Source organism: Saccostrea cucullata, unplaced genomic scaffold (genome assembly GCF_032062105.1).
Source record: "Saccostrea cucullata isolate Sc308-1 unplaced genomic scaffold, CSIRO_AGI_Scuc_v1 ctg35, whole genome shotgun sequence".
Taxonomy (NCBI): domain Eukaryota; kingdom Metazoa; phylum Mollusca; class Bivalvia; order Ostreida; family Ostreidae; genus Saccostrea; species Saccostrea cuccullata.
In genome coordinates this window covers 117501-218623 of record NW_026930622.1, presented here as the reverse complement: position 1 = coordinate 218623, position 101123 = coordinate 117501, and the positions used below count along the sequence as shown (strand labels likewise).

The 101123-nt window shown below is 33.0% G+C and overlaps 8 protein-coding genes across 19 annotated transcripts in view; 5 read left to right on the top strand and 3 right to left on the bottom strand.

The window, feature by feature from the left end:
- Positions 1-304: 304 nt before the first annotated feature.
- LOC134229319 (pantetheinase-like) lies at positions 305-2969 on the top strand. The gene is made up of 2 exons (XM_062711050.1): positions 305-635; positions 1435-2969. Exons 1-2 carry the CDS (start codon positions 420-422, stop codon positions 2776-2778), a joined length of 1560 nt encoding a protein of 519 aa, XP_062567034.1. The 5' UTR covers positions 305-419; the 3' UTR covers positions 2779-2969.
- Positions 2970-5662: 2693 nt separating this feature from the next.
- Positions 5663-21944, bottom strand: LOC134229312 (eukaryotic translation initiation factor 4 gamma 1-like). 6 transcript variants are annotated; one of them, XM_062711034.1, is made up of 31 exons: positions 21821-21944; positions 20168-20316; positions 18267-18307; positions 18033-18085; positions 17731-17904; positions 17435-17623; positions 16975-17301; positions 16231-16855; positions 15230-15315; positions 14768-14975; positions 14518-14651; positions 14316-14417; positions 13894-14079; positions 13051-13188; positions 12816-12875; positions 12562-12705; positions 12302-12384; positions 11895-12051; positions 11678-11782; positions 11302-11455; positions 10522-10640; positions 9962-10098; positions 9465-9638; positions 8949-9144; positions 8690-8862; positions 8332-8536; positions 7874-7969; positions 7558-7698; positions 7371-7452; positions 7137-7283; positions 5663-7014 (listed from the first exon to the last, which is right to left on the bottom strand). In XM_062711034.1, the coding sequence occupies exons 1-31, from the start codon at positions 21848-21850 to the stop codon at positions 6836-6838; spliced, it is 4794 nt and encodes a 1597-aa protein (XP_062567018.1). In that variant the 5' UTR covers positions 21851-21944; the 3' UTR covers positions 5663-6835. The 6 variants fall into 6 exon arrangements, with proteins under 6 accessions (XP_062567018.1, XP_062567019.1, XP_062567020.1 ...); XM_062711035.1 differs by having other exon boundaries at positions 17731-17901; XM_062711036.1 differs by lacking the exon at positions 21821-21944 and adding an exon at positions 20454-20506.
- LOC134229316 (lysosomal amino acid transporter 1 homolog) lies at positions 20524-32001 on the top strand. 6 transcript variants are annotated; one of them, XM_062711045.1, is made up of 10 exons: positions 20524-20625; positions 24132-24266; positions 25502-25712; positions 28115-28244; positions 28384-28474; positions 29610-29815; positions 29994-30080; positions 30592-30762; positions 31134-31290; positions 31878-32001. In XM_062711045.1, the coding sequence occupies exons 3-9, from the start codon at positions 25510-25512 to the stop codon at positions 31257-31259; spliced, it is 1014 nt and encodes a 337-aa protein (XP_062567029.1). In that variant the 5' UTR covers positions 20524-20625; positions 24132-24266; positions 25502-25509; the 3' UTR covers positions 31260-31290; positions 31878-32001. The 6 variants fall into 6 exon arrangements, with proteins under 6 accessions (XP_062567029.1, XP_062567032.1, XP_062567030.1 ...); XM_062711048.1 differs by lacking the exon at positions 31878-32001 and having other exon boundaries at positions 29619-29815; positions 31134-31502; XM_062711046.1 differs by lacking the exon at positions 31878-32001 and having other exon boundaries at positions 24132-24309; positions 31134-31498.
- Positions 32002-34699: 2698 nt separating this feature from the next.
- LOC134229317 (uncharacterized) lies at positions 34700-46911 on the top strand. Its single transcript, XM_062711049.1, is given in 11 exon segments — positions 34700-34804; positions 38695-38799; positions 39634-40031; positions 40388-40496; positions 40839-40988; positions 41425-41586; positions 42160-42219; positions 42221-42240; positions 43682-43802; positions 46035-46184; positions 46513-46911. Coding segments are annotated over 9 exon segments (1227 nt in total). The 5' UTR covers positions 34700-34804; positions 38695-38799; positions 39634-39678; the 3' UTR covers positions 46615-46911.
- A 74-nt stretch (positions 46912-46985) lies between these two features.
- LOC134229315 (D-2-hydroxyglutarate dehydrogenase, mitochondrial-like) lies at positions 46986-50565 on the bottom strand. Its single transcript, XM_062711042.1, has 7 exons — positions 50225-50565; positions 49711-49908; positions 49259-49452; positions 48717-48885; positions 48113-48399; positions 47711-47882; positions 46986-47545 (listed from the first exon to the last, which is right to left on the bottom strand). The coding sequence occupies exons 1-7, from the start codon at positions 50472-50474 to the stop codon at positions 47295-47297; spliced, it is 1521 nt and encodes a 506-aa protein (XP_062567026.1). The 5' UTR covers positions 50475-50565; the 3' UTR covers positions 46986-47294.
- A 12494-nt stretch (positions 50566-63059) lies between these two features.
- On the top strand, positions 63060-63734 carry LOC134229324 (uncharacterized). The gene has a single exon (XM_062711065.1). The coding sequence runs from the start codon at positions 63060-63062 to the stop codon at positions 63732-63734; it is 675 nt and encodes a 224-aa protein (XP_062567049.1).
- A 3405-nt stretch (positions 63735-67139) lies between these two features.
- LOC134229297 (E3 ubiquitin-protein ligase E3D-like) lies at positions 67140-73673 on the top strand. Of its 2 annotated transcripts, none has more exons than XM_062711014.1 (8): positions 67140-67301; positions 70811-71122; positions 71519-71829; positions 71930-72032; positions 72162-72276; positions 72411-72535; positions 72777-72921; positions 73063-73673. In XM_062711014.1, the coding sequence occupies exons 1-8, from the start codon at positions 67198-67200 to the stop codon at positions 73090-73092; spliced, it is 1245 nt and encodes a 414-aa protein (XP_062566998.1). In that variant the 5' UTR covers positions 67140-67197; the 3' UTR covers positions 73093-73673. The 2 variants fall into 2 exon arrangements, with proteins under 2 accessions (XP_062566998.1, XP_062566997.1); XM_062711013.1 differs by having other exon boundaries at positions 67141-67301; positions 72774-72921.
- A 2167-nt stretch (positions 73674-75840) lies between these two features.
- LOC134229310 (H(+)/Cl(-) exchange transporter 6-like) overlaps positions 75841-101123 on the bottom strand; it is a 41462-nt gene continuing 16179 nt past the window's right edge. The window contains exons 17-24 of the mRNA XM_062711033.1: positions 97371-97530; positions 97164-97270; positions 96865-97006; positions 96158-96204; positions 95820-95928; positions 83492-83602; positions 82737-82862; positions 75841-76584 (exon numbers count right to left, since the gene is read on the bottom strand). Of these exons, the coding sequence (XP_062567017.1) occupies positions 76495-76584; positions 82737-82862; positions 83492-83602; positions 95820-95928; positions 96158-96204; positions 96865-97006; positions 97164-97270; positions 97371-97530 (892 nt within the window). The 3' untranslated portion in view covers positions 75841-76494. The remainder of the gene's footprint in view (positions 76585-82736; positions 82863-83491; positions 83603-95819; positions 95929-96157; positions 96205-96864; positions 97007-97163; positions 97271-97370; positions 97531-101123) is intronic.

The following is a 101123-nucleotide window of genomic DNA, read 5'->3' as shown; positions in this document are numbered from 1 at the left end:
ACAATTATTCAATTTTGCTTCAATGAAAGCTAATGAAAAAAATTCCATTGCAAATATGAACAACATAAGTTTATAAATTATTTATTTTTCTGTCATTAAATTAGTTAATTACATATTTGCAATAAAATTTTCCGATGTCAAACATGCAGCTCATACTGCTTTAAATGGAGTCATAATTATGTTGACTTTTGGTGCTCATCCTTAATATTTACAAAATATTTCAGAGGTACTTCAAGGGCGAACTTCTCGAAAGCGTTTAAGATAGAAAACATACAGGTCACTCCTGAGTTTGTTTATGTCCTGCAGATAAATACCATTACTCATAGAAGCGCTTATGAAATCCCTATCACAGAATGCCTGTTGGGGAGCAAAGTCCAAGAACCTGAAACATTCCCTACAACATTCCTTAAAACGGTACGATGTCGTTGAGATTTTGGAAGTTCGTTTTGGTTACTTTTTGGTTTCTATATGTTTATACTAAAGGTTACGATGACAAGACATTCAGAGCGGCCGTATACGAACATGCTACTCTCCCACCCAACAGAGAAGTCGTGGTTACGCGAAAAGAGGCTCTAGAGTACATGACAACAAACCTGGAGGTGTACCGAAATGTTGCTGAGGAGGCTCATCTTCAGGTAAGCCGCGATATAAAAGTTGTTTTATTAAAATAACTTATCCACAACCTCTCTGTGAATACCAAATATTTACTTGTCCTAAATATAACTGAAATTAAGGATATTGTTTTAAATCCTCATAGAGCCATTGGCTTATCACAAGACGAAGGAACGGTCTCCTCGTTGTGTATGGCATAGTACTCACTGGGCGGGGGGTGCAAACTTGTACATTTCTAATTATTGAATAAATCTAAATATATCTTTTTCCAAAAAAAAGAGTTTCGGTTTAAAATGTTAATGTAAAAGAAATCAGCCTGGTTTTAGCTCACCTGAGCCGAAGAAACAAGTGGACTTTTCTGTTCGTTATCTGTTGCTTTTAAGGCGCATGATTGTCCAAACTTTGCACAGAGCAACCTTGGGTGAATATGAATCATATTTGTTCAAATGAAGGGTTAAATCCTTTTTCAAAGGAGATAAATATGAATTGGCATTATATAAACCCAGCTTTGAAATGTCTTCCGCTCAAGAACTACTGGACCAGAAATGCTTAAACTTATTTTTAAAAAATTATTACATAGCGTAGATTCAATTTCATTTGAATCAGGACATCCCGGGGTAATTTAAAATTTTGTATAGGAAGATATAGGGAAAATTAAAAAAGCAACTTTTCAAGAACAGCAAGGTCATGATTAATCGTATTTAAATAGAAGCATGCTCAAGAAATGTAGATTCAAGTTTGTTCAACCGGTTTAGGCTTGGCTACAAATGAAAGATAAAAAAATGACTGCTTGAGTATCTTGTATTTTCTATACTATTTTAGAGAGTTGACATAATTGTGTTCCCAGAGGATGGACTAACTTATATGGGTCACACCAGAAAATCCATTAGACCGTATCTTGAATTCATACCGGATCCTAAAACAGAAAAGTGGAACCCATGTGAACACCCCGAAAAATATCCAGAGACGGAGGTGCAGCACACTCTCAGTTGCCTGGCAAAGAACAATTCTCTATACCTTGTGGCTAACATGGGAGACATTCAACCTTGTGAGGCCCCAAACGGCACTTGCCCTTCAGACCACCATTACCAATTTAATACGGATGTAGTGTACGACAGCAATGGAACACTTATCGCCAAGTATCACAAAATCAACTTGTTCTTTGAATTTATGTTCAACCCATCAACATCCGAAGAGGCCGTCTCGTTTGAAACACCATTCGGAACCTTTGGTGTGTTCACTTGCTTTGATATACTCTTTCGGAACCCTGTGGTTGTTTTGATGAAGGAGAGAGGGGTGAGTAACATTGCATTTCCTACAGCCTGGATGGACACCCCTCCATTTCTTGCGGCAGTCCAGTTCCATTCGGCAGTAGCTGCTGGTTTTGGCGTTAATTTTTTAGCAGCCAACATGCACAATCCTCGATACCGTTTCCAAGGAAGTGGAATTTACTCCCCAGAAGGAGCTAGAGCCTATTACTATAACAACAGTGTTTCGAGTAGCGGAAAGCTATTAGTGTCAGATCTGAATATTTTGCGTACAAATCTACTCTCGAACAAACAAGTTGTAAAAAATGTAGAATCGGTTGTTGACCCGATGAAGAATAGTTCTGGACAAGAAGAATTTCAAGCAGAAACTTTTGGAGACATGTTCAATTACGTTGCTCTATCGCAGTCTAGTGGAACAGCTCGGGTCTGTCATAATAAACTTTGTTGCACAGCATCTTACACTTCACGAGAAAATATCACAGAATTGTATGCTCTTGGTGCATTCGATGGTTTACATACCAAAGAAGGGACTTACTATATCCAGGTCTGCGGAGTGGTCAGGTGTAGAACCAACAACAATTCATCATGTGGTGAGGGCTCCATTGTTTCGAACACGTATTTTGATCATCTCAAGCTTTCTGGTACTTTCAGGTCACCGTACATATTTCCAGAAATTCTTCTGTTCGGTGAGGAAACTTTTCAGCTGGCAGCACCGGGCGACTGGTCTTATGCCAGTGGGGTGTTAGAAGCAAAGAATGGATTGGAACAACCTTTGTTGTCGTTCTCACTTTTCTCTCGCGATTACGACTATGATCTTTTGTCAAGTTCATCAACAAAACAAAAAGTCACAAATATTGCATTTTGCTCGATTTTACTAAATTTCATGTTCATATATTAGTGTTAAGAGATTTCAATATGTTGTTATTCTTTCTTTGCTATGACAATACTGCCGTCCAATTTATTGGACAGTGTCGTAAGAGGGGAAAACTTCTGGATTTTTTCTCTCCAATACATGGACATAATTTCTATGTACAGTATGAATGTCAAATTGAATGAATAAATGTGTCACTAAATGACATAGAAAAAGTTTCTTCATTTATTTCAAATGTATACTTACTGCAAGCCATTACAAGTGATAGCTTAAGCTTCTTTACTGCCTTTTTCGCTCTCTTTTTCTCCCCATAAACTGGACGATAAACCAGTGCTTCCTTAATATTTTAGCTGGGAAAACTCATCACTCTAAGTCTAGATTAATCTAACTGACAAATACTTAGTCCTTTTTAAAAGATTCAAGCATCTGCAGTCGTTCCGAATCTACAGCACCGGAGAAGGCCATGAATACTGATCCTGTTTGTATACTAGTAGCAAATTAACCCACTGCTATAGGTCACCGCCAAATATGGATAACCAGCTAACGTCTATAGCTAGAGCCTTTTTTTTTTTTATCAACGACTAGGTAAAGCTTATCATTCCACCTTTAGTACATGTAATGGCTATAATAGGCCCATCCAAGGTATAGGGTTATCAAGCCCCAAGACCATAAACTAATTACAGACTTAAGTCAAAATTTCAAATCAACATAACTTTTGACATAATTTTGATAACAAAATAAAATTTTTACCATTTGTTTTAATAAGGTATCCGATCCATAAAAGAGAAAATAATTTTCTTACCTTAAATATCCATCCTGTATTAAATACTCTGAAACTAATTTAAAGCAGTTTAGAGTAGAAGAGGATTTACCAGGAAAATTTTCAAACGTTCGATGAACACTCAACAGATACCTGTACAAATAATTCATTCAACAAGAGAACTTCGTCTTATATTTTTCCTTTTGAAGATTTCTGAAAACTGTTTGATAACAAAAGGGTCCACTCTGCATAAAATCTTATAATCATTTTAGTTTCAAAAATGAAGAGGAAAAATATAATGTATATATCGTACCAAAATACATTTTTATTTTGTATTTTACATGACGCTGCTTGAATCCTTTCATACAGAAAATCTTCTCAGAAATAACTTTTTTCAATTTGTTACTTCAAACAAAGTGAAGTGGGCATTTTGCGAAAGACCGACATTCATTGAATATGGTTTTGGCTGCATTGCGAAACAGATAATAATTACAGGAACATGCAGACATCATTTCCCAAAGTTATCTCTCTTTGTCCAGAGCCTCGACCACTGGACCATTACGACCCACATGTAGAACCAAGCAGTGGTTCAGTTGTTCTTCAGGAGTCGAAAATGTAAAGGGAATAACCTGAAATGTTCATTTCTTCAGGTCGAAACATATCAACTGAAATGTTCATTTTTTCAGAATACTTCAGATATAGAATGACCACCCTTATCTCTTAACAAAGTAATGCTTATTCACTCCTGGTCAAGTTCTAATAAAGTTTAGCCTAGATTAAGTGTGTATTATAAATGGAAAATTGATAATTATCAAATCTCCTATATTTGATGGCAAATGAGAGCAGATTTGCATTTTCTAATTGAAAAAATTCAGCGAACTTTATTTCTCCGAATATTTACTTATTTGTGCTGAAAATTTGAGGTGCAAATGTCAACTTGTACACCAGCTGAAGACCACTTTTCTCAGAATCTTGAATCTGATCTATAATTTATGCATATGAAAATTGTTGCACTAAACGTTTTACTTTCAATTGTCATTACACCTTTTAATAGGAAATTAATTTATCATATGTACTAGGAACACGTGCTTTTGTTTATTATGTGCTAATAATAGCGACAGTAGCTATTGGTCAGTATTTAAAGGTCGACACCTGTAGAACGGGTGAACAGGTATTCACTTTAATCACGATTTTAACTCATTCGAAGGCCTTGCTTTGCGACATTCACACCCACCCACCCACCCTGTTACTTATTTCAACCTTTTACTAGTATTTTGTTTAATAAAGAAAGTAATTGTTTTCATTTCAAGAAAATTAAAAGTTTTTACACAACAGATTAATTGTTAAAGATGGGAAACAATTTGCTTAGTCGCTCTAGCTAATTTTATGTAAAAATTTGATATAAATGTAAGATTGTTGTGTAAGGGTACATATTTGCTACATATAGTCGAAATGTGTTTACAGATAGTTCTAACTTGCATTCCTTTTGCATAGGTTTTACTTAAACTAGTCGATTAATTGTACATTATAATTTATGATACGTACGTAAGTTTGTGAGAATGAGTCCGCCATTCATTTTGTTTACCTCGCAATTGCTGCGGACTGACAGGTTTCCATAGTTTTTTCAATATAAATGGATGTTGTTTTTTATCTATGGTTTTTCCTGGGCGGCGAGGGAAGCATAATTGTGTTCATACATGCATTATATTACGTTTTTAATCAGTGAAATGAGGACATATAAAAGCATTGTGTTAAAATGCATTTTGTACTGTTATGTGTGATTAATTATATTTTTGATATATTGTAGAAGGAAGGTAGAGAATCGGTACCATTGAAGACTTGTTTTTGTAAATGTATACGTCTAATAAATATTGGCAAGCAAGCGCTTCCATCTCCGAAATATTGGCAAGCAAGCGCTTCCATCTCCTATGTAGACAAGTGTTCTTGTTTTGATTGTAAATAATTTATGTTCGTTTGAGTGAAACGAATTAGAACATAATACTGGGTATCATTACACTTTTAAGCATGACTTGCAACCCCTTCTCATTTCCAGTGGATGGCTAGCTTTTTGAAAAAGTGAAAAGCAGAAATCTTCATGTTCCATTGTATCACTTCCTTTACATGCAAAAGATCACACAAGAAACACAATAGTTTTTTTTGCAATATCAATTTAATGTCTCTTCTATTTCATTACAACCCCTTCTTTTGGAAATCAGTAGCAATTATCAATCACACATTAACAATGTGAAAGGAGCTTTAAAGGAAAAAATATTTAAAATCAGACATTGTTTCAACATGATGTACAGTTGTCTGATAACTATTTACACATCTCATCAGCAAAAAAAAAAAAAATGACAGAAATTGGGGCATAATCTTTAAATAAACTCAATGAAACAAAAATATTGAATGTATCTTTTTTTCAGAGACATACAGAAAACAATAACAGGAAATAACCAAGTTCTTACTTCTAAATTCTTCTATTAAAATTTACACAGTTAACAGAAAAAAATCCCATCAGACATTTTGCTTAACATGGTGCTTATAAAACACATCAACAGAGATTTATATCATTATTATATTCCTAGATCTATTATCACATTGAAATCAAAGACAGAAAAATGTACAAAAATATTGACAAGAATAATTTACACTTGCATATTATATTATAGGCAGTATGTCTCCACAGGAAAATAAAATATATAAATTATAGCAATTGCACCAAAACAGCAACATTCAACATGCACACAACATACATTCAATGGTTTCTTATTGGCTATTACTGAATGGTTTTTCAAACTTGTTCATTCTGGTTATGAAAAAAAGTCCAGCAAGGTTAAATAGCACCAGAGGTTTTCTTCTATCAATAATAATGCAAAGAATCAAATGCAATCATTTCATGATTCTCTCTTTCCGACAGCAATTCACCATGTGGACATATAAATGAGCAATTAATGCAGTCCTATCTGCAGTAAAAATGCACAGATTCGCACAGCCTTTAAAGTTCTGGTTTTAAACCATGGTTTATTCTGGATGAATTGGTTGGCAGTCACACCAAACAATAACTAAAATGCTCACAATAAGCATAGAAATTTATAAACATTCACTTGAAACAATCTGCAACAATATGATTTTCCAATAAGAATAGGGATCATGAATATGGCTTTAAATCACCTCAAATGGAATCTGGATAAACAATCACAATCCATTCCACTGAAATGTAATGAATGTTTTCACAAGAAGCAATCTTTTTCACTGAAAATCCACTGATAAATAGATATATATTCCCATCCCCCGATTCCTTTAAGATCTATAATATGATTATTCTCAGCTATCACTCATATCCTCTGCTTCTCGTAGCCACGTGAAGAACTGAACCACTTGTTTCATTGCCACTCCCTTTCCTTCTTGTTCATTAGGGTCCTTACTTTTCTCCCACTGATTAAATCCATCCTCAGAAATAATGTCCTCATCATACAAGGTATCAAACAGTGTTCGCAATACTCCTGTGGAAAAAAATAAATTGAAAATGAACTCAATTATCGTTCTTGATTTAAAATTTGTTTGTTATTTACCTATTCTCATTTGCTGCATTACAACATTCAGAACCATTGAAATTAGGAATTACCTTGTGGGTGCTCCAACTTGTGTACCAGGGCTTGTAAAGCATATAAGGCTTGTAATTCAGACTCTGCCTGGTGATCCAAGTATTTCTGCAGCAAATCTCCTCTGGTTTTGATAACCTCTGGATTCACACGTGCACTACTCCCAACCCCTATTAAACATAAATCCATTTATTAAGGTCGTGTACATTTGAAATTACATAAAAAAAACACCGTTTTGTCAATGATTACCAACATACCAGATATTGCACTATCACAAACTGCTGTCATCAAGGCACGGATGAATTTGTTGCCCTTAATGGTTTTATCATCTACACTCTCCTACAGGCAAAGAACAACACAATTATAAAACACTGATTAATTTTCAACTTCTTCCACATCAGCAACACTTAAAATGTTAAATTTTTGATGCATTAAACAGTGTACCTCAATCCAATCAAAGATGGCCTCATTATCAGCCTTTTCCTTTGTGAGAAGCTGCTGCAGTTTTTCCTGGACTTTTTCCATGGGTATGGAGACTGTTGGTGTGCTTGGCTGACTGTCATCCCCAGCAGTAAATTCAAGCTTCTGCAAATTTAAGAAGGACAACATTACCAAACATAATCTTTTTCTAATCATACTTCAAACTCAGGAAATCAAACAATTAATAAATTATCAAAATCACGAGCAATTTTCACCATCTGAAAAGCAAACAATTCTAGTACACTAAGATGTATATTAATCAACTGTTTTGATCACTTACTTTATCCTTAATGAACTGATCCACACTATTTGCTGGCATGAACTCGTCCCACTGTAGACTAGACTGTCTCCACAGAGATCCAACCTTCTTGTGACCCTAAAGAACAAATATATTAAAATCACAGCAGTGCTTCATGCAAACAGTTACACAACATTTTCTTATTAGCTAATTTATGTTTTCATTCAACATGGAAGAGAAAATGCCCACTGCATCTTGTTTTTTCCAATTTTTGTGAAATTTTTTTTTGTACAGTAAAAATGAAGGCAAATTGTAAAATGCAACTTCAGGAACGAGGAAAATGGTCTTCAGTTTTGTCAGAAGAATATAACAACAGTCATCACAAGTTGCATCTGAATTTGCATTATGTGGTAATTTACGACAAATAACTTTTTTCATTAACTGCTTCACTTTATGTCAATAATGAAATATTTAGCAGTGGCACTGTAAATGTACTGTACCTCTCTATGACTAGCAGCATGTAGAACCTCAGCAACAAGAAGACCAGCTTTGTTGTTCTCTTTCAGAGGTTCAGCAGCTTTTCTGAGGAAGTTGAGGGGAACACTGCCATCTTGAACCATTGGACCTATGAGCTCACCAAAGTACTGCCAGATTTTTGGAATGTCAATTTCCATGTCTTCAGCAAACTGAAGAATTTCTGTAAGCCTAAGTGTGAAACAAGAAAAATCATTAATCTTATGAAAGAGAAAGGGGTTAACGAATATAAGGTAAGAATGACTGGACATCTTTCAAGATAATTCTCAGTATCATTTAAATTTTCCAATACATTCTCTCCTATAGTTCAAAATATAAACTTACCCTTGAATATACACAGGGACAGATAACACATTCTTTTTGACTAGATCATGCAGGAGAAGGCCCGTCTGACTGCGTGCTATGCTGGACCTCTCCAGGATGTAGTTCACAGCTGTGCTAACAAATGTGTGCATAACAGCGGGAGACTTCAGCTCCTCCACACAAAGCATGGCCTCCTGCACGAAAATAACAAGGAATTGAACTCAGCCTGAAATCATGTTTTAAAATTTTCCACTACAGTTGTATATTAACTTGTCTCTACCTTGATATCCTGTACATGCAGATATTCATCCAGAATGGCCTTAGTTTTCTTCTCCATCTCTTGCTCTGTTAGCTCCTTAGTGACAGGTGGTGCTGGTTTGCTGGTCTTTTCGACATCCGGTCTGCGTGGCTCACGTCCTCTGCTGCTCTCTCTACTCTGTCCCTGGCGGGGTGTGGTCTGACCACCAACAACATCCCTACAATCAAGGTCAAAGCAAACATTAATATTGTGAAATAATTATTTTTTTTAATATGCAAGTTTTTGGCTTCTTATTTAACCTTCTTTTATACTGGGCACACATATGATGTGATGTAATAGAATTCACTGTTCAATCTCTGCTTGATGAAAACTCTATAAATTCTTCCAAAACTAAACATTTGTCAATGAGACACAATCTAGCATCAAGAGGTAGGATTCCATGTCATATTCCCTTAAATATTCCCCCTTTATAATGGTACATTTGTGTGGAGTGAAATGGACCAACAACTCCTGTAGGGCGTAAAAAAGCTGTCTTACCTAACAGCGGCAAGAGCTCGCTCCTTCTCTTGCTCCATGGAAGATCTTGGGGTGATACCTCGACTCTGTGGGCGACCAAACCCTCCACTGCCTCGCCCACGACTATCACCTCGGGCAGGGCTGGTTCCAAACCTTCCCCTGCTATCATCCTCAGGCTTACTGAGAGCAGAAAATCTGTAAACAACAAATCAGTGTTTAATTTCTAAAACTTGCACCGAAAACTTCACTTCTTTGATGAAAATGCTCAATGGTAACAATGTCTGGACTACTGTATACAGGGAAATTTTCGCCCCTTTTTTCCTCTCCTTGATTGGGCTAATTTAAAACGGGGCGAATTCAAATTACACCTCATAATTTCTTAAACAGAACTATGACTGGGCGAATTTTAAACGGGGCAAAATTGTTCACAAGTGCAAAAGGGCGAAAATAACCCTGTATACAGTATTCAGGTTTATCATAGTAAGCTTAGTGTTAACACAAGTTTGGACTCTACTTGCCTGTTGGCTGGTGCATTGGGTTTTTCTTGTTCCTGGGAGTTTCGAGCTCCTCCTCCAGTGCTTCCCCGCTGCCAGCCAGAGAATCGGTTTGTGCCACCTCCAGGGCCAAGCTGAATGTTGGACTCATCCAGATTTTGCTGAAATTCATGATAATCTTTTCATTGAGACTTGAAGAGATTTTTGACATTTTTTTGTTACCAAAAACCATTTTGACTAATTTAAGTATAGGAAATTTCCAACATCGTTAAAACAATTTATTGGCCACAATTTTTTACTGAATATTCATGTATGTAGATGATTATAATGTGCACCTGTTTTTTGCTAGTACCGTATAAGTAGAATTTTTAGCGAGGATTTAATTTTGGCATTATTAACGAGGGTGCCAAGATCGCTAAAATTGAATATCGCTAAAAATTAATTGTGTTTTATTTGTAATAGCTTCTTTAATGTGCATTTTAAATTTGCTAAAATAACATCCCGCTAAAAATAAATTACCAGTTTTAAAGGACAAATCGCTAAATTTGCGTCTCGCTAAAATTTCCACTTATATGGTATATTACCTTGGTGATTTTGAGCCTTGATGGATCAATGGACTGTCTTTCCACCCTGATGTTAGGTTTACCCACAGTATTCCATCCATCACTTGATCCCATTCCTGGTCCAGGAGGGCCTCTTGATCCTGTGAACAAAATCAAGTTTTACATGTATATATCTTTATGATCATAAACCTACACAAGAAGAGGTCCAAGGACCTGAATGGTCACCTGAGAATCAATAAAATTTTCAGACTATAGACAATTTGTTTATGCATATCTGAACAACGACAAACAAAAACAGATAGCAATAGGTCACCTTAGTGGCTCCAGTGACCTAATAATTATTGACGTACAAAGTGCAACTTCAGGAACGAGGAAAATGGTCTTCATATATCTCAGAACCAAAAAAGCTCATCATAAGTTGCATAACTATTTTCCTGCTACAAGTGGTGAAAATAAGCTAAATATACAACTAAGCTCAGGTTTAATTTATCAAAGTTTTTTTTACATTGTGTCAAGGGTTTCAGATTGACACTGGCCATACAAATATTAAAATGAAGCAGTGGGAACAAGCAAACTGCTTCAAAATATACATATATGGAAAAGGAATTAATTTTACATGGCCTAAATGAAGCAGTGGGAACGAGCAAAATGCTTCAAAATATACATATATGGAAAATGCTAAAAAATGACTTTTTTGGAAAATTAGTTGGCTGATTTTAGGATATTACTTTCCTTGTAAATTTGCTAGATGTTTGATAGATACTGATTCAATAGGATTCAATAGTAGTGCAGTAGACTTACCCCTGGCTCCACCCCCTCCTCTTCCTTGAGCTTTCTCCTTGGCAGTGGCCTGCTGTAGGAAGATCTGTCTCTCTTGTTCTTCCTTTTGAGCTTCCTTGTGAATCTGGTCCAGTGTTTTGGGATTATTGTCATCTCTCCTTGGAACCCATTTACACTAAAACAAATGATAAACATCAGCAATTTGACCTTGTAAAACAAACATTTCAATAACTTAAAATAAGTGGTTATAAGAAACTTTAACGAAGACTTTAAATATCAATGCAAGTTTACATGTTCAAATATCCCCTAATCCCCACCAGTGCATACACACAAACATTAAGAGAACAAAATCAGAATTAACAATACTCCACAAAAATTGCTTTTATATTTCCCTTACCTTTCTGAGATCAATAACATCTTGCAACATGAATCTCACTCGGGAAGATGTCTTCTTTTCAATAACAATTTTATCCATTTGATTAAAGTACTGATCCATTCTTGGCTACAACAAAAAAGAATATTCTTGTAACATATGTAATTAAGAAACTGTATACAATACAATGTTGGCATCTATGCTTGGATCATGATTTAAATCAAACAAAACCCCAGCTTACCTTGGCTTTATCTGAATCCAATTCTTTTCCAATAGTAGAAAGAAGCCTACACAGACATTCTAAGCTTTCTTCATCTTTAGCTCTCAGAAGCTTAAACAAGCAATCATGCATGATGTTTTCTGTTAACATCTTCAGGTTAAACAGCTCTCCAATGAACCTTAAGTTTTAATAGAATTCATGTAAATGAATACAAGTAAATGGATAACTAGATTATATTCCAACACCTGTATAATACACATGGTTTACACAAAACAAGCTTGATATTGTGATAAAATTTGAGCTTGAAGATACTGTACAATGAAAGAAAACAAATGTTATTGAAGTAATAATTCTGTAGAAATCATGAACAAAACAGCATAATTTGAGGATATTTTTATTTGCCCTTTCTTTAATGGCAAAGTCTTTACCTGATATTTCCCAAAGAACGCCTTCGTGCCTTTGTTTCTGAATAATTCAGTTCCTCTATTAACTCCTCCTTTTTCTTGGCATCCTTTAAATGAGAAGATTTTTTCCTTCAAATTCTATGACTATCAGAATTCAAAATTATCAGTTGTTAGTTAAAAAATCATCTGGTCAAATGAAATTTGCAGGTAACTGTCAGATGGACAAGTTTATAATTTTCGTAATGTGGAACCTTCATTACATTTTCAGAGCATCAGTTATATACCTGTGTTTCTTCAATGACTTTTCTTCTTTCTTCCATTTCTTTTTCTGAATCTTTATCTTTTTCAAACTCCTTCTGACATCTGGTCAACAATATTGCACGAAAATTGACAAATTCCCCTGATTTGGAGGTGGAAGGTACTTTAATCTGCAAAAAGAAGTCCCACATACTAAGGAAAAATTGACAAACAATGGAATTTAGTAAAGCGAAGACAGAGTGACAAATATATCCCGTAAAATATACAATGTATAACTTACCATAGCAAGATATCTACACATGCTAGCATATGCCACACTGAATCCAGGTTCACTTATAGCCTGTAAGAAAATGAAACTAAATGAAACAATCAAGCCTTAACTACCACGTCTGAAATAAAGGTACTTTAGGTGCCAATCAGAACATGTTTATCACCAGCATCTTTCAGACAGGGATAACTTTTAATCATCATTTACACAAAACAATGCGGTTGACGGATTCTTCCACTCCTCTCACCTTTTCAAATATAAGATCAGTTACACCCTTCAATCTTTCCTCGGTGTTTATTTCCATTTCGGAAACTTGCTTCACAAGTGTTTGGAATCTCTGTGGTGTCAACTTGTTGAGGATACTGCGAACTTTCTTGTACAATTCCTGAAAAATATATTAACTTGTAAGTTCCAAAGTCAAGCCATTTCATAGTTATGGTGTTAATTTCAGTTTGACACAGGATGTTTTGTCGGACCAGTCAAACTTTTGTCAGACCAAATACTTGTATCCGTTATTTTGATGCTGGTAAAATCATATGAATAACAGCAGCAAAATGTCCTTTCTTATTTTCAATAGACTTCAATCTAACAAGTTTCCTATCTTGGGATTAAGTCTTTAATATAGATATAAATGACAAGTTTTATGACTTTGCTATAACAAATTTACTTAGCTATCGTCAACATGCTGCATTTTTTCATAGATTATTAAATTTGCATTACGCTAATTTTTTTTCCATGACAAATGTTAACTTGCCACAGAACTACAATCAGAACCAATGAATATTCTACATAATTGTTAAGACCTGGATAACTTTATGTTGCATTGCATCATGTGTCAGTTTCTGTGGGTTCCTACTTCTTGTTACAGAGAATAAACAATTAGATTTTTATTGTTTGCCAAGGGTTTCACTTTGAACATTATGAAGTTACTTGGAAGTGGCTGAACATTTTACTAGTAAACCATTACGTTTTTTGGTGTTGGTTGTGTTTAAAGTACCTAGCTAACAACTAAAAAAATTGCTGCTACCCATCATGGGATGGTTAATATTTGCAATGCTGTAACATCAATCCTATACAAATGTAACCTCACCTCTGTTTTCTTTGTATCTTCATCAATTTCTGACTGATCCTTCTTTCTTGCTGGCTTCCAGGCAGACTCGGCTTTGTGAAGATTAACTTCCTGTGAGATTGAACCAATAGAAATCACTTTACGAGGGGTGGCCCCGCCTCCTCTGCTTCTCTGACTGTTGCTTCCTCCTTTTGATATGGGTGGAACCTGCAAAAGTATTCATGGATAACTTAGCATCTGTAACTTCAACTGCGATAAAATCCGTCTAAACTCTTTCTTTTCTTTTTACTTTCATTTTTTTTCTATATATAAGAAAACCAATTTTCAGATTAAGTTTTCAGCAGAATTTCTCTGACAGGGATAACTTTCTATCATCATCCTTGGTTTGACTGATATTGCTGCCATTTCAGCACAAAATCTATGGTAATTTTGGCTCTACTCACTCTTGATGGGCCTCGTACAAATCCTGGAGTGAAATCAAATGACCGCCCTGGATCTGTATTGAAACTCTGAAAGGATCTTCCACCAGGCTGGGAGCTATGAGGCTAAAATTGAGTTCAAAAACATATAAGCACAAAAGAAGTACATGTACATGGATACTGAATGAAATTAAATAGCTAACTCTTTTCAGTAATTTTTTCCTACCTTGTCCAGGATAATTTCAGGAAGATCTGGTAGACCTGCAGGTTTTTGTGTGGACTCTGAAGAATACTGGATGCTTAGAAGGAAATCTCTGTCATATAAGCGCTTTCCCTCTGGATTTAGAGGACTCCATTGATCTAAAGACACAAAATCTCCATAAATAGAATTTTCCCTAAGAAGAGCTAACAAAGGAGCTTAAAACAAAAGTAAAGTCTCCCTTAAGAATAGAAAGAATTGAATAACTGAATTGTACCTTCTTTGTACTTATATTTGAGCTCCAGAGTTGCCTTCTCTTCTTCATCAGAGAGATTTGCTTGTTTGTCTTTCTCCTGGTTTTTCTCATTTTCTTCCTGCACCACTTTGTCCTCAATCTTAATTTCTATTTTTGGCACATCTGTTTGGACAGATTCCACATTTTCTTTCTGCTCTCCGGCATCAGGTGTGGGTTTCATTTCAGGAGGCTGTAAACACAATGATTGGCTTTTATTACAAGGATTACACTACTCAAGAAGTAAAGTCAAGCCTTATTCAACCAGATGCTTTTGTTGCTGAGAAAATTGTCTGGATTAAAGAAATATCCAGATTACTGGAATTTTCCTGGTTAGATTGTTTCCATGAATATTTGTCCAGAAGGTGAAGCATCTGCATTACAGCCTCCAATGTATACCGTTTCACACTTTATATAGGATGAATACACATAATAAAATTAACCTACCAAGCTATCCATGAATGCATCCATGTCAGTTCCTGACATGTCTTTCTTGTTCAAATCTTTGGCCTTCTTCTTACTTTTCTTCACATCTAAATAAGAATATTCCAATTACCAACAGCATTCCTGCCTATCTATTAAATTCATTAATCTTTTATAGGTTTATAGTCTTACAGCTTTAAATAACTAACAGAAAGAAAAAATTGGAAAGGAAACCAGTGCCCAGTGAATTTCAGTGGCTGTAGAAGAAGGATGTTTCTTTGCAAAAGATAATTACATCAATCTGTACATGGATACATGTTTTATACATAAAACCTTAGGTATTTTTTTTTTAAATTATGGATATGAACATTAAGTTTGTTCTATGAAATTTTAAATCAATCAAAACAAAAAAAATCAATATATGGTAAATGGTAATGGTAGATCCATAACTTAACTATGTAATGAACTGACTAAAACGTGTGATGGTCTATGCCGTTTACGAAAGAATTGTGAATACTTGTTGATCAAATTAAAAATCTGAAAACAAATCTTTTTGACAGATAAATTATGAACAGTCATAATTCTGAGAATATCTTAATCCTAAAGAATATATGGGAGTGGAAGTTGTCAGGCAACAAGTTAAAAATAATTTGTTTTAATTATCAGTAATGAGTAATTGTTGGCCAAGTTATATACCCAAAAATTCATTAATATTTAAAATTACTTTCTTTGATGCTTAACTGTAATTTTGTTGCCCTAAAGTAACATAATCTTTTTTTCTATTTTCTGCTCAAAATGCAAATTCTTTAAATGTATTTTGTATTCATTTGCATTTTTCGTATACAGTGTGTACTTCCAATACAGAAAGCATGTTTTGGAAATGGCAGTACTCATTTCAGTCATTTGTGGAAAGTGGGTCAAAAGAGGGGGCTTAAAGCTTGCCTATTTTAACTTTCCAAGAGATATAACAACTGCATTATTTCTAGTGTTCTACATGTCAATTCTGTTTGAGAAATACTACATACCAACTGGAGCTTCAGTCTCTTTCACAGGTGGATCTGGTTTCACTTCTTCCGAGACCTTTTCCTCTACACTATCTTTCTCTTTTGGTTGTTCCACTTGTTCTTCAGGTTTCACCTCTGAGGCGGCTTGGGGAACAACTTCCTGTGGTGGAGCCTCGGTGGCTGCTGTCACCTCCACTTCACTCATGGAGGGAGCCACATCTGAGGCGGTTTCTGTTGAGGTAGATAATGACGGAGGCTCATTTCCTGTGATGGGAACCGATGTCTCACTTTTCTCTACCGGTACAGAGTCCTGATGCTCTACAGAGCTCTCATCTCTTATTGAGTCTGACACACTGTTTGAAAGATTTGGGGCATTACTACCAGCTTCTGGTATATGATCACTAGCATTTTCTTGTGAAGGTTCACTATCTACTTGATCATTAACGGGTAGTGTCAGAGTTTCACTTTCTGCACTGGTTGCTGGAACCTCACTAGCTAATGTAGAGGAATCAACCTGTGGCTCCTCTGAATGTTCTCGCATATCAGCATGTTCTGCTGTTCTTGCTTCTGATCGAAGTGTGGCAGCCACTTGAGCAGCAAATTGGGCTGCAATGTCACTATTATGAGGTGTAGGTTGCGGAGCAGACTGAAAATTAATATTTCAACATTAGAATATTAAATACTTGAAAAAAATTGAGAATACATGTATTTAATTATCATTACAGAAATCTGTGATTGAGCTGCTGGAAGTATAATGATGATTACCGTATCTGGAGTCCCTCTGGACCCGGAGCTCGGCCCACTTGGCGGCGTGGACCTGTGTGAGGACCCTTCCTTAGCTTCCTTTGTATGCAAGATTTCACTGGTCAGGTCTTTTCCTGTGTTGGGATCTACAATGCTCAGTGTTTTCTTCACCCTCTTTTCGGGGGCTGCTGGATTGGATGGTGGACGACTTGGCTGGGTTGGGAACATCATTGTTGGATTGTTGTAATATGGAGTGTTGGTGGGCTGTCCCATGGTGGTGAAATGCATACTTTGCTGATTACCCATATTTGGGTACTGTGAATTGTTCATCCTTGAAGCCTGCATGTTCTACAAAAAGAAATATGATTTTTAAAACTGAAACCAAAATCTTAAAAAATCAAATATACAAGAAGCAAAAACTGCATAAAGATTGTTACAATTTAACAAAATCCATGAGTTTTAAAATGAATCTTCTATTTACCACATGACTAGGCTGCATGATTATTTGTGTTCCATAGTTCTGCCCCGGAATATTCATATTACTTGGGGTCATTATCTGGTATGTCATGCCTTGCTGTGTAAACTGCTGAGGAGTTTGTTGCTGAGGAATCTGTGCATATTGGTTGTTAGGCATCACATTACCAGGAGGAGCACTCTGTCTGAAAAAAGGCTGCAGAAAAAAAAAATATTACCAAGTATTTGAAAATAAATTCCATGATAATATAAAAATAATTTCCCTACATAACCAATGACTGATTTTCTACAAATGTTACCTACCATTGAAGTTTGTGGTCTCATACTTTGTTGTTGCTGATACATGGTTGTTGGTTGTACCAGCCCAGCACCTGGTGCTGGAAGTCTATTGGGCACTTGAGACTGCTTGTTTAGTTCATGAGTGTACACTGTGCCCTGCCCTTGGGGCTGTGGGGGTGGAATACTAAAAAGCTGCTGCTAAAAAAGGGGATATCAAGTAAATGCATTGTACATGTATGTAATAATTAACATTTTTATAAGACAAAGTCTATTATAAATATGCATATTTATATAAAGACAGAATATCTTGTATGTTTTCAAGTTACCTGCTTAAGAGAAGGTTGAGAGTAATACTGTTGCTGGACTTCTTCTGGACCTCCTGGTGTTGATGAAATAAAAAAGGTTAATAATATTCAACTAAAAACATTTGTTGTCTTGAATTTGTTTACCTTGGGAATTTAAAAATTTTCCTAAGAAATTTCTCTGTACGAAACAATTTATAAAATTTTCTGATAATGATAAAAAATATTATTTATGCATTATCCCATCCTGAAACTTACTACCAGTAAACTGCGGGGGAGTCTGTCCTCTTTGGTGAGGTCTAGTTTCATGTTAAGGAATAGTCCAGTAAAATGTTACAAAACATGACAAGTAATTCAAATTGGGAAAAAATCCTATCTTTAACATACAGAAAAATAATGATAAAACTGGGTATAAAAACAGAAAGAGCATGTCAAACCTGAAGTGCATGTACATTGTCCCATTTCTATAAATAACTTCTTTTACATATTATTGTCAGTATATCAGACCATTAATCATGGAAGACCTGTCATGTGGCAATATTCACACCACTCAGATAGACTAACTATGAATGGATACATACAGGTTTTATCTACACTATAACTGTGTCACTGTGACACTGAAATGGTTAGCAATATTTCAAATGAATGAAAATTTACACAACCTTCAGGCCAGTATCTGACGTTAACAGAAAATAAATTTGACATATTTAAACACTGACAAGTTCCAACACTATCTACAACAGCAGTCAAGTTCACAAGACTGGCATATACTCCCTCACAGAAATATCTAATATTATAATTAGCATTTCATCCTTACAATTTCTGTCACAGAGCTTTCATCACAGTATCCATTTGAATATAAAATAGTGCAGATGGCTGCACTGATACCAGTGTGCTAACAAGAACCATTTTATAATCATAAGAATGCCTGTCCATCCTACTGTAGCAGTCATCCCCTGCTGTGTAAATGTACAGAGGAAACGGCAATAAATCACTATAGGTGGAATATGTGTTCATAGAATGCTGTTCTTGCAAAACTGCTACTGACATATATTTCATCTACTACAGATGGACTTCTACAAAACCGTGTCGTTCGTAATTTTCAATGAACATCAAACAAAGATGAGAGAGAATACAAAATTAGCTATATTTTTTCAAAGTTCAATCCATCCTACAATTGTTTCATCTTCATACAAAGTAAACTGAATCAATGAGTCAATATCCATAACATCATTCAAATTATGCTATATATTATAACTTGGCAATTGTAAATGGATATGCAACATCAAATTACTGAAAATAAATAGTTCATTGGGGTAGAATAACTCAAATGTTGGTAGAAATACTTCATTCATTCATAAAACCATTTATTTATTTGTATTTTCTCATTTTCTTTTATATGCATTCTAATAGTTCAAGAGGTTTTTTTATGTTTGTAAACAAAGGCAAGAAATTATTTATACCCAGATCCAGAAACTTCCTTACAAAAAATTAGAAACTGTTCAATACATTTCAACATACCTTCATTAAGATTATTCCACTGATAATTTCTGAACATATTTCCCTAACTAAACATCATCACTTCAAATAAATAAGTCGTAAAATCCCTTCATCAACCACATACCATGACAATGGCATTGTATCATATGGCCATGACAAACCGTATTACGCATGCACCAAAATGCGTTTTCCTGTAAAATTTTCGGTCCACGTGTTCTAAATTTATCTTAAAATCCATGTGAAAAATTGTAAACAAAATACAAATGAATAGTTTTTAGTAACACAGAAAAAGAAACCATGCTAGCATTTTTGCCAAATTGCAGTAATTAGCGCACGAATTCCTATCGTCAGGAGAACACGATCGTGAAATGTGATCGCAGTCTGCCATGACCCCGCCTACAAACTCATGCTTCAAATGAATACAAACCGGACGATAGAACTATACAAAAGTACAAGTCAAACCAGAAAGCATCGTTATGATCCTTCATATAAACTAATCTTAAATATTTGCATGTTATGTTGCGTGACATACAGTTATTTTGCTATGGAGATTTTTTGTAGTTCCGTTTCTACCCGGCATCTGGTCTCCTTTTTGAAACGTTTGAGGAGAAAAAAGTATACATTTTTGTCCAAAAATATCATGGAAAATAAAAGGATACGTAATAGATCTTTGCTGGGAATGTCCTTGGTGATGTCCGGTTGCTGAATTTGGTGACTTTACCTTCCGTTCATTCATTTCAACGTAACTTCGCAATGATGGAGTCCTTGGAGAAGGACCGATTTTGGGCTTGTTTCCAAGCTCTATCTCCTATATGGATGGAATATAATATGTGAAAATTAATGTTTTATCTTTCATCTTTATACTTACAAAAACAATTTTACGAATAATTCCATAATAACAATGAGATGGGTTAAGATTGTATCTAATTATCAAAAAATGGCTACCTTACTTAGTCTGCAAGGAGACGGCCTGTTGTTCGGTCATTTCCGTAAACCGATTGTGACCGAACAATCACGATTGTTAGAGGTCAAAGGTCTTTTGCGACATTATACATAATAATCACCTGACTTTAAAGCGAATTAAATGCAATAAAAGGATAACAGGGAGGAACAAAAGGTTAAGATTTCATTGTAACATTTTAATATGAATTATTTTAAACATCGTTTTTCAAAATTCCTTTTGTAGCAAATTGAAACCCCTTTATGGTAAGACTAAAAGAAGAAAAACCCCGTTTGTACGTGAGAGAACTGTCTACGGTTACTTTGTTTATATATAGAGTATGTATTGTATAATTATTGTTGAGATGCGAAATAAGTGATTTGTAGAGACTTATTCAAACATATTTTTAATTCGCTGAAGTTTTATCAGGCTCTTAGGAACTCTAAGGGGGTGGGTGTTACAGGTTTTGTCTTCTGCTACCTGTAGGTTGTGCTCCTCCCCCATCTCTTGACATAACCAGGGACCTAGACTGTATAGGGTATACTTAGTATATAGGTAGCATAAAAGTCCCTGACATAACAAACATAGCTAAATAAGAAATCTTGGGCGAATCTTCTCTTACCTAAGGGTAATTTTACATATAGCCGAGTTGGAAGTAGCTAGCAATTAAACCATCTTTTTTCTTTGACACTACATGTATGCAAAGTTGAGGTTTAGACAAATCAATAAATATGGATATAATTTCATCTCAGATTCAAATAATACAGAAATAAATTAATGTCAAATGGATGAAAAGTCATAATACATAATCAGGCATCTGTGAGAAAAGTATGTAATATGTATAGTTTATAGCAAATGTATGCTTGAAGGTTCAGCGCATTAACACAGTGTATTGAAGGTAATTCATTAAAAAATGATTGATTTTGCTTTAGGTGTGATGTGCAATGTGTATATTTGTACTTGAATCAGGTTGCTATCATAATGATGCTAAAATTTAAAATAAATCCTCTTCTTTAAATTACTGATCAGAGCAGCACTTGCATGTTCATTACTGTAAATGATAGTTACAATTTATGAAACATACCATAAAGAGTACAATTTAAATACAATTTAAATTAAGGTAATTCTAACATTTTGAGTTCTGCTATTTGTTATATGCTGTAATTTATTGAATTATACATGAAATTAGAAATTCATACTTTACAGTAGTTTAAATCACTATAATAATTTGTCATCAGTAATTAATAAGATATTTTACTGTATAATATTATATATACTCTTTATTCACATTTAACTTTCAACAATGCTATATAATACATGTCAGAGTAAAATATTAAATGTATACATTTATTTATTGATCATGATATCTTACACGAGGATTATAGCAGCCTCTTGGATACATTGTTGTTTATATCCCCAAACCAATATTTCCAAAAAGTCTCGTTTAGGTTGTTTATGTTTTGTTCTGAGCTCTGAAGACTCATAGCAGTATACCGTGCTATCTAAGAGAAAATTTCATATTTCTGTTGAAGAAGAGTATCTGTTTAGATCACAGTTTAATAAAAAAATTTTTTTTTTTGATTTCATATTTACAATTCAAAATTTTTTTTTAAACAATGTTAAAATACAGGTAAAAACTAAACATTGATAAATATAGCATATTAATAATGTTTAATATTTAATCAATATAAAATATAAATCTGTAATGAACTGATATATATACATGTATACCTTGTTATCTTGATTGAAAAATGATTTTTTAAAAGCTCACTAGGCACCATTTGTAGGTCTACAGCATATCTATAATATACATGTACAATATTTGTTTAATTTTAAATTTTTTCAAATTATTTTATTAACACAACACTTGCACTTCTTTTTATGATGGGACCTAGCAAGGGAGTTTATTGAAAATCAATACATGTATTTATTTAAACATATCTACAATTGCCCCCCCCCCCCCCCCACACACACACACACAAAGCTTTCTGACTTTGTTAATGTGGGAATGGATATGCAGTTAATTGTGGCTTTTGTTGCATACTTTTTAAGATAATACTTTTTTTAAATTATAAGACCACATTAGCAGGGTATGTAATTTTTTTCTTGCATTGGTTACAACCTTTAATCTTGCATTAATTTAATACAAAAGAAAGACACATCATATTTATAATGTCTTTACAGACAATCATAATAAGAAGGTTTGAATATGTATAATAAATATTCATTTTTTTGATCTGTATATAATATATTATGGTACATTCCATTGATTGAGAAGCCTGAATCTTTAGATATCTTTCAAAAAACAGGTGACTTTTATATAAAAACTGGTCATATTTACAGTCAAATCTCATTATCTATGAGTTGAGTGGACCAAGAAAAACTCAGACATCTGAGGATTTGTCACCCATGTGACACATGGTTATATATATAGTATTTGCTGTACAGTCGCAGAGCAGTTGATCCTTACATCAAAAGCTCAAATCCACTGGGATACAGAAACTGATCCTTTAAATAAATGAGATTGCATGTATGGATAGAGGACCTCTGTTGCAGGAGGTTCTGGCACAAAAAGATCCCTAATTGCTAAATGGCCTAGATTGCTGAGTAAAGGCCTCAATTTTGCAGCCCTCCACCATCAAGAGGTGACATGTCAGCATGAGAGAAAAATCCTTGAAAGGGATTAAACAAGAACAAGAAATAAAATATCTGATGATTGAGATTCAAGGTTCATAAGGTCCTAGCTAGCTGATACCAAGGTTGAAACTGTCTTAAAGAAGACATTCAGTGGAACTAAATAAACATAAATAAGTATTTAACACACACAGAATTAAAATTAGAATTACTTTTCTTCTTTTTATTTAAACTTTTTTAAACCAAAGAAATACACTCCAGATTTGAGAGAGCTCTATAGTGTGTGTGTGTGGGGGAGGGGGGGGGGGTTAGTGACTACCAGTAGTAGCTGGGAAAAAAAATATTAACATATTGGATACATTAATTGTCCTATTAACAGGCAAAATCTCAGAGATTTCATGATCCAGAGTCTTAGATCAGTGGACATCCCTCTCCCAGCCCTAAGGCTTAAAGCCTACATGTACCCATTATTTGTATCAAATAGACAAATTATATTAATTTGCAAAATTTCTCAACAGAATCTTTTTTAAGATTTTTTTTCTTGTCATTTAGTGTTATGGTTGAGGGTAATTGAGGCTTAGCTGGAATATATTGTCTAAAAGAAAAAGAGAGTTTGAAAAAGAATATGGCTAGCACAGAGAAATTGATCTCTTTTATCGAAAGTGAAACTAAAGGAAAAGTCCAGTCAGTTTAAAATTTATTTTATACATTTATATTAAATACATGAAAGCCATTGTAATTATTAATTTCTGTTTTGAATAATTTGGTTCATGTGTGGGTGTCTATAAATGCCATTTTTAGCCTTTATATTTGTGGAAGAAACAAACTAATGAATATACTTTAGTTTTAATAAAAAAAATTAATTAACTTCCTCCATGTGTGATTATAACCCGTTCCTATCTATAAAAGGAATTATTTAAACCACACTCAGATTAGTTAGTAATTACAGGACATCATTAGTACATATATTTGTGACTTAATGTAGTTCTTATGTATAGTATATCAATGTTGTAACAAAATACCTTACCTTTATATTTTTTTTACATCAGGAAGGAAAGTCCATCCAGTAAATAAAGTGTATATTTCAAAGAGGATCTGAGTACACCTGTACGTCTCACAAAACAGGAAGTAATCGGAGCACTGTGTTTTCTTCGAACCAACTGAACTGTGCACTCCTTGATCAGGTATTTCCATTCATCAGATGAAAATGAAACTAGAATTTTGCAGGTTTGATTGTTATTCTGTTAAATGAAATTAATTTTTAAACCTGCAATTCCAGTTCTTGTTTGTAATATAGATATAACACATTAAAGACTTCTTGCTTGACAAGTTTGGGGTGGTAAGATTTTAATTACTTGTTTTTTTGTTTTCCTGTGGGTTAACTTAACACTAAAAAACATATTTGCCCTTAAGTCACATGCACATAGGCTTTTGCACTTTAAGTTGTCATTATCTTATGGTTCAATTTCATAATAAATCAAAATATTGACACTTTGACAGAATTTGTAACCATTATCTTGAAAACTTAGCAATTTATGCATAATTAATCAGATAATTTGTTATTATATGATCATAAAACACCTAAGTAGACAAGAATCTAAATATTAAGCATTTTACAGTACACAATGTGCATTAATTATTTTTTCGATGACCCCATGCAGATGATGTTATCAGTAGATTTGAGTTATATAGAAAAGCTATATGGAAAAATATTTACATTATATAAATTAGGGAATTTCTGGTTTTTACGTTTGAAACAAAAGGGTAGCTCGATGCATGATGCACGCAGCTCTTGAAATTCTCTGTATTAATATTTTTGGGAGTTCTTTACTCATGCATTATACAATGAAACATTATTACTGTAGTCCCTCCGTAAAATATTACTGGGACTTAAAATAATCATAGAACAAATAAATAACTTTTAGGGTACAAAGGAAGTCTTTCTTTCTTGTTTGTTTCTGAAAAAACATGTTTGGGTAAGAATGAATCGGACCACCTTTAAATTTTTCTTGATTTTATATTCAAAAATCCCCCCCCCCCAAACAAAAACAATGTTTAACTTTTTGTTGTTAGTTCATTTATCTAAAAATGAATAATTACAATGTGAGAATATTGTTCAATGTTAATATCCGCAAAGGCCAGGTTAATATAAATTAGTAATAAAAAAATGTTCTAAATAAAAAGCTGCTTTATTTTAATTGTCTTGTTGCAGGTTTTAAATTTATGCTTATAAGTAATGAATGTTTTCCAAAAGTTAGAACTTTATATACATTTTTTTATCTATTAAGAACCTTCTTAGTTTTCCTCATAAAAAATTATGCATGTATTTAAATGTCTTAAATTCACTCCTCCAGATTGCATCTTCCTAATTCAGGTTCATCTGCATCTGTCTCTTACTGTTTTCTTTCTTTTGTTGCAGTAAGTGATATGCCTGCAGGGCTTTACCCATTTGGGAACACATACTTCTACCGACTGACTGATGATATTAGTAATGTGACAGACACTAACTGCAGTACTGGAATCCAATGGATCTACAAAGTCCTAGGAGACTGTGTGTGGGACACCAGAGGAATAGTCTCAGTGGCGCTGGGCGTGGCCTCCATTTTGTTTTGGCTGGTTGTCAGCATTCCGTACGTAATAGAAAATATGTGCTTTATTAGAATGGACTCAGTCATTTAATCTTTTAGATGAGGTTAGATTTATTTGCAAATTTTACTCATCCAAATAACATCTGAAGTTGTCCAGCAAATATTGTGGCAAAACGCTATTGAAAGAAAACAGTGAGATAATTTATACTTTTTTGCCCATTATGCAAATTATCCCACCTTTCTAACCATTGTTGACAGTGGTTAGAAGTAGACATACCGGGTACTCAACAAAGTAGACAGTGATCCCTTTAAGATGAATTGGAAGGACTGTTCAGGCATTGTAAAATTATGATACTGTTCTAATCATAAGGACTGATTGCATAAATCATATATAGGCAAACAAATTGATAGTTAGCATGAGAGAGGAAATATATGTCTGACAAAGGTATTTCAGGGCCTAATAAATGAATAAGGTCAAAAAGTTTTGCTGATTGAGACAAAATGACCCTTCCATCAGAAAAAGAGGTATTATCTCCATATTATTTTATAGCCAAACAAAATGTGATTTTTGGGCAGTTGCTCTAAAAATTTCAACTCAACATTTTTAGGAGAGAACAAGATTTATTGGTGGAGGGAAATGTTTCCTTAGAATAGGAGAGAAATATTGATTTAGGAAAATTAGTATTCTTTTTCCTGTAAAAATTAAAAAATTATTTCCTATAAAAATCTATACAAGAGCAAGCATAACAATTCTAATGTTTTGCAATGGGGATAAAAAAAAATATTGTTGGACTGGTTAGCAAGATATTGGAAGGTTTGGACCTGTTTCATGCTTTGCTTTCAAGATTGTAGTAGCTAACCTAGCAGCTAGGTATAAGATATCTATCTGTATTGAATGGACAGATTATCTTAGCTGCTAATTAAGTGTCAGATTTCAGATAAAAATATATCGGTAAAAACTTATTTTTGGAACAAAAAGAGTTTATTTCAAGCAAAAATATATATGTAAATATACTGGTACATAAAATTCCCTCAGATGTAGAAAATACTATTTTTTGTTGTTAAAATCAATTTATCATGTGTTGCAAAGTTGTAATCATTTATACCGGTAGGAGGCCGTCTAGGATTTGGTATTTAACATTAAAATATTTATGCTAATTCTCCCTATGTAGTGGCTATAGGTAAGCTCTCCGTTCAAGAGCGTAGCTTTACATAGTGGTTACGTGTTTTATTCTGTTGAACACACCCCTTATTGCTTCTGTCCAGTATTTGTTTCTCGGTCTGGAAAATCTTTCACACTTTCAAATTCTTCTTAGGAACCACAAGGCAAATTTCAACCAAAATTTCCACTAAAAAGCCTCTGGTAAGGGGGCCAGATTCTAGTTTGTTAAGTAAACAAATAGAGCCACACTTTTTAACAATGGGATATAATAATGAACTGGTTAAAATTTAATTTGTATTTTTGAAATTCAATTGCACAAACTACTACCCTTTTCATCCCAGTTAAAATAATTATATGCCCTTATGAACAATCTTCTTTCTTTTTGATGATGAAAAAATAAACCAAGCATCAGACTGATTATACTAAACTCTTTTGAGCAGATTGTTAAAAGATTATGCTTGTTGATTATTAAGGAAGCCCCTTTCTAAATACAAACTTTGAAGTGCTGAATGGAAATTTATCCTTATAGGAATGTATTTATAGTTCTAAAGCTTAACCATATAAAGACCCTTTCATCTATTTTTTTTCAGTGTGTAATTATAGGAGTTAATCAGGATATACTTCTCTATTCATAATTGTCTGAAGATATTATTATATACCATAAGTAATTTATTTATTTTATAGTGACATATATGCTACAATCATTAGTATATACCGGTACCTATATTCAAATAGAATTTTAAACACCAAGCCCATCGCTCATGAGATGAATTTCATAATGCATGTATAAAATGTGGTTTACTACAGAAAAAAATGCGTAATATTAATTAATCAGATAAACACATAATTATATTTTTTTAAACATAGATAAGTAAAATGCAAGTGCTCTCCAGTCTAGAATTCCCATACATAACATTTATGTATTGTAAATTACTACTGTAAAGAGGGATATTTTAGCCCATCTTAATTTTGCTCTTTTACAGCTGGAAACGATTTTGCATTGTTTTGAATTCGTCTAGACACACTTCTGTATAAGTGATAATGCCATTTTCATTGAAAATTGCGACAAGGGCGAAAGGGGCAACAATAATATGGGGTGAAAATTTCCCTTTATACAGTATTTTGTTGTTTTTTTTTTCATGCACACATGTATATCTCATCCATTGAACATATGTATTATCTACATACCATTGGAAAATTGTAATGAGATTCAAATGAATGACTCAAATGAGTCAAATTATAGTTATATATGTACAATCAATGTAATAAATTATTTTTACAGTCAGATGGTAAAGAATTGTCGAAATATTGCTGGAGTGGAAGGCATTTCAATACTTCTGATTCTCCAATGGACGTTAGGTGATGCCACAAATCTAGTCGGAGCTATTCTCACAAAACAACTGCCTTTGCAGGTAAAAGGATTTCAAATAATCGGGAGGTCGTGGAATACAGTTTTTTATATGTGAGATTTAAAACTGAGACTCCCTGAATTAATCATATTTAATTTTTTTTAATTCTAAATCATAAAATGTTTTATTTTATTTTTTCCAGATCTATCTTGCCATTTATTTTGTATTTGCGGACCTCGTCCTTTTTTCTCAGTATATTTATTATCAAATCTGGAAGCGTAAACAGGCCACGGGTAAGTACAGGTCAATCTCATTACTGTTATAGAAGTGGTCTGGACTCGAATAGAAATCAATCACCACATCAGGTGATTGGATTGTTTGATCAATTAATTAATGCACAGATTCCATGCAGTACAGCTGACAATAGAAATCTGTTATGTAAACATTGCCTTTAATTAGATTTGATTGAAAATGAATTATTGCAATTTCTTACATATACATGTAATGGAATTGGTTTTATTTATTGCATATGTAATTAATTGAAAGGAAGTCTGAATAATAGACTATTCTCCTTAAATAATTTAATTTGCTGATAGTTTTTGCAATACACGTAACATAATGTACTGTAACTTAAACGTAAAATATTTACAATTTAATGATGACCTTAAAATTAAACCACATAGACAAGTTCAGATAGATCAATTTAAAATCTAAATTACTGTAGATCATTAAATTTTTGCAACACCTGAATGATACAAGATAGCAAAGACTCTTGATTTAATGGCAGATTAAGACAAATTTTTCCAGGAAATTTATTGCTCTATATAATCATATTATAGATGAGAAATATTAATATTGTGAAATTTTTCACAAATAAAATTCTTGTGAATAACAAATGATTTACATTACACCAAATGTAGGCACATACTATCTTTAATCCAGTCTGGTATCTGGACTGTTAGCTATTAGATGTAGTGGACCAACTAACCCAGATTAACTAAACTGTTTGAAACCCATGTAGTGTACTAGTGTTGACAAAATGTGAGTTAAACCATGTGACTTTGTTTAACTATAAACTTAACTTATACCATATAACAATTAACAAATATACATGTATTAAAAAAATGATGCAATACTTGATTCAACTCTAAGTATTAACTATTAAGCTACAATATTGCATTGGATTTAATTTATCAAATATAGATCATAGATGCAATATGAAACAACCAACTTTTTACTTGCAATGCACCTAAGTGAAGTTAAGCTAGGTCATCAATAAATTGATTGTCCCTTAGATTTTTTTTGATAACAGCAGAAACGAGTGAAAGCTTTTATACCTCCTTTCAGTCTACAGATGTTGTAAGTTTTCTTTAACATAAGTGAAATAAATATTAAGTTTTTAAATTGAAAAAAATCCCTTTATTGCAGACCATGGAGGAAACCGGCCTGGAGCTGTGCCAAAAATAGTCTTATGTTTTACTGGTGCATTTCTGGGAACAAATTTATTTGGAGCTATTTTTCATAAAACATCATTACCATTTATAAACCAAGGTCAAAATATGTATATTAGACACCATTCAACTGGTAGGAGTCTAATGGGAACAAATTTACAACACAGTGCTGTGATATTTCATGTGAGTATCATTCAAAAGGTCTTACTCAGGTTATCTATGATTTTTACTGTAATCTGCCTGATAACTTTAATTCAGTTTGTTCCCATTAGGATCTGGTTGGTAGATGCCGACAGAATTTTAATATTTGTATTCTTCTTAATTAGATTTCATATATTTTGATGCTGTTTTTTTTTTCTAGGGTTTTATAGATGAGATAGGTTATGCAATAGGAGTAGTGTCCAGTATATTTTACATAGGATCTAGGTCAGCTCAGTTGTATAAAAATGTGAGTATATCCCTTTTATGAGGTCTCAATGAAACTTTATAGGTATGTCAACTTTACAGAAATGCATATTGACCGAGCATGAAGTGTGAGGTCAATATATTTTTCTGTGAAGTGAATACATCCGTGGATTGACTGAATTTCTATATACTCTTGTCACTTTATGATTATTAATTTGAAACAATTTATTTTAATTGTATTTTGAATTTAATTTGGGTCACAGTTATCTTTAATGCCGGTACATAATATGTTTTTTATACTGTACATCACTTAATATATTCATAACACCTATTTTCATGAGATTGACATTTCAAATTGTTATTTATAAACTAGACATAATTTCCATGAATTTTATTTTTGTTCTTGATAATTTATACAACTTAATAAACATGAGAAGTAAATTTTTGTAAGCAGGTGGTCTCATCTAATTATGCAAAAATAATAAAGATCTTTTCCCAACATGTGTATCTTTGATAAAAATATTATTTCAGTCAAGAACTTTTGATTTTTACAGTATAAAAGGCAATCAACAGATGGGCTTTCAATCCTGATGTTTTGGCTTGCTATTTTTGGGAATCTAACGTATGGACTGGCTATTATAGTGCGACAGCTGGATGTTGTATATATTATACGACACATCCCCTGGTTAGTGGGGAGTTTAGGAGTTATCTTCCTTGATTCTTCTGTATCCTTCAAACCAAATAATCTGTATTGTTTCCCTTCAGAAATATGGAGAATGAAAAATAGCCAAACATGATTGAGATGTTAGTATTAATCAGTTTAACCATCGCATAGTGATTTTTAATGAAATATTTAACTGATACCAACTGCCATTTTATTTTCAAAATGTTTCAAAATTATAAATCTTTCTGGGACTTGTTCTTTTTGCTGTTAAAATTGAAAATTTATCTTGATACCAGAATTTAGAGAATGGCAGTTCCAGAAGTTTTTAAGAACACTGTAATGTGCTTCAAGCCTTGGAACAAAACCCAAATATTTTTATATTTCTTTGTTATTCAAAATGTGAATAAAGTTTATGCCTTAACCAAGTTCTAGTTATTGGTGCAATTTAAATATTATGGATCCAGGGCCGACTTTGACAGACTTTCTCAGGAACCATTACTTCAAGATCAGGAAATCGTTGTCAATGTAGAACGGGACAAATACGGTACCATCAACTGATGTTACACGGGGGCTGGACAAACCAACTGATGTTACATGGGTCTGGACAAATACAGTACCATTAACTGATGTAACATGTCAGCATCAATAAAAAAAAATCTGTTATCATGGAATTTAAAATTTTGTGAAAATCAGTATTATGTCTCAAGCAAGTTAAAACAATTTTTCTCTAAGAAATATACGAGGGCCGTTCAAAAATTACGCGGACTTGTTTCACAGAAGAAATATTTGACAACATAATCGGGCAAAATGTCACAAATAATATAAAAGAATCTTTACTTATATGGTCTTCAAAATTTCATATCAAAATGTAAATTGGTATCAATTTTGAGTGATTTATAAGGACATATCATTGAGTCACGGAGCAGCAAAATCTTCGACGTCACAGGCATTATAAAAAAAAATTTTGATTGAGCTTTCATTTTCTCAACATTTTTTCAAGAGTACCTGTACAGTTTGAGTTACTTTATCTACTCAACATCCAAACACCATTTCTTGTCGAGCTTAAAATCTATTAAACAAGTAAAGAATATTCTTTTTTTGTTTTAAAAAAAAAAAACTGCAGGTATTTATGAGATATAGTGTAATATTGATGACTCTCAATCACGTTCTTTACAGTCCGGATAAAGTTTTTGTCGATAATCTTCTTCCCGCCCTCCCGTATAGCCTTTTTATAGGAGTCTAACGGTCTAAAATTTCATTTTGCTATTTGTGGACGAATGTCACGAATACCCTAGTTTACTACATGTTTTATTATGCATCTATTTGATCTATGTTGTCGATATCTCGAGCATTACATATAATTTAACAAAAATGCGATGAGCCGTCAATTCAGGAGACGTCATTTTCACAGTCGTGTTCACGGGAATCGCATCAGAGAAAAATCACTATATTTCTGTTAGTACTTCAAATATTTTGTCAGAAATCTAAATACATAATAATACAACAATTTAAAGATACATTTGAGAAAATTGTCGAAAAATATAGCGAATTATAGAATATCAATGTGTTAAATTTTGGATTCCGCATGCATTTGCTCCAATTTTTTTGTCGTGCTCCGTACCTCTCCATCAGTGATATCAACATACCGATAATTTTCGTAGATTTTTTTTAAAATACAGAAATTTTGCCCAAAATTTATTGGAATCTTTAAGATACATATTTCTGTGAAATTTCATAACTATATGACGTCTGTAAGAGTAAATAATAGCACAGTCCGCGTAATTTTTGAACGGCCCTCGTACATGTATTCAAATCATGTCAATGGCCATTAATTTAAAGGAGTGTACTAGTTTACATTCCATATCTCATAATTTTATGAATATTTCATGCTTTTATTACAAAATGAAATAATTTATTTCTGCCCATTTAGTACTACCTGTACTTTGTTATTTTCAGTTCATCTGTACAATATTTTATTTTTTATATGAATGTACATGTACAATACTTTATATTTTTAGTATGACTGAACTGTACTTCATTTTTAGTGTGACTGTATTTTATGTTATGCCCATGGCTTATCATTGTTATCATTGTTTACTGAAAAAATACATGTATATATTTAATAAATCAATGTACTGTAACTGTTTTATAAATATAAATTGTTTTTCTCCTTTTATTCAGCAATTAGAATTAAAAGCCTCTTATACCAGACTTCCCCTTGGAGTGAAATATAGAAATAAAAAATATATGATTTCCGATTCCCAGTACAATTACTTCCTGATTACAGTCTGTGTACGTTTATGTCATTAATTGATGCATAAGTGGCATCCTATAAGACATCTCTAAATGTGGGCTGTACATTGAAATTAATGAACTGAAATTTTATTGGTTATTAACTCCATGGGTAAACACCAGCATAGTTTACAAAATGGTAAAGTGTTCTGTTTTAAATATCCGTCAATCTACAAAAAAAAAAAAATGAAACCAAAATATTGGGATTTAACTACATGTACCTGTACATGTATTTGGTTAGCTGCAGCTAGTATTTGGTATATGTTAAACAACTTCTTCCTTTAAGGAAAGTAATGCATAATGTAAAAATTTTAATGATGAAAATACTATAGTCAAAATGCATAACATTAAAAGATTCAATTTTAATTTTCTATTGTAGGATGTAAAAAAAAATTTAAAAAACAAAAAATAAAGACGAAAAGAAAACAGGTTGTAGAGATTCATGAAAATATCAAGGAAGATTAATTGTATATTGGAGCTAGAGCAAAAGAAAAGTTTACACATCTTTTGCAAATCAAAAATTTATGAAAAGATCAAATTACTTTCATGGTTTAACTATGCTACAACAATAGGTGGGATTTGGAGTAGGGGGGGGGGGGGTTGCCAATCTGACCCTTTCAATGAACAGTTTCCAAAGTAAAAGATGATGTTTGGAAATAGGGGTGTTACAATGCACTTTGAATTTTTTTTAAAAGTGCGTTAAATTTGGGACCAAGTTAACCCACCAAAGAGAAAATATTTATGCATTATATATTTTTATTTTTGATCAGTACGTATTTGATTTTGTAAGGTTACTAAATTCAACAAAGTTTAGTCAACTGGCTATTGTTGCTTACATCAACACATCTCTTTATAATACAAGAGGGTGCTTTTTAGGAAAGCTTAATTATTTCAAATTTTTCATTAATTTAAAAATAATTTTACGTTAACTTAAATTTAATGAGAAAATATGAATGCATACATTTGGGTAGGAAAGATAATGAAATAGGCTGAAAACCCTTTGAACTACTTGTCTCGATCATTTCTTGGTATATTAATTTATTCATATTTTTCAAAGTGCGTGAAGTACCTCCATAATAAAAAATGATGGTTGTACACTGCATGTTCATCAATGCACTTTGACAAAAAAACAAGTGAGCTGATTTTGTCCCAAATTTTACCACTTTGATTTTAACATTGATACAAGAAGTAGCCCAAAATGCTGGAAAATGCACCTTTAAAACCAAATTTTCTCGGCCCTTTGGGCCTCAAAACCTCCTCTCATGAACTTCTGGATCTGCCACTGTTGTTTTAACCAGGGACCTATATACTAATTAATATATAACGTTAGGTCACAGGCACCTGACGTTACTTATTTTTCTTTACATAAAAAAATATACCCTTACCTAATAGTGTATTATTTTATTATATAAGAATATTATTGTATAAGAATAAGTAATGTCAGGTGCCTGTGCGCATTAGGTCCCTGTTTTAATGCTAGCTTTCATGGAAACATACCCTTTTTTATTTAATCAGTTATTTTGAAGACATGAAACAATCTTTTCATGTGCATCGGCCTATGCTACTGTACATATTAGTACATCTTTTTTTAAACGGACCTTATCCATAGCTTTGTGATTCCGGATTTTATTGACCCTACCATTCATTAGAGGCAAATAGGGAGCATCTAAGCGTTTCCTGTTTGAGCTCTAGAAAAAGATCGAACAGAAAAACTTTTGATTTGATCTCTCAAGGAGACGCATTTTGATGAGAATTTTTTATTGTCATTGTTTTCAGAAAAGTTCAAGGTTAAATAATGAAACTTCATAAAGGTAAGACGTTTTATACATGCATGCAGACTGATGCTGAAAAAATAACACCTATGAGAAAAGAAAGCGATAAACAGGTTGGGACCAGTCACCCAAATGGGATATAATAGTCCGTTTTGGGATATAATATCCCAAATGGGCTATAAATCTACAGTGCAAAAATTGAAAATTTTTATTTTGGCTATAAATATCATAAATCCGCATCAGGACACTTAAAAAGGAATAACTTTTGGTTGACAAGTTTTCCTGTATGCCCATTGTTTAGGAGATTGATCCTTTAGAAGTTCCTTAACTTCTTGGGGATCAATCTTACAAACTGTAGGGTTGCAGAAAAACTTGCTTGCCAAAAGTTATTCCTTTTTAAGTGTTTTGATGTGGATTTATGATATTTATTGCCAAAATAAAAATTTTCAATTTTTGCACAGTAAATTTATAGCCCATTTGGGATATCATATCCCAAACGGACTATTATATATCCCATTTGGGTGATTGGTCCCAACCTGATAAAATGGTTAAACCAAGATATTCTGTACAGTTTAATGTAGCTATTTATCCCCATCTTCGCTAGCCAAGGGTTTCTGATACGCTCCTCTCCTCATAAACCCTTGGCCTACGGTGTTCATAGAAATAGGGATTTTTTTCCAGAGTTCTGATTGGATTTCAGTACACCCAGGTCGACCAATCAGCAATTGTTTTTTGTAAATGACGATATTTGCGTTCGGAATACATCTTCACTCTTTAATCTCGGAAATGAAAAACGCAAGTAAACAACGATCCTTAAAATAACATTCAATTCTATGAATAGCCATGGTGTCATCCAATATCTTCTAAATATGTGATTAAGAATCTATATTGAAACTTCAGATTTGTTCTATAAATAATGAATAAACATAACTCAATTACTGCTTCTTAATTATTCTTGAAAAAACTTTAATTTAATTTTTTTTAACACGTGTATTTATTTCTGGCGATGACGCAATCTGTGCGTACCTGATAGATTCGAGATCATGTGACGGAAAACAATCCCGTCATTTGCTTCACCGTATGCCAAGGGTTTATGAGGAGAGGAGCGTATCAGAAACCCTTGGCTAGCGAAGATGATTTATCCCATGTTTATCCTTTTATCTTCTGGATATGAACTCGACATTTAGATATATCGACGAAGCATTATCAATTAACAATTGTTATCCTCGATATTTTATTGTAATGTCGATACCACATTGGCTTGCTCCAGGAGTGTAATAATTGATGGGGACAGAAAACACCTTTTAAAAAAAACCTAAGGGTTTGACTGCTTGTTAAAATCACAGGTACCTGATGAATGGATGGTGCACCCCTCAAGCTTATGAGAATTTTTATTAGACACCAAAGCTTACCAAAAATACATTATTTCCTAGCCTCTTAATTACTCTTATATTTTCATATCTGATATCATTTTCTGCTTTTCCCTTCAATGGCAGCAAAAGAGGAGGTTTTGATTGAAGGTTGTTGAAAACACCCAAGCTAGGAGTTCTGATAACATTATGATGACCTTCTGTTTCACTGCCAGCGAAGGAATATTTGGTAAAATTAACTTGAATTTAGGACGAATAAATCATTTTGACCGGCAGTAGCAGTAAGGGGCTTGTAAAACAATATCTCCCAGAACAACATTTTGCATAAATTTATTTGATTATGTAATGAAGAAAATGTCCTTCAAAGCAAAAATCTTCGAAGCGGGGTACCCTAGGTGCTTTTAAGATTTTGTTTCTTACCTTTTAATCTATATCTCTAAATCTTATCAAAAGCAGAAAATGATATCAGATATCAAAATTAAGAATAATAGACTAGGAAATAATGTATTTTTGATAAGTTTTTGTGCTGAATAAAATTTTTTAGAAGCTTGGGGTGTTACACCATCTATTCTTCAGGTGCCTGTGAGTTAAAAAAAATGGTTATTATGAATTTAAAAAAATGTTCTAATTCCTTATTAGAATGTAAAATGCCAAGGGTAATTTCACTCTCTTTCCCTATCAACTAAATTATTATTAGTTTCCTTCAATTATAAAATTTATAACACATTCTGTCTTAGAAGAATCATTACTTGACAGATCTGAGGTGGTGAGTCAGTAAAAAAACAGAAAAATGAGGCTAAAGAAAGGAAGGGGTCCAAAATGGTGTCCTCCCTTGTATTGTTTTAGTATTTACCGTGTATAAGTTTTTATTTGATGATTACTACATGCTGGGAGCAAGCTCCTGTGGTTGATACAATGTATCCTTACTATCCTAATGAGCTTGAAATAAAAAATACCACAGAGTCTGAAACATCTGATTCATATTTTGATATTTTACTAGAAAAAAATGTTAAATTAATGGTGATTTATGATAGACATGATGGCTTTAACTTTTCAATCATCAACTTCCCTTACTTATGCAGCAATATACCTTTATCACGTGCATACTGGGTGTAATGATCCACTCTATGTATGAGCAATATCTAAAATTAAGTAAAATTAAGTAGTTAAATTATTGACTAACAGATCAAATAAGTCTTGTTTAAAGTCGTCATTTTGTAACCGGTCAGCAGGGAATGCTCACTCCTCCATGGCTGCTGATATTCCCACCTCTGATGTTTTGCAGGTCCGTGTTTGTTCTGCTCTAAAAATTTTATTGTTTCATTTTGAAGATGAACAGTTTGTCAGCACAACTCCTTATAAACTGCTGCACAGAATTTCGTCAAACTTGGCAGACATTTAGGACACAATGTTCAGATGTGCATATTACCAAAAAATTCTGATTCCTTTATTTTTTCCAGGAATTTCAGCACTTTGACTTTTGGGGGAGCATTGGGTATGTGAGCTTGCTCACTTTTTCTTTCATTTGATTAGCAAAGTGCTTGATAAACATGATTTATTTTTTCTTCAGTTTCAATTTGTTTTGAAACATTGAATCACTGAATTAGCTTTAAAAATCATATTTTCATTGTTTACAAACAAAATTTTGCATGATAGGTGTCTCATGCAGTAGTATATAAGGGGATGTAGAAAGTGTTATCGCTTATTTGATTTGGGATACACATGTATCACAACAGATAGATCAAAGAAAAAAGCTGCAGATCTGATATGTGACAAGTTTAATTATAACAGCATCTTATATAAAGGGAGTAGAACGGAGCCACAATAGGAAACCAAAGTTTTATATATGAATTATGAATATACACACATATATATATTAAAAAAATATATTCTTTCTCTTATGACCAGCAAAGTCTTTATTCATGCAAGCACCCTAAGGTATGTGTAGTTTAATTTGATACAAATTCAAGTTTGTTCAGATCAGGGCCCTCGGAATAGGTGGAGGCTGCAATAAAGGATCAGAGGTTAACAAGAAAGTATATACAATGAGAGCTTTTTGGGGGAAAGTTTTTGGTTAACGATATAGAGTTAAATTTTTATGAATTTTAAATCTGATGAAGAACAGCTGGGCCAAAGTATCTCAGGTGAGCATTCTGGCCTATGAGCTCTTATAAGGATATTTGATGTAAACTGTTGAGAGATGAAAAGTAGCATTCGATGAGCTGTGAGGCTTTGAAGACATAGTCCTTGTACCAGGTTCTTTGAAAATACAAATTATCAGCCAGATCTTAAAGTGTTTGTCAATTTAAAAGGAAAAGGTTTGCATAAATTCAACATTTCAAATAGAAAATTCAAAATTTGATAATGCTAAAGATTGATGCTTTTTGGAATCTACTTAAAATGCATAAAGTCTTCAAACATATTGAAGGCTTAAAATATTAATGAATCAAAACCAGTCTCCAGTGTACCGTATTACTGATGTTCACTGCAGAGAGAAGTGTTTGTGGTAATGAGAATGGCTTATTGATTGGATTTGTAAACTTAATTTATAATTTACAGGTGGGACAATAACACAAGTACAGATGTATTGATGACAAGTTGCGACATAGATTTAGATGTCACTCTGCAGAACAACTAACTGGAGGAATGAAATGTTTTCTGACTGTAAGAATTTAATTTGTATCTTTTTTCTCAACTGGCTATTGGATATTTGTTTCATTGTTCTTTCTCAATTCTCATCCTCTTTCAGATATATTTTCAAGGTCATCAATGTTTTTAGGATCTTTTATTGTAAGTCAATATAAAAGCACCAATGGTGGCATGTTTAATTAAGTTTAAATCAATATTTACAATGATTTTTTAAATTTTATTTTTAAAGTATGCTTGAATCCTATTCTTAAAAAAAATGCATGAAGAACATGGAAATGGCAATTTTCTACATGCAGTTTATTTTACATTTTTATTAGATCTGTATTTTATAAGTTAACTTTTAAATAAATGTTTGGAATAACATTATATAAAGTTGAATATATATTATAACTAATTTCAGAAAGTGTGATTATTTTACTTTTTTTGCAGGAATTTATTGTGATTACATGATAAATAGCATGAAAGGAAGGAATTTAATATCTGCCAAAAATATACTGTATACCATGGTATACCCAGGACTGAAGCAGTTTATTCTTCATAAACTGAAGCTTTTTATGAACAAAAACCCATCTCAGGTTATAGACGAATTACTTGGGGTAGCTATTAAATGTATTCCTTATATAATGTAATTTTCTATCATTAAGTGTTGAAAATAAGACAGTTTGACTTAAGTTTTACATGTACTTCAAAATCTATAAGATTTAAGGTGAAGCAGATACATTTGAAACAAGTCATACTGGGATGTAGGCAAAAAAGGTTATAAATACGTGTATAAACATATTTTTCTAACCAAGTAAATGGCACATTACAATCAGAATGAAATTATGCAGATATAAACATTTTTTGTAGACTATGCTGCACACATAAAGGCTGAAATTGATTTGGATATAAAAAATGAAGAAGTTTTACTCTCGACCTCCCAGTGTCAAGGCAAAGAAGCTGGCAGACGATTACTCCACGGGAGAATTAGTGACACCGTGTCGTCTGCTGTTGGTTCTGATCTTGTCCTGTATAATGATTGCTGGGATAGCTGTCAGCGTCAGTAAAAACAAGATAGAGCCAGAGGAAAACGTCATTAAAGGGGAGATAACTCTAGTGAACTTTTCATATCAATTTGACTTCAGTGCAGCTTTAAAAACAAGGGAGGAGAATTCGGAGTTGTACAAGAGACCCCAAAATATGTGGTCTGTTGACAAAAGATCCACACTAACACTAGAGGAATTCTGGGATATTTATGATGGAAAATGGTAAGATTAATTGTATAAAGACTCTGTTCATATTTAAATGCTGAAGATTGTGGTGAAAAAAAAATTCTACAACAAATCTGGATCTCTAAGGTGACCTGTTGCTATCAATTTCTGTCTAACGGTGTAGAATCCATTGTGCTTTAAGATACTTTTTTGTATTTTTCAATTTTTTGCTTCTTCTCAATAATCTCTGGACTTCTTGCCACAGGACAGTCTGGTGCCACTCATCATGGCATGCTCTAAGGGCCTTAGTTTAAAATCTAAAGTTAGAACCCAAAAGTTTTATAAAAACGGCTTGTGTAGTAATGCTTTCCATTAAATAATGATGATTTCATCTCTCTAACTTTGAAATGCAGGCCAGTAATTATAACTGATGTTGTACAGCACTGGCCAGCCTTCAACTGGACAAAAGATTTCTTCATTAAAAAATATGGAAGACAGAGGATCACATTCAAAGCTATAGTAGTAAGTAAAAATACATGTATTATAATACATGTCAATAATTAAACCTTGGATTTATTGAATACATGTACACAGTCTTTTGATCACCTGGCTCATTAAGATTAATCAGCATTTCAGTTTTGATCTTATCATAAATACAAATCCCAGTAATGAGTATTGTTATCTCAAATTCTTGTATATCTTGAAGGCTAAAAAAAAAGTCCCCACGATATTTGAGATCTTGAGATTTAACTGTACATGTATGTGATTTTCACCTGTATTTCCAGGATGGCTTCTAGCATGTGAAAGGCTATGTATGAGCTTTGGAGGAATATAACAGTATATGATTTTCGTTTTTATTTTCAGGATGGCATCCAGCATGTGACAGGGTATGTGAGGGCTTTGGAGGATTTTATCAGTACCCTCCACCAGTCTAATTTTAACACCTGGAACTACCTGGAGGATGAGATGTTTATTTTACAGAGACCGGAGCTCAGAGAGGACATCAGGGAACATGTAATTCTTGTCTTATCTGTCAAAATTCACATTTATTTATTGTAAAAATTGTATATGCTCCGTGAGGGCCCTAGATTGGTCAATAAACATATAATTATATATATAATATAATATTATAATATTATTATATACCGTAATTGTAGGTTTCTTATTTAATGTTGAAGCTTAATATTGCAAAAGGACTCATAGATGTCAAATTGTGAGGACTTGAAATCATAAGAAGACTGTTGATTAAAAGTTTTTCATGTATTTCTTTGAACCATAAAAAAAAAGCTTGTGATTTTATTTTTCAAGTGGTTGAATTCATGTATAATTTAGGTATTTATAGTATTCAGATGACTTAATGATTAAATAGATGATCAACACATTGTCAGACTGAATTGGGAATCTTTTTATATTATTTCTTTTAAAAAACCTTTTCATTTATATGTTTCAGATTTATGCTTCAGAAAATTTTTTCTCTTTCTTCCCTTCTGAAATTCGCCCCTGGGATGCCGCTTTCCTGTGGGGATCTAAACATTCTCGTTCCACCCTGCACATGGACCCCTACAACTGGACAGCCATCAGCTCAGTCCTCAGTGGGGTCAAGAAGTGGAAGGTCAGTATCATCTGTCTTGGTCATTAATTAACAATACATTGTATATACTAAAACTTCAAGGACTTTGGACAAATAACTTACAATTGCAGTATTTGTGCTGATTACTTTAACACAAAAAATAAATGACAATATCTAAGGGAAAAAATGAATGTTGAGATTTTATGTGACTTGTGTATGCACGAAAAATATGTCCAGAGATACTGAATATACAGCCTACACATATCCATCATGCATTCAATTCCACTGAATCTGAGGCTAACATGGGTTGAATTAAGACTTGAATACCTTAACCACTATGCATATGTTTGTTTTACTTTGGCAATTTTACAAAATGTTATATTAGGAGAGGACTATCTAAGTTACTGAACTTGTGTCCGATCCTTTTGACTTTGTCAATAAAATATGTTCAATTCAATTCAACCACTATGGAAATTTGATACACATATATCTTAATTTTATTCATATGCTTAGTAAATAAGTAGGATGCATTCAAAGTCTATAAATACCCCATGCATACAAGAGGCTAAAGGAGTAAAAGTGAATTTTGTCATGCTTTTTCATTCTTTTTACAAGCTTTTTCTGCCTGGTCAAAATCTTTTGTATGCAGAAAAAATTTTTCTGGATTTCCCCACCAAAATGTATAAGATACAATAGGTAGCATTTCAATTTTATGAATTTATGTACATGTTTATAAATTGTGTAGATGAACTTCTGAGTCTATTCCTGTTTCCTGATATTAGGTCACCTGATTCATTCATTTTTGTTATTTTGTTTTCTGTTTCCATTTATTGTTGCATTGCTGTTTGGTGTTGCTTAACTCTTGACCATTTTCAGATTTTACTCTGAAAGTCTTTTGATGAATACCAAAATGAAAAACAATGCAAAACTTGTAAATTTTAAACAGGTCAATGAGTGAGACTGAGTCAATTTTATTAATGAATCCTAAAAATTGTACAATGAAAAGAAATGTTTTTCATCTTTGAAAATTCTCAACTTCACTCCTTGACTTCTAGCATAAGGATGCTGTCAATATGACAATGAGTTTAAAAAATCTCTTCTAAAACTAAGAAATTTATGGTGTCTAAAATGTAAAGTTAGGATCTATTTGACCCTTTTTATGCCCCCCCCCCTTCAAAGAAGGGAGGGCATATTGCTTTGCTGCTGTCTGTTGGTCAGTTAGTTGATCTGTCATTCCACCATTAGTTTCCGTTCATTTTCTTTGCACAGATTGCACATATTGAAATAAAATTTGGTATACAGATTTATCATAAGAATAGATCTAGGTCAAGTTCTATTTTGGGTATAATTGAGCCCTTTTTGACAGAGTTATACCCCATAGACTTAGAAAAATTCCAATTATTTGGGGTGGGGGGCATAAGTGTTTTACAAACATCTCGTTTGAGTTTGTAAGACTTAGATGATTGTCGAGGCCTACAGGACTATTGAATGTATTCAATGCTGTGTTGTACAATGGAAAGTAGTTAAACATTTTTTTTGCAGCATTAAATATGCATCAGTTACATCTCTTTTTTGTTGTACAGGCTTTTATTTTGTTCATATCTGCATAATGGTTCATTTATCATTCAGAGCTTGCTTTCTTTTGCACCATTGTTTCTGAATATTTTTGTTAGAAAAATGCAAATTACATACACAAGTTCCCTGTTTCATAACAAAATATATTTTTTCTGTGTGTTAATTTAAGGGCATCAAGTTCTTGATTATCATTTTTTAAAACCAATTTTGAATTATCAGATGCTTCCTTCATTCACCTTAGTTTATTGAATCTGATACTGAGAGGACTATTATAAAATCATTGTCCTAATACATAATGATACATGTATTGATTATTTAAAAATGAATTTTGATACATGCACTTAAATCGTCATGAAAGACGCAATTAATCTTACAGATGTATATATCCACTTCACAAAATTAATTCAATATACTTAATGTTTGAAAGAAATAACAATGAAATATATCTGTTCTTTAAAACGCCTTTTTCAAAACCATTCTGATGAACAGACTTTAAATACTGATGTAAACTTACATAATTTGATGTTGTATCAATCTTTATAAAATTTAATTTTTTTACCAGCCCCATTGATGCCTTTGATCCAGACCTGAGATTATATCCTAAATTTAGCCAGGCTCAGTACCTGGAGACAGAGGTTTATCCAGGAGAGATGCTCATTATTCCTACAGGCTGGTTCCACCAAGTAAGTACACAGAGTATATATCTAATGTTTCATATACAGGCTGGTTTAACCAGGTTATATGGATATGGAATATGGGTCTAATGATTCCTACAGGCTACATGTAGGTTCCACTAGATAAATGATTCCTACAGGCTACATGTAGTTCCACTAGATAAATGATTCCTACAGGCTACATGTAGTTCCACTAGATAAATGATTCCTACAGGCTACATGTAGTTCCACTAGATAAATGATTCCTACAGGCTACATGTAGTTCCACTAGATGAAATGATTCCTACAGGCTACATGTATATATCCACTTCATAAAATGATTCCTATAGGCTACATGTAGTTCCAATAATAAATGATTATACAGGCTACATGTTTTTCAAAACACTGATGATAAATGATTCCTACAGGTAAACTTATATAATTTGATGTTCAATCTTTATAAAATTTATTTTTACAGGCTACATGTAGTTCCACTAGATAAATGATTCCTACAGGCTACATGTAGTTTCACTACCTAAATGATTCCTACAGGAGAGATGTAGTTCCACTTGGTAAATGATTCCTACAGGCTATATGTAGTTCCACTAGATAAATGATTCCTACATATATGTAGTTCCACTAGATAAATGATTCCTACAGGTTACATGTATATGTTCCACTAGATAAATGATTCCTACAGGCTACATGTAGTTCCACTAGATAAAATGATTCCTACAGGCTACATGTAGTTCCACTAGATAAAATGATTCCTACAGGCTACATGTAGTTCCACTAGATAAATGATTCCTACTGGCTATATGTAGTTCCACTAGATAAATGATTCCTACAGGCTACATGTAGTTCCACTAGATAAATGATTCCTACAGGCTACATGTAGTTCCACTAGATAAATGATTCCTACAGGCTACATGTAGTTCCACTAGATAAATGATTCCTACAGGCTATATGTAGTTCCACTAGATAAATGATTCCTACAGGCTACATGTAGTTCCACTAGATAAATGATTCCTACAGGCTACATGTAGTTCCACTAGATAAATGATTCCTACAGGCTACATGTAGTTCCACTAGATAAAATGATTCCTACAGGCTACATGTAGATCCACTAGATAAAATGATTCCTACAGGCTGGTTCCACCAGGTGGGTAAATAAAGTACAGACCTTATAAAATCTTACGATTCATTAAGCTGATTTGACCAGGTAAATACTTAGAATATAGGTCCAACAATTCCTGTAGGCTGCTTCCACTAGGTAAGTATGATTCCTACAGATTGGTTCCATCAGGTTTGTATGATTTCTATAGAAACTGGTTCTATCAGGTAAGTATGATTCCTGTAGGCTTGTTCCACCAGGCAAATATTATTGTGACCTACAGACTGGTTTCACCAAGTAAGTATGGTCCTTCCAGGCTGGTTTCATGGGGTAAGTATGAATCCTACTGGCTGGTTTTACCAAGTAAGTATGATTCCTGCAGGCTGGTTCTACTTGATAATTTTATAGAACATAATGAGTCCTAGGCAGGATTGAGACTACAGATTGTAAATCAATTTACTAATATTTCTATTTCTAATGTTTTCTCTGTGATAACTCTTTGAAAGTTAGCAGAGTTGATTTCTTGATAATTCTACCAGAATGTAAATTAGGCAGGTTGATAGGTCAGGAGCTAAGGAGGCCTAATATGCATGCAAATCTCGTGCGCATCTGTCTCTGACGCTAAGGTGGCCAAATATGCATGTAAATTTCGTGCGGCTGCCTTTGTGTTTGACGTCAGTGGGCGAGGACTGTTGAAATTGGCATGGGAGTCCTCGTGTAATTTAAATCTGTGTTACATTTTTAAAGTCTAAATCTGTGTTACATTTTTAAAGTCTAAATCTGTGTTCACATATTTAAAGTCTAAATCTGAATTTTATTTAACAATGAAATGGAAATATAAGGAATCACTGTCTAGTTAGTATAGTATGCATATATTATCCCATGTTTCCCACTATTGTTGATGCCCTGGCATACTATACTAACTAGACAGTGATTCCTTAAATATGGAATAGGAAAACAAGATTTTAAAGTGTTTTTTATTTACATGTATTTTATACATAAATGCTGCTTTGACATGTCCATCATGGAAAGTTTCTTTCATTGCAAATAATGTGAAATATTAAACCAGTTATGTATTCCTCATTTAAAGAGTTAATAGTTTTGTTTTATATTGTGTGTATTTTCAATTCTTACATTTTTCTCTGCAGGCATATAATGTTGAAGAAACGATGGCAATATCCAGTCAGCTGATGAACAGAAATAATTATCTTGCAGTTCTAGAAGAAATAATAAAAGGAGGAGGTGTTAAAAGGAAGAAATTACCAGCTCATTTTGACACCTTGTTACCGCCTGATCAGGTAAATAACAAATGTTTTCAGAATTGTTAGTGTCTGGGTCATTTTTTATGCCCCCATAATTGAAGATTTGGGGGTATATACATGTATATAGTTTTTGCCCTGTCCGTTCATCTATTTGTTTGTCCAAAAACATTAACCCATAGCTTTTGTATGGTTATAGTTTGACTTGCATTTGAGAAACAAAACCTTCGCCATAAAGCTGCCATACAGGGGCGTCAGTGTTTATGTATGTTTATCAGTCTAAAATTTTTACCAGAGGCAAAAATTTAAATTAAACAAGGCACTGGCTTTCTAAATATATTATACAAATATGTAACATAATTTGTAGGTGAAACTTTTCCTATCTCTTATTTCCAAGAAGATACTGCAAAAAGGGAAAGAACTTACAGAGATGGTATCCAGAATGGTGTATGAAGTCCCAGTTTCCTAGATTTAATAAATATATACCATTGGAGATTTTATTGACATTTACATTTTTTTTTAAACATAGGCCTTTAATGCAATACTGTGTACCAATTCATATGTTAAATAGATTATGTGTATAGGTAGAATGAGTGTGATTTATATCCATAATTTATGCAAATTAAACTCTCTCTTTCATTAGAGTAATAAAATTAAATCATCAAGTGATCATGAATCCAGATTATTTTTATCAACTGTTTTTATTACTGGTATTTTTATTTAATATGATGGGAAAGTATGTCTTCATGATAGATAGTATTTTATTATACATGTATATACTTTAATAAACTTGATGTACAATTCTATGAATTGGGATTTTATACTTAATAAAAAAGTTCAAACTCTTCTGTTTTGTTTATTTACAATATAGAAGTCAGCAATATCAAAGTCTCCAACACTGTTTGACATAAGTACATGTACCAGTATATCTTCATGAAATGCACATATTATTATTATTATTCTTCCATGTATGAAGAAAACTGCTGGCATATTCAAATATTTTATTATAAAAAAAATTATATCACAAAACCATCTTAATGATTAATAGCTAAAAAAAATATTGCAGAAAATAATCACAGTCATTGTAAAGCAATGATGAATGCCATTCAATTGTATGTTGCATGTAGTCATGTACTACCAGTATTTATTTCAAAAGTCTGGTAATACTTTATAGGGGTTTAAAATCATATTTGGGTCAAAAGTCTTTTTAATTTCTTTCATTAAGACCACTGCTGACTTAGATTTACTGTGGTATATAAAGTCTTTTTTCTTAAATCCCAGACCATGCTCTGCACTGATGCTGCCCTTTTTATCTGCCACCCAGTCATACAAATATGGTTCTATTTTTGCCATCACTTCTTTACTGTATTCAGGTGAGGTCACATTTAAATGAAGATTTCCTGAAAACCAGGAAGTTCCATTACTTTGATATTTTTGACATTTTTCAATTGTAATTGCAGTGCTTATGGAGAAAATCTTGTTGATAAAATATTTCCAGTTAGAAAAGTTTTGAAAACTTTGATATATTAACATTGTTTATCATTTATGCAAATTTTCACCCTTACCATCACCAACATGTCCATAACCTACGACCCTGGTTACCATGGTACCCAGCCTCTCTCTCATTGCTTCTACCAAATTATAGAATGAAGGGAGGGGTAGAGATACATCATACTTGTAGCAATATCCATCATGTAAGAGTCCCTCTGCAAGTCTCTCTCTCAAAGACCAGATATTCTGTAAGTATAAATACTAAAGTGGGTTTGTCCTTTTTGTCCCACACTTTCACTGAATTAATTAAAGGTCTGTCTGTCTATCTGTCTGTCTGTATTTCCATCTGTATGTAATAAATTTTTTTCACCAAACGATATCTTGAGAAGATTTTGTAATGAATACAGAACTTCCTATGGCCTAAAGGAGATCCCATCTCACACAAATAAAATAAACTTATCATGAAATATACTCACTTGAATTTTTGTGGGCTCTGTAGTCACTGTACCATCCTGAACTAGACCAGAACTCATGACATTCTCTAGAAACTGATTGAGTTTTTCTTCATCATGCTTTCCATTGGATCCCGATGTTTCAATCAAGACATAGAAAGGGAAGTCTTCAATTGGACTGTTCATTTTCAGGTTCTCTTTGGCTACAGTCATTGATTGAGAGTCCAGGAATTCAAATGCTGATAAAACCTCCCCAAGTTGATGCCTGCTCTCTTTGAATATGTCCAACACTGTTTGAAAGGATTTGCATCCTACAGAGAGATAAAATAAATTTACATGTAGATTATATCGTGAAAATTGATGGTTCAAAATATTTTGGGAACTTAATAAATTAATTTGTGATTAATAAAAAATATACAAATGTATAAGAAGCACAGTGTATTAACTAAGGATGGGTCAAAAAAATATTTATCAGAACTTCAAAATCTAGTGCATCTTGGAATAATATTAGAACACATTCATATTTCTCTTCTGTCAGATCTTGTCTCTGTCTTAAACAAACATTTATGCAAAGGGGTGGGGTGAGAGGTTTTATCAAAAATAAAAGTCTTGTAGAGTACACTGGTACCTAAAAATGCTACAGAGACAGCTTGAGATTTCTGAGGACAATTGAGGGACACAGCTGTGATAATTCCCAGAGTTCCCTCTGATCCAACAAACAACTGCTTAAGGTCATATCCTGTGTTATCCTTCCGCAGAGTAGAGAGACAGTCAACCACTTCACCACTAGCCAAAACCTATTTTGAACAAATAATCAACGTTCGAGTTTTGCTGGTTTATAATATATTTCATGTAAAATTTTGAACAGTGCAGTGCCAATGTACATGTATTCAGATGGCAATACAAAACTCAACAGTTTGCTGCCGCTTCCTAGCAAAGGCAATTACTCAAAAGTATGATTCCTATTCCTTTGAAAGGCCGATTTTCAAAAATTACTAATAACAAATAATTACAAGAATTTTAAAATATTTCAAAATTAGCTGTCATGATTGTTTACTTCACAGATTCAAAAGTTTTTATGATTTAAAAACTTCTCTGTCTATGACTAAAATGGGAACCTAATTATACATTGGCTTAAGTGGTCAGTAGAGTAAATTTTTAAGTACTCACTGTTTCCAGTCCCAAGACATTGCCATGTAATGACCCATATCTTAGCAGTCTTATCCCTCCAGCATTGGTCGCTACATTGCCTCCGATATGGCAGCTTCCTTTGGCACCAAGATCAACAGGAATGGTAAGATTATAGCTGGATAAATAGTCTTCTACTGTAGCTAGTACACATCCAGCCTGGCAAACCAATGTCCCTGAAAACGTAAACACAATGTTGTACGTGTATACAATGAATTCATAGCATAAATCATTAAATTAAATATATCATTTGTATATTCTACAACAACATATTACAAGTTAAGCATACAACGAAGCTAAATCGTCAGTCCCTGGCACCTCATTATAAGCATGTTTATCTTAATATTTTTTTGTGCAATATGTTTCCCCAAAACTTGTTAATATGAAATAAAAAATGTCAATGTTAACATCACAATTTGAGAGCATGTATGAACCTGATATTTCATCAAGACTGATGATTTTATTCATCAGTTGTGTGGAGATCACAATTTCATCAAACACCGGTACACTCCCACCAACAAGACCAGTGTTCCCTCCCTGTGGTACAACTGCCAGCTTCCTCTCACTGCAGTACTTCAATATGGCCGATACTTCCTCGGTGGACTTTGGTCTCAACACAACTTGACTAGCACCTAACAGTAAATAAAAAGTGGCAATTTGTTAAAACCTTAAATCTATATTTCCACTGGATTAGGATCATGGAATTTTGTATTCATGTTCATGGCACTTTTACATAGGAATGCTAATAGCTGCTAATTTTCGGAAAGTCTTATCTCTAACAGTGAATAAAATTAGTGTTGCAACAACAAATAATAAGATTTTTTTCTATAGCATCTTTTTTTCATAAATCAACGATCATCGTAAAAAAAACCTTCAAGACTATTGGCATAATGAGTATTGGAGAATTGCCACGAGGCAGAACAGAAATTAGGTCACATAATCTATCACCTCTACATGTTTTCAACCAGTCTGTATTGTATCCGTCTAGAGAATCTGTTAGCACCCTTCCTGGAATAAGCCTTTCAAATTCAGAAACGTCTCTATCCTGAACAGTGCCATAGTTCCCCCTTTTAACATTTGGATAACGAACACTTGTAAGTTCCAATAGCCTTCTCGTTGTAGTCTGGAATTGCCTAATTGAAATTGTTCGATGCAACTTTGTTCTATTCAAAGCACACCAACGTGTAAAAGTATTCATTTCTGAGCAGCTTATCAGCTGACAACGTGTAACATCTCAGTCAAACTAGTTTTTTACAGCAACAGTGCAGTCAGCATTATCGGCCTTCGTCCTAAAAATATATCGGAAAATTACTGACGACACTAATTTTAAGCTTTCTTCAACGGAACAGAAAAATCCGAAAAGCGGCGCTATGTAACATTATAATAAGATACATGTAGATCATATGATTTTAAATTTTAAAAAAGAGTTTGTAATCCGTTAAGATTTAGAGAAATTTTCAGAATTAAGGTTACTTTCTGAAGGACCTGTGGAGATTATTATATGTATTCGAGTGAAAATCTTCAAAAAATCTCGAGCTCCAAACATGTAATATGATCTTACCTTTCTATATTAAATTTCGGCTAAGAGGTATTTGTTCTAAGACAGGTTGTATCACTATTGAAAATGGGCGTAAAAAGGCATTGATTTGTGCTTTATGTTATTTTCCCATCTTGACAATGAGCACATGCAGGGCAGGGTGTGTAGTGCCAGATCCATTATGACGTCATAATCACTTTCAACTTTCTTTTCCCCGTACTTCACGGTTAATAGAATTATGAGGAAAATAAAGTATTTTTATGGAATTCAATTTGAAATCACATGAAAACTAATCCCGATACCTATATTAAATTTGACATTAAAGAAAAGGGCAATAACATACAGATTACTGTTTTCTGAAAGACTAAAGGCAATCTGGATACAATTTCTTACATATACCTGTAGGCACCTTTCATTTACTAGATCTTGACCTTAAGGTATTTAAATGAAAAAATATATATGAGTTAGACAGAAAATGTTAAAAGCCCGATCCTACCTCAATTTTGATAGACTGGGTCATTCTTTAAACGTGAGAAAAAGTACAATCTGCTTGCATATAACGACATATAGATGTGTTTGACGGGGAAATTTTTATATTTTTGAGATATTATACACTCTTACATTTTTTTTCATTAACAAAAATAGGAGGGGGGTATTATCCATACTTCAGGTGCCTGTGTTTGAATAAGTGCACTTATGGGCCCCGGTGAAATGTGAAAAAATAAACAATCAAATTAAGCAAAATTTTTCATCCCAGATCATTAATTGAAATCTAAACCGTACGATTCAACAATTTTTACCGCTGAAATTCACGAATATACAAAGAACAAAACCATAGAATGTGGCAGAGGTCAGCCGACATCTGTACGTGATTTTCTATGGTAAATTGAGAACGGTCAATCATTTCAAAGCTTTTGTTTACTAAGTCTTACTTTGTACAAACTTGTGCGAATGGCAAAAGACGCATAATGCATCTATAAAAATTGTGTGAAAGTAGGAAATTTGTACACGATTCGGCTGGTACTTAAAATATTAAAATTGTACAAAAAGTACATGTACAACGTTTTTCCTATAGCAAGTGAGAGCTATTTACCTGTATGACCAATGTTGAACCTACGTGTGGAATATTTAAGAGTGTATTCGATTAAGACAACCCGTGTCGCACTAGTGTTAAATATGCGCATGCTCACTGATTGAACTCTAGTGATCTAAATAAAACATCTCGTGTTGAATAGTGTTTGTATAAATATGGCGGGGAAAACAGTATATTCCCTGTATATCTGGTTTGAACAGGACAAACAATTGATTAACAAACAATATCCAATAATCAGATAAAGATTAGCAGATAATTTAATACAATACCTCAAAGCTGAATTTAATTGTTCAACAAAATGTATTTTTTACAGATGCAACATGTATTTTATAGATTATTTATCCTTGCAATATTATTTAACAAGTCAATACCTCTTCTTATTAAAATAAAAAAAGTAGAATAAGAATGTCTTCACATACATACATGTCAATAGTATTAAATATAATAGTGACGTACCATCGTTTTTGAAGGGGGGGGGGCAAGTCAGAGAAAAAAAAACGAAACTCCTATTTAGTTGGAGGATGCGGATGTAGGTCCCACTTCCTTCAGTACCAAATTTTATTTATACAAGACGACTTTACCCTTGCTTGGCTTTACTGTAACAGAAAGGGGGAGGAAGCTATCAGTGGTCTTTCAATGAAGATGATTTAAAAGTAAAGAGATGTTTGGAAAAAAGTGTGGGGAGCGCTTCCACCAGCTGCTACGTGCCTGTACCCCCCCCCCTAACATTTTGCACGGGGTAAAATAATTGGTCAGAAAAGTACCATAGCTGACATTTTTTCATTAATATAGTGTTAGTCATAGGATGTGAGAGACATATACTTTTACGAAAAAATGTGACGCCAGTTGGAAAGAAAACTTGAGCTAATGTGTTTTTCATGGTCTGATATGACTGTGGATTTTAATTTTGAGTCTGTAAAAATAATGTTCAATATTTCAACTAAAAATTTTTTTTTGGAAAAAATACGCATGAAATTGTTCAAAAATTATTACGGTTGTAATTAAAGGCTGAAAAGGTAATTTCTATAGATTTTGTTGATAAACATAGATTCACGTCGGTAAACTATAATTTACGATCGTTAACTATAGTTAAGAGTTGTAAACTATAGTTTACAATCTTGAAACTGTATTTATCAGATAATGTATGTTTTGCAATCGCAAATGATTGTGTTAAGTATAGTTTACGGTTGTGAAACATCGATTATCGCGTTAACTATAGTTTACAGATGTAAAATATAGATTAACGTCGTTAACTATAGTTTACAGTCCGAAAACTATAGTTTACAACCGATAAACCTAGTTTATCGACTGTGAAACTATGTTTTTTTCCTTTTTGTGAATTTGGCGTGCCATATCTATATATACTTATAACATTTATTGTAAACAAAGAACTGGTTGGTTCTGGGGACCCGACATCCATATTTATAAGATTACATTGTAATACATGCATGTAACTGAAATTGCTCTCACATTTGATCCTGTAATTATCTTAAAACTGAGTTATTAATAATAATAATTTAACTTCATAAGGTAATTACATGTAACACGACATTTTTGTAATCAAGGGGCCCGTTTTACAAAAGAACTTACACCTAAGACCAAAATTAATTCTGCGATTTTATTCTTTTTGAAAAGAATTTAGAATGTTTCTATGGTAACAATTTCCAAAACAGTTAATTTTCAAAAATTTATGATCAACATAAGTTTTTGGTTTTAGTCGTACGTTCTTTTGTAAAACGGGTCCCAGAGGTTCGGGCAATAATTATAGGCAGATTTTAAAAAAAAGCTGGATAAACTTTATTTTTAAAAAAAAATTAAAAACTGTCAATGATAACACAACAGTAATTTTAAGAGGTTGGCCTAAAAACTAAAAAATAAAAAGGGGGATGTCAAAATTTTATTGCAGACTTTTTTTCATTGACGTTGTAAATTTTTAATACAAACACTGACAAATTTATGCAGAAACAGTTTTCGCATTAACAATGCGACTTCACTTCCCGCCATTTCTTTTACCTGTTACTCCAGGTAAACTGAGGAGTATACTCGCGTAACACGGGTTGATCACCCGTGTCGAAGATAGGTTGTTTTATTTACAACTCTAGTGACTCGTGTAACCCGTGTCGCTTAATCGAATATACCCTAAGATACTTGTAGTCACGTGAGTTCTACCCAGGTAAACAGTCATCAAAGCTGCTCACTGTAAAACATAGGCAGGATTTGTATCATTTAGTCAAAGTCGTGCCGCTTAGAAATATTTGTATGCATTTGTTTTTAAGAACACGGGAGGGTAAAGAGAGTTTAGTACCATTCATAAAAGTGGCAAACATTTTCAACATTCATGCAAGACACTGAAACAGGAATTGAAAGCCACCAAAACACTCCTTTTTAATTTCAAATTCATTGAAACTATTATTGTATTTTTTTTTCAAATGCAAGAGTGGCAATTTCTTAGTTTGATCATTATGGCTACAGGCAACTGCACAACTTCATTCATTTTTTAAAAAATAGATTTGGCGCAAAAAGTAACATTCCTCAAACGCGCCCGACTATGATCCACCATCAGTTTGCTCAAGTGTCGATTTTTATACCCCCCGCTTGAAAAGCGGGAGGGTATATCGTAATCGTTAATTCCGTCCGTCTGTACGTCTGTCCGTCCGTCCGTCCGTCTGTTACGCTTTGGGGTACCCATCTCTTATCCGCACCTCCTCTCATACCACTGAATGAAATTTGATGAAACTTTCACAGAATCTTTATTACATATTGCCATTGTGCACCTCCTACTTTGCTTTTTGATCTGACACATATTTTGGGTTTCCCGGCCACAGCAAAACATGGACTTTGTCATTATAACTATATGGAGGCGGGGGGTATCATTTAGTGAGCTCATCGCTCACAGTACCTCTAGTTAATATTTCTTCCCCCTGATTTACGTTAACGAAACTCACAGAAGATTCGGTACGACTTTTCCGGATTTAAGGTATTCATGGGCATTTAAAAATATTCAATTGTTCAAATCCATGCTGATTTAGGTGATGCTTAACGTGCTTTTTAATTAGAAATATCCACTAGTATCTAACTTTTACAAAAAGAGAACGATCTGGTAATATATTCTAAAGCAAAATGACACATAATAAAAAGGGCCCATTAAGTATTGCTTAAGTGCACTTGTCCTTTATCAGTTTTCAATCTAAAGTTGAGAATTATTGCATGACTTAAATTAAGATTGAAAATTAATACAAGGCACGTGTACGTATATACACACAACTTTTCTGAATGTTTCATTGAGGAGTGGTGAGGGAGGGAGGGGGTTGTAGTACTACATGTAGCACTAGTCAAAAAAGATTATTTTCTTGCTGTCAAGAACAGATTATTTTTTATTTCTTTTTTTTTTTGGATATGTACAGAATATTGATTTCGAAATTCTGCTAGCAACCGGGCTCTCAGAATCAAATAGTTCGTCTCCCTTAATATAGTTTTGTAACGTGAAGCGGTCATCCATCCAAGGGTTAAACAGGCTCGCCGTTGCTAAACTTGCCTGAAATAGAGTGAGACTCTACAGCATCACTAGAAAAGCTAACTCACTAGCGAGGCAGTATAATTATAAGTTCCCTATATACTGTCCGCTACAGTTTAAGAATTTATACAAAAGTAAAGTTTATCAACTATAAACAATTATAGGTTTTGGAAGGTAAACAATAATACAATTTAATTAAAAATCATATCTTTGATTCATTCCGAAATGTTGATTATCGCTTCCTGAGCGAATAAAAAATATTATTTTTATCGGATTGTATATTATGCAACAACTTTGGACACACAATTTAATTGCGAATTCAAACCAATAAATTCTTATTAGGTATTATCTTGTTTACAATTATTAGCAGTTTGATTTCGTTTGCTGTACAAAATATGAAATTTTTATGTAGGGAGTTTCACCCTTATTCTCCCAGTAAATGTCTAGACTAAATCTCCGCGAATCTTGAACGAGATTTGTTTAAAATTGTTTAAAAACAGAAAAAAATAAAGTTAACGACACCGCTAATATTCCACACTCAAACATCCAATTTCAGTGAATCACGTAGGAAATAGAATTGGAAACTTCATGGTTAACTTTAATGAAAATGTTACAGTCCGTGGCAATAATGATGAATTGTAATATAAGTCATATTGCTTTTAACTTTGAAAAACAAGCACCATACAATCAAACTACCCCGTTTCATAATTGAGTGTATATAAAGAAATTATGAAATTCCGTTTTTCACTTTCTAAACAGGTAGACAGGTTAAATAAGGTATGTGATTTCTGATTTAATATTTTTAGAGAATCGTCTCTCATAAGAAAGTAATTCAATTCAAAGATTTTTCTAAAATTATTGTGTATGTAAAAATAATTTTATATTTCTAAAAACCAGATTTTGATTTATCTACCTTTTCTTCCTTTATCCTAATGATCTGCTGTTAAGGGGACAAAGGACACATGGTCACGTGACTCAGATTAATTAGGTCATAGTATCAGGTAATATATGTGCAAAACCTGATTAATAATTTCCATTTTTTAAAAAGCAAAATCGTTGGCTAAAGCCTATTTTTCCCGGACTTATAAATTACTATTTCTAATTTGTAACGGTTACAGATGTTTCAGAAAGAAAATCCTACTTTCTTTTAGTGTCCCATTAGGTTTCATTCGACAAAATCTTTGTATTTGATATAGACTTAGGCAACAGGAACCTGGCGTTACTTATTTTTCTTTTAATGAAAAAAATATATACCCACCTTTTAATTTTACCATATACAACAATACAACGCTTTACATGTATATAATATATACCCATATTTTAAATATCCAATTATTTTGTCAAAATAGGAGGTTATAGAGATTTTTGATTTAGCTAATTAGAGCACAGCGCACGTGAGCACATTTGAGATCATGCTCATTTGACTTCGTCATGTTTTCTAGATAACTATTATATATATCTTTAGATTTTGACTCTCATGCATTTAATAAAAAGAATATCATAGTTACAACTGTATAAAGTATATCAGTGATTTTACTCACGTCACGTGCACGCGTGCATGCATGATTGCATGAAATGACCTTCGTTCAGCAAACATTCCTATATCCTCTAAAAAATTCATCTTAAATTCGTTAAAAATGAAAAAAATTGTCAATTAACACACAAAAGGATATATGACGAACAAAACTTTAATCAGAAATGTTAACACAAGCCTGAGTGTTAAGCGACCGATAAAATTTTTCGTTTTTGCCTTGGCGTTGTCGTCCCAGGTCAGGTTTCTGTTAAATTGCTCAGTGCATTCTGAGTTAAAGACTGGTCGTTTTTGGAGCAGATTCATTCTCAAGAAATTATGTCATATGCTGAATAAACTCGTGGTTAAAGAGTCTAGAGAGCTGGTCCTTACGTCGCGGATTCGAATCCCACTGTCCGTGGGACGTGGAGATCGGTCCTTCGGATGAGATCGTATTATAATATAAACCGAGGCCCAGTGCCGCAGTAGTTGTTGACACAAAAAAGATGCCTCACTGCTCATTGGCCCTGCTTGCCGGGTATAAAAGAAAATCTACAGCTCTCCACCGGCGAGTGGTGGCGTCTCTGTTTGATTCAAAAATTCTCGAGAGGGACATTAAACAAAAAACTGACTAAACGTGCATGGGTGATACATAGATCTAACTCTAAGAGTGCACACTACAAAACGTGCATAACCACTTTGGTCACATTTTTAATATGCATGTCTATATTGCAAAAATTGTCAAAAGTATCAAATAATGAACACGAAGGTGCTTTTGAAGATGTTCATTGTTTTCAAGGAAGAAAATCCTTTTTGAGCAGAAACTTCTTTGAGAACCACACCTATGTGATGTGTACCACCTAGCCGTTTTGTTGTCCCCCACTCTCACGAAAGCGAGGGGACTTTAAATCTCATTTGTCTGTCCCTCTAGCCGTCTGTCAATCTGTCCGCTCGTCACAAATACTTTACTCATGGTCCTATCTTTTGAATGATAAGAGATAGGGCTTTCATATTATAAATGTATATTACCTTTGAAAAGACCTTTCTAAATTCACAAGGATTTTTTACCCCGTGACCCTGACCTTGATGTTTGACTTTTAAAAAAAAATAGACATAACTTTGAATTAGCAACAACTTTTGAATAAGAAGAGATTGGGCTTTCATATGAAATGTGTGTATGCCTGTGACAAGACCTTCCTTAATACACTTTGATTTTTGACTTCATGACCTTGATCTTGAATTTGACCTACTTTTCTAAAACGTTAACCTTGGTCATAAGAGATAGGGCTTTCATATTACATATATATATTACCTGAGACAAGACCTTTTTAAATACATTATGATTTTTGACCCCGTTACCTTGAAGTTTGACCTACTTTTCAAAAACGTTAACCATGTTCATATGTTTTGAATGAGAAGAGATAGGGATTTCATATCAAAGATGTATATTACCTGTGAGAAGACTAATGCTTGATTTTTTACCCTGTGACCTTCACCTTGAAGTGTGACCTATTTTTCCAAAAATTAAAAACAAATTTGAATTGGCCATTTCTTTTGAATGAGAAGAGATACACTAAATACACTATGATTTTTGACCTCATGACCTTGGGCCAAAACTTTTGAATGAGAAGAGATAGAGCTTTCATATAAAACATTTTTATATGTGACAAGACCTTTCCGAGCATATTATGATCTGGACCCCTAGACCTTGACCTTCATGATTGGTCTAATTTAAAAAAAAATCAACTTTGTTGATTACTTCTTAATAACATATATGATAGGGCGTTCATATTTGATGCAATATGTACAAAAAATGACATCTCACCCACAAAGACACAGAAAGCGGGGGACCACAATTCTTTGAATTTGCTTCTTTGTACTTATACTAAGCCTTATTTTGATTCCATCTATAGAAGGGGCTAATGGTAACAACAAACTGCATGTCTGTTAAAACATTCGATACATCTTGCAAAACTTTGTTCGAGAATTTTGCTTTGTCGGTTTGTCTATACTTGGAGGTTCGTTTCTCCAATATTATATATATGTCACCCAATAAAAATATTTCCGCTTCAGATTTCTCTTATTACAGCTAATTGGAGTTACAAAATACTAGTATCGTGACTGTATCACTGTTACCGTATACACTATACATGTACGTTTTTTATTTCTTCCTACATGTAATATCTCGACATTTTCCCGAGGCAAATTTAATTTTGCTCACAATTACATTGTTACATGTATAGTGTACTTGTTATATGATCTTTCTTTGTCTGCATTTTATGTATTCTTATCTTCTCCTAACAACAATGTTAGTTTTATAATTTAGAGAGTAAAGTCATTAATGATAATGCAATTAACACGATTGTGAAAATCGCACTTCTGGTCTCTATTATTTTTTAAATTTTATTCTTTGCAGGTTTCCAATTTTAGATTTTTCGAGCATTCTTTTTTAATATTGATATATTGCAAGGCGTATTTCGAATAAAGTGCACCAAAAGAAATTATGTTTTCTGTCACAAATAATTCACTATAAAAAGTCGTGAGCTTTGGTTTCTTCATGCATTTCCACGCGTGTATTGAAATTTTCAAATAATTTTAAAGCTAATAATAGGTTTATTTTGATTCTACTGATAAAGTACCAATCAGATATTATATTTATATCGTACTGTCACGTGCTGCTGGAGGGCCAGATAGAAACACGATGTGTTTGTGAAACTCTATGCGCCCGGCGGCAACAAAGTTCGAAGAAAGGTATTTTTAGCATATAGGTCACAGTCAAGGTCACAAGGTTATTGACCTTAAAATCATCTGAAAGTGCTTAATTAATGTAGTATGCATACCAAATATGACGTCTCTATCTTCTATGGTTCAAAAGTCATAGCGAACGTTCAAAAAAGCTATGTTTAGCATATAGGTTACAGTCAAGGTCACAAGGTCATTGATCTTGATGTCATTTGAAAAAACTAAATTAGTGGAATGTGCACACCAGATATGAAGTATCTATCTCTCAGGCTTTAAAAGTTATGACACAGGTTAAAGTTGACAACAGACAGACAAACAGACAGGACAAAACAATATACGCCCCGGATCTATCGATTCGGGCATATAAATGAAAAAAATCAATCAGATATGTTGGATGCGGCTAAATTTTCCTCAAATCTATCTATGAATGGGTGTGATCATTTATGCTGTGTGATATGTCATCAGAGGAACTTCAGATAAACTAACATCCTACTGTTATGAACACTGAAAAGAATAAGACAGGATGATTGGTGAGATGTTATTAAACTGTTGTACTCTGTCGCACACTATATCAGCATTAGTTTGACCATGTCGCTCCTAAAGGTACAGCTAAACACAATTTTCTCGAACACCAAAATTTCGAATATCTTTGATATGTCATCAGGAGGAAGTTCCTTGTCGTTTTTTTTTTTCTCATCTACAAAGCTCATAAAATCCCCCCTTTTTTGAGATCTATAGTATCCCCCTCTTTTGTGACTTTTCATAAAGTACAACCATCTACAAATAGGAGGATGTGTGTTTGTCCTTGTCTGTTTGCTAGTCAGGACCTGTAGCTGTCTAACATAGTATAGCGATGTGTTTTGAATCCGTGCTGTACGTCATATAGGTAGTTGTTTGCATCTCGGTTATCCCTACTGTTGTTGACCATGACCTGATCAGGGTGCTTACAAACAACTGGAGTCAAAAACACATTTACGTTTCTGTTTTATTTGTATCCCCTTTGTAGTACTTAAAAATCGCAATCTTGATTAGTTAGTATGTACGCGACTTCAAACATTAGAGCCTTCGCTCATGAAGCTTTTCTTCAATGTTTAATTGAAGAAAGTCGTTCGCGATCATGATAAGCATAAACAGGGTGAAAAAGATCATATCCTCCCCAACGCTACCTATACTACATTTCAACTTTCATTTAAGCACACAGAGATCATAGGCCCCCACTTTTTTTTTTGCAAAGATAAACATTATATAGGCATTGAAAATTCGGGTTTACCTTTTTCTGTTGGTTTACATGTACCCCCCCTTTCAATTAGCCCCCACACTTTTAATTTACTTCAAGTAGCATTATCTGTCAGAAACGAATACTACTCATCATTGGTTATCGTTATATACCTTTAAAAATATGTCCTTCATAATTCTATACTAAAAAAATCTAATATATATATTTTTTCAAAGTTTTACTGAGCGGGCATAAAAAAATCGATGTTTGACCGCAGAATGAGATGTTGGACCAGTCGGCGAGATGTTAGACAGCTGACGTCACAGGGTGGGCGGGGTCAGCTATATCTTATATGCATTCGTATCTTATCTTATAGGCACTTCAGTTCGTCAGTACTGCAGTGCGGATAAACGATTTTTTTTCTCATAATAAAAAAAAGTAACATGTATGATGAAAAAAAATCATTGACTGTGTTCTGGGGCAAAATCCGTTTGTTTTGTCGACCCCTCGAACTAAACTATTTGCAACAGTTTGGTTCTTGGGTCCGACAAAAGGCATGTTGCCCTCGAGTCTATGCATTCAACAAATTTATAGTCATTAATAATGTAGATTTGAATATTCCTTTCTAAAGAATATTGAAATGAAATCATCTCATGTATAACAAGTATACTTGTACTAGTATGATATCCTGGCATCCAGCTATCCCAAACAATGTTGAATAACTGCCTTATTTTTACTGCAGGATGAAGACTATCTGTATTTGTTACTTTCTAATTGTTGTCCACATCATTGTGACGTCAGCTGATGAATGGAGAGCTTCCGATAAACTCAAAATAGAACTTGCCAGGAAAAAATTTGAGAGTTCGTTAACCTTTTCTGCAGAGAAACGACGAAGTGAAGGCAGTAATATGACAAACTTTGGGTTTATGACATACAAGAAAAAGTCTTTTGAGCGTCCTGTCTGCAGGGGGATATGTAACCTCTGTAGTAGTCATGAAAACGGAGGTCTATCGATAGGTGACAAATGTCAGTTATATTGCAGTACTTATGGGGGACGGAACAGCTATTTTTACTACCAGTGTCGATACATAGTGAATCACAAATAAAGATGGTGGAAATCAAATGGACTCAATCTGAAAAATATATAGCAATGTTCATAAAAATTTTACAATAAAATTTTAATGATTTTTTAAAGCTACTAATGCTTCTGAATATTATGCTTCTTTTTTCCTAACAAAATTCTTTTTTTGGTTTCAGTACGCATTATGTGCAAACAAGTATTGTTTGCATTTTCTGTGAATATGATATCAGGGAAGTATCGTATCCAAGGATCATTTCTGATTTTAAGGCTTGCTGTAATATTTTAATACGGTTAAAGTGAAACAAAATGTACTGAAAACAACACTCATAAAAATTTCTTTTTTTTTTAAATTAAAGAATAGTGAAGAAATTAAATACATTGAATTCTGTATATCTTAAGTTTCCCACACACAATAAAAGCTCTGAAAATGCAAGGACAAAATATGTTAAACAATTAAGTAACAAAGAAAACCATTATCAACATATGTTTGTTTAATGGTTTTAAGTCAAACTGTCAGTGTGAGATTGTGAAAAGTGCTTCAAAAAAGAAAACTGGTCAACTATCTAGTAGACCGGAAGTGTGCTTTACAATGCATCATAGAACAATTATTTAATAAGTTGTATCTTTTCAAAGCGAACCCGGATCGCGTTGTATTCCATTCTTTAACTTTCAGCTTCTCTTACGGTCAATATTGAACTTCGATGTTTAAATATTGACAATAGAAAGTTTACTCGTGTAAACAAACATTAAAAATATTTTTTGAAAGACACATTGTGTTGAAACCTGGCTTTAAGTCGTGTAATTGAGTTGTACTTCTCAAATCTCAGTTTGACAACAATTCGTTTGTTCAACAGATCTGGAATAATGGAAACCGAGAGACCAGAATGTCGCTTCATGATTAAGATATAAATGTGCAGTCCTGTCGGACTTTTTTATGTTTCAACTTTAAATTTTGTATTATTTACTAATAATCGACTATTTGGATACCATTGATTTTGTGTGCAAGTAGAATTTTTATACGCAATAAGTGCAACAGTGAGTTAAAAAAAGATTTTTCATTTTCTGACAGAGGAAACTACCGTGAAAAATCATGCCACAAACATTAAATAAAAGAATCGTTCTAGAAAACAAGTTGATGCCATGTGGAAAAGGCTCTGCTAGGAATGCTTTGTGGAAGCTGGACTTTGAAACTCGGAGACGGGCTATGAAATTAAACGAGCAACAAGAGCAACGCCTATCACTTTTGTGCAAAATTCTGGATCGCCAGAAAAACTACAACGAGGCAAAAGCAAATCGTGCAATGGAGGAAGTAGTTGAGAGGGGTGTAGAGTTAGAACAAGAGTGTAAAATTCGGCGGTTATTGGTAGAGAGAAATCTAACGGACACTGAAACAAACAGAGCAGTTGTGGAAAGATTAGCACGTCGACGTCAACAGCACATACTGCCTCCCATCAAAAACAATATTCCCGAAAACAATGACGATCACGTTTGGGTCAGTCGAATGCCAGGAAAAACACGTAGTGAAGAACATAAAAACAGAAATGTGACTTTTGATATCAATTCGAAAAGCAAAGAAACGCAAGGTTTTTCTCAAAGACTTTCTGCACCACCGGAGCAAGTGTTTGAAGTTTCCTTGGAAACTGGGGCCACTCAAAGGTGGCACGTACCAGTGCAATCCCTCTTCTCTAGATTTACAGCAAATCTTCGATCCTCTCATTATACAAAATCTGTTCGATCGGAGAAAAACATAACTACCAAAATCTGAAAATCCAAAGCTATGCGTTTTGAAATTAAAATAATGTATAAATTGTGCAATTTAAAAGACAACAATATAGTTTTGTCCTTGTTACTGGAATAGACGATGAGAATGATTGTATATTTTTGTAATTATTACCGCTTTTCCCAATGTAGTAATAATTAGGAATCCGAACTATCATATTCCAAAATGAAATCGTGACTTCTTGCTTTTTGAGATTTTATGCATTATCAAACAAATCTGTATGTAATACAAAGTATTGGATCGAGATTTCTGTACCTTTGAATCTACACTTTAATTTAAGTGCTAAAGATGGTATTTTTACTAGTAACAGACGTCACATGAAGAGGTAGTTTGAACTTGTGGCAAAAATGATGCTTAATTGTATTATGTAAAATAATATGTCTTTCAAAGTTTGTAATTTATAATAATTATAATGATTCACACAAGATTACGAAGTACTTACTCGTATGTCTTCTTGTGTTTTAATTTAAACAATGTACATGTACAAACATATAAATATTTTCAAAATAGATTATGGTGCATTGATTGATTGATTGTTGTTTATCGTCCTTCTCGAGAATATTTTACTCATATGAAGACGTCACCACTTGCCGATGGAGACCTGCGAATTTTGTTCTATACTCGGTACTTTATACGGCCATTCAGCAGGCAAGGATTTTTTTCGTGCCAGCGACACGGGACCTCGGTTTACACAGTCTCGTCCGAAGGGCTGTCTCCACGTCCCATATTCTCTTTAAAGAAAAGGACAGGCTTTCGCCTACATCCACGATATAGGATGTAGGCAAAAGTCTGTCCACTTCTTCAAAGAGAAAGTGGGATTCGAACCCTCGACATAAGGATAGTGAGTAAGAAAGTGGGAATAAGGTGATATGATTTCATACCTTAAAAAATCATTTTCTAATAAATTCTGCAATAGAAATGACTAAAAATATTCCCAGTTTTTGAGAGTTTAAGTAGATTTGAAGTTCAAATTTCAAGTTCGAAGTTCAAATTTCAAGTTCTAAGAATAGAACACTGAAGAACACAAAAGCGTAAAAGATAGTCTAACTTTGCAGTTCAGTATTTTTTGCACTGTATCAAAATCATTACATTGAAATTCAAGAAGCCAAGTTGACGTCATAACGTCATATGCAGTGTTATTTTTCTGAAGAAAAAATGGCGTGAGACATTTCTTACCAGTTTTTGTAAGCATCATGGAATCCGGATAGGGCCACGCACTTCACTTTCGCACCATCGTCAACTTTTGGCGCGATAAGCGATGGCGCGATAACGATGAAACGGTGGTGCGATAACGATGAAGCGATGATGCGATAGCGCGATGACGATGATGCTATGGCGCGATAATGCGATGGCGATGGTGCGATAGCACAATTGAGCGATAGTGAATATCGCTTCATCGTCATCGTACTATCGCACCATCGTCATCGCATCATCGTGTCATCACTATCGCACCATTGCGTCATCGTACCATCGCACCATCGTCATCGCATTGTCGCGCCATAGCATCATCGTCATCGTGCTATCGCACCATCACTTCATCGCTATCGCACCATCGCCTCATCGTCATCGCATTATCTCTTCATCGCACTATCGACCTAAACCTCGATGGTGCGATGATGCGATAGTGAACTGCGTGGCCCTATCCGGATTCCATATGCAGCGGTTGAAAAATTCTGTTTGATAGAGCAAGTCGAGGAATTTTAGATTTTTTCAGATTAAACAATTATTGCTCTTCGTGCTAGTTGATTTTTATATTTTTGTTTCAAATGAAACACATGGAGATAACGAATAGTATTCAAGATCAAAAGTCCATAAAACTTTACAAAATAGGAGCAGAGCAAACACGGACCTCCAAAACATCAGAGATGGGATCATGTGCCATGAAGGAGTGAGCATCCCCTGCCGACCGGTCACCCCCGCCGTGTGCTCCTTGTCATGATCGGGAAATAACGGAAAAATCCATCGTCAATTCATTGTTTAAACAAAGGACTTTCAATTATAGTACGAAAAACGTCAGTCAGCATTTAACTCAATGACAAATTGTATTTGCTGACAAGGTCATTGTATCGACTATAAAACTTACACAATGATGACTTTAAATGAGACTGCTGATATTCTTGTTTCATCAACTTGTTAGTCAATAATTTACATAGTTTAAGAAATTTTCATACGTTTCATGCTCTTGATGCGTATCGAATCAACTGAGATATGTAAACTCCGTATGCAGGTGATGAAGGTATATTGCTGCATAAGTAAGGGGAGTTGACGATAGAAAAGTTAAAGTCATCACGTTTATCATAGAGCTTGGTTATTAGATTACCATTAAAGTCTTTTTCAAGTAAAATATCAATACATGAAACAGATGCATCAGACTCTGTGGTATCTTTTATCTCAAGCTCAGTGGGATCGTATCGACATAAGAATGGAAATAACCATTGTTAATTGACAAAACTTTTCAAACAATTATTACCCAAACCTTTACTTTGGAGCAATGAAATTTTGGTATTCCTACATTGCAGACTTGCGTGAATTTTAAAACAATTTTTGGTAGGGAATTTTATGTAGTAATTGATATATGCCTAAATATTTACGTTCAATTTTGGTTCAATTTAGCAGTGGAATTTTAAAATAGAATAGAGGCTGGAAGATATCACAGTTAATCTGTTGAGAATCGAATTTGCACCACTTGATCTAGAAATAATGTAGAAGACGAAATTTTTTTTTATTGCTCTGTCCTTTGTACTCTGAATGCATATCAAATTTTTTTGTTGAAAATACCGGTTTTAACCAAATGTAAGCATGGTCTGAAACTGACTACGTATACTTATTTCAATTTATCCTCGATACACGTAGGTTGCAAAGTATTTGGGTTTTTGTTTTTTTTACATAAATTTTTCTTTTTTTTTCATCGTCAAGTTTGAAATGTTTCGTTCCTGTAAGCACCCTTTTTAAGGACCCAAAATTCTAAATTAAAATTATGTAATGAATATATTTATTGCCTTTGTTGCGATTATTTCCATAGACCTAAAGTCTGCTTAAGATCTATATTATTTCCTATCATCATACGAATAGAGAATTCATTATCATAGTTCGCCGCGTTTCTTGACTTGCGATAAAAGGTCATTTTCACTGATAATAACTCTAATTACATTGTAAAACGTAGTATGCTTAGGATATCGTATTAAACAATTGTCAAAATATTCCTAAAAACCTCAATTTGTACTGTGATAGCTGTTCTTTACAATTATTTATTTATTAACAAAGGAAGGGGTTGAATCCACCTGAACTTATTCCGGATACCACGGGACTAAACGAGATTGGTTTTAGATGGTTTTTAAAGTTTATAGTTCCTGTTGTATATCGCATAAAATTTTCCAACGTGTGTGCTTGGTCGTTAATAAAACTGTACTTTTGCTCGCTTTATCAACTTAGATGTTGTATACTACTGATGGAGCGAATGGATGGTGAACTACTGGAATGTAGGGATGTCAGGCTTTTTGCGGAATATAAACAGACAATGGGATACTTCAACATTTATCTTTCATCTCACAGGTAAACACTGTAGTCTGCATTCTCTTTAGAGAGGTGGACAGGCTTTTGCCTACATCCACTACTCTTCGCAAGCCTTCATGCTATTGGGCCATTCCAAGTTTTTTCTCTCTTCGGTGTCCACCCATCTTTCAAAAATCTAGCTTAGTATTCGCAAAAAAAAAAGAAGAAAAAACACACACACACACACCCTCAGGTAAAAAAATAAAATAAAACGCGGACTTTTAAAATAGTAAAGAAAATTGACGTAATTCAAAGGATATGGTTGTAGTTATCTATTTTTCATAAAGAAAGATATTTTCTCCAGCAAAATCAAGGTATTTATTAAACTATTCTAATAATGACATATTATACACATATCTAGAGACACTGGCAGAAACCACACATTTTGACCAGAAAAATCAATTTTCGAACTCTGATTGTTTATTCTGACATGGGGTGTCAAAAACCAAGGCACACATGGACATTAAACATAGAAAAAAAACTTGGAATAGCTTAATTAGTCTAGAAAATTTATAAATCTAGAACCAGAACTTAGTATTTTTTTATCTGATATTTGGTTCCATCCTAACCAGAAGTGGTGTTGTGTTAACTGAAATTGATCCACACATCATATGGAATGTTCTGTTTAACCAGCAAAACCTTGTTCTTCTTGCAAAGTTTATCAATATTTTTTTCTGTTTTTTGTTGTTGTTAATATTAGTACATGCATGTATATGCATTGTAAAATATGGTCCTCACCAAAGATCCATAATTTGAATTAAAAACTTGAACCCACACTACTTTGGAATGATGATTTAATAAGGCCCTGTTACTTTTAAATTCTTTTTAATTTCTAGTTAATTCCTTGAAAAAATCTCATCCCATACTAGCTTTTCCAATTCCACCTAAGGGGCTCTGGACTACATTAAGTCATGGCCCAGCATCTTGAATTTATTTTTTAAAGATTGTGACCTTTTTATTTCCATGTAAAACTGGTAGCTCTAATCCTTGTTTATGACTTTATTCTCTCTCAAAGGACCATGATTTATACAAATTGGAATTTGCACTACCTTGGAAATACTTATCTATAAGTACTCGTATAATTAATCATGGGCCAGCATCTTGAGAAGTTTTTTCTTTAAGATTGCATGTATTTCCTAAAATATTCATATGCAAACCTTTGATCCCCTATTTGCAGTTATTTTGCAATCAAATGACTTTAAAGAAATTTTTAATCATAATGGCTAAAACTACGAATAGAAAATTATTTACTGAGGTCATTTATTACTCATATCATCTAAAAAGAGTATTCCCAGACAATGATGTGTGAATTTCAGTTTGATAGAGTGTTGGATCACAAATGTTAAATGTTATCCGTGATAACCATCCTCTATGAATGACTAAGACCTGTAACACACTGTACATTATAGATTCATTTTTTATCTCTATGGAATTAGACCTACTCATTTCTGAAGCCTACAATGTATATTTAGATGACGAATTTAGTTTCATTTTCATCCTAAATGAGAAAACATTATTATTAGTGTGTTCTCATGGGGATATAATAATATCTACTGACAATTGACTGTAGTGACAAGGGTATATATATATTTTTATATACGTTACTAAGCTCACCTTTTAACTGCTGAAGGCTCAAGTGAGCTTTTCTGATCAAAATTATATTTTTTTAGTCGTTTACTGTCGTCGTTGTTGTTGTCGTTGTCGTTAACTTTTCACATTTTCATCTTCTTCTCAAAAACCACAGGGTCAATTTCAACCAAACTTGGCACAAAGTATCCTTGGGTGAAGGGGATATATTATAGTTATGTTCTTTTGAAAAGAAGGGCCACGCCCTTTTCCAAGGGGAGATAATCATGAATTAGAGAAATATATTGGCATTTTTAAAAAATCTTCTTCTCAAGAACCACTGGGCCAGGAAAGATGAAACTCATGTAGAATCATCCTCAGGTAGTGTAGATTTAAGTTTGTTCAAGTCATGACCCCCGGGGGTAAGGCGGGGCCAAAATGGCCGATCAAAGTTTTACATAGGAATATATAGGAAAAATCTTTTAAAATCTTCTTCTCAAGAACCACTGGGCCAGGAAAAATGAAACTCATGTGGAATCATCCTCAGGTAGTGTAGATTCAAGTTTGTTCAAGTCATGATCCCCGGAGGTAGGAAAGGGCCAAAATGGCTTTTCATTCTTATCAAAGTTTTACATAGGAATATATAGGAAAAATCTTTAAAAATCTTCTTCTTAAGAACCACTGGGCCAGGAAAGATGAATCTCATGTGGAATCATCCTCAGGTAGTGTAGATTTAAGTTTGTTCATGTCATGACCCCCAGAGGTAGGGCGGGGCCAAAAACATCTTGTCATTAATACAACATTTTCTCACTATACTAATGAAACGTGGGAAAATATAATAGTTTTTTAGCTTATCTAAGCTCAAAGTTCAAGTCAGCTATTTTGGTATAAATGTATCATCTGTCTGTATGTTCTCATTTTTTTTTGTAAAATTTTTAATATATTTTTGTGTGAAATGCTATTAAAATATACAAGTAATATTAAACAAAAAATATTAACTTCATATCTGTGTCCATGCACCTTTAAGCTTTACTTTTCTTTTAGAATTACACAATTAGAAAACTACTGGTTTAAAGAAAGAGGGCGTACAAGGCAAGGGCAACCCCCACTCTGAGAAAATTCGAAGTTCACTTGTTCAGGGAAAAGTTAAATTTTACTTCATAAATTATGTTTTCAGTACTGTAATCTTCAACACGTTTGATTTATTTATTTTACTGAACGACTTGTTAATTGATACATGTAATCTAATGATTCTAATTTTAAAGTTGGCAGTTAAGCATATTTATTGGAAAACAGGTGTATTAGAGGTATTAAAAATGATTATTGAACATGAATGGGTCAATTTACATTCTTCATTAACGATTTAAATGACGAAAAAGTAAATGTAAAGTCTATTTCATGTTTCAAAAAATGTCAGAGTCTGAACCCAATCAAAAATTTTTGAAAAAAATATATGCTTCAACAAACTCTTTCATTCAATCCCACTGACACAAAACGAATATATTTATATATAGTGGTAAACGGTTCAGTCTTTGCGCCTAACCGTGGACTTTGGAGAGAGTTCGAATCAAGTGCAAGTTTTTTTTCTTTTCACATACCTTTAAAACGTGAGTGAAAAGTAAATTTTTTAACAATAATTTATTCATTAAAATAAAGGAAGCAATGTTTAAAAAGATGATACTGACAGTACGATTTTTTAAGAAAAAAAACTTTTCATGGGCATTTAGAATTGAGAAATGTCTTTTCTTTTAGCAGGGATTGTGCTCGCGTTACACGCCTTATTCAGTCTTTAATAAAATATTTATACCATTGCTCAAATATGTTTATTTTGATAGTTTTTTGAAGAATTTATAAGAAAATTAATAATTCCAGATTTTTCAAATACATGTATTTTTTCATGAACCAAATCTCATTCAATAATGCGAATTTACTCTTTTTTTCAGATTTTCTGAAAAATATCCCTGCGAAAGTGAAATTAATGTAGAAGACAATGTTATATCTGTATCAGATTCTGAATCATGTGTTACGTTCAAATTCAATGGTTTAAAGTTTGAATCATCAACATGCAGAAACTTAATGTATGAGAAAAAAGGAGAAATTTCATGTACATTGCAAGTTGAAAAACCCACCAGCGAGTTATTGACCGTGAAACAGAGAAATAACGCCTTACAAGAACAGTTTGTCCGAGAAATCAAAGCTAGTCAGAATAGATGTTATTGCAAATTATGTGGACAGAAGATTCTGAAAGATTCTTGGTAAGTGTCTAACTTTTAGAGTAATAATCTATTTCCTTTTCTGGATGAACTTCTAGATAATATATTTTGACACACGCGAATTTTCGTATTCCCCGTTTTACTTTTGGCAGCAGACGTCTAATTCATATTTTTCAAACGGATTCCTGGACCATGACAAATATATTTGAATTGGATGCATTTCAAACACTGATCTATAGTGCATTTCCTAATAGGATGACCACGGTGATGAAAGAGACGTAAGGAATGCGAATGCATCTGGTGTTCATTACAGAACTTAATTAAGTAAATTAACGACCAGGAAAACTTTTTTTTAAATTTATGCTTATATGTAGTTTAAATGTACATTTTCCTTGATGCAGATATTAAAATGCTTTATAAATTAATCTTAATTTTCAGCCACTTTTTACGTGTCTTGCCACTACCCTCTGAAAACTGGTCAGACTTTTCCGACATGTGGTTTTGTCATAATCATTCCCATTCTTCAACTCCCACCGACCAGGCTACTCTCACTGAACAGGCTGGTGAACAAAATGATATCTCAGATATTAAACTGAGACCCAAGTTAAAGGACTGCTTTGTAGCAGAGACTTACTTCATGATCTTGTCGGATCAAATACTGGAAGGAAATGTGAAAATTACCCAAGATGCCTTCATCCATTGTAATCGATGTAGGAATCTTCTTGGTGAAGTTAATAGAGAAGAAAATGGTAAATTGAAAACATTCTCTAAATTTTGGTTTTCATTCCGTGAAGTAATATTGAATCTATTAGTTTGTATACATATTGTATTACTCTTGATAATTCACAGGCATGTCGGGTAGAGGAAAGGTATTGAAATTCCTTAAGAGTTCCCTGCACTTTGTTACTGAGGATAACCCAATGATAAATGAAAAGGAGGTTATACAACATGGGTTTGTATTCAATCACTTGTGTCTTTGACTTTAATAATTCAGTTATATATTTGATATAACTTCTAGAGTCATTGATTATCATCAACTAAAAAGTGTACTTACTCTAATATTAAGCTTTTTATTGTTCAGAGACCGAGAAGTGGAAGGTATGTTTGCAAATCTTCTTATGGAAAATAGCCGACTTTATACAAGCTTCAGACTTTACCTTACCTCATCAACTGTTGGGAAAGAGTTTGACTGTTTGGTAAGTTATTAAGATGGATTTTGATTTTCTCCAATCTAATATTATCCTTGTGTATGACCTGCTCTGATAATTTTCTTTATAGAAGCTATTAAACGTTTTTCTGATACATCTGATAATCTGAGTATTTCATGTAGATTTGGATAATAGACCCCAAGCTGATGATATTTTATGGAAGCTCTCATTCCACAACTGAAGAAAACCTCATTCCAGTCGAAGTTGTAAAAGTTTTATTCAGAGCTCTTTTGACACCTGGAAACAAGTATAGTATTACGTGAAAATAATAATTTTTAACCAGGAAAAAAATTGCATGCTTCAATATAAAATTTGTAAAAATTAAAGTATTACTTTAAAAATAATAAATTATAACAGGAAAAAATTATGTTTCAGTCAAAATATATTGATGAGTAACATGTTAATATTGAAAGATCTGAAATTTATCGTATGAACACAGAACAATGTGTAGAATTTGAGATGCTAACAGTCTGTGTTCATTACAGCAGGGAAGAGGAGCGAACTTCCTGGAAGAAAGATAACTCTGTTCACATGATATCACTCCCCTACGCAAGCTGCCTCACTCTCTTAAAGATACTGATTGATAATGCAAAGAGCTTACCTTTAAAATGCAGAAAACACGACAAATTTAACGCAAGTTTTAAATACATTTTTCACAGTTTTAAGCTTTGTATAATTAAAATATCTAAATTTAAATTATTATCTTTTATAGATCTTTGATATTATTATTTGTAGCAGATCTAATTAATCATTTAGATACATATTTTTTGACAGGTGGGATTTTTGAGCTATCAACAGAAATAGAAACAGCTGTAAAAAGTGGAAAATGTTGATTATGTCCAGTACGCAGTACTCTGTTTACAATGTATTCTTATCTTGCTCTCAATGCTTAGTGAAAAAAGAATTGTCAAATTTATTCATTCAATAAATATCGATATTATTGTGGTGAACTATTTCATGTTTTGTTTTATAAAATTTCAAAATACGTAAGTTTTAATTTAAAAAAACGGCAGTTTATCTTGTTTGGGTATTATTTTGTTTCCGTTTATGGTAGGTGTCGAAGTGGCAAACTGCATTACTAAGTATGTTCATTCAAGTTTCTTCATACATTTTTTTTTTATTACAAAAGATGATTTTGTTTAATTTGCACTTTTCAGAGTAAAAATATCTAACAAAAATATTTTAAAACACTCTATCGAAAGTAAATAATGTGATGATTCTAAATTTATAACGCGAAAAAAGTTATGGACGTTTCCATCAGAAAGTTTGCTTTTTGAAAACAAAAACAAACAGCTAGTCTGTTATCAATTTTCTCTCGTTTTCATTCCTATCCAATATTTTTTTCAGTCTCTTCTTCATATAAATTTCCTAATTTTTCCAGCTATCGTGAGAGATATCTATTTTGTCGTCAGGAACTTTTATAATTCACAGTTAAAATAATGTCAAATACATGTATATTTTCTACCAGAAAATATACTCTCTGATTTTAACTTAAGTTCTGTGCAGAATTTCTAAATGCTGGTTAAAGCAATATGGGCTGCAAGTTTGATGTCGGAAATTTTTGTTGCAATATTGTAATTAACTATTTAAATGACAGAAAATTAGACATTTATAAACTTCTATTCTTTATATTTCAGACAGAAGAACTATTTATATTCTTTGATTGAAGCAACATTAAATTATTGTCGTCCTGTACAAGATTGATTTCTTATACAATACTATATACGAGGGGCGTTCAATAAATAATGTCATCAGGGCACGGAAAGAAACAAAAGTCGCTTTTCTATGATTTTGTCTTAATGATTTAACTAAAATATCCTCTTTTAGTTAAAAGATATGTCCGTAACATCTTTATTCAATTTCTAATTGTTTTTAGAACACAGTTTTGAGTATGACCCTTCGTATACTGGAAAATGGCAGATCCTATGATTTGCTGTACTTAATTTTTTCTTTCTGAAAGGTGTTTTCCTAAGTTTGGGAAATGAAACAAGTCAAAGATTGAAAGATCTGGCGAATATTGTTGATGTGACAAAACATTAACTTTCTGTTTACCCCAAAACTCCTTAATTCTTCCTGGCCTGTGGGTTTGGACGCTGTCAGGAAGAAATTTAATGTAGTGAATTCCTCATTCTGTTTCCTTCCTCTCATAAACCTTTCAATTTTTTGGCAAATATTTTGCTTACTAGACTCCTCCAGAAATTGAACTGCCCCCTATATATGTATTTGAACAACAAGACCGCTAATATTTAAGAAAATAGCGTATAAAACTGGTTTTGTGTTCTTGCAAATTTTTGCTCTTCTTAGGCCTTTGCAGTTTTGTCAGGTACATCTTATTCTAAATTTGTTTTGAGGGTTTAACGCAAAATGGATTCAATTTTCATGATCTGTTTGAATTTCAGAAAAAACGTGGATAAGAAAAATTTTTGATTTTTTAAAAATAATTGTTTAGATTTTCTACACGCTCTCGTTTTCACTTAAATTTATAAATATAGGGTGACATTTGAGTATTTAACTTTTACAATCAAATGTTTCTTTTAAACAGTGTGAACTACCCCCGATATGATGTCTATCAAATTTGCTATGTAAGTTAAAGTCAATAAAACATAATCTGTGATAATTTGTTGAATTATCGGTAATATACATTGGTTGTTGTATGTCCTTTTTGAAAAGAAGGGTACCCATTTTTGATGACCATTATGTAATTTTTGTTAAATGAAATCCACCTGTTCATGTATGTATGAAACAGACATAAGTTGCTGTAAATTTCACATATTTCGGTTAATATATTTTTGGTAAATTAACAAGTTTTACAGCAGCTTTAATGACGCGTTCAATTTTACTCTAATTTACTGATTCTTGACCATTCATTTTTAACGCAGTGTCTCGAGTAGCCATTGTTTTCCAGCTTCCCACAATAATATTATGCGATGAAAAGTGGTCATATAAACTGTTATCAATTCATTAAAGATTCAATTATTAGAAAAAGTCAAGCTTAATGTCATATGATTTCTATGTTGTATGTCATGGAGCTGATGACATTATTTATTGAACGCCCCTCGTACATTCCTTTGTAGAAATATTTCTTCTGAAAACAAAAATAATTCTTTATATCAATCTGATTAAAGATAATGGTTTACATTACATACAGATTTATCATAAAAGCATATTTTAACAGCAAAATTAATTTCTCCAAGATACAGCTCATATTGCTGTAAAATACTTATAGGGCGTATTTTTGTAATTTTCCTGTGACCATCTTAAATTATCTCGCCATTTTTGCAATATAAAATTGGTTATGCTTCTGCTATAGATACTGAACTTTGCTTTACTGTCTTAAAAATTCAGAACTGTGCTGAACTTACTTTGCAATGTTGAGGATAAGTTTATTTTATTTAATTGTTTTAGGACATTGATTACGTCTCTTCCTTTTATTCTTGACATAAACACACATTTCTTTTGGATTTGAATTGCAGCTTTACTCACGAACTTCATATTCATTATGTTTTTCCCACAAGAACAAGATACTTACAGTCATATAAATGAAGATCAAGCAGAGGAGAAATATAAATTTTATTCAGCTAATGTTTCAGAGAAAATCTTGCATATGGAATATCAAATACAGAGAACAATGATCAAAAATTGAATGAAAAAAAACTGCCCCAGAAAGACAAAAAGAATAGTTTTCATGTCAGTTTAGCAATAATTCCTTTGCTTCACACTGATGCCTTCAATATTTCAAAATTCCAAGGATGTGAAATTGTGCATTATTTTCATATGTACAAGTCTAACTCCAGAATCCCTGACCTTGAACCATGAATTTCAATAATTTGGTTAAGGATAACATGCTAATTACAATAAGACTTTGGCTGTTTGATGCCCAGAAGATCTCTTGGTATAATCTAGTACAATGAGATACAAAAGCGATCTTCTAGTCGGAACAATTAAAAATTTTTCCAAAATTTAAAATTGAATACTTTCAGTACATTTTCTGGAAAGGTAATTCGAAGTGCAATTTATATGCACATATCAACACTGAGAAAAACATTTATACTATACTTCATAGAAGGAAAGAACATTAACTTGTTCAACATATATATTGAATACATACAATCTGTATACAATGTACTTTATCACGAGTCAACAGATAAATGCATGAGTTTTAATTACTAAGGATAGACAATTGCTTGTTCTAAGAATTCTGACAGGTTATCGTTCATCATTGGATTCTTCGTTTTGTTCTTTGCACATTTCTAGATACTCATGAGTTAAGTTGTGACGTGTTATTATTCCCAGCAACTGAAGTTAAAAAAAGAAATTGTAAATAAAATAGGTATAATATCTAACATAAAATTCCTTTGTCTGTCTGACTGTCAGTTTCAATTATTTATAAAAAGCTTTAAAGACGTCTTCAGATCAGTTTCTCGTCTACTCTCTAGAAAACCAATTTACCATTTTTGAAATTGAAAGAAGCAAACATTTCCAGGGTGCAAAAGATACTTCTAAAAAAAAGACTAGTAAGAAATCAATATGTTAAATCAGAACTAAAGAGCAATATAACTTATATGCATTTAAGATAGGTATCATTTTTTCAGTAAGATTTTTTTTTAGTAAGATGTCCCTTAAAAAAAAAGAAATATATATTAGCTACAAAACTGCTCATACAAATGTTCCGTTTAAAAAATATCAAAAATAAAAAGGAATATTTTTAGCTCACCTGAGCCGAAGGCTCAAGTGAGCTTTTCTGATCACATTTTGTCCGTCCGTCCGTCTGTCTAGCTGTCCGTCTGTCTGTCCGTCTGTAAACTTTTCACATTTTCGACTTCTTCTCAAGAATCCTTGGGCCAATTTTGACTAAACTTGGTACAAAGCATCCTTCGGTGAAGGGGAATTTAAATTGTTAAAATAAAGGGCCAAGTTCCCTCACAAGGGGAGATAATCAAGAAAAGACAAAAATAGGGTGGGTTCATTAAAAAATCTTCTTCTCAAGAACCACTGGGCCAGAAAAGGTGAAACTTATGTGGAAGCATCCTGGTATAATGTAGATTCTAAATTGTTCAAATCATGACCCCCGGGGGAAGGGCGGGGCCACAATGGGGTATCAAAGTTTTACATAGAAATATATACGAAAAATCTTTGAAAATCTTCTTCTCAAGAACCACTGGGCCAAAAAAAGCTGAAACTTATGTGGAAGCATCCTGGTATAGTGTAGATTCTAAATTGTTCAAATCATGACCCCCATAGGGAGGGCGGGGCTACAATGGGGAATCTAAGTTTTACATAGAAATATATAGGAAAAATTTTCAAAGTGTCTAAATTATGATCAGTGGGGTAGGGTGGGGATGCATTATGTACAAGGGGGAAATCTGGTAAAGAATAGAATGGTCAAAGCTTCTCAGGTGAGCGATGTGGCCCATGGGCCTCTTGTTTCTGAATTCGACCGATCTTCTTCCGATGCTTTAACCTTGAAAAGTATTAAATTATAAACCAATGATAATGTTATAGTACACTTAATGATAAACAGAACAACTTAATTGTTCTCGAAACATAACCTTTGCAATATTAAAAATGTATAACGGAAACAAGCCTTCATCTTGCAGGGATCAACATGATTACTAGTACCTCGTTCTTGAGTTACACATTGTACATTTAGTTTCAGTAAGGTAAGAACAATAAATGCACTAGCTATTACAATGAATTAAACTACGTGCATACATTTCTCGAAGTAAATGAATATGTTAATAGAAGGTTTTTATCATCATATTACTAAATCATTTTTTAAAAGGCAAAATGAATCAAACTATGTCTAATTCATCCACAAGGGCCCCAAAACACGTGCAAATCATATATAAAATCTGACCAAAATTAAAAGATCTCTTCTCGAAGTCAGATGTATAATAATGATCTTATTCCGAAGGTAGAATGTTAACTTGAAAGACTTCATTACCTTTGTCGATTATATGTTGTTTTCTAGATGACTTATAATTAGTCTGGTTGCAGCGCAAGTGTTTCCTTACATTCTAATTTGATTTTCTATCAGAAAATAATCACACGTATCATACTTCTTTGCAGATAAACAACAATTACGAGCAAATTAACCAACTATGTAATACAGCGCAAAATCGCCTATTCACAACTTTTGTAACGTCTATATTCATTCTTTGATTAAAGATGATGAAATGACTGTGAATTCAATTTCAAAGAAATTTTCAAGGAACGAGAGGGTAAATTGGTGTTTTTTGTGATAACCTTCGTCTTGGCATAAAGGTTTAAAAGAAATATGAATTGACATGGTTTTACTAAGAAATGGGGAGATGAAATTGATCACATGTAATGTCGACGTATATTTTCAGACTTCCTTCCATTCATTTAATTTTTGCATATGAATGACAATAATGAGCAGTTATTTCTTGATAGAAATTCTGAATTTTTATTTCAAAACTCAGGTAGCGCTTTTAAATGAAGTTGACGTTTTACAAACAATACTATAAAGAAATTCTCTACTATAAATTTGAATTTCAGACTAAAAAATGTATCGGGAGTTAATGATACTGTTACTTTATTCTTGGATATTAACAAATTTAAAATTAACCTCGAACCTATTGCTTAATTTTGGGGCAAAGTTTACGTTTTTAATTGTGAATAGTATTTAAAAAATACCCATAGCAAATATAAGATACTGTTATTGCAAGTAATTATAACTAATTAAAAAAAAAATATGGGAGAAGAGTATCGTACGTATACATTTGATACTTAAATTTTAGCTTTACTCCTAACCTTTGTTTACAACTCTTGTAAACTCATGAGAACTCTAATTAACTTACTCATTTGAAAGTAACTGTCAATAAGATTTATTTAGATGTTTCAAAAGTTTGAGTGTCCCTAAAAATGTTTACTACAGATAACAAGAGGCCCAGGGGCCTTATAAGTCACCTGAGTATCGTGTAACAACTTTCAAACAATTAAAATTGGTTCATGTTTTACCCCAGAGGCCATGAAATTCACAATTCACAATTCTGAAAGACGCACCATTGCTTATCATAATTATAAACTTAGCATGCTTACTCTATTTACTTAATACCCAGAGGTAGATCAGAGTAACAAAGAGAAAATGCACTTCCACTTCAAAACCAGTTGTGCACCTCACCCCAAAGGAACCACTGATCCTGGGGCCACATATTTCAAAATTTTGCAAATTTTATCATAAAGAGCACATTTCAAAGCAATAATTTATTTTCAGACTATGTAACAGCCCCCCCTCCCCCCCCCCCCGACCCAGGGGGCATAAAAATAACCATTTTGTTAGATGCACCTTTCTTCATCATAAATACAGTACACAGTATATATATACTTGGATCACTGGCATAAAACCCAGGAGCAAAAGAAAAGATTTTCAAAGAATTAATGCATTTTCACTATATAATCAATAGAGCCCTGCCCTAATACCAGAACCCCCTGACCCTGGGGCCATAAAATTCACAATTTTGGAAGTGGCACTCTTGCTCAACATAACTATGTGCTTAGTTAGATTATTTAATACCCAGAAGCAGAGAAGACGATTTTCAAAGAATAAATGCATTTTCACCAAATAATCAATAGAGCCCCGCCCTAACACCAGAACCCCTGACCCTGGGGCCATAAAATTCACTATTTAGGAAACGGCACTCTTTCTCATCATAACTATGTATTAAGTTAGTTTATTTAATACCCAGAAGCAGAGAAGAAGAATTTCAAAGAATTAATGCATTTTCACTATAAGATCAATAGAGCCCCGCCCTAACACCACAACCCCTGACCCTAGCCGGAGCCATAAAATTCACAATTTTGGAAGTGGCACTCTTGCTCATCATAACTATGTACTTAGTTAGTTTATTTAATACCCAGAAGCAGAGAAGAAGATTTTCATAGAATTAATGCATTTTCACTATATGATCAATAGAGCCCCGCCCTAACACCAGAACCCCTGACCCTGGGGCCATGAAATTCATAATTTTGGAAGAGGTACTCTTGTTCAACATAACTATGTACTTAGTTAGTTTATTTATTACCCAGAAGCAGAGAAGAAGATTTTCAAAGAATTAATGCATTTTCACTATATGTCCAATAGAGCCATGAATTTCACAATTTTGGTAGAGGACTCAATGCTCATTACATTCATGCCAACAGTTTGCCTGCTTGATGTCCAGGAGTATAGAAGAAGATTTTTAAAGATTGCAATAAATTTGGTGGTTTTGGCCCCACCCCTCAGGCCCCAGGGGGGGGGGGGGGCAGGGACCATAAAATTCACAATTTTTGTTTCCCTTTACCCATAGATGTTGTATACCAAATTTGGTTGAAATTGGTTCAGTGGTTTCAGAGAAGAAGCTGAATATGTTCAAATGTTAACACACGACGGACGACGCATGACGGACGACGACGGACGAAAACGGATAGCAATAGGTCACCTGAGTTACTCAGGTGACCTAAAAACCAAACAATTTAAAACTTAATGTGTAATATCCCACTTATAAGAGAGATAACTTTCCGAAGAAATTATTCCAAGCAATTAAATGAATAATTGCCGTGCCAGAGTTTAATAATGAGAACATTTTCTAGTCAATTTATTCAAATATGAGCAATCGTGCAAATGTTGATTTTTATTTTTTTATTGCTAATATTTTCACGAATTTTGACACTTTCTATTTTTAAATACCTTTTATAATAATTAATTACATCGTTTTTACTTATCTGAGACAATTTTGTAACTTGCATTTGCATGTATGGTTAAATAAGTCGTACTTCATTAGAATTTTATAGATTTTACATTCCTATGTTAAACCCTGACCCTATTGTGACCCCACCCTTTCTTCTGGGGGTATAATTTGAACAAATATGTCAGGGAATTTTTTTTTTAGGTTTTATCGTATAATTTGCCCTTCAAGAGGGACATGACCTAAAAAAAAGCCATGACGTAGAAATGAACAGCTATTATGGGTAAATCACAATTCAGAAACTAATCACACAGGTAAAGAGAAAAACACAGCATGGAATAAAACTTCCTTCTTTGTTTCATGAAGGGAATTGTATTTGAAATCGTCTTCTCAAGACCAGCACATCTGTCACATAAACTAATGCCACATAAATTCAATACAGATATCCCTTTTTCTTGCCTGAATTAGTTGATATACGTGTACTAGTAAATGTGTACTTTAGAAGCCGTCATAATCTTTATTACGACACCACAATACAAACTTTCACCCTATATCACATTTGTTTGAAATCAAAATGATTTGCTATGCGACCTCTTTGAATTTAAGTCCAATTAGGAACTTATTAAATAAAATATTGTAAATCAAATTAGTGATGACATTTCTGTTCTAACTAAATGGTTTTTGTCTTACCGCTTGTCTCTCTGTGTTATCTAAAGACTTCCTTTCCTTTGATTATAATAAAAATTAACATCGGAATTATTTTCGCCACTAACTTATGTAACCTTAATGATTGTATTGATATAAACGTTAATTGTTTTAATATCATGATAAATGTTCAATATCGTTCCCCTCATCAATCCCAAACAGAAGGAATATGTTCCTAAATCAGACGGTTTCTTCCCACCAGTTTCTCTTGAACACTGACCGAGTTATTACAACACATATTTAATGTAGAAGTAAGATCAGCTCGATAATATCTACTTAATGTATTATGGAATCATAAGAAATATGCCGTGTAAAATTTTTCATCAATCTGACAAGGTGGCAATTGACAGTAAATTTGATAAAATTAAATTAAATTACAGTGTTATTAACAGAAATAAACATTAAATAAAATATGATGAAATATATGGAGATAACGAACAGTATTCAAGCTCAGAAGTCCATTAAACAATAAAAAAATTGGAGCAGAGCAAACGCGGACCTCCAAAACATCGGAAGTGGGATCAGGTGCCAAGAAGGAGTGAGCATCCCCTGCCGACCGGTCACACCCACCGTGTGCACCTTATCATGATCGGGAAATAATGGAAAAAATCCGTCAACTATTCATTGTGTAATTAATGGCCTAACAATAAGTATGAAAAACGTCAGTCAGCATTTGACTTAATGATAAGTTGTATTTACTGACAAGGTCATTGTATCGACCACAGAAATTGCGATATGACGTCATGATGCAAAACCATGAATTTACTCGATGGAGATAAATATGATTTTAATATGGTAGTTCTCTTATTATTTAGAAACTTTTATATGTACAAGTTCCTCCACCAAGTACAAATTCAAAATGAAAAGATGATATATGCAAGATTTTTTTTTACTATTTATGGACAATATAGTCTTAGAGAGAAGTCATGTCGAAAGTTTTTTTTAACATTGCGCATATTTTAACAAACGACATTTATTCAATAACATCTTTTAAAAAACAGTTGTTGTTGGAGCTGTGGAACTGTGTATTTTGTTAAATCTCTCATCCATACTTACTAGGCCTGTATAATCAACAACTGGAAGGTGCCGCAGACCCATACTTCTAAACAGATTAAACACCTGGGGCACAGGTGTATTGGGGTACACTGTATATGGACACGGATTCATGTATCCACTGATATCCTTTAAAAAAATGAAAGCTATGATTAGCAACGTTTTTCTGCCACTTGATTGCATATAATCAAAAGAACATAGATAGGCCGTAATCATCATTGATACATGTACCAGTGTCATTTTATTGAAGTATATTCAAACAAAATTATACAAATTTATACTAAGATAAAAAGTTCAAATCAAAATATTCTAGACAAAAAGAGTCTCCTTCTTGCAATTAATACATTGCAAAATATCTTTCTTTCTCATTATTTTTTATTCTAAACAAATTTAAATAAGGGATGCAAAACGAATAATATTCAACATCAGTGGACTGTTAGTTCCGTATTTGAGCATAAGATTATCAACCAAAATTCCAAAAATCCCTGAACAAACTCGAAACTATAAAATGGTAATATTAATATTCCAAAAACCAAGTAGCTGGCCTTTATTCGAACTCTATATCTATCATGAATTTTATTTTCACCGTAACATTTCCTCATTATTTAAAGTTAAAACGCAGGAGAGAACAGTGTTTGGATTGCTCTTCAAGCCTGTGTCCATATAATTCACCCAATTTGGTGCCGCGTGTTTATGCATGAGTACTCTGATATAGTATCTTGAAATCATACAAATATGGGATTGCACTGAAACCTTACCATAAGCGCGTCTTGTGGAATGGCAGAAAGCCCCGAGATATCGTGTATATCAGGATAACGCGGATAATCCTTTGTCAAATCTTCATAGGAAACGTCAGGTTGTGAGGTCCTCTACAATCAATAAAACACAGGGCAATTAAAAGGCAGTTATTGGTATTGCAATATGCATGTTATGATATTTATTTGATAGAAAGATATGTCTATAGGTTACTATGCAACAGATCATCGAGGGAAAGCATACCCTGTGACAATTTTCACCCCCTTGATTTCTAAATAAATGTATTCCTATACATTTTATGTATTTTTTTTTATCTTATTAATTTTTTTTTAATTTTATTTTTTAAAAAACCTTATGTTAAAATGAATACATCAATAAGTCAAATGCTGACCGACGTTTTTTTTTTATACTAATTGATAGGTTATTATAGAATAGAATAGAATTTATTACCAATCAGGGCCCATTGGGCATAAACATATAACATATATAATTACATATAAACATAATAAAGTAATAGACAGAATACAACATATTGTGAAGAGCAATTCTTCTATAGAGTATATATATACTGATATATGTTTTGGTGGTATTTTTAAGTTTCATATATAGACATGCATGATGGGTTGTTGTACAAAAAATGTGCATAAGTATTATTTATGGTATATATATATATACACACATATACGCACATATATATATATATATATATATATATATATATATATATATATATATATATATATATATATATATCAAAACACATAAAACTGTGTTTGAAACATCAACAAGAGGCAGAGGCAGCAAGAGTCGGTGATAAAGGATATACAGAATTCCACTTCTGCCCCATGTAGAATAAACAGACATAAAATTTATGGAGATAAATATATATTATATAAATAAATTGTACATAGATCCCATAGTTTTATGTTTTAGAGGTCCGTGTTGCTCTGCTACCGATTTTGTATGGTTTACATGGACTTCGGGCATGATTATTGTTCGTTATCTCAATATTTCATGAAATAAAAAGTAGGCAGACATCTCATTTTTTTTTTTAGTTTATTTTTATTGATGGTGTCAACTTGATTATTCTTTAAGTGGTAAATTATCTTTTATAGATTTTATAAATCAGAAAGCATACGGAGAAGTTCTACGTGATTAAAACTTGAAATAAATAATCAATGGAAATGCTAATTTCAGTGTAAAAATTCAGTCAAGGTGATAGCAGTTGTTTGGTTTGTGTTTTGCATGGTTTTTAAGCCATTGTAAAGATTTTGAAAGACAGACACTTTCTTTGTGCGTTAGCGTTTAGTATTAATTGCATGATTTTAATTTTGAAAGCATTCTGTATGTTTCAATCAAATGCATTTCATCATTTCTATGGTCGTTTTAAAAACCTTATTAGAAAATATAATCCATTATTGACTCGTTTTTTTAAAAATTCTGAATTTGGCTACGGAATGTTCCGTTTCCTTGATCAATACAAAAGGCTCAAAGTGGGATTGACTGGTGGCTAACTCCTCCATGGCACCCGATCCCACCTATAGATTTTTTGGGGGGACCCGTGTTTCACGCCCCTTTCACAATTTTTTTAATGTTTTTTTTACAATATAATTTTTTGATCGACGGCTGTTCGTTGTTTTAGCCTTTTTTCATAAGTTTTATCTAGTATAATTGATAAAAGATTTCAAATTTGAAGCTTAACGTTTCAATAAGCATTATTTTTATGTGCAATGTTTGCCTCTCTAGAGTTAACACAGAGGAAGCTTATTTTAAGTGTATTAAAAAGTCAAATTACTAGCAAAATTTTGAAAGAAAAACAAAGCGGTTATAAATTTAACGTGCAATGAAAATAATTTGACATTCAATAGTTCAACAATACGAATCCTACAAACTAGTAGATCAGTAATTTATTAATTTTGAATTATTTATTTATTATTATTATTTCAGCACACGTAGAAATATGATTTACAAGTCGGTTACTATGCCAAGTTTATAAATATCTGGAAGCACTTCAAGTGTAGGTATACATGTTGCTTCTCTGGCCAGGCCAGAGAGGCAGAAACAGACAATTATATTGGGTATCGAAGCTCTCAATTTGCAGATATCATATCAATTTGCAGACAATGTTGATTTTTTCCTACAGTTTAACTTTTATATCATTTCAGCACAAATTCATTTTCAAAAATGATGATATCTTTGTAAGGAGATTAAAGAAAATTAAATTTGACAATGAAAATATTTACTGTAAAATTGCGATATCATATCAATAAATTTTCCAATTTTGAACCTTCTTTTTCCAAACAAACCACCATGCCATATTCCTTTTAAATCAGTTATATAGCAAATAATTAATCTGAGTATGTGTGACATTTTTTTTAAGAAATACCATGTTCTAATTTTCAAAATATAAATCCCCCCACCCCACCTAAGATTTATCCTCTCAAGAATAAAATCGTGATATGACAACGAAAAAAAAGAAAAAAATTAGTAGGAGGAAACTATGTACATATTCCTATATAATGTGAAAATGATCGCAGATAAAACTATAAATTCTTGATAATATTGGATATCCCTACACGGCAATAATCTATTCTTTTACTCACTGTCACTCACGCGCTCACATCAGATCAAAACAGAGGCTTACGGTGATACGACTATTCACACGAAATGACGCGGACGACATCATTTGTTTCTACTTTAACACTTATTTTAGCAATTGTTTTGATGATTGAAGGAAATTGGTACGGCAAGAGAGGTAAGGATTTAATGAATTTTACCAAAAAAGTTTTTGAAGTGGAAATATTTTATAAGAATCAATTTTTTAAAGTTATTTTGGTATACTTGTTTAAAAAAATGGAGAAAGGCAGTGTTATATTGTCAGGTTAAGCACATTATTAATATCTGATTTTAATAAATACAAATATATATATATTAAAAACTGTTATATTTTGATTTAGAATACTACTTTTAAAATAAAGTGTGAGGTTTTAATTTTCTCTTGCGGTAATAAACATACAAAAAGAGGTAAAGAAAGTCAATTAGCAATATATGATTAAACGGGAAAAACTCTCCACTGTCGTTTTCAATCAAGGAAAATCTTTTCGACAAAATCCCCCAGGAATCATCATGTCAATTTCAATGGAATCTAATTCCACTAATTACATCAAAGTAAAAACAAAAAGATAGAAAGATGGAATTGCCAATGTTAATTACTGAAAACATATTGCTTTTGTCAAAATCTTTCAGAGAGAGAGGGGTGGGAAATCAAATCACCGAATATGCAATTATATTAGCAGTCTTTTTATTTATTTTTTTCTTTACCAAAAGCGTGAATTGACGGATTTTTACAACTTTATAAAATAAAGTTAACAAATAAATATTCAAAGATTTAAAAAAATAAATATAGATAAAATGATAACAAAAAGAATTATTTATGAACTCACTGTATCTGAAGAATATATTAGTAAGAAAATCCCAAATTTAACAAATAGTTTCGTTTTTACCAACAATTTTCGAATAATTTTGTCTTAATTGTCTTCGGACTTATATATCCACAGTTTAAAAATAATATATTCTACATAAACCATAAAAGAACTGCGAACGATAGTATTGTTCTCCCGCCTACCTCCAAGTCAATTTTCAAAAGTTAACATATTCGATGAATTTTTGATATATTTTATAGATAATTATATGGATTTTCATAAAACATTACATATTTGGGAAAAAAAAAAGAGATAACTCTAAAATTTTGGTAAAACGTGTTTTTCACTATAGAAATCAACGGAAAACGGAAAATATTTTTAAAACATCTTTCCCCCCGTGTCACAAAATTCCTTTTTACAGGTAATATGGAATGTTATTTCACAAATTCATACCAAAGCTTTTGTGTGACACGGGGGGGGGGGGGGCATATCTTTAATGACAAAAAACGATAAAAATGCTTATTTTCCACAATTTCAAAGCGATTTACAAAAACATTATATTTTATTGATATATTTATGTTTTATTTATTTGCCTAAAACATATATAAGGAACATATAATCATATCCAACTATTTCAAAATATGGTGATGTTTTTTCAAAGAGCTGGAATTATGGAAATTTACTGTTTAGCGCTGGTATAAGTCAATTCATCAATTACCATTGAACTGTTCTTACTACTAAACAAAGATTTTATGGCCAAATTGCTATTTATATTGAATTAAATGGTTCCAAAATGTAGGCGAGAATCGAGATTTAGCATCTGATTATTTCACATTAAGCGTAAAACAAATACCCGGATAACCCCACCTATTTCAAGGGATCATGACATAACGAAACTTAAATCAGTACAACATTGTAGTTTAAGGACAGATGATACAAACAAACTTTTGTTTAAAAAAATTGAAAATAACAACTTGGGTCGTTTTTTAATGAATAAAATGAATAAGTTTCACCGCGTAGTTTTTATTTATTTTAAAAATTGTAGAAAAATGGAATTTGAAGTGAAAAATATTTGTATAGAACAATAAGGATGGTTTCAGGAGGGTAGAATTTTGAACATAACAGAGGGTATACAATTTCTTTATATTCTAAAAATTTATTATTTGCATCATTTGCAATGAAATTAGGTCAACACGTATATACCAATCCAGGCATCCATTTTTTGTTTGTATCATCTGTCCTTGATTTAAATGTCTAACTAGACTCTCCTTTTATGGAGAATTTTAGAATTTAATTTTTGCATTCTTTATGTTCATAAACTTAAGCTTCACTCAAACCGTAAGGCCCATAAAAACAAGCTATTTCAGAGAATCCATGTCCCCCGCTGAAGAAGAAAAAAAAATAGAATGTGCTGACCCGGGAGGTGTAGGATTAAGGGGGGCACTTTAAGAAGGCTAGAGGGGCATAGGGAGTTATGGTATCAAATTCAATTTTAAAAAAAGCTCAAAAGCTTCTTGAGATATCCCCCATAAATGAAAGTTTTACACATACACGCACAGAGTGTATGAATAAACGACATTGACCTTTGACCTCAAAATCAATGGGGTCTTCCTTAGGTCATAGGGATTTGTGGTAAAAATGTCACTGGAAAAGCTCAAACGCTTATTGAGATATCAAGTGGAAACAAAAGCATTACAGACAAGCAGAACTATTGACGGACAGCTAGACTGACGGACAGACAAACCAAAACTAATATCCTCCACTTTCAACAGGGACAAATATTGTATCGACACTTGGGAATGATTGAAAGAATTGATAAAGTAAGGCCCTTCTCCCTGAAAAGGTTTTTAAATCAAAATTTCAATTTTGTGCATGTAAAATTTTGAATTCCTAATTTATGTTTACATGTACAATGTATAATAAAATGACGTAATGAACTTTTCGGAAGATTTTTTTTGTCTCCCGCTGAAAGTTGGGGATATTTATTGTGGTCTATCTGTCCGTCAGTCCGTCCGTCTGTCTAAAACACTTTCGTTTCTACTCGATATCTCGAGAAGCCTTTGAGTTTTTGCAATGCAACTTTTTTTACTCAAAAACTCCCTATGGTCTAAGGAAGATCACTATTGATATTGAGGTCAAAAGGTCCGAGGTTCAGGTCATAAATAAAAAAAAATGTCTGTTTTAACACTTTCGTTTCCGCGCGATATCTCGTTAAGCCTTTGAGCTTCTGCAATGTCATTTTATACCACAACCCTCTATGGCCTAAGAAAGACCCCCTTTTATTTTGAGGTCAAACGTCAAGGTAGTAAATTAATACATTCTGTGTGTATGCTAAAGTTTCATTTCAGGGCGATATCTCGAGGTGCTACTGAGATTTTGCAATTAAATTTTATATCATAACTCTCTATGGCCCCTCTCGCCCTTCTTAAAGTGCCCAATCCCCATTGACCCCCTCCCCCAGATCAGAACGTTCTTTTCTTTATTCCTTTAGCGGAGGAAACTGGTTTTCCGAATTAGTTTGTTAATCTTTTACCCTTCACATTTACTCTTGTAAACTTTTATTCCAGGAGCCATGATTCAAACTAACCGAAAAACGACACCTGAAAATTCATTCATATTATAAATTAATCATGATTAATCACAGTTATGCTTTACAAGAGAACTAGAAGATTTCAAGAAATTTTTCCATCTGCATGTATTTCATTGCAACATTTCATCCTTTACTCTTGCGAAATTCTACCTTCAAACTCTAACATACATATACATAGATGTACTTATGGTTACATGTATATCACTTATCGTAGCCCTGTTGATCTTCAGCACAATTTAATCCCATATAATCCAATGTGAATATAAACCTTCGTGTAAATTTCTACATGAAACATGTACCACGTTTTATCTTTCTTTCTATCTATATTTAATAAAAATTAATTTGAATCCACCACATTTTATTTATTTTCATGATATCTACATTTGATGAAAATTAATTTGAATCCACCACATTTTATTTATTTTCATGATATCTATATTTGATGAAAATTAATTTGAATCCCTCCGCCAAAGTATGCTCTAATGGCATTGCTAGCTATTATGTGGCAGTGCTTCTATACGGTAATCAAGTTTTTTTCTGCTGTTATCAATTTACCTTATATTCATTGAAGTAAAATTAATAAAAGTGTTTTTTAAAATTATTGGGATCATATGAGACTTGTATCACAAATCTGGAAAAAACCTCCAGTTTCAATATTCTTCAGTATATCATCGCCATTTTTTCTTTTTTCTTAGTCATCCTATTCAAATAATTAGTGTACAACGCTATTTTTTTCCGAAAAAAAATCCCCTTTCGACTTTTTTCATGAGCATTTTTACACCGCAAAAATGTAAATTTCACTATTCTTATTATGTATCTCTTTCACAGGGGTATTTTCATCAAGTGGGTTTTCCTCTTTTGACAGTTGCTGATATCATTTTCTTATATTAAGATGGTATATCCCTCTCATACTGGAACTTGCAATCTGGTGCTATCTTGTATTTTCTTGTTATTTGATCTCTTGGTTTTGTATTTCTGCAGAACTTTACCTTAACTATATCCCCTATTCACAAGTACATGATCACTTTGTTTTAAAACACTTTGATTAGTGGATTCTATTGTAAGTATTTTTAAGGATGTCTGGGTGCTTAAAGAGAGTTCTGCAGATGACCAAGTAGTGCAATGATGTAGCCCTCTCCCTTTTTATTATTTTTTTTTTGGAGAGTGCTACAACTCCTTAGGATCTTCGTGATGGTGCAACTGCGGGAGCGATTCACTCCCACACAGATTTCGGTTCAAATTGTCAGTAAATGGTTATTTTATTAGCATTTCTTACCTGGACGTCTAAAATGAAGTTATGTAAGACATAAATCGATCCAAAAATATACAGAACGATGCATATATCGGCTATTTTTCGTGTATGTCAACATCACAACTTGAATTTATCCGCCATGTTTACTGACCTTGATAGATTTTATTTTGGGGGAGCCAATGCAAATTTAGGATCTATAGGAGCGGATCTTTTGGGAATTTCCTTATTTTAAACCTAAATATCGATGTCTACAAAAAAAAAAAACAAAAAAAAAAAAAAAAACACGTGAAACGGTTTTATTTAGCTATGTTTAGTGATACTATTCATCACAATTATTTATAAACATCGACATTTGCTTTATTAGGCTATTCTAAATTTCAAGCGCAAGTCTCAGTACGTCACGAGTGAACTCTCATGGTTGCTGAGGAGAGCGACTGATAAACACGCAAATTTATTCTACATGCATGGTTTTCGTGTTTAACGGGCTATGTTGTTGATAGTGAATAAAGAATTCGTCTTATTAGACGTAAGTTGAATGTAAAAACTTTTTATTTTGCCTGCAGTCGCATGTATTTAAAAATATATTTGCACCATTACGGAGATGCTGTGGTATTGTAGCCCTCTCCAGAAAAAACATCAGATTAAAAAAAATCGGAGAGGGGTACATTATTGCAGCTAATGACCAAGTTGTTTAGGGAACACTTCAAGATTCTACAGGTCTTGGGTCTCTACACCCATGACTGACTGAAACAATAACAATAATCCTTTTTGAGGGTAGTTCAAAAGACTCTAATGCATAGCACTCCCCGGGACATACCTAAAATTCAACGTCTTTAATGATTCTTTTTTATTTTTTCGAATAAAAATTATGATGTCTAAATGATTCAGATCTATAGAATACATGGAATGGCAAAGCTATTTCAATGTTCCATTTTTCAAAAGTTTCTCTACATCTCTATACTTAATTGCAGCGGTGTTGTCATGTACCAGAAAATAAGCCTGCAGGCATTGAGTGTGGTACTTTTTTAATTTGACCTTTCTAGCAAATATGGCTTCTCACAGCAATAATAGAGCCAAAACTTCCTCTCTAAACTCAAACTGTACCATTGACTTCCTTTTTGGGATCTTAAAGTGCACGCCATGTTCTATTACCTATCATCCAAGATAATCATATATCTAATTGTTCAAATATTAATTGTTTAAGCTCATTGACAGTTTTTAACATGTTTTCTTTAAGGATCTGTAAGGAATTGAGCCTTCCATCTGCCATATAAAAGTTTATTTAAGATGAAATATATGTATTCAAGTTTAAAAGTCCATTTAATAGTACAAAATTGAGCAGAGAAAAAAAGAACCTTTCTAAAAAATCAGATTCATTTTCTTTGCCAAAATTCTATAAAGTTTAGCCTTTCATTGTAAATGTCGTTGTTTCAGCATCAATTTTTTTTCAACAGATTTTAATCGGATAAATCGCCTTTAATCTTTAAACTCCCCTTTTCTATTTTTTATTTCTTATTCCATCAGAATATAATACTGTGGATAATTCTAGTTTTCCAATATTCTAAAAACCTTTCCTTCACGTTTTTTCTGCAATTTTTTAATTGGAGCACAGTTCAACATACGCCCTCATTTTTATTTTCTTTGCAAAGACAATATTTAAAAAAAAAATATCTCTATGAAGTATCCTTGCTTCCTTTCATATTGAATTCTTTTGCAAAGACAAAAGTAAAAGATCTTACGGTTTAAAGACAAAAGTAAAAGATCTTACGGTTTTCGGTCATTACTGGATAAACTTTCCTCGCGTCACACTCTGGAAAGTGGGATGACACTTTGTGGAAGTTACTTTGAATATTATTAAATCATGAAGCTTTGTGAATTCTAGTAAAGCTGTGTGATATCATTAAAATAATATAAGTCTCTATGAATGATGCAGGCAACGGGTTATAACAACAGGTCACATGAATGACTCACATATCAAAGTGTGTAATGCGAAGACGGACAATATAAGGCCTGCTCTTTCGTTGTACTACTATAATTAATGTGATCATATATGTACATTGAAAATCTGCTGCCTACAAATTAAACTTTCCTTGAAATATTTACGTTTGCTTGAGACCCTCTGATTATTGTCAAGAATAGAACCAAAGTACGTTAAAAATTAATAATTGATATATGCGGTAGACGTTTTCGTCCATATCCCGACATCAATTAGGTCCTGTATTATCGAAAAATTCCTATCAAATTCAGTTAGGTGTCACGTCCATTCAATTTGCCGAGAAAGAGGCATGATTAATGTCAACAACGAAGAAATTGGTTATACAATTTGTGTTTTGATGGACGCGTAAGATATTTAAAGGTCAATGAAGGGTGTGTGTGGGGAAGGGAGACAACAATCTCTGGTAAAGAAACCATGGGGAGTTAACTCTTGTCACACAGCAAGATCAAGTTAGATAAATATTATAATAGCAAAACTATTAAAATAGATATTATTGTATAACTTTATTTTTTTCCAAAATTAATATAGGATGTTAAAGGACTCTCTTTTTTAAAATTCAGATGATGGGACAGAAAACATTTTCCTTAGATATTTAGAGAAGTCTCAAGCACCACCAAAACTGAATGCAAACAACAGAATGAGACTGCTTTTATTAAGGAAATTGATTGGATCAATAAAGTATGCAGAGTCCGCAGACGATATGGGCGCCACACCAACATATTTGTAAGGTATACATTAATCTTGTATTAATAATTAAGGTAGATGATACACAGAATTTTGCCATGTAACTGAATGGTGGAAAAATAATTAAATTTAAAAAATAATTTCACGAGTGCGAAGAAATATTGTTATATATTAATTGAAAAAGTAATGTTTTGTTAAAGTTTGAAAAAATGCCAAATTGATATTTTAACATCCTGTGAAAGGAGCAGTGTGGCAAAACTTTTTTACGAAGACTTTTTTTTTTTTAACTACCTTGTTTGATGTGATGATGATCATGAGAGAGAGAGAGAGAGAGTGTGTGTGTGTAAACAATCCACCTTGACTAAAATTTCCAAAGTTTATACCAAAACATTTTGTTAAAATCCGTGCTTACAATGTTTCCATTCCGCAATCATTTGATTTAAGATATTGTTTTTTAAACCGCTCATGATACTGTGTTGCAAAAAAAAAAATGAAAAAAAATGCAATAGCCATTAAAATTATGTTTTGTTGAATCTAACATAAGTTGCCTATGAAACCAGAAATTTTTTTAAAAATATTCTTTGACATTGCACTTTTGAAAATAACTAAACAATCCTTGTCTCACTCGTGAAAAATTCCATACCCATCCACAAAAAATGAATATCTTATGTTTGTCAATTTATAGTCAAACCTTACCTTTTGCATACCTATTTACAAACTGGATGTTTAAAAAAAGTTATGCATCGAAGAATGTAAATATATTTCTGTAAAGAGACATATTAATACTTTCGACTTTTTGTTCATAAATACCTGTTATTATGAAATGTATATATAATGAAGTTTATTTTATGCTTGCAGGTCTGGTGATTGATATTATATGTGACTGGACGGTATTGTGGAGAAAAAAAATACCAATTACTTCTCCAGTTTTCTTACCAAAGAACAACAGATCAAATATATTCAGCTATCTTCACATAATAAGTCAGTTTCAGTGACTTGTTTTCATTTGTATATTTCATCGCTCGTTAAATGTTCCACTTTTTCAGTATGACTTTCTTAAAACATAAAAGGCATTGGCAGTACTCAGATACAATCTTTGCTCTTTTCATCTGAACTCAATTTTTTATTGCGTATTTTAAGTGTTATGTTTTGTGAATAATTATCTTGTGTCTATTTCACAGATGTTATATAAATTTCATCAATTGATTTTGTGATAATGTAAAATATTTTGTTTAATAAAAAGAACTATTTCTACTTATCAGAAAATTGTCTATGTTGATCGCATACAGAATAATTGTATGAACCATATTTACATTTGTTTAAAAATTATTTGAAATCTTATGAGCTTTTTCAAAAGTCACTTGGTCTACACGATAAAGGGCAATCTCAATCCCATACGGCCGCAACTTATTTACCTATAGACAATTTGACAAACAAAAGTCATTAGCGTAATGAACTGACAAAGGAGAAATTTTAGATGTGTATCGCAAACAAATTAATCAAACAAGACAGTAAGCTGATAGGTTATTCCCCATGGCTCAGATGTATACATAGACGATAAGGGGATATGTCATATGTGACTTAATTTGATGCACATTATGAAATGTACAGCTGATAAAAAAGTATTGGGATTTTGATCCTGAAAAGGTAAAGAAAACTTACAGGAAACCACTTTTACATGCATTGATTTTCAAACTTTTACTGAATTAAAAAAGCAGTGGGTTTTTCTCCCAGATACTTAAAGTGCCTCCTAAGCATGACGATCTTTGCCCTAAAGTTCTTCCAATGCAGAGTCTTTCGAATATAACAGTTTTGAGACGTTTCATCAGTTGAAACCTCTAAACAGTGTGATTTGAAAGGGATTAGATGGGGTCGATGACTAGACCAATTATTAAGTGTACATGTATACCTTGTAATCTTAACCTCTGGCTTGTTCAAATGACCAAAATTTAAAATTTTGTGAAGAGAAGAATTTTACTTTCAAAAATAAACTTTCAAATGTCTAAACATTTTAAAAATTTTCGAGTGTAAATATTATAGCGTAATAAAAATATTTGGTAGTCATTTTAAAAAAATCGTCTCTTAAGACATCAAACGGGTATGGCGTATTGTTTTGGCTCTAGACTGCACTGCAAAGCAATGACTTTGGCAAATGCCCTCAACTTAATTATCCGATCCAGCTTGAGATGCAAATAGGAATTTCGAATTATGAATCTTCATAGCATTACATTATCTAAGAGGACATTCTGTATATTGAAATATTTTGCGTGGTCAGGAATAAGATAATATATGTCCTCAACCATTAAAATCAATAATGTTTAAGAACAAGAGGACTGATTATCCTGAATGACCTATAGTATAAGAAAACATATAGAGAAATACAAACCCCATTATGTTCCTGAAAGTATACATCTCGATCGAGTAGAGCGACGAGTGTATGTCGCATGATTAAGCCTTTAAACTGCCATTTTTGTGTGGGAGAATCGTCAGTTTCACTGAAAAAGAATTAAATTCTTAATGTTTACTAAATTTTCATATCCCATCAAAATAAATAGATAAATAAACAAAAATATATTTTGTTAAAGAGCATTTTGCAAAATAATAGAAAATATGTATTTTTGTTGTTAAGCTTTAATGTATCATATTGAATTTTGAGCTAGCTCTTGAGCATGAAGTTTGTTTCTTTGTATACTGTTATGGCTATAGGAAATTAACACTGCATACTTTTCCTCTTTTCTCTCATTGTAATCTTCCACCTTTGAAGCTTCTTCCTTGTATTGAAAGAGAATTGATTGTATTAATTCTTTTTTAATCAAATGCAGTTCATACCTTAATCGAATTATTATGCCGATCAGCAAAGTTATTTGCAATATTTATCTAAAAGTGGGAAATTATAAATAGTTTAATTAAGTATAAGCGAGTTTACATTAACTCTATATCATTTTTTATTAAACTTGTGATTGTATAACTAGCGACATTTATCAGCAATACCAAGACAATGCTCATAAACAAACAATAGATAGTCGCAAAAAATAAATTTTAAGACAATGTTCAAAAAATGTTTTGGTTGCCCTCTCCCGACTGACTTGCTAAAAATGGCCCGACTAAAAACGGGTTGTCTTTTTTTTTTTTTGCCTACAGGAAGAAATTATTTTTTACATGTACTCTGGAAAATATTATTCAAAAACTAATAAGTAATTGAGTTAAAAAAAAACCCAATATTTTCAGATCGAGTCGGGAGAGGGCAGCCAAACATTCTTTTAAACCTGGCCTATGTTTAGATATTAATTTGATCTTGTGCTTATCTTATAAAGATGACAGCCAGCAATTATGAGGCCTGATTTTTTAATTGAAGTATTTTCGTGAATATTTGACACAAATTTGTAAAACTGCAAAATAGAATTAATAAATATATAATTGATATAACATACATTATTATTTATGCTTTTGATTCTTGAGACCACTGGAAATGCGTTGTGAACGGTTGTGCGGAGCATGCGTATGAGAGACGATACACGTGATACTGTAAATACATAACTCAGTGATTTGTCCATAACATCTCTTGCTTTAAGCCTGGAATAAAATGGCATTAATTTTGTCACGCTTTCAAAGGAATCAACTATTTCATTAAACATATAAATCAAATACTGAGTACATTTACGGTGTGAATTAAATTGACAGAGAAACATAGGGAAAACAAAGGTAACTGATAAATAGAAATTGAATGAACCTTTCTGTTCCATGATGAACTTCCCATTCTAAGAGAGGGACTCCCCTTAACTTGATGTGTATATCATATATACCCTCATTAAAGTAGTCACCACACCATTTGGCAACCTGAAAAAGAACGGGCTCTTCATCTTGTCCCCATTTGATAAACCATGCTTCAAGTTCAATGAATTTATCAAATGTCATTTCACCAAAAAATAAAACGTACCATTAACACAAGCATTATTGGCAATCCATAACTGATTTCATTGGTGGATTCTATCATAATAACAGTAAGACTAATGGTCATTCTGACCACTCCACCGAGAAATGCCGCTGCACCAATTAATGCAAAAGTGCCAGAGTTTTCATGATTGGCATATCCAATTCTAAAACAAACAAGTTTCTGTTTTCATTCTTCATTAGCAATGTTAATACCTACTTTTATTATTTACGAAATTTCAAATGAAATACATGTATATAGAGACAACAGACAGTATTCAAACTCAATCAATCGTCCTTTATTAGGCTTTCATATATAATCCAGTAATTCAATGCTTTCAACAATAATAGGATATAAAGAAAACAAACAGTAATCAAGCTTAAAGGACATCTGAACCAATTAAATTAGTATATAGCAGAGCAAACACAGACCTTTAAAACATTAGAGATTGGATCAGTTGCAATGACGGAGAAAGCATTTCCAAAGGAATAGACGATATCACTTATTTGAATAGGTGATATCATTTTGAATAGGTGGTATAACTTATTCAAATAGGTAATATTGTCTATTCAGATTTATGAAATAACAACTGCTCCCATTAGTGATGGAAAGATTGTCAGTCGTTAGAAGCTCTTCGATGCTACTAATCGATTATAAAATAAATGTCGCCGACATCGCTAACAAAAAATAAAATTGTCATACTTTAATTTTATTACCAAATCCAAGTGCAAAGAGCATACAAGTAGTGATAAATGTTGAAAACATGGGAGGATTTCGTGTCTTATTGATACTTTTACCGCCATGATTAAATATGGGGTTAGACTAATTCCAGGAAACGGTAATATTGCAAGGTTTTACTATACAAAGGAAAACATAACAAGGTTAGCTTTTTTAAAAAAGCTGAGTGTCAGCCACTGGAATACAGAAAATTTGTTTCTTGTTTTGTAATGGTTTATGATTTGATCTATCCATCATGTTGTGTTCCTTAAATGTAATAAATGGCATTGTAAGAAAATTTAAATTCTTGTAATCGTTTTCTTATTTGTAATATAGTGCTGTACATAATAATTATAAAGCTTGAATAAACTGAAACTTGTTTAAAAGATATAAAGGACTTTAGAGGTATTGAAAAAATCATGTTTAAATACTTGTTTATTTTGCATCGTGATCATTACAATGGTCTCCAAAAATTCTCTTCCGCGCAGACATAGACATCAGAGAAAGTTCATCTTATACAAAGCCACCATGGCAACTAAAATCACGTTAAATTCTATAAAAATGATACAGATTATGAAGAATAAAATGTAGGTAGACTTTGTGTTAGATTGGTTTTAAATATTATTAAATAACCGTTTTCGTTTGTGCATTTCGAGGCAATGCATGATGTAGAGGGGGGGGGGGGGGCATACTGTATGTATATTTTCAATTTCTAAGTTTGAGCATCCATTTTAGTGTTATTAGGAAAGAAAAAAATTGCTTCCAAAAAAAGTAATGAACGCCATGGAAAACAATTTAAAATGGAAAATCAAAATATGTTTATACATGCAGTACGTATATATACGAAAGCCTATTAGGATCAATCTAGAGAGAAAAAAAATTAAAAAGGCGTTATAACGCCTTTCTAAAAGGCGTTATTACGCGTTTCTAAAAGGCGTTATTACGCCTTTCCATTCTAGAAGGCGTTATTACGCCTTTCCAAAAGGCGTTATTACACCTTTCTATTCTAGTAGGCGTTATTACGCCTTTCTATTCTAGTAGGCGTTATTACGCCTTCCTAAAAGGCGTTATTACGCCTTTCTAAAAGGTGTTATTACGCCTTTCTAAAAAGCGTTATTATGCAGTACGTATATATACGAAAGCCTATTAGGATCAATCTAGAGAGAAAAAAAATTTAAAAGGCGTCATAACGCCTTTTGAAAAGGCGTAATAACGCGAAAAAAGGCGTTATTACGCCTTTTCATTCCAAAAGGCGTTATAATGCCTTTTAGAAAGGCGTTATTACGCCTTTCCAAAAGGCGTTATTACGCCTTTCCAAAAGGCGTTATTACGCCTTTCTAAAAGGCGTTATTACGCGTTTCTAAAAGGCGTTATTACGCCTTTCCATTCTAGAAGGCGTTATTACGCCTTTCCAAAAGGCGTTATTACGCCTTTCTATTCTAGTAGGCGTTATTACGCCTTTCTATTCTAGTAGGCGTTATTACGCCTTTCCAAAAGGCGTTATTACGCCTTTCTAAAAGGCGTTATTACGCCTTCCTAAAAAGCGTTATTATGCCTTTCCAAAAAAGTTATTATGCTTTTTTGAATAACCATTATTTTGCATTTAACAGGCCCGTGCTTTTTATAGTCCCCCCCCCCCCACACACACACACTCCACTGGCCAAATTCGTGGGGGAGATACTCGGTAAAAATTTTTTAAAATGCAATAATTTGTCACAGCTTTACATACTGCAACAAAATGTTCAAGAACCAAGAAACCAATAGTTAATTATAATATTTAAACTGTAGCAAGACTTTTCCTCAAAAGTGTGTATGTTTGGAGGGGGCTTACCCCATTCGCACTCGTATTACTGGCCTACATGAAAAGGAAAATGCGTTATCTTATGTTAATAAATATAGAGAGATTTAATTAAAACCATCTTTATTTATGCAATTCTCTATATTCCTGCACATCTCACGGACAACTGTTTGCATTCGTATTAAGAGAAGGCAACACTCTACTCGTGAAGATCTAGAATATAGGCAGACATATCTTGGAGCTTTGTTTGCCATGTACAGTGTATTAAAATTTATGTCATTTGAAGATATTTTTCTCTCTTCTTGGAAAAAAAAGCAGGCGACTATTTGCATGGGTATAATGAGCAATTGAAATCAATGACCCTTGGTTGGGCTAAATATGTTTAGTTATGTATTGAAAGTAAAAGGCGTAATAACGCCTTTTAGAAAGGCGTAATAACACCTTTTGGAAAGGCGTAATAACGCCTTTTAGAACGGCGTAGTAACGCCTTTTGGAAAGGCATAATAACGCCTTTTAGAAAGGCGTAATAACACCTTTTGGAAAGGCGTAATAACGCCTTTTAGAACGGCGTAGTAACGCCTTTTGGAAAGGCGTAATAACGCCTTCTAGAATGGAAAGGCGTAATAACGCCTTTTCAAAAGGCGTTATAATGCCTTTTTTCGCGTTATTACGCCTTTTCCAAAGGCGTTATAACGCCTTTTCAAATTTTTTTCTCTGTAGATTGATCCTAATAGGCTTTCGTATATATATACATGTACACAAAATGTCTTAAAAGTTTGATAATGATGTCTACCATCATAGCAAAACTTTAGATTAAAAAGCTGGAATCCATCTCCCCCCTCTCCTTTCATTGGGGGGGGGGGCTGTCTATAAATCAGCAGAGTTCTCTCAGCTATCGCATTTTCACTATGGTCAATTTCTCACATGTGGGCGCGGTTCAGGTGCACAAGTGGCACTTACACGTCTATCATCATGTCTTACAGTGGTCTTCTGATGTTTTCAGATCTTCAATCATTAGAGTGAATAGAAATTGATCTTTCTTTTTTTTCACTATTTTGGGACCTTTGTGGCAAGTGTATTGTTGTGTGAATTCCGACCCGTACATGTCTTATGCAAGGTCGAGGGAGTCTTGCATCAGGCATCCAGAGGAATACACAATTTAAATCTTCGGCTTGCAATGGCGATTGAGGGAATCTTCTATTAAAATATTAAAGCATTGAAATGTTTTCATAGTATCATTTAAA

What these genes read in the sequence shown, in the direction of transcription:
- LOC134229319 (XM_062711050.1), top strand. Translation starts at nt 420, where the DNA reads ATGTCGTTGAGATTTTGGAAGTTCGTTTTGGTTACTTTTTGGTTTCTA. An exon ending in CTGAGGAGGCTCATCTTCAG is followed by an intron (nt 636 to 1,434) that starts GTAAGCCGCGAT and finishes ATACTATTTTAG; the next exon opens with AGAGTTGACATAATTGTGTT.
- LOC134229312 (XM_062711034.1), bottom strand. Translation starts at nt 21,850, where the DNA reads ATGTATCCAAGAGGCTGCTATAATCCTCGT. An exon ending in CGAGCTCTTGCCGCTGTTAG is followed by an intron (nt 9,145 to 9,464) that starts GTAAGACAGCTT and finishes CCTTGATTGTAG; the next exon opens with GGATGTTGTTGGTGGTCAGA. An exon ending in TGCATGTACAGGATATCAAG is followed by an intron (nt 8,863 to 8,948) that starts GTAGAGACAAGT and finishes ATTTTCGTGCAG; the next exon opens with GAGGCCATGCTTTGTGTGGA.
- LOC134229316 (XM_062711045.1), top strand. Translation starts at nt 25,510, where the DNA reads ATGCCTGCAGGGCTTTACCCATTTGGGAACACATACTTCTACCGACTG. An exon ending in CAGCTCAGTTGTATAAAAAT is followed by an intron (nt 30,081 to 30,591) that starts GTGAGTATATCC and finishes TGATTTTTACAG; the next exon opens with TATAAAAGGCAATCAACAGA. An exon ending in TTATCTTCCTTGATTCTTCT is followed by an intron (nt 30,763 to 31,133) that starts GTATCCTTCAAA and finishes ACCAAGTTCTAG; the next exon opens with TTATTGGTGCAATTTAAATA.
- LOC134229315 (XM_062711042.1), bottom strand. Translation starts at nt 50,474, where the DNA reads ATGAATACTTTTACACGTTGGTGTGCTTTGAATAGAACAAAGTTGCAT. An exon ending in CAGAGCCCACAAAAATTCAA is followed by an intron (nt 47,883 to 48,112) that starts GTGAGTATATTT and finishes TTATACTTACAG; the next exon opens with AATATCTGGTCTTTGAGAGA. An exon ending in TTATGGACATGTTGGTGATG is followed by an intron (nt 47,546 to 47,710) that starts GTAAGGGTGAAA and finishes CCTGGTTTTCAG; the next exon opens with GAAATCTTCATTTAAATGTG.
- LOC134229324 (XM_062711065.1), top strand. Translation starts at nt 63,060, where the DNA reads ATGCCACAAACATTAAATAAAAGAATCGTTCTAGAAAACAAGTTGATG.
- LOC134229297 (XM_062711013.1), top strand. Translation starts at nt 67,198, where the DNA reads ATGGAGCGAATGGATGGTGAACTACTGGAATGTAGGGATGTCAGGCTT. An exon ending in CTTTTGACACCTGGAAACAA is followed by an intron (nt 72,536 to 72,773) that starts GTATAGTATTAC and finishes TGTTCATTACAG; the next exon opens with CAGGGAAGAGGAGCGAACTT. An exon ending in GAAAACACGACAAATTTAAC is followed by an intron (nt 72,922 to 73,062) that starts GCAAGTTTTAAA and finishes ATTTTTTGACAG; the next exon opens with GTGGGATTTTTGAGCTATCA.